Raw genomic sequence first — 106,789 nt, forward strand, 5'->3', positions numbered from 1 at the left:
TGTATGTATATATATATATATATATATATATATATATATATGGCTGTCGCAATATAAATTATTGATATATTCAGTATATTCAGTCTACGTTTAGTTTGTCAAAGTTTAAATCTTCTTCCAATTTCTTTAAATATTAAATGACTAAAATTTATCGTATAACCTATGTTTAAAAGAAATGCATAATTGTAATAAAGATGAAACAAATAAATTTCGAAAATTCAGCATTCAAGTTTGAATCCTCAAATTCACTTCATTAAAACGCATATCAAACTTTCTTCGCCAATAATTACTTTACAATAAGCATTTCTCATTTACGAAACTTTCCTTTTAAATTTTGAAACCCAGGTTCCAGCTTCATTGCGATATAATTTTGCCCAAATTGCATCTAAGGAGGGGAAAAAATGGTGGTGATTCAGGTGGAAAGAATTTTTCCTCATTTCTCAACTTTAAATGTTAAATATTTCTAACGTCACCTTCTGTTTTAATTAGTTTTGCAATTTCTAAAACTTCTTTTCGGACTTTAAACAACCTTCGGCGCAATTGCTTCCTCATTAGTGCGAATTTCAAAAGCAAAAAGGAAAAAAAAAGGAGCTTAAAAGACCGCAATATTTTCCTCTTCCACAGTTTCTCCATAACAACTCTCCTCCTCTCAGCTATCTGATCCTTATTTTTTTTATTATTTATTTATTTATTTCCATCTCTCACACCCAGTTATCGTATTCTGGAAAGGGCGGTGTTGCTGAGCTCAGCAGGAGGAAACACGTCCACTTGACACCTTACCCGTTAACGTCGTTATCTACGAACGTGCCACCCGGTAATTGGCAGCCATTGTGGTCTCTCTTTCAAAAAGGTATAGTCCCTCTGTCGATGACAGCGCCTCCCGGTGTCTGTAACAGTAATGAGAAGGATCTCTTGGAGAAGCTTTTGGCAGTGTTTGCTCCTTCTCGCTAATGAGGTTGTTACGGCACTTTAGTTCTCCGTGTTGTCGCCATCATTAACTCGAGATTTTATAAAACTTGGCGGAAGTGTTGAGCGGATAAAAGCGTTGGGCATTTGTTATTTAATGGTGAGAATCTTGTTTGTTCGAAAAGGTGACGAACGCCTTGGTGACGGTTAACGGCTGACTTGATTGCGAGTGGTTTTCTCAAAGCTGAAAAGGCTACGTTGCCACTAATGGGACACGTTTTCTAAATTTCCAGAGTAATTATCAAATTCTTAAGAGTAGTCTGTGAAAAAATAATTTTTATCTAGAAGCTCAAAACCTATAACTAAATTTTGTTTTATTTCAACTCAGACACTTTCTACCTTATAAGAATTTAATGACTCTAATGATAAGTTTATTCCTCATTATTTTCTCCGGGCACTAAAAGGGAACAATAATAATTGTTTCCTTAAATATGAGCATTTGTTTAGACTCCAGTTGTATTAAAATAAAATTATAGATATTAAAATAACAGCACTGTTGCCTTTGAATTTAAAAGCAAATTATGTAAATTGTGTTCCACATTTTATTGAACACTTAAAAACGAGACAAATAGCAAGCAAATTTTAATGCTTGAAACAAATTTATCTACACCCATCTCGATGAATATTAAATTTCTAAAATGTGCTTAAAACTATATGCATTTAATAACTTAACATTAAGTCTATAAGTAAAAGCACTTTATTAGTATAGTAGTATTACTTTATTTACGCCAATAAAAAGAGCTGCATAGTGAGCTATTAGTGATAGTCTGGGAAACTTCACTGAAAACTATCGGAATACATATCATCCCAATTTTGATTCCCTGCAGAGGGGATGGCTCCCTCCCTTTGGTAGCTCGACAACCTGCGTGAATTTTACGTTAGAACAGTTAAATGGGACCGATACCACGCCATTCGATCCCTTTTGCGAGCTGATCAAAGTGGTCACCCACCCGCTCACTGACCGCTGCCGTTGATGCTTTACTTCGGTGATCTACAGGGAATGTTGTCCTACAACTAACGATACAGACATCTGATAACCTATTGCTACTAATGCTAGACCTGTTTTTTTAAGGTTATATCGTCTCAAGAAATAACGATTTATTATTAAATAGTCAACTTAGAGTCAAGTGCAGCTATGACTACCGACTACTGCCCTTTGTGCAAAATATTTCATCGAGTCATAGACATTTAAGAACTAAAGCTCTCAGAATATTTGGTAATTTAGCTAACATTTTCACTACGAGAGAGCTGAAATAAAATTTCGTTTCATATGAACTTTTGAATCATTTACGTGTCGTGGTATGGAAAATAACTTTAAATCAAGTTTAAAAAGCAAAGAATCATAAATTAAAACATAAATTAGTTACTAGACGTTAGTTAGATTAGTTACACTGGACGAAATTTTCCCCAAAAGCAAAGAAAGTTGACAGCCCTGTATGAAAATGGCTGATAAAAAGTCACGGTTTCATGAAAATGAAAAAGTTTGTTATCGAATTTTATTTATGTTTTGAAAGTTGCTGCAACTCTGCATAGTTTGGACTCATAGGAGTATGCAAAAATTGAGAATTGTTGATTTATTTAAACAATTTTCGTCTTGGGTGAAAAACTTGCGAAATTGGCAACTAATTAAAAGTTTACTATACTGTTAAATATTTAAACTATTTGTTCATTTTGCAGTCCAGATAACATTTTTCAGCAATTTAGTTTAAAGTTAGTTTCTTTTCCTCCAATTTAAGTAGACTTTTTCCTTCTAATCGCACCCAACTATCAAAGGGGTAGAGACACAGGGAGGAAAATTTTAAATATACTTTTAAATTCTTTTATTTTATCAACAAACAAACTAGTATATTGATTCAGCTCGGCAGTATCCTTCAAAGCACCTAAAATTCCCCACTGTCAACTATTTAGAAGAGGCCATTCAAAACAGGTAATAATTCAGATCATTACTCATTCTGAAATAAATTATACCAATAAAATCCTGTAATCAGCAATTTTTGAAAGGTAGTTGTTAAACAGTATACCTACACTTATAGGTTTTATGAATATCTTTGTTTTTATGTTCTGATAAATTTGCACTGGCGTTCAGATTAGTTTCTATCAGTTTAAGCAATAATAAAAGTAAAATTCGAAAAATAATACAGTATAGAATGAACTACTTCAAATATCCAGACACATAGTAAAACATTGCTTGACATTCCAAAGAAAAAATTTACCGAAATTCTAAAAATGATTAAGCACTGCTTTTCATTATCGTATGAAGCTATTCCTTTAATTCCCATTTTTTTTAAGAAAACTAGGGGGCTAAGCCCCCTGCCGCTCATCAACCCCGATGATTGTTTTGTAAGAAATTGTTGTTTCTTGTCAGAAAACAGTTTTTTTTACTAAAGTTAAAATTATTCACTTAACATATATGTACTAAAAGGCATTCTGTTTGTTTACCATTGCGCCTCAACTTCCCTCATCCAAATATTATTATCTATTAGTATTATAAATATTTAGATCTATTGGTGAACAGTAGTAATTTTTCTAAGTAGTTAATTTTTTTAAGATAACATTTATATTATTACACTATACTGTTCAAGTAAAATTTGATGAGTTCCACAACCGTAATTTAATATTTTTGCTTACCAAACGGTTGGAAATATTAAATACTATTTTTGGTTAATCTCATTGTGCATGTAATTTATAACAGTATATTAATGTTATTTGCACAAAAAACTGAATGACTGTTCATATAGAAATTGCAGGTATTCGTCTCATACTACAACGCCCCCTATAGTTCGTTCCTATCGCAAATACATTTATGACTTTTATTAATTTTGAGCTGATGACAACCGAAAAATATAGAAATGAATGAGGAAAAACTGGATCCTACCACGTGATTTTACGGCCTATAAAATTGCACGGACCACAATGGAAAACTGTGGGCTGCCGAATGATTCTCTCTCCTCAAATATTTGCAAAGGTAAAAATTTAACATAAATTTTATTTAAAATCCAAGATGGCAATGCAAGAGGTGTCTTAAGAAGACGCTATGTACAGTTGGCTTTATCGCGGGAGAAATCCTTTATGACATTTTCTTTCATTTACATAAATAAATTAATAGCCAGTTTTTTTTAGAGACAGGCAGAGTTACATAGTTGACATTTTTGATTTTGTAATTATTAGGACAAGTTCTTTATGTAAAACTAATTCGCATGTTTTTTTAATTTTTGCGGAAAATATTTTCTTCTTGAAAGTTATGGAGTCAAAACTTTAGATCCTCTGAAATTTTGAGATAAACACCTTCGATCTAACCCTTTTACTCATATGGGGCACCGGTGTCTCTTTTATGCATTATTATTTTTCTTGAAGCTCCAATTACAGGTAAAATTATATATTAATATTTTTTAATTATAAAAAAAAACAATCTAATAGTTGCTAAAAAAATTCTGTTAGATTATATCGGAATTATATTTATACTAAAATATATGTATGTGAACATATTCTCTAAAATGCATAAATAAGTCCAAAAAGTAGTTTAAAAAAAATTCCATTCTTATTCAGAAATTAATCAATATATGATTTTGTAAATTAAAGAAATCTCAATGATAAATAACTGTTTCCCTTAGATCTAAATAACTATAAATAAATGTAAATTTGAAAAATTCTTGTTTGGGAGATTTTGCCTTTGATGTAGATCAAAACACAAGTGTTTCATGCAGCATTTCCTAACCATAAATTATTAAAATGCTAAATATAATATTTTCCACTTATTTTGACCTAAATAAATACACAAAAAAATGAAAATATGCTTTATAAAAATTCTGCGTCAAAGGGTTAATAATACTTTTTATGAAAAAAGTGAACCACGGCACTGATCATGTGTCCATGCTCTACTACGTTCATGTTGACTATTAAGAAAAATAATTTCAATGGATCTTTGCATCAAAGGTGAACGGTCATTCAAAAGGTCATTTTCGTAGAGTTTGAGCGTCAAAATTTACTAGCACCAACAGTGAACCACAAAGGTACATGTTTCTGCGAATGCAAACTAATGCGTAATACCTAAAAAAGTAAACATATGCATGGTATATCCTTGGCGTGACCTTAAAACTAACCTTAAGGAAGCAAGAAATTGAAATTCTTTGGAAATTTCCAAGGTCATTAACTGCCTTTGCCAAAATAAGTAGGAAATTTGCAGGAAAAGTCTTAAGTATAGCAGAAAACAAAATAAATCAACAAACCTATGGTTCCTGATTAAACTTTTTTATAATATAGCCCTAAAATTAGAGATCAGTATATGAGTAATTGAACACAGAAATTATTATGGCAATGCTGCAAATTATTTTAAAGAAATGTGATTTATACCCAATATAAATATCTGAAATTAACACCTTCTCCCAAGTTGAGATGCAGTTTCAATCTAGAACGGAGGGGGAGGGAGTAAAGGAAGGGAAAACTTATCTAGACAAGTGACATAGTGTTTCGATTATTATTTTTTTTAAAATCTGAATCGAATGAAATCTTACACAAGTCAATACAACTTATGTATCAGAAGTTATAAAAGCTTTTATGGATTAATAGTACAGTACATTGCAGTGCTGACAAAGTTTTAAATCCTATGCATTTTTAGAATTAATCAAATGAGATGAGAAACCAGGTCAAATAAAATCGAAACGAATTTATTATTAACATTTTAAGAAAGATTTAATAACTTATTTTGAACATATTAAATGTTTTGAAATAGAAACTTCATTTATTTATGTCAGACCAGAGCTAATAGTAATGTACTGTACTTTTATTTACGTCGCACTGGAGCTGTACAATGGGCGATTGGCGACGATGTGGGTAACATCCCTGAGGATGATCTAGAGACAACATACATCCCGTTTTACAGAAAGGGCGCATTCACACACCATCCATCCACTAATCGTAATTTTGAACTGAACCAGAGCACGATCAATCTCCGATCCAGCACCCCCAGAGGTATTGATTTGTTATGGACTTTGATTTGTTGAGGACCAGATACTATTTTGTACATGTGGAGTCTTCGGTGATCGAACTTACGAGCTCTTGGGCATGGGCCCAACTCCCTACCAGCCACGATATCCCTGCCCCACCAGAGATAAAAGTAAAGACTGAAAAGAAAAGTTAGTTACTTGACGCAGTTATGTTTATCATTTGAACCTTTCATCTTTTTTTTTTGGGGGGGGGGGGTCTATTAAGATAGATAGGTTGACATTTTCTCTTGGTCCTTTTTTCATATTGTTCTCCATGCGCTTTTTTTTAACACTGAATTAAATAAAACCTCAACCATGTTCATAAAACTATTAGTAATAGTTTTAAAAAAATTTATAGATATTGTTTTGTACTTATCCATATTACCGTATTTGACATTGAGATATAAACAAGCAATGGGAAACAAGATATTTCGGATGAGAGTCAAAGGTCGTAGGTTCGAGTATAAAGTTACTTTTTGTTCCAAAATGGAGAACAAAAAATCTCTGATTGAAATTTTTAAAGCTCTAGATGTGATAAAAATTAAGCTACATTAATCCATTTTAAATACAGACAGTCACCCAAATATGTTTCAGGATGATCCTACCAAAACTTCATGTCAGGAATTGTTATCGGTTTCATGTCAGGTAATAATTTGTTTTCATTTATATTTTTTTTCAAATGTTCTTTCAGTTATAATATTAGCATCTTGGCGTTGTTGTGACTTAGAATGGTATATGTTTTACTTTTCCTCTTCGATTTTCAATCTTGTAGCATTATGTATCTTAAATTGTACTGCAATATAAAAATTCCTCTTATGATATAATTTCTTCGTATAGAGTTATTAATAATGTCAATAAATGTGTTTTTAGTCGGGAAACACAATTCTGAGGCTTACCTGACAGAAGTCCTTTTGTATTTTCCCTCTTCCCGAGATTCTCTAAGGACGTTATTTTGGAACACTGAAAAACATTCAATAGAGTACTAATCGAACAGGTGTGTAGTTTGTCTATAAAAAGAATTCACCTCGCCAGGCAGTCTAAAGCCGTCTGCTGCTATAGAAGCGAGAAATAGCGCATTTCAAAGAAATTAGAAAATCTCTCTCGTGATTTCTTTTCTCTCGTCAACCCAACCAAAACATTTTAAATATTGAGCAAATAACCATACATGAAATCGTTAAACCTTGTAACCATAGTCACCGCCACTGCTCCGGACGAATGGCGAGGGGAGTTCTTTTCATAGACAGACTACAGCCTATTCCAACACTGCTATGAGGAGTGAAAGAATCGTCTCTGACAATGCGTGGCTTCCCAAAGGAACTATTTCGAGAAAGACAAAGTTAACCTTTTCAGTAGCTGGGGGATTAAAACTATCCCACTAATATTTTGCAATGATTTAAACCACTAAAATTAACATAATTTTTATCACTTAAACAACGTGGTTTTTAATTAACTACTTTTTATTTTAAAAAATGCAAAGCTAAAGCAAATCGCGTCATTGTGTATTTACAGACGATGACCACAATTCCTTTGGCCTTGAAGAAATTTTTTATTTAAAATTTTCTGTCCCACAAAGGGTTCTACCCTACAAGGGGACTGATGTTTCATGTAATTTTTATTCTATCCGAATAAAAAATCAATCTCATTATTTTATCTGCATATCATGAATATTTTTATAATAACCTACAGTAAAAGCTCGATATATCGATCACGGTATATTATGAGAACTTAGTAATTTCAATAATTTTTTGAGTCACCATCAAAATGTTAATATTGAAGATACAAAAATTATATTTTATAACAAATTAAAAATTACCGATCTTTCGCTACAATTTTTTTCAGGGCAAACATTTTCTGTTTAAGAGAGAAATACTATCCGGAAAAGGTTAAAATGGAAGACATTTTTATTTATTTCTGGTATCAAAACAGAGAAATAAAAAACGGACATCATTTCACCTTATCACCTGCTTACAATATCAACTGTTTTTGTAAATTAAACAAACGTGTGGGCAGTCATTTCAAGTTTCTTTAGCCAAGTTATTTTTTTCCTTCCAAAAATAAACAAATATAATAAAGTAAAATTAAAAAAAAATCATTTACTATTTTTTGGAAACCTGCCGCACACTTCCAAAGAATACACCTTTTTGTTGACCACACATCTATTATATTCTCTTATAGAGATGTCCAAACTGGCATTGCTTCACTTATCTGTCCACTGGCATTCCATAAAGGATCAATGCGTTAAAGATAGCAACGAATAGAAATACGTTTCGATTAGGATGCGATTATGAAACGTCCAATAGGAAAGGCGCAATCGACAATACGTTTATTCCACCCAGTGATGTAGTTCAGCTTCTGACTGATTTCGATTCCTCTCTATTACAGTATCTATTTCTCTTCTCGATCACTTTTTCTGTTTACTATTGAAATCAACTTTCAATGACATTAAAAACTATTGTACTTTATTTTAAAAAAATTTATTCTGCTACTTTAATACCAAATGTGCATTTGCTTAAAATGACAAGCTCGTTGTAACGACAATTCCCTGGAATTTCTTCATATAAGTACTCTTACAGGTTATTTTTTAACCTACTTTAACAGGTGACGTTTTTGATTCAATTATTCGAGATTCAATTCAAGAACGATAGTACAGTTATGTTAAGACAAGTTCTGCTAACTTCCTTGGTTGAGTCGTGGTGGCTCAGAGGATGGAACGCTCGTTTCCCAAAGATGTGACACAGGTTCGAATTCCAGCGCTGGCTGGTCGATTCGAATCCAGCTCCCTGCTCGAACCAACCGCAACACTGACATAAAATATCCCCGCAGGTGGACGGATCACGGCCTCTTGTCGTTGGATTAACCTTGGTAAGGATAAACCCTCTCCAAGTAATGCAAATGAGGGTTAGTTCTCCAAAAAAGTCCTCTACAACGGCTAGTTTGCTCCAATGCTTGATCCAGGAGTTCCTTTCTCTTCTGAATTGGGTTCAAAATTACAAGGCTACGGAATTGAACACTGATAGCCGCTAACTCAGATTTGGTTCTGCTGTTTAAAGCCGATTACAAAGTAAAATAAAACTTCTCCAAATTTTAGACTGGAGGTTTTCCCCGCGTCTTTAATGTGGCAGAAAACTTAATGATTTAAAATTTGTTGTTGCTGTTGTTAGTTTACGTCGCACTAGAGCTGCCCAATGGGCTATTGGCGACGGTCTGGGAAACATCCCTGAGGATGATCCGAAGACATGCCATCACAATTTTGATCCTCTGCAGAGGGGATGGCACCCCCGCTTCGGTAGCCCGACGACCTGCACGCGAAGTCGAGCACTTTACGATAGAACAGTTTAACGAGGACCAATACCGCACACCCTCGGTCCCTACGCAGACTGAACCAGGTGGTCACCCACCCGCACACTGACCGCAGCCAGTGAAGCTTGACTTCGGTGATCTGCTGGGAACCGTGTCTTAACAATCAGTCCACTGCGTGACTCATTTAAAATTTGTATAAATGATATTGACTACCAAAATATTTGAATAATTCTACGATGAATAAAAAGATTTCAGAAGTACGATGCGAAATTTTAACTTCATAACCATTATTGTGAATTTTCTACTTAAATATTGTGGATTGCCAATTAGAGAGCTCTGTATACCAAAGAAATATTACATTAACTTCGCTTTCATTGAAGAAAAAAAATTATGATTTCAGATGCAAATTCGAAGTTTTATATGTACAACACAATGACCTCTATATAAGTTAAGATACAACCTATTTTCCGTCTCTAATTTTGAAACAAAAAATCAATGAAGCAAAAACTTTGGTTGAAATGTGCACGAGATAGCTTCTTATTGAATGCAGCAATAGATTTTTTTTTTTTAATTTAAAAACATGATTTACAGGAAAAAAGCATTTTATGAAGAAAAGTCTGTTCTTAGAGAAATCAGTAGAACACAGTTTTATCCAAATCAGAGGGACTTAAAAAACTGAGTAAGTGACATTTCGACACTTAACCAGTTTTAAACGCGCTTGGCATGAATAAACTTCTCGTCGAGTAAAATAAAAAAAACTACCATTGATTATCAAAATCAAAATTTTCAATAAAATACAATAAGAATATTGCTTGGTAGTCTGTTTCCTTTATCCTTAAAACGGTTAAGTATTTTATAATGCGAGGAGATGAGGAGGCTGAAACAAATTACAAACGTAAGCAACGACTTAAAACAGCGAGCGTTGATTTGCAGTGAAACTGCGCAAACAATTAGCAAAGCTTTTGCTATACGAATTTTATATTTGTTTTGCAATATTTGTTTCATAATTGCAGAATTCCAGATATTCTTGAATACAAGTATACACGAAGTATTCGATTCGGAAGCTCGCTCTTCCTCGTATTAGTCTAAGAAATTATCTCATGTATTTGATAATTTTTGTCAAGTTTCTAATAACAGCAACCTTTTTAGAAATGAATTTTTAATTTCATAGTAAATAAAAATGCAATAATTTTTAGTTACATTTATAATAGGATCATTTGCCCTGCTTTCAACGCATATATTCGTCATTGCTTGATTTTAATTCGGTACCCAGTGGCGATTTCTAAAATTAGATTCCGTTTAATGGTTAACAGCAATGAATTTGTAATATCAACTTTCCACACTGTCAATTAAATTGCCGAACACCGAACAGATTAGACACATAGTAACCCAGAGCTCAGCAGGTATGGAGGACTTGAAGCAGAACCTCATCTGCAGTGGTAGTCCAAATATTCTTTATCAAATTCAAGTTCTGAGATCTAGCCGGTTAATCCGCCCAGGGCCGGTCCGTGCCGATTTTTAAGTGTAAGCCAAAATATTTATACCCCCATCATTAAGGATAATAACAAGAAATATGTTCATGGCAAAATAAATTTTACTCATAATTTTAAAAATAAGTCAAAGTCTCCAAATTTTATTTATTTACTTTTTTATATGAGAATGCGGTGCTAACTACTTATATAATGTACTTTTATTTAAAATCAATGGCGCAAAAAAAAATTCCTATTCAAAGCAATTTTAGTAAAGCAATTAAAATAACAGGTATCTATTTACATTTTTATCTACTAAATTTATTACCTATTTGTGCCTGGTATTTTCAAATGAAAAGAAAGTATTGCTTGCATACAATTATAAATCTCTTGCTCTTTTATACTTTGAAATTTTATTTGATAATGATAAAAAATTATTGGAAAATAAGGTATAACATTTTGCTTTGCTTTATATTTTAACATGCCAAAATACAAAACGTGAGCGAAATATTACAAAAAATTCAAAATTGCTCAAATGTTGGATTATTCAGATGTTTCATTCAAAAGTTTTTTACTTGATTATATGAATTCACTGCTAAATGTTTATTATAAATATTATTACATTTCTTAATTTATTCATCTAGCCCTATTCATAGATTGTTTTGCAAAGCATCGTCTTGAATAATCGTGTAAAATTTTACGAATAAAGGTAGAAGTACTTTTATCATTCATAATACCGATTTCATAACATCAGATTTCCATACTTTCTGATCGCTACGACATATCCAAAATGCCTGTTCCTAATATTTTGCTCAAAAATACAAATGACTTTAGACAATCTGGCATTTAAATTTTGTAAGGTAGACAACAAAAGATTTCTGATAACGTGGACATTTACATGATTGATTTTTTAAAAAAAAACTAGTTAAAATATATTCTACAATTTGATGCAACAAAAATGACATTAATTTCCAGTTCATCTATTAAAATTACAAAAAAGATTGATCACTAAAACTTAAAAATAATAATCAATGTGATAAATGCCTTGATATATTAAAAATAAAGCAAAAATTTGGCGCTTTTAAAAAATTTCAAAATTTTTACAGGTTATTAGGAAAATTAACATATGGAAAAATTATTAGGAATTTACAAATTAATACAATTTTTAATTTGTAAATATCTTAGAAATTTCAAAAATATTACTACTATTTAAAGAAAAACAGTCAGAACGTAAAATTAAACTAACTAAAATATAAATGTAATCAGTAAAGTTTAAAATGGGAAAAATAAAAACTTTTTGATTTTTTTTCTTTTTTAAATTATCATATATTTAAGATTATAATTTATGGATATGAGAGGTAACAAACAATATTATAGTTTCAAATTTCAATCAAATTTGACAGAATTTTAAGTTCAATATTGAGAAAATTACAAACAAGGAAAATTGAGTCACAAAAATATAAAAAAACATAAAATTTTGAAATCTGAAAAATCAACATTGAATTAATGTATTATATATTATTTTTATATATTTATTTGGCTATATATATGTATATATATATATATTAAAGTCTGCTTTAAGAGGGCGCCATACCGCGGGGAAAATTTCGTTGAAAATTCTCTTTCACCTCAATAACTAATTTAAAATTTAAAGTAAAGAAAAAGTGGGTTAATTCAAGGAGTGCCTGCTATATCCTTCCTCTAACATAGTGATTGTTAATTTTCTGACAAATCAGAAACAATCTTTCGCTTATTTGTTTTCCTTGGAAATTTTGCATTGTTTTTTGTGAATAGGCCAATGTCCAATGTTGTACCAATATATACCAATAAGAAACCACAATTTTTCTATTTATTTTTGTTATAAATTTTGCATGAATGATTTTTGTGAATAGACTAATATTGCACCAATATTTGTATCTTCCCCTTTTCCTTTGCAGGAAGAAAAAAAAACTTACCTTAACATAACAGAACATTTTGGAAAACATTAGAACATTTTGGGACGTGAAATAACTAAACTGAAGTCACTCAAATTGTCCCCAAAGGATTTTCTTGAAGAAACATTAAAGGTAACTCATCAGGCCCTAGTCTCTATGAGTAACCATCATCTGTGCATCAGCAGATGGTAATTTATCAGGGCAGAATGTCATCAGCACCAGTGAAAAGATCTAAGACATGGAATGCTGCCTTGCTACACAGTTTGAAGGGTTATTTTGTTATCTGAGTATCAGAGATATTTCAACATTTTATTTTAGGAAAATAAGTTCATTTAACCTTATATTTTCTATTAAGCAAGCGAAAACTTTTAGAAAGGGAAAACACCGTAAAAAGTTTTTTTTTTTTTCAATCTAGCTTTACTCGATTCCGACGCCTCCCTTACTCTGCGCCCTACACAGCTGCTTATGCTAATACCTCGAACCGACCCTGGATCTGCCTAACAAATATCTTCATATTTTAAAAAGTCCTCTAAATGGTGTTGTGCATGTGGCCACATGATGCCGTTCATTAAAATGAAATCTTAACTAGCTGCATCTCTAAAAAGAAGAACATAGGAAACAAGATATTATATCACAGTCCTAAGATATTATGTAACAGAACAGCAATATCATTTCTCTCCTATTATGTACAAGAACCTAAGAAAATAAACAAACAAAACATTAAGACAAACATTTTGATTTACATTTGCTAAAAATTTCAATAATCATGTATCATCATTCAATATAGATAGCATGAAAAAGAGCTATTCTGAAAATTTACTTACACAAGATTACAGATTTAAAAGAAATCCTTAATAACACATTCAAATCGTTAAGTAGTTAAAAGTTGGATTTTTTTTTTGAATGCAGAACACAACAAAAATTTAATCTTTTGAAGAATATATAAAATATACCTTTATCTTATAATATTAAAATATTTATTTTACTTTTTTTTCCTCTTTGATAAAGTTGATTAAAATAAAAATGGAGATATGAACTAAGTTATGCCAATGTTGAACTTGAAACCATTAGTAAACAAGCTTTATAATTACATAAATTTAATCTGACAAAATATCTTGTCCGTAGTGACCCAGAGGGTAACTAATCGCATAAAACTAATCGTTTTTATAACATATTGAATTTCAACATCAAGAAACGCATTCAAGTTAGCTTGGAAACAAAAGAATAAGAAATATAATATTCACAGATTTAGTTATATGTTGGAAAAACGCTGTTTTTACAGCACGTCTTTTTTGTGGAAAAAAAAGATCACTTAAAAGTAAAAGCACTTTATGTCCAAGTATGTGCATTTTATATCCCAAATTACAATGGATAAAGATGTTTGGTAGACAGATTCAGAAAAAAAAGATCACATCTGACTATGTGACTTTGATGTCGAGTGTATTGAATTACCAGAAGGTTCATTTAACAAAATCTATATTGAACAGCATGCATAAGGCATTTAAATTCCAATCTAGCATGCATTTTTACTCTTACATGCCCAACCGGGCATGCAAATGTTTAATCAGAAATACCCTAAAATACCAAATAAGAGCCTCCACAATTTTGATAACAAATTAAAATTTATGAAACAAAGTTACCTCATGCTTTTTTATGTAATGTACTGACAATTTATTAAATAAGAAGAAAAAAATGTCCACTACTGCATAAAAATAATTTCAATAGATGAACTAATAGTCATGTAATAAAATTTTGTTAAAAATTTTATTTGTTTTTAAAATTCCCACTTTAGTTAACTGCAGATAATAAGGTGAGGTGTCCTTAAAACCCATTTAGAAAACAACATTATAAAAAACACCTGAATAACAGGAAATCATAAAACTCGCTTACTTCACTTATGAGGAATCAAACAAAAATTTACTAAAAAATTTTAATATAAAAATATAAAATAAATCACAATTTCAGGTACAAAATTTGAGAAGTAATATAAAATTTCAAAAAACTAATTTTTGGAGCAGAAAGCCATTTAAAAAAGTTACAATTTGCATCTGGATTTGAGAGTGCATCATATATGATTCATATATTTTTATACTCCTTAAAACACAAAGTTTTTGGTGCTTATTGCCAAATGGTGGTTTTGGTTGCTGGCAAAACAACATTTCCATAATTTGAGAAATAATATAAAATTTCAATATTATTTCAACGAACTAATTTTAGGAGTAGTAGCCCATTTAAAGAAGTTACAATTTGCATCTGGATTCGAGAGTGCACCAACAGGTTGAGCACATATATAGAACTGTCTGCCCATATTTGACCCACTTTTCTTAACAGTTCTTAAGACACAAGGCTTTTGGTGCTTATTGCAAAGGGGTGGTTTTGGTGGTCCCCTAAACAACATTTTCCACTCCTCTGATGTTCCATTTGTTTTACTATTTACAAGAGAGTTCTTGTCATCAGCACCATTCTCTACAAAACTATTTGCATCGGATGTCCGGCTGGAATTTTCACTCAATACCGATAAATCTTTATCACAGGTGATTTTACTGCTTTGCATAGTAGAAGAAACATAAGGTGCAGATGTGGAGTTATTTTTGAAAAAACTAGTGATTGCTTTTTGTTTATTTTTCTTTTCAGGTGGTTTATTTTTGGTGAATGTCTGGGAACTCAATTCTTTATCATGAATGTCAGCTAAATTTTGTGCTTTTTGGAAAAAAGAATTGAGTTTTTGTTGTTGACCAGTAAATTCCGGCCACAAACGAGTACAGATGGGTGGTAACTGGACTTTCAATTCTGGTACAGGATCACATTTCAGTAATGCCGTGACTGGACAGTGGTCAGATCCTTGATAATCTGAAAGGATTTCACAACTAGAGAGCAGGGGAATCAAATTGCTGCTGACAATAACATAGTCGATACGAGTACCATAGTTCGTCAGCCTGGCTCCAGTTTTTGTATTCCAACAAGTATAGGCTTCTTTACGATCAGGATAAAAATATCTAAAAGCATCAACAGCTTTGATGTTTTCTGAAAAAATAAAATTTTAATTAAAAGGTAAAATATAAAAAATAAATGAATGCTTACAAATCACATATATTTACAGTTTGTAATATTTAATAAATTTAAACCTAAGTACAGTGAGTTTTGGCTTCGTATAAAAAGCCTATTCCATAAAATTTCACAGTTTAATAAAATTTAACTCATGTATAAAAAATGTTTCAACGAGATCTTATATCCTTTTATTACCTATAAGAATAAAACACCTCATGATAAATAACCATAATAATAACCTATACACCATTTGATATTAACAAACAAGAAAACACAAAATTTTATTTTTTAAAAAGTTACTGCTTTTTTTTTCTAACTAATAAATGTATGGTGATTCACATTCGTGTTCTTTTTACTCATTTATGTTTAATAAACAAAATAATAAAAATTAAAATATTAAAGGTACAACTTATACTAATTTTTCTTAATTTTCAGTTCATATTGTAAAAAAAAAAAGTTTTTACCAAATATTGTGGCAATATTTAAACTTTAAGACTTCAATAAAAAATAATTACGGTATGTATTATATAAATGCATTCTCTGTAATTTCCTAAGTAATAAACAACTTGCTACCGAATTTTCAATTCTTTTTTAAGCATCTTCTAATAAGTAATTTAATATTGATAATTTTGGAATCATTAAACAAAAACAAAAAAAAATAATTAAAGAATATGTTTGTGATTTGTATCACACTCTAAGGAATAGAACTAAATGTTAATCCTTAAATTATCAATATTGTAGAGTATGCATACAAAAAACCAAATGCTGATTACATTCTTTTGATTCCCTTACAATTTTCCAGGTATCTGACACCAGGGTCAAATTATGAGGCCTTCCTACCATGGCCGTTAACGCTATTTTTCAAAGCCTAGTTGCCCAAAGAAAATAAAAAAGCCATAGTTTAAGTGCCTCATAATTGAAGTAATGTGATGATTTTAAACTATATATATAATCTCCCCGTGAAGAAATATCTGGGCTTTAGAGCAGACAATTAACTAATATATTTCAAAAGTTATTAAACATCGCCAATTTGACGACATTTCCCCCCCCCCTAGATAGAAATTATCAAAGTCTCTGCCTTATTCTCAGTTTTTGCAAATTTTAATAATCCCAGGTAATGCAGCACTGGAGTAAATTTTTAAATATAAAAAAATTAAACTACAAATACTTTTCATTTTGGAAATTATGGCTTTTTTCCATATTGATGAATTTGCGCTATTTCAAAAATAACCACAGATATCGCTTGCTTTAGATTGATTTAACTTAACCTAACAGCAACAATTCCAAACTCACAGCAGTCATAAAAATAGCATATAATATGCAAAAAGCATAATTTCATATGACGACGGAACATCATTTTATATAACGTTCATTTTGAAAAACAGCCTTAAAAGATAGAGCCATAAAAACTGGTGTTAGGTACTAGGGCAAAATTGGGTGATGTGCACACAGAAAGTCAGGATGTTTCACAGAATGTTTTTTTGTCTTAAAAAAATTTAAAATAAAAAAAAAACAAAAGAAATCTATTCTAAGTTTTGAAAAAACCAACTCATTTCATTTTCACAATTTTTTTTTGTTTTGTTGCAATTCTCAATACATTAGTATGATTGAGTAAATGTAATAAATAGCATTTTTGTAATACATAAATATTATTTTGTTCTGATTTTATTAAGTTTGTTAATTATGTTTGTTCAATATCTGTTTGTGCAGAAAACTTTTGTTTTATACATCTTTTTCTTACATTTTTCCAAACATTAATTAGAAATAAAAGATGAGCAAAAATAATTCTGCATACCACCATTAATTTCTACTTCAGTTAAGAGAAAAGATTTTAGCCATTTCCGAGCCGCAGAAGAATTAAACTCCTAGAAAAAGAAAGTAAAAAATTAATGCATTTTTTCAATCAAAATGTCAACTCATAAAATAAATATTTTAGACATTAAAAAAAAGCAGCAGTTAAGATAAATAGGAACAAACTTGGAATATTTTAAAATAAATAGTATCTTTCTCTTGAGGCAGTTTAAAAAAGGAAATTTAATTCCTATTTTAATATCTTGTGCACATGCATCTAAATTAAAGAGTTCGTTTAAGATTTAATAGTTTGTTTTCTGTGTTAAATGTTTAAGAAAGAAATTTCCTTTTTTCAAGAAACTTACACAATTACATGGTTAAATGTTGGATTATATAGGAACATATTTTCAAAAAAAAAATAATGGTATTGGAATTGGAATATAATTCCCACATACATATATATACATATGATGATGGATATGACATACATACATACATATATATATATATATAGAGAGAGAGAGAGAGAGAACGGAAAATAATAGAATAAAGCGTAATGAAAAGAGAAGAAGAAAAATTATTAAAATTAAATATTTTTAAAAATATTTAAAACAAATTTTTTATTTTAAAAAAACTTATTAGAAAGCTGGAAAACAAAATAATTATTTTGTTTTCTAGCCTTTTAATAATTTTTTTAGATTTTTTTTTTTTTTAATATATTTAAAAACATTTTATTTTGATAATTTTGCTTCTTTTCTTTTCATTAATCTTTTTTATATTATTTTCCATGTTTTCCCTGTATTTTTTACTTATTTTATGAGTTCTATATACTTACTAATAATGAACAATAGATAAAACTTACTATTTTTCTTTGTTTATCTCTCTTTTTCTTTTTATCCCTCTCGCCTTTATTGTGCTATGTCTATGTGAGTGTGTGTGTATTTATACGTTATACAAGAATATCAGAATTTGTATTAGAATAGAAGAATATTCAGTGCAATTTTGGAAAATATGTTTAAATGGAATTCAATTCTATAACACAACATGTAATAGGATATACACATGGCATAATCACCTATACACAACCACATATTCAACATATAAATAATATATATAAAAGGATATACATACACATGTATACAACTACAGATACATTTAAATTATATGATCATTTAAGTTTAAGTAGGATGATGAAACCAGAATTTTATGACAAAATCAAGACAATCAACATAAAATAAATACACAATATTAACTAAATTAATGCATGAATTAGGATAAAATGTTTGTGAAAACTAAACACTTAAACAAAACTACATTGATAAGGTTATTTACACATAAAAATATAGAGCCATAAAAAGACTATTCTCCACTTGCAACTGCATTACATTCATTTTCGTTCACTCACTTTTGGATTATTTATTTATTATTATTTTTTTTTTTTTTTGAATATTTAAAGTATTAGGAAATCTTATGTTTTCTATTTGATTTAATAAATTTGATTCACACAGATTTGATTGCAACTATATATGTAAATAAATATCTAACAACTGATAATCATTCATATGTATTTAAGTAAAGTTAGTGATGTATAAAAATACAATATACATACTTTCTGAGCTTATCATAGCTTAGGATAAGACTCTTTAAACATTTTTGTATTCTTTGTTTTTATTTCTCCTTGTATATTTAATTTATAAATTGATATGTAAAAAGGAAATTTATATATTGAAAGAATAACTGACAAATTTCAAGAATAATTGTCAGCAATTTATATTCGAATATTTTTCTTTTTTACTGTTGAATTATAAAATAATGCGAGTGACAGTGTCATTTACAATTGTGTAAACTTATTAAAAAATTTCCTTTTTTAAAAAATAAAATGCTGTTTAAAAATGCAGAGTATTAAGAGTTTTTTAACAATAAACTTTTTTTATTCACCATTGAACATTGATTTTTTAGTTTTTAATGATTTTTTCCCCACCCATAGGCAAAATGGGTCTTGTTTTGGGTTTGATGGCGCGCACACTTTATTTGGACGTCATCACACCTTTCAACTGTGTTCAAGAGTGACAGTAAACAGTGTGCATGCGTTGTCATTGCATGTGTTGCTATGGCAACCGCTGCTGCTTGATAATTTTTTTAGAATTCTTTTTTCATTTTCTCTTCACCAGCAGTAATTCTTAATGTATTTACATCATAATAATTTAAAGTAATTTTATATTATTTTTATTACTAACTTATAATTACTGTTTTGACAGTGATTTTAATATAAATATGAATACTGAAGAAGTAAAAGTATTTTGTGACGTCTTGNTCAACCATGTAAACAATTTGTTAATGATTAATATTGAGGGCCCTGAAAGTGCATTTAACTTTCAAGAAGCATTTGTAAAATGGGCAAACATGAAAGAAAGGAAGATTGTTAATTATAAACCAAAATGTTTTGATAAATAATAAATGTGTTTTTTTTTGTTATAGGTATTCTTTTTGATATTCTTGTACATTAAGCTATTCTTTGTCAGATAACTTACAGTACTTGTTTAATATAAAGTAATTTTATAAGCCTAATAGCATTTTAGCATTTTGCTAAAACTTTTTTTCAGATTTTAGCTTTTTTGCTAATGAATTTTTAGACTCAGCTTAAACCCTGATATAAAGGGATATACATACACATGTATACAACCACAGATACATTTAAATTATATGATCATTTAAGTAGGATGATGAAACCAGAATTTTATGACAAAATCAAGACAATCAACATAAAATAAATACACAATATTAACTAAATTAATGCATGAATTAGGATAAAATGCTTGTGAAAACTAAACACTTAAACAAAACTACATTGATAAGGTCATTTACACATAAAAATATAGAGCCATAAAAAGACTTTTCTCCACTTGCAACTGCATTACATTCATTTTCTTTCACTCACTTTTGGGTTATTTATTTATTATTATTAATATTATTATTTTTTTGAATATTTAAAGTGTTAGGAAATCTTATGTTTTATATTTGATTTAATAAATTTGATTCACACAGATTTGATTGCAACTATATAAGTAAATAAATATCCAACAACTGATAATCATTCATATGTATTTAAGTAAAGTTAGTGATGTATAAAAATACAATATACATACTTTCTGAGCTTATCATAGCTTAGGATAAGACTCTTTATACATTTTTGTATTCTTTGTTTTTATTTCTCGTTGTATATTTAATTTATAAATTGATACGTAAAAAGGAAATTTATATATTGAAAGAATAACTGACAAATTTCAAGATTAATTGTCAGCAATTTATATTCGAATATTATTATTATTATTTTTTTTTTTTTACTGTTGAATTATAAAATAATGAGAATGAGAGTGTCATTTATAATTGTGTAAACTTATTAAATAATTTCTTTTCTTAAAAAATAAAATGCTGTTTAAAAATACAGAGTATTACGAGTTTTTTCAACAATAAACTTTTTTTATTCACCATTGAACATTGATTTTTCCCCCCACCCATTGGCTAAATGGGTCTTGCTTTGGGTTTGATGGCGTGCACATTTGCGTGCACGTCATCACATTTTTGGCGTGCAAGTCATCACATTTTTCAACTGTGCTCAAGAGTAACAGTAAACAGTGCGCATGCGTCGTCATTGCACGTGTTGCTATGGCAACCGCTGCTGTTTGATAATTTTTTCAGAATTCTTTTTTCATTTTCTTTTCACCAGCAGTAATTACATTATAATAATTTGAAGTAATTTTATATTCTTTTTATTACTAACTTATAATTACTGTCTTGACGGTGATTTTAATATAAATATGAATACTGAAGAAGTAAAAGTATTTTGTGACGTCTTGAAACACATATATAGCCAGGATTTTAAAACTAATGTGACGACAAAGATCAATTGAGACAATTTCTGAAACCCAAGATTTGAAATGTTGTGGCGTTTATTGGAGTCAAACCAGAAAAAAAAGCATTTGACCAACGGGGTAACCAGTAAACGTAATAAAGCAATCACAATTTTTTTTTTAAATTTCTCTTCTTTTTGTTAGAAATTTAACTTTTAGCTTCCCCTTCCTCCAGTTTGTTGTTTACATTCTATAATAAATGTAGATTTTAGAGCCGTAAATTTTTGAATGTCAAGTGTCTACAATTAAAAAAGAACTCATTCAGATTAGTAAATCAAGATTTATCACATGGAATACTCTTAAAAACAATACAATAAAATAAAAGTTGAGTAAGTACTGATCTTTATTTTAAATTGAAGTGAAAGTATCAAAAACTTTATACCTTTTCATCACTGGGATCACAATGATCAATCACAGAACATGATATATTCAAATCTCCGACTATTACAACAGAACTATAAAATAAACATCAACATTTGAGAATTTATTTTTAAAAAAGGCATCCTTTTTTAAGCAATACAGTAATAATCAAATTACACATTATGATTGGTATTTGATCGTAATATGAAATCATGACGAACTTCCTAATGAAGATAGGGTATACTTAGTGATACATATGACAAACACATATAATTAAACAAAAAGCACAAATGAGGGCTTAAAAATAGAAATAATAAGTGGTTTTTAATGGCATAGATAAGAAAAGGATTTAGGGGGTTCAAACACCCCCCCCCCCACCAATTTTTATTAATTTTCTCCTTTTACTAGTTTTAGAAAACATTGTAAAAACAACTTTTAGATACAAAAGTTTTTATCAGATATATAAAAAACAGCATAAACATTCCTGTCACCACATTGATATAGGCTCCTGTTCTTCAAAAGAGCAGTACTATACAATCAGTGATGAAAACTTGTTAAAAGGGTGCGTCCTATTAATTTTACAACATTAAATGTTCACAGGTTCAAATTGTCCTACTTTCTCTCAATTTTTATGTTGATGGCTGTGGAAGATTCACTTTTGAACTATATAGAGTATCCATACTTTGAAGGAAGCAGAATAAGATAATTTGTTTACCCGAATTTCAGTCATAAATGCTACTCGTGTAAAATTCCCAAGAATTTTTGGGGTGCTTGTTAGAATTGAAATAACAGATGTATAAGTTAGAGTTAACTAGGTAATTAGTTTCTTTATTAATTTACGTATATACTTATTTTTTTATTGCAGTTACAGAAGTGGCTAAGGGGGTTAAGGGGTTTGTCCCTCCCAATTTTTTTTCAAGATTGAAAATTATTATTACATATCTATGTAAGTCGTCAGAATTTTTCTATAAGAATATTTGAACACCTACAAATATTGACAACCAGGCACCTGGTTACAATAGGGTAAATTTATTTTTTGTACACCAGGTTTAAAAGAAATATAGAGTAATAAAAAAATTATATTACTGTTATTTTATTCCAAATTATCCAATACAGGTTGAAAAACAAATATAGCTTTATGCATATATTCAAATTATTCAACCCACTGTCGGTTAAGCAAATGGCTAAAATTGGGAGAATGTTTCTCCCCTATACACTATTCCCCTATCTACTAACATGGAAAAACCGGTTTTGCTATGCAGAGAAGACTGCAGGTTAAAATGCGACTTTTTACGTGCAGAACCGTCAGTGGGTTAAGCGTTATTTTATATTTAAATTGCCTGTAAAGAAATAAAAGAGTGCACAAAATGTATTCTACTAACCATCCCTGTAAACACATTTCATGCATTTTGGCCTGCAAAAGTTGGCAAAATTGTAACTTGTAGAGATGCCTCTCCGGTTTCTCAGGATCCACTCTCGGGCAATATACATTTATAACAGCAAGCCTTTGTATTTCATCATTGTGCCTATTCAATAATTTAAAAGAAACATAAATACGGCTTACATTAAGTAACTGATATCTAAATCAAATGGAATGCAATCTCATTATTTTAACCACATAACATGATACTAATATTATAAAATATGCTGAATGTTATTTAATGCAATTTTAAAAATAGTTTTACATCTCATTTCCACAAGGCTTTAATTAGAGACAGAATTCAGATTTTCAACTATTTTTTTAGGTGATGGCTATTTTATTTAATACATAAAATAACTAAATTTAGTTAACCCTGCAAAATGAAAAAGAACCAGAAATACGCACAAAATAAAAGATATTTGAGTACATAGATTTTAGGAAACAAAATTTTCTCTATAAGTAGTCTCATATAAACTTTATACAACTACTTATACTTGGTTTGTAATAGCTTAATTAAAAATAAATAAATAAAAATGTTTCATTGATTTGTGAAAAATGAAAGATTGAGGATGATATGAATTTTAGTCAAAATTAAATATTGTAACACCTGAAACACAAATAAATAAAAGCAAATTTAAATCCTAGAAAAAAAAAATTAAAAATAAGACTATAGTCAAGATATACTTCATTAGATGATGAGTGATCATAACTCTTCCTTCAAAATCAATGTTTGTATCACAATCAAGATCACCAACGGAGTCAATCCAAGTGACATCTACCCTCATCTCTTCTTCGGCATTTTCAGGCATAAATTTATCTTCACAATATGTGGCGACACCAGAATAACCACTCTGTTTCCTTGGATAACTGAAATATGATGTGCAACCGTCTAAGAGTGCAGTCTCCTCTGATAGCTGACTGCCTAATAAACATTCAGAAAAGAAAACTTATAATTTAATAAAAAATAAACTGTAAACTCAATTGTATTTACAACATACAAATGTTCATAGTGTTCTGAATGGAATAGCTGAATGCATCTACCTAATGTAATGTACTGGGAGTTCATTATTGATTTTATATAAGACTTCATAGCTTTCTCCTCCAGTAACAGGTTGTACAACTTTCTTAACAACAGCTATATTTTATATATTTCCAGAAACAAGTTACTACACCTTTTTAAGGAAAAATTCAGTCTGAAAACTAATAAACACCAAAAATTATCATTTTATAATGAATGTCTTTTGCTACTTATGTTGTTCAGTTTTTTTTTTTAATGACTTAAAAGTATAAATGGACAATTAATATCCTTCAAACCATGGGCGTCAAAAATATCCAATTGTTAAAGGAGATAAAATTAAACTAGTCACAATAGTTTTATAAAACTCCCCACAACAGAAATTTTCTTATTTAATATACTAAATATTTGCAAAAAGATTAAATGGTTAAATTTCCATCTTTTTTTAACTTAAAGGAATTTAAATCAATGATAATTCATGTAAATTTTCTATATTTGTTTGAAATATTGTGGAAGACTCGAATTATTGAGAAAGAAGCCCTTCAAAGACACCCAAGCGTTAACTCACTGTAGCATTAAGTTGATCCGATATCAATAATTAAATTTATTATAATAACCAACATAATTCCTTTTTAATGGGACATTTATTCAACTGTTCCTGTGGGCCCCATATTCCCAGTTTGTTCCAACAAACAAAATTTGCTTTGAGTAATTTAATTTTGGGAAGATTTCTGTAATATCTGCGTTGAAAAGTCACCAAATATTTGCGAATATCGCTCGTTGGTACACAAGAAACACATCACTGAAGAAGACAATTTATTTTTAATTTTTGTTGGTTAAAAATCGTTTGTCGCCTTGTTGAAAGTAGTCTGCGCGAATAGATATTAATTTGGAAATTATTTATTTAAATTCAAAAACTTAGACTCAAAGATAAGGAATAACTTAAATGTTTGTTTCTTTTATAAGCATATACAAACATCATGTAGAGAAATAAACATACGAGAGATTTTTGTTTCCTGGAAACACACAACATCAGACGAAAAATCTTGCAGTACACATTTTACACTCTTCTTGAGTGATCTTATACCGTTTACATTCCAAGTAGTTATTTTCATTGTTTAACATATACATAAACCTTTAATATATAAGTACTACACAAACATGCTCTCACGAACATAAATAAACACTAAGATTTAAGAATGCGGAATTTCTTCAAAGTTTAAAACTTTTTCGACTTAAAAAACTGAACGACAAGCACTGTGTTAATTCTGGTATTAAAATGCCACTTTAGAAATTCAACTGAAAAAACTGTGCGAAAGGGAAATATATTTTACGGTTTCCATCACGGGAAACTAGGATGCTGGAAATTAAAATTTCATATAATGCTGGCATCTAGCGGTCAATTTTTTAAACTAAACATTGTAAGTTAAGAATTTATTTTTTCAAATAATTAAATTATGTGTTCAGTATTTAAATACAAAGAGAAAACTCTTAAACATAAATTACTTAATAAATTAAATTTAATTAAACTCGCTTGAAAATTAGTCGGTGCCAAAGATTTTGATTATGTTTTATGTAGAGACAAAAATGAGAAACATTGGTGTAATAAAGAATGTTTGTATATTAAAAGATTTAACAATTTAAAGTAATTTTTTGTTTTTCATGGTCTTGCCTAATGCAATATATCCTTAAACAATAAACCAACGTCAGATGAGCCGTGAAATAGTTTCAGATCTTATTAGAGGATACCGCAAGCCGCAACTCGGAAAAGTTATTGGGATCACCTGCTTCCTTAGAAAAAAAATCAAAAATTGATATAGCTAAGTTTTTTCTAATATACTGAAAAATGCTAATATTTAGTTTTCATCAGAGCATTCCGAAAATATTCAAAAGTTATTTAATATCCAAATATACTCCCTTTTGGTGTTCCTTCCAAAAATTTTGAAAATTTGTTATGAATAATAATTAAAAACATCTATATTTTTCTCAATGTTGCTGTTACTTAAAAAAATCCAGATTGAAGCTTAAAAATTTATTTATTTATTTTTGCAAAATAGATAACTAAGAACAGGCGATCACAAATGGATATTTAATTAAGTTAACTAAATATATATTTAAGATAATTAAGTTCATTAAAAATGTATCTTTGAAATTGTAAAGATACATTTTATTCTCGACTGCAAAATCTGTATGATAAAAGTAGTGCAGTGCTTTTGTATGTAGAATAAATAGTTATTTTTTTTTTAACTACGAATACTTTACATCGAATTTGATTTTTTTTAAAAAAATAACACCAACATAGCAACATGGTTTCAGATTCAAACATGGAGTTCTATATCATGAATATGATTTACATGATAGGCATNGGTTTACTGGAGGGAAAATCGTCCAGGAATCACGTGACGATGTTCTTTGCAACGAGGGATGGGGGACTGGTTCTCTCTACCTAAATTACTCCTCTAAGGTCTAAACCCTATAATATGGATTTCATTAAAATGGCAAAATTAAATTGAATGAAATTCCTATAAATGAACTTAACCATAAGTCATTATGTTTTATTTAGTTCAATAAAATTAAAAACAAAAACTTCATTATTTTATTGCCAATATTTTCACAATACGTTAATTTTTTCCAGCAATATATTATTGATTTAACGATTTCTTGCTTAATTAATTCAGTCAATAATATGTGGGGGGAATTATTCAACAATGTCAACCTTCATCTGTCAAAAGATACCTCTTGATAGAATCAAGTTAACATGTTTTATTCACTAAGGAATTGGTTTTTAATATTTATAGTGGTAGTTACGCCCTATTACTCCCCTTCCAGAATTTTATTTGTGATAGAATTCGATGAACAAATACCACTAGTTGATTTATGCTGTTTCTCTTTTTATTTATTTTTATTAATATATCATTTTCCGTCATTATTTTTTTCTCTTCTTCAATATTGTTTATTTACCGGGAGACTTTATTTACTTCGCCATTTTTTTCTTTGAGCAGTATATTTTTTTAAACAAATCAACTATTGAATGTGGACTATCCACCAATGTTAACAAGTTCATGTCACATCCGCAGGTCACCAATGTGGGGGGGGGGGAATTATTCCATAACCTTCATCTATCAAAAGGTACCTCTTAATAGAATCAAGTTAGCATGTCTTATTTACTACGGAACTGGTATTTAATATTTATAATGGTAATTAAGCCACAAATATGCCTCGATTCCTAAGTGATTAAAGTACTGAACATGAACTGCAATTCTGAAGAACTGCGCTCAATGGCAGCTTGAAACCTTAAGACCGTTGGGTTATAGACCGTTAGCTTGAAATAAAGTCTGCCTGCTATTTTGTCACAATCAGACCGTTGGTCACAAAGTTGTTGAGCCTTAAACCCCCATGAGTCCCTGGACCACAACGGGCTGTGATGGGAATGCTTTTCTTTGATTCTAGTCTGTAAATGAATAAACCATTGGATAAATGAATATAAAATAAAGTAGATGCAGATATAGAAAGTGGTTTTATGCCTAATTTTTCCATGCAATAAATAAAATAAAGCCTGCATCTAAACAGATGAAATAAAAATAATTGTTTTATATAAAATTACTTTTGATTATTCATTGTTTGAATTAATCTTTATTTTTTCCCCTAAACATGGAAAGGATCTCCTACAATTTAATGGACACGTAATTTCTATCTACCCTAAGCTCTTTATGTTTTCTTTTATATAACTTTGTCTCGTTACATAAATTTTTTTTTTGTCTCTTAACATAATTTAATTGCATGAAATCGCCTATTTTCCCTATTTGAGGGATCTGCTCCTTGTTAGTTATCGCTTGCTAATCCCCAAAAATGCTGAAGCAATTCCTTTCAGATTACTTAGCATTCTAAGCTGGCTTTACTCACTCCTTTCTCCTAAATTTTATATATTACCCCAGCGCTTATGCCTTCATACACTGAAGAGCCAAAAAAACTGGTATACCTGCCTAATATCGTGTAGGGTACCCGCGATCACGCAGAAGTGCCGCAACACGACGTGGCATGGATTCGATCAATGTGTGAAGTAGTGCTGGAGATAATTGACACCATGAATCCTGCAGGGCTGTCCATAAACCAGTGGGAGTAAGAGGGGGTGGGGATATCTTCTGAACATCACGTTGCAAGGCATCCCAAATATGTTCAATAATGTTCATGTCTGGGGATTTTGGTGGCCAGCGGAAGTGTCTAAATTCAGAAGAGTGCCGCTGGCCACCAAAATCCCCAGACATGAACATTATTGAATATATTTGGGATGCCTTGGAACGTGATGTTCAGAAGATATCCCCGCCTCCTCTTACTCCCACTTATGGACAGCCCTGCAGGATTCATAGTGCCAATTATCTCCAGCACTACTTCACACATTGATCGAATCCATGCCACGTCGTGTTCCGGCGCTTCTGCGTACTCGCGGGTACCCTACACGATATTAGGCAGGTATACCAGTTTCTTTGGCTCTTCAGTGTATTTTTTAATTTATTTTAATTACATTAACGGTTACTCCCTCTGCTTTTTATTGCTCACAAATCCTCCAAACTGTATGTTTCCATGACAATGAACCTCCCACTCCCCTATATGCGTAATACCTGTGTACTCCTATGTAAAAGGTGGTGATAGTTAGAAATCAATAAAAAGAGATCGAAAATGCAAAATATTCTCCTTGTTTCTTTAAAAATGTTTTAAATATAATGATTGATGATAGATGAAAATGACTAGTTAAATTGGAAAATTAAATTAATTTTATAAGCGCTTTTTCTGGCACTGATAGTATATGGACACTTGTCAAAGGATGAGAACAATAATACTAACTACAAAGAATTTGAAAAAATTTTTAATTCAAAATAAAAAAAAAATTCTATAAAATGAAACACTGTAATCATAATATGCTTGCAAAATATAATTCACATCAAGTGTTTTTAAAAATCATTAATTAAATCTTTTAATCTGTAGTGTTAAACATTTAAAGATTTTAGACATATTGGAATCACAAGTCACTGATTCTGGGCTCAGTGCTTATCAAAAAAAATTTTAAAAAATAGACGTAGCTTAAATAAGAAGGGGGGGGGGTCAAACGGGACTGAGCCCCACCTAACAATATCATTTGCCCCCGAGGAAAAGTTTTTTTTTTAAAAAAATCACAAAATTTTATTATATAAAGTTAATATTTATATTAGTTTACATATTATACTAGTTTATGTATTATACTAGTTTATATATTATCCTGAAAGGCACTACTTCGAGCTCGCTCTGGTCATCAATACCCACATTTGATACAATCAATTTTTGTTCCTTACGATAACCCGATTTTTGCATCTATTGTAACCACTGGAACTTAACTGACACGCAATTAAAAGATGTTAACCATCTTTTAGAACAGTGGTTTCCAACTGGCGGCCTGCTGGCCGCATTCGGCCTGCGAACTAAAACATATTAGTTGACATGTTTTTTGCGGACACCTAATTTCTTCATTTCTGTGAAATGTAACATACCAACGGTGCAAAAAAATTTATTTCTCAGGTTTTGCATCCAAGAAAATATTTATTAAAATACAAGAATAATCGTGTATGTTGCTCTCATTTTTATCTCGTTTTTTATTTTTATTTTGTAAATATCATTTAGCATGTGCGTATCTGAAATTTTCTCGAAGAAATTCTCCGATTTAACTTTTTGAAACCACTCATTTGGGACAAAATTATTTACACACATTTGTAAATTTAAAATGTAAATATCTATTCTCTGGTGGTCGTAGCAGACAAACCTCAATTCTCTCATTGCGTGCTACTATGTAAGTTTTAATAACCTTTTTATAAAGTTTTATATTTTAAAAATTAGATATCTGTTGCACATTAATTGTTTAATACATAGGTGCACATTAAAGTTATTGTAGCCAGAATTTTTTAATACGCAATTAAATATTTTTAAAAATCTACTTCTTATTTTAATTTGTAATTCAATACTTTTGTTTTGTATAATTTGATAAAAATCTGACAATAATATTTCATCTTCCTTCAAACATAAAAGAGTCCTATATAAAATTTTGATAAAGTTGCTGCCCGCCACTTGACTGGTGTTTATAATTGTGGCCCCCGGCCTCATGTAAGTTGGAAACCCCTGTTTTAGAACATCAAACAAGGAAATTTTTCAAAAATATTGAAACTGAAACTTGTAATTATTTAACTATAAAACCTTTAATAATAGAGGAAATGACAGTCAACATTTCCTATTGTTCTCAAGTCAGTAAACAGTCGAAATAAAATACAACTCTCACAACTTAATAATTTTTTATTTTACTTTTTAAAGCTTCAAAGTTATAAAAGAAATGCTTCAAAGTTAAAGAGTTATTATTCAAATGAGATTCGTTAAACCGGTTTATTTATGATGGTTAAATTAATTTTAATAATTATAGTAATTACTCGTATTTTAACAACAAAGTAATTTGTTATTTAATAACCTCGAAATGCCACTTGAATAAATATTTCATTTACTTGTTTCAACATCTCACAGAGTGTGTCTTTTTTTGTAACTCGGGAAAGCGGGGAGCTGGCAGTAAAATTTCATTTCTAGCTTGTTTTCAGATGGAATAAAAATATGCATGACTTACACAAATTATATACATTTATATCATTTACTTTTAAAAACAAATTCTCATTTTATCGTAATAAATTTACAACTTTTTAATTTTTTTCACGTGAGAATTAAACCCTGTATAATAACAATAAAAATAAAAGCAAAAATAAATTAAATACTGGACTTATATATAACTTTAAAAATTTAGCTTGATTTTAGTTTCGTTTAATTCAACCGCCTTTCAAAAAAATTCTTTAGATATAAGAATACCAGACTTGTAGTTCATAAAAATAAATATTTGTACTTTTTATACAGTCTAAAGCAGTGGTTTCCAAAAGGTGTTCCGCGGAATACTAGGGTTCCATGAAAGGATAATGGGGTTTCCAGTAATAATGATATGAGCATCCAACAGTAATCCATAATTTGTTTAATATTTCGGTTGTTTACATGAAATTATTTATGTAAAATAACAATGAAAAAAGTAGCAAAATTAAAAAAAAAAAATTTCAATAACAATATATTGAATAAATGAATGAAGAGTTATGTTTCTCTGATTACTTCTCTCAATGTTTGTGATAGTTCTTTGAAGAAAAAAAATAGCAAATAAATAAATGATTCAGCTTACTTTATTCCCTCTCAGCATATGCACATAATGCCTTATTTGTATCGATTCAGATAGTTCAAGTTAATTTAAAAAATTAAGACAGATATCAATTTCATTATAAGGAAGTTAAAAAGAAAAATAGTATTTAGCTTCAACTTTAGAATTAAAATTTAAATTGCATGAGTCTTCCGATCTAAATATAATTATTTAAAGTTAATAAAATATTCTGGTTACAAAATAATACAAACACTATTTACTCTAAAGACTTCTCACAAGCCTCGAGAATGAGCACCTATTTTTGAGCTCTTGAAACACGTTTTTTTTATTTTTCTTACCATTTTTATAGTTTTTTGAAGCCCATAAAGCTTTTAATCGCGTAACATGTATCTTGTCTAAGCTAAGCATTTGAGCTGAGGTGGCTCAGAGGATAGAGCATTCGCCTTCCATAGAGGTGAAACGGGTTCAAACCCTAGCAATGGCTGGTCGATACGAATTCCACACCCGGCTCGCACCGAGCACAATGCTGACGTAAAATATCCTCGGTGGTAGACGGATCATGGGTTAGGGTTTCCTTTGCCCTCAGGCTAACCGTAAGAAGTTTTCGTGGTTTTCCTTTCCATGCAACGCAAATGCGGGCTAGTTCCATCAAAAAGTCCTCCACGAAAGCAATTTTCTCCCAATAATTGATCTAGGAGTTCCCTTGTTTTCTAGATTGGGTTCAAAATTGTAACGTTCGGACCTGAACACTGGTAGTCGCAAACCCAAAATAGAATCGGCTGTTCAACGACGGTTATAAGCTAAGCATTTGTAATACATTTATAAGAATAAGTTGAAATTATATTAAAATTCCTTCTTCAATCTAAAGTAGTAGTTAAAAGAAGATATTTTTTCTAACAATTATTGAATTTTCAATGCTTTCATTTAAGGACTGCTGTATAAATTCTCTGATGTTAATAGATATGGAATCATAATAAAAATCGCAATTAATTACTGTTTAAGCAGTTGAGTAGCAACAGCGTGAGGAGGTGGATAATGTCGCAGTCACAAGTAGCAAGTCAACTGTTCGATGTGGATCATCCATCGAAGTAGGCATTACCAGATCGAAGTGGGCGTTACTGCGTGTTCAAATCACGTCCGGGTCACCAATGTTTGGGATGAAGTTATCGATCAAAACAACCTTCATCTATCAAAAGGTACCTCATAATTGAACTAAGTTAGCATGTCTTAAATACCAGTGAATTGATGTTTAATTTTCGTAGTGGTAATTACGCCACAAGCCAAAACGTAAATATTTTCGTTACGATGCTGCTTCATCATTGCTCTGAATATACACAAAAACCGGTTCTTAAGCGTGCGAAGAAGTTTTCCATTTTTCAAACTTTCACAAAGTCACGTTTTTATACATATCAGAATTGTTAATTAACCGGTTGATCCTCTTTCCTTGATGCGGAGATCACCTTACTTATGAGGCAAACATAAACATTCAAATCCAAACAGTTAAGAGTCTCCGCCCCATTCTAGTTGTGAAATGAGATTGTAACCTGATGTTTCGTTAAAATTTGGCCAACAGCTAATAACACTTTTAGAGAGCTAGCAGGCCTAACATATATACTATGTTCAAAGTATTGAAATGTAGTGGTAGTAAAAATCATTTTAAATCGTATTTTTTTTAAACAAGAATAAAATATGATTATATAAATTTTGCTATGGCATTAAGGGATATCAATAATGCTAAAACTAACCTTTTTCGAACTATTATGGTATCGCTTTGAAATTTCTTCTGGATATTTAAGATTATATTAGTTGTATGAAGTGACAATGTTTTAGAGTTAACAGGAATACTTTTTGAGTTAAAAACGATTTTTGCTCAAAAATGATGAAACGTTTTAAAAATTTAAAAATTCTCAGTTCAAAGTTTGTTTTTTTTTAAATTTCTGTTAAAGATGTGTTATAACAGTTATCACAGTGTATTTGCAAATATTCTGTGGGAAAAAAATGAAGTAATATCTTGTTTAGATCCTGAGAAAAGGTACATCGAAAAAGGTCAGATTTAGTATTATCTGATATTACTCTACAGATATTACAGATATTACTCTACCGACTCCCCTTATATATAAAATAAAAATCTTCCGGAAAGTCCGGAAGAGTTGACAGCAGGTAGCGTCAGCAGACGCCCATTGTCTTAAAAGTTCCTGTCTCAGAGCATTAATTTACAGCGGACACGATGATGATACTTCCTTAGTTAGAAGGAACCAGACATGGATTCATTTTAATTCGTATTTATCAGTTCATCACATTTATCATTTTTCAATTCCGTTTCAGTTCCTTATCCTACTATAGGGAATCATTAATATTTAATTTTTTAATGGTCGTTTCAGGCAGAAAAAAATATATTATTTTCTGCATGTTAACCTACGAACAATAATAAATCCGTAATTTCCTTTTTTATTTTTGAATAATTTTTAGATAATTTTGTTCATTGAAATATGACGTGTTGAACTTAGTTACCAAATTTTGAAAATTGACTTCATTTTGAAATTTTAATTTTGAAAAAATTTAAGATACACAATTTTGACTTAAAGATTTATCTAGGCTTCAGAATAGACAATATTCTAGAAATTATGAGATATTTTTTCATTTCCTGATTTTTCCCACTTAGATTATCAATGAACAATTCTCCCTTTTTAAATTTTGAGTCCAGATAACGCAGCGTTTATGTCAATTTTTGAATATTTCATTTTTATTTTATAACCGTCGTTGAACAGCTGACCCAATTATTTGGGTTTGCGACTACTAATGTTCAACTCCGTAGCCTTATAATTTTGAACTCAATCCAGATGACAAGGGAACACCTGGACCAAATATTTAGAGAAATTTGCCTTCGTGGAGGACTTTTTGATGGAACTAACTCGCATTTGCGTTACACGGAGAGAAAAATTACGCAAACCTCCCACGGTGAGCCAGACGATAGGGGGACTCTTACCCATGATCCGTCTACCACTGAGGATATTTTGCGTCAGCTAACCGGGTGCAGAATTCGTATCAACCGACCTTCGCTGGGATTCGAACCCTGTTCACCTCATGGGCCACAACGCTCTATTCCCTGAGCCACAACGGCTTACTTTTAAAGCAGTGAAAAATTAGCCCACACAAGCACTTTTCATTTTCACAAAACTGTATCTTTTCATATTGAAGTTTGGTGCCATTATCAGAGGACGTTGTCTTGGCTTGACCAAATAGTGATGAATAATTGTTAGCCGCGGTGGGTGGTAGCTCAGGGGATAGAGAGCTTTCTCCCAATTAGATAGTCCAGGTTCGAATCCCAGCAATGGTTGATCGATACNCCTCCTAAACGGCTTGACCGATTTTGATGAAATTTTATATGTATATTCAGTAGGTCTGAGAATAGGTTTATAACTAATTTTTTTTCATTTTTTGGACAGATTTAACGTATATTTTAAATATATCTTTATTTAATCGTATTCGGATCCAAACTAGACGTGGAAACATAACAATTAAAAAACAATATTCAAGCACGTTGCAACAAGTCATATTAAACTCTAATACTTATGCACGCCCTTAAAGGAAGAGCATCAAATATATTTGCAAGTATGTGTATAAAGGCAGTGATATAGCAGTATTTCGAGTTGAAAATACCAATGTGACAGCTCTTCCAGTGAATTGGGTATAATATAAAAAAAACACAACTACTTTCACTTAGTAGGAATAACATTTATCATGACGCAATGCTAAATTCTATGCCACTATCAGTGGCGTAGCTACCCAGGGGCTAGGCGGGGCAGTGCCCCGGGGCCCTCAAGCTCAGGGGGCCCTCGAATCCTTACCAGAAATTTCGATCGAACTGAACTTTTGGAAATTTCTCCCATTTTCAAAATAAATATGACAGGTTGCAACCCCACTTTAATCATGACAACTCAGTTGAAAGAAATTCAAAAGTTATGCCTAGGGAATTCCCCTAAATTCTTTCTTTAGGTTGGCAGTGTTGTCAATTTGACGGATAGTGATATGTGCGTTTTATTATTCATTGATGAACGTTTTATTGTGAATTCGAGTTAAGATTTTTTTTTTCGAGAATGGTTAAAAAATTAATGCTGTATCAGGAATAAGTAAGCTAATGTCAATAAACTTTTTTGTACTGGTCAATATAGTGGTTCAATTTTATTTAATTTTACCACTCATATTGATGTCCGTCAAGTCAATAAATCGTGTCAAATCTATAGATTTCGGCTACAGCTCATTGTATAACGTAAAATATCGTGAAAAAATGCAAGTCATCTGCAGTAGGTACATTAATTCAGGTCCGAGGGCAGGAGATCGTTCATGGTCTCTGTAATGCCTTTCCTCACCAATAAAAAAGCAGACCATGATTTTTAAAATAATAAAACTTAACTTTATTTAAAAACAAAAGAAATAGGCATTGTTTTCCAGTAAAAGCTTCCAGCTCTTAGAATACCAAGGGAGACCCTCTCCCGATTATATCAAACATACATCTACCTTTCTCTCTCGCATCCCTCCGACGGGATGACAAAATGCGCCAAATGCGCCTTAAAAGGTCGCCAAACAGTTGCCAACCATTACAGTCTCCACCGTTAAATGTGGTAACGCTAACGGTGATAATTTTTTTTCCGGGGATTCCCCAACGACACTTGTAGCGTATCATTGTGTTTCTCTTTCCTTTTATTTTACTTTTAACGTCGTCAGTGAACAGTGAGTACCTACCTACTCGAGCACAATCTAATATTGTATTGTTAAATAAATTAGAAAACTAAAATTATGGATAAAAAGAAGAAACCCAGTGGTGCATTTAAACGCAAACAACGCCAAGAAAGAGAAGATAGTAAACAAAAATTGCCCAAAATTGACGAGTTTTTTAGTCAGCCTTCTGTAAGTACATCTGGACAAAATATTTCTATTGATAGTGACTCAAATAATGTGGTAACTGCAGTGTTGGTTGAGAAACCTACTGAAGAAGATTCGACAATTATTGCAGTTGGAGATACCTCCGCCGCCGATCATGTGAACGTGGATGATGTTTGCATGACACACATAAGAGCGGAGGGTTTGGAGGATCCACAGACCTCTACATTTTTCAAAAATGTGTACGACAAATCTTCTTATGACTTGGAAAACTTCACGAACATGATATTAAGCGAAAAACGTCAAATTCTTGATATGGGGTCTTTACAGCCTTCAGGACCTTTTCCAACAGACATTAACCAGAACAATAGGTGTTTTTCAAAATCGTACTACGTTTAGTGTTCTAAATATGGGCCAGTTAATCGTTTTTTGGTTGTGTTATTCCAAAATACTAGACGCTGCCTATTGTCAACCCTGCTGGTTATTTGCTTCACAAAGGAATAATGTTTGGTGTACGGGAATTCGAGATTGCAAGCATTTATCAGAAAAAATTAAACAACACAGTTGTTCGAGTGGCCATTCGGAAGCACGTGCTGTGTATGAATTTTGGAAAAAAAACGATACTAATACTATCGACAAGGAACTTGAAAATGAAATTCGCAAAGAAGCATCATTTTGGAAAATGGTTCTTCAAAGGTTATTCGATATCATACTTACCCTAGCAAAGAGTTCTTTGGCTTTGAGAGGACATCAAGAAGATTTAAGTCAGAAAGGACACCACGGAAATTTTCTGTTCTTTGAAGAGCTTGTCGCCCGATATGATCACATTTTGCGGCAAGTTATGGATATGCCCAAAGGTAAAAATAATTATTTCTAAGTTTCTTTATCGTTTTATTTCGTTTATAATTATTAACTGTTTAATAACGGGACTTTTTTGAAATTGTGTTTTTTTATGTTTTTGGGATCTACAAGATATCTGAGTGCAACAATTCAAAATGAAATGATTGAGAGCTTGGGAACCAAACTCGAAACCCATCTACTAGAACAAATTAGAGCGTCACCATTTTTTGCCATCATAATGAATACGACACAGGACGTATCGAAGGTAGATCAGCTAAGCATTGTTGTGAGGTATGCAGTGATAACCAAACCGGAGAATGGACAGCCAATTGATATAGAAGTAAAAGAAGTGTTTCTAGGCTTTTAGGTAGCCATTAAACATGGCGCAGTAGATTTAGTCAACCAAGTGACAACATTATTTATCGACAAAAAAAAATGATTTAAAAAAATGTGTGGGGCAAGGCTATGATGGAGCCAGTGTGATGAGTGGTGTGTATAATGGTGTACAAAAACATATTAAGGATATCCAGCCTAACGCAGAGTAAGTACATTGTGCCACTCATAATTTAAATTTGGTGATAAATGATGCCGTTAGCAGTTGTGTGGAAATACAGAATTTTTTCGCAACGTTGCATGATCTGTATAACTTTTTCGGAAACAGCATCAAACGTTGGGATCTACTGTCAAAATTCATTGGCGAATCAGACTTCACTCTAAAAAAACTAAATCCGACTAGATGGTCCAGTAGGGTCAATACGATATCTGCAATAAAATTTAGCTATTTTGATATTATCAAGACATTATCAGAAATAGTTCTAAAGAGTCCTAATAAAGATGAGCGTAGTGAAGCAGAGAGTATTAAAACAAAAATGCTAAATTTCGAGTTCGTGTTGCTTTACGAATTCATGCACAGTGTATTGAACGACATCAATTATGCATCCAAAACTTTACAAAAATGCGACATCAATTTGGGCAAGGCGAGTAAAGTTTTAGCAGAGACCAAAGCACAGTTGCAAATTTATAGAAATTATTTCGAATTATTCAAGTGCAAAGCCAGTGAAACTGCAAGAAAATATGGTATTGATACCCATTTTCAAGAAAAAAGGCAAAGAAAAGTTAAAAAACATTTTGATGAATTAGCTTCTGATCACCGATTTCCAAACCGAGAAAAAATATTTAAAATTGAGATTTTCTATAATGTACTAGACACAGTAATATCTCAATTAGATACACGTTTTATTGCTTTGAGTGCAGTCTGTCATAGATTCGATTTTCTAACACCAACATTTTTATTACATGTTGATAAATCAACTTTATTACAAAAGTGTGACGAATTCCAAAGAAAATATTCAGATATAATAGGCCCTAGTTTTTCACTTCAACTTATTTACCACCTCAATTAGCACCTCTTTAAGCACGTTTTAGTTTTACCTCAACTAACTCAAGCATGGACTGTTCACCAATTATGTAAGGAAATAATGAGCAAATATGGAGTGCTAGAATGCCACCTAACGGAAGTATTTACAGCAATGTTATTATTTTTTACAATTCCTGTCACTTCTGCAGCAGATGAAAGGTCATTTAGCAAATTAAAAATAATTAAAAAAAAATTAAGAAATAATATGGGCCAAACTCGACTCCAACATTTATCGCTAATAGCAATTGAAAACAGAACCGCATCAAGCCTGGATTTAAACGAAGTCATTGATACTTTTGCGAAAACTAAAGCTAGGAAAAAATTGTAAATATAATTGTTATTTAGTCAGTTGGTAGGCCCGACCTTTATATAATAAACCCTTGAATCTTCTCTATTTCGTTTTATTAGCTGAACCTACACCAAGTATTAATTGTAATTTATGTTGTTACTGCTTAATATTTTTATTACCTGCCCTGCAGTGCACAAAACAGAGCTTAAGTAGCTTAGCATTTTTAAAGTATTTGTATATTTCATATTTTTATTTGATAAAACCTAATCAGTTTACATAGCAGTGGGGCCCCATTTTTTAATTTGCCCCAGGGCCCTTGGTTACCTAGCTACGCCACTGGCCACTATCCACATAAATGCCACTATCCACATAAATCAATTATTAATCAAAAATCGAATATCAATCTTTATAATGCAATAAAATCTGGCGAGCAGCTATTTTAACGATCAAACACTTCGTTTGTTTATTTGTGGCTTGAAGTTAGGCTCGCAGAAAATGCCGTTCATGGGTTAAATTTAGTAGGAAAAACACAACCTGTGACGTAGGCTATAGTATACCCAATTATAAATTAATTAATTAATTGAAGTGAGAATGCTTTAAAAGGCCGCTGTTGAATTGATATTTTTCTACTGGGAGCTACCTAAACGTCTAAAAAACGTTTAAGTGTTTGTATTGAATGCATTGAATTTTTTTATATTTCGCGTTTATTTATGCATTGAATTTTCACGCTTTAAAATGCAGAATATTAGTGAAGCAATATTTGATAATTTATTTTGCTAATATGTTTCTTATTTAGCTAATGTTTTGATTTTTTCACCATGTACAATCTAAATAGCTAATATACTTTTTTAAAAGCCAATAAGAACATTGGTAGAATTCTTCTACATAAGTACAATACTATGTCTTTGATGATAAAATACTATGTCTTTGATGATAATATATTATGTCTTTGTGCTAGAACATTGTGTTCATTGGCGAGCGAGCGCAGCGAGCCATGGTTCACGGCGTGAGCCACATAGGATTGCGTAGCAATTCTCGGGGGTTGGCGAGCGTTAGCGAGCAGGGGGCGGAGCCTCCTAGTTAAATTTAAATTGCGTGAGTCTTCTGATCTAAATATAATTATTTAAAGTTAATAAAATATTCCGGTTACGAAATAATACAAACACTATTTACTCTAAAGACTTCTCACAAGCCTCGAGAATGAGCACCTATTTTTGAGCTCTTGAAACACGTTTTTTTTTTTTTTACCATTTTTATATTTTTTTGAAGCCAATAAAGCTTTTAATCGTGTAACATTTATCTTGTCTAAGCTAAGCATTTGAGCTGAGGTGGCTCAAGGGATAGAGCATTCGCCTTCCATAGAGGTGAACCGGATTCAAATCTTAGCGATGGCTGGTTGATACAAATTCCGCACCCGGCTCGCACCGACCACAATGCTGATGTAAAATATCATCGATGGTAGATGGATCAGGGGTTAGGGTTTCCTTGCCGTCAGGCTAACCGTAAGAAGTTTTCGTGGTTTTCCTTTCCATGTAACGCAAATACGGGTAAGTTCCATTAAAAAGTCTTCCACGAAAAGCTAAATTTCTCCCAATACTTGATCCAGGAGTTTCCTTGTCTTCTGGATTGGGTTCAAAATTGCAAGGTTACGGAGCTGAACACTGGTAGTCGTAAGCCTCAAATCGGATCGGCAGTTCAACGACGGTTATAAGCTAAGCATTTGTAATACATTTATAAGAATAAGTTGAAATTATATTAAAATTCCTTCTTCAATCTAAAGTAGTAGTTAAAAGAAGATATTTTTTCTAACAATTATTGAATTTTCAATGCTTTCATTTAAGGACTGCTGTATAAATTCTCTGATGTTAATAGATATGGAATCATAATAAAAATCGCAATTAATTACTGTTTAAGCAGTTGAGTAGCAACAGCGTGAGGAGGTGGATAATGTCGCAGTCACAAGTAGCAAGTCAACTGTTCGATGTGGATCATCCATCGAAGTAGGCATTACCAGATCGAAGTGGGCGTTACTGCGTGTTCAAATCACGTCCGGGTCACCAATGTTTGGGATGAAGTTATCGATCAAAACAACCTTCATCTATCAAAAGGTACCTCATAATTGAACTAAGTTAGCATGTCTTAAATACCAGTGAATTGATGTTTAATTTTCGTAGTGGTAATTACGCCACAAGCCAAAACGTAAATATTTTCGTTACGATGCTGCTTCATCATTGCTCTGAATATACACAAAAACCGGTTCTTAAGCGTGCGAAGAAGTTTTCCATTTTTCAAACTTTCACAAAGTCACGTTTTTATACATATCAGAATTGTTAATTAACCGGTTGATCCTCTTTCCTTGATGCGGAGATCACCTTACTTATGAGGCAAACATAAACATTCAAATCCAAACAGTTAAGAGTCCCCGCCCCATTCTAGTTGTGAAATGAGATTGTAACCTGATGTTTCGTTAAAATTTGGCCAACAGCTAATAACACTTTTAGAGAGCTAGCAGGCCTAACATATATACTATGTTCAAAGTATTGAAATGTAGTGGTAGTAAAAATCATTTTAAATCGTATTTTTTTTAAACAAGAATAAAATATGATTATATAAATTTTGCTATGGCATTAAGGGATATCAATAATGCTAAAACTAACCTTTTTCGAACTATTATGGTATCGCTTTGAAATTTCTTCTGGATATTTAAGATTATATTAGTTGTATGAAGTGACAATGTTTTAGAGTTAACAGGAATACTTTTTGAGTTAAAAACGATTTTTGCTCAAAAATGATGAAACGTTTTAAAAATTTAAAAATTCTCAGTTCAAAGTTTGTTTTTTTTTAAATTTCTGTTAAAGATGTGTTATAACAGTTATCACAGTGTATTTGCAAATATTCTGTGGGAAAAAAATGAAGTAATATCTTGTTTAGATCCTGAGAAAAGGTACATCGAAAAAGGTCAGATTTAGTATTATCTGATATTACTCTACAGATATTACAGATATTACTCTACCGACTCCCCTTATATATAAAATAAAAATCTTCCGGAAAGTCCGGAAGAGTTGACAGCAGGTAGCGTCAGCAGACGCCCATTGTCTTAAAAGTTCCTGTCTCAGAGCATTAATTTACAGCGGACACGATGATGATACTTCCTTAGTTAGAAGGAACCAGACATGGATTCATTTTAATTCGTATTTATCAGTTCATCACATTTATCATTTTTCAATTCCGTTTCAGTTCCTTATCCTACTATAGGGAATCATTAATATTTAATTTTTTAATGGTCGTTTCAGGCAGAAAAAAATATATTATTTTCTGCATGTTAACCTACGAACAATAATAAATCCGTAATTTCCTTTTTTATTTTTGAATAATTTTTAGATAATTTTGTTCATTGAAATATGACGTGTTGAACTTAGTTACCAAATTTTGAAAATTGACTTCATTTTGAAATTTTAATTTTGAAAAAATTTAAGATACACAATTTTGACTTAAAGATTTATCTAGGCTTCAGAATAGACAATATTCTAGAAATTATGAGATATTTTTTCATTTCCTGATTTTTCCCACTTAGATTATCAATGAACAATTCTCCCTTTTTAAATTTTGAGTCCAGATAACGCAGCGTTTAAGTCAATTTTTGAATCTTTCATTATTATTTTATAACCGTCGTTGAACAGCTGACCCAATTATTTGGGTTTGCGACTACTAATGTTCAACTCCGTAGCCTTATAATTTTGAACTCAATCCAGATGACAAGGGAACACCTGGACCAAATATTTAGAGAAATTTGCCTTCGTGGAGGACTTTTTGATGGAACTAACTCGCATTTGCGTTACACGGAGAGAAAAATTACGCAAACCTCCCACGGTGAGCCAGACGATAGGGGGACTCTTACCCATGATCCGTCTACCACTGAGGATATTTTGCGTCAGCTAACCGGGTGCAGAATTCGTATCAACCGACCTTCGCTGGGATTCGAACCCGGTTCACCTCATGGGCCACAACGCTCTATTCCCTGAGCCACAACGGCTTACTTTTAAAGCAGTGAAAAATTAGCCCACACAAGCACTTTTCATTTTCACAAAACTGTATCTTTTCATATTGAAGTTTGGTGCCATTATCAGAGGACGTTGTCTTAGTTTGACCTAATAGTGATGAATAATTGTTAGCCGCGTTGGGTGGTAGCTCAGGGGATAGAGCGCTTTCTCCCGATTAGATAGCCCAGGTTCGAATCCCAGCAATGGTTGATTGATACAACATCTGCTTTTGGCTTGCATTGACCTCAGTGCTAACATAAAGTGTCCTCAGCGGTAGAAGAATAAAGAGGTAGAATTCCCTTTGCCGTTGAGCTAACTGGGAAAGGTCTTCGTTTTCATGTAATACAACAAATGCATGCTAGTTTCATCAAAATGTTTTCCAAGGAGGCTAGTTTGCCCAAGTGTTTGATTTAAGAGATCCCTTGTCTTCTGGATTGGACTAGAAATTACAAGGTTGCGGAGTTAAACTTCGATAGTTATCCCGAAAATGGATAGGCTGTTCAAGTGTTCAACGCCGGTTATGAAATGAAATAAAAACTCAAAGCAGTTATAAGAATAGCATATTATTCATAAAAAGGCGTCATTTTATGTGACGGCAGAGCTTCCGAAAAACAATTATAATTATTCAGAGTTCGCTTGTAAAATTTGCATACGAGTATAATTAATAGTGATATTTATTTTCATATTGTATCTCTATAAATCAAAAAAAAGAGGATAATTGTCTTAACGTTCCGTTTATATTTTTTAAATTCAGAAAAATCATACAAATCATATATTTTTTTCAATACAGAAAACCTAAACAATGAAGGTCCAGATACTTTTGCCTGTCATCAGACTAAAATTAATAAAAGTTATAATAGGAATTATGCGTAAATTATTTATTAATCCCTTATTTAATAGTACTTAATGGAAACAATTGTTCGTCCTCGTTTCTTAATACTATTCTCCGTCATTATTACTTTTTTATTTTGATTATTGTTCAAAATTAAAGGTATAAAGCTAAAAGTGGTGTCTCGTTTTTATATTACAAAATACTCGCATGGCATTATTCTGTAATATAATAATAAACAAATATTATAAACATGTAACTCTTTATGATAAAGTTACTATATACGTAGTTACATTTTTACAATAATTAAGCAGTAAATAAGGTATATTTGTCTTTTTATGTGTTATACAATAAATTTTATGAAAATCTATGTTCAGTTACTGTTTGAAANGTCATTTTATGTGACGGCAGAGCTTTCGAAAAACAATTATAATTATTCAAAGTTAGCTTGTAAAATTTGCATACGAGTATAATTAATAGTGATATTTATTTTCATATTGTATCTCTATAAATAAAAAAAAAGAAGATAATTGTCTTAACGTTCCGTTTATATTTTTTAAATTCAGAAAAATCATACAAATCATGTGTTTTTTTCAATACAGGAAACATAAACAATGAAGGTCCAGACACTTTTGCCTATAATCAGACTAAAATTAGTAAAAGTTATAATAGGAATTATGCATAAATTATTTATTAATCCCTTATTTATTGTTCATCCCTTTATTATATGTTTGTCCTCATTTCTTAATACTATTTTCCGTCATTATTACTATTTTATTTTGATTATTGTTCAAAATTAAAGGTATAAAGCTAAAAGTGGTGTCCCGTTTTTATATTACAAAATTTTCGCATGGCATTATTCTGTATATTCATAAGGTGTACAAGTGGGCTGCGCCCCCTGCTCGTTAACGCTCGCCAACCCCCGAAAAATTGCTACGCAATCTTATATGGTTTGCTTCGCAAACCGAGCTCGCTTCGCTCGCTACTAACTTACGTACATTGCACAAAATTCTAAGAATTTAAAACAATCATTCAAATCCATATAACATCTTTTTTTTAAAAAAAAATTACTTCTTTTTAGTAAATACTGAGTCATTAAAATAAATTTGAATTCAAATAAAGACTCATTGACTGAGACTCATTTTTCAATGAATGACTAATAACAATAATAAAACAAATTAGTTCGTGATATAAATCAAAAATCGTCAAATAAATTCGTAATATTCGTAAAAAAAGCGTAATTCGTGAAAAAAGCGCTTTTGACAAAATACTAAAATAGAGATCTATCGACAAAGACTACTCACTTCTACCTAGCTTAATAGTATGAGATTGCCGCAGCTGAATTGTTATTTCAGTTTCCGTTTTTAAAAGCGCTATATGTTGAGTCACCTCAGCTAGATTTGGCATATGACATTTTTAGCGGCAATCATTGGTCGATTTTCTAGCGTTGCCATTCGGGGAGTTGTAATGAGGCTTTTTTTGTCGCCGTGTATGAGAAATATATATGTATAGATTTACTTTTTAATGTGTTATACAATAAATTTTAGGAAAATCTATGTTCAGCTACTATTTGAAATTAATATAGTAAATAAAAAATGACTATTTCAATTTCGAAAGCAATATTAAGAGCTTATAATCTAAAAAATATTCAACTTTTTTTGTAAGCAAAAATTATACAATGACATTGATTAAGAACAAATTTATGGATGAAACTGCAATGGTAACTAAACAAAATTATCAAGTTTAAATGTTATCTCAATTAAACTTTTTGTACCATTTGAATTTCCGCCTATCCATTTATGAATAGTTGACTGAATCTAAACAATAACAAGCTTCCTAATACCGGAAGAAATTTAGAAAACTTCCGATGTATCCTTTTTATAAATTCTAACAGGTCGTGAGAGCCTAAAACAAATTTAAGAATATTCATATCTCAACATAAATAAAGAGAAAGGTTTGTTATATTTTGAGTGTTGTCCCTTATTTAGATATATTCCTGTCAAATAGCGCCGTTTGTTATTTTTTGGGTAGTATCATAGCAAACTTGCAGAGTTTTCTGAATTCATTAATTGTTGGTTTCGCTGAAAGTTAAATTGAAAGAACGCGTTATGTTGAAAACACAACAAGTATAATAATATAGGATGGCACGCTTTTTTAAGCTTAGACAAAAAATTCAATCGGAAGCAGTAACCCGGATGTCTTAGAACGAATTTTAACCCCTAGCGCCATCTGTGTTTTACACAATCAACCATCCTTTGATCAAACCTAATTAAGTAAATAAATCACAGTAATTCATTTTAATCGAAATGGGCTGCAATTGCGAAATGGGCGTAGAGCAGAACTCTCTACCATGGCAATACTTTGCATTTGCATGCTCTCCCCATTAGCGTGTGGAGAGTCATAGAGGAAGGAAGTACGTTAGTTTCTTTTCGATTTTTATATAGATTAAAATCTTTTAAGTCGGAAAACTATATGGAACTGAAAACAACATTAAACATAGTTCTATAGAAAAGTATCACGGAAATTTAAAAAAATGTTTTTATTAAATAAAAAGGGGAAATATCGTAGTACACTCCTATACAACTGAAAAGAGGAGGAAAGGGAAGGGAGAAGGGCCAAAGGCATAAAACCGGTCTCTCCACAGATGGCGTATTCGAGCGTTGCGATCGCCAATTGTAATTTGAATTTCACTTTTCACGTCTTTATTTCGTTGAGAATAGGAATATAGTTAAGTTATGCCATAACTTTTTTTTTCAAGCAAGATTCTCGTGGTCCTTAAAAAACAAACATTAGAATTAACAGTTATTAAACCAAATGAAAAGTGGTTCAAAAATTGCTGCCAGTGTTTGCCAGTCTAGCCAGTGTTTATTTTGCATTCAATGATTCTTTTCTTTTTTTTTTTCGAAAAAAGAAACGCTAAAATACACTTTTAAAATTTTTGCTTTTTTAAAAAGTCAAATTTATTTTAATTTTATTTTACTTTTCTTTATTTTATTCACTTTCTCACTCGAAATGATACTCCTGAAGATAATAAAATTAAATCTTGATATAAACTGCGTCTAAGGGAGGTATGTAAAGTACGCAAAAAGTGTGGATTTTGCATTCATGTGAGAGTATAAAATATTTGAGAGGTATTTTAAATTTAAAGTTAAGTTTTATAGTTCTATAACTTCAAAATAAAGAAATTGAATGTAAGAATATCTCAACGAAATATTACAAATTTATAGGAGAAATATTATTGCTCACCTAGACTTCAAATTACAAAAAAAAATTTAAAACATGAGGGTAATTCTTGTAAATGAAATAAAATACATCCGATTTATGTACAGCTCATGTTCAGTAGAACATTACATTGAGTAATTCAATTCAATAAGTAAATTTATATCTGACACGGACCAACTCGGAGGGACAATTTTTGATGTTTAGAAAGTTAATTTTTTTCTGTTTCAGTTTGTACTTAGAAAAAATTAGTAATACTTAATTTTTCATTCAACAAAACATAATTAGTTTCAGGATCAAAACCTACTACTTTCATTTTGAATTTGTCCCGCAGTGGACTGATCGTTAAGACACGGTTCCCAGCAGATCACCGAAGTCAAGTTTAGTTTTTTTTTNATAATAAACAAATATTATAAACATGTAACTCTTTATGATAAAGTTACTATATACGTAGTTACATTTTTACAATAATTAAGCAGTAAATAAGGTATATTTGTCTTTTTATGTGTTATACAATAAATTTTATGAAAATCTATGTTCAGTTACTGTTTGAAATTAATATAGTAAATAAAAAATAACTATTTCGATTTCTAAAGCAATACTAAGAGCTCATAATCCGAAACATATTCAACTTTTTTTGTAAGCAAAAATTATACAATGACATTGATTAAGAACAAATTTATGGATGAAACTGCAATGGTAACTAAACAAAATTATCAAGTTTAAATGTTATCTCAATTAAACTTTTTGTACCATTTGAATTTCCGCCTATCCATTTATGAATAGTTGACTGAATCTAAACAATAACAAGCTTCCTAATACCGGAAGAAATTTAGAAAACTTCCGATGTATCCTTTTTATAAATTCTAACAGGTCGTGAGAGCCTAAAACAAATTTGAGAATATTAATATCACAACATAAATAAAGAGAAAGGTTTGTTATATTTTGAGTGTTATTCCTTATTTAGGTACATTCCTGTAAAATATTATGTAATGTTTGTTATTTTTTGGGAAGAATCATAGCAAGCTTGCCGAGTTTTCGAATTCATTAATTGTTGGTCTCGTTGAAAGCTAAATTGAAAGAGCGCGTTATGTTGAAAACACAAGTATAATAATATTGGATGGCACGCTTTTTTAAGCTTAGGCGAAAAATTCAATCGGAAGCAGTAACCCAAATGTCTTACATCGAATTTTAACCCCTACCACCATCTGTGTTTAGCTTCACACGATCAACCATCCCTTGATCAAACCTAATTAAGTTAATAATTCACAGTTACTCATTTTAATCGAAATGGGCTGCAAGTGGTTCGCGGATCCAGAGGGGGGGGGTTCATAGGGGTAACGACCCCCCAAAATTGAAAAAAAAAAATTATTTTTTAGTAGTTTACAAAAGAAATGAAATATTTTAAAAATTATTTAAGGGGGCATATACACCTAGGTAGTTCGGAAAAATCGATTTTTTCCCCCCATCTAATTATGTTCTTCACTGTTTCAAGAATCATAATCCAAAAGATTAAAACGAAATTCATCATGGTTTCATTGTAAACATTAATAATGTTGAAGCGCGCTTCAACACATGCTTAACCTAAGATTGTATTTGCCAAAGTTTCTAAAGAAACGCATTACATTTATTATTTAAAGATTTTGAATACTTGAATTATTTATGTATTGTTCTATTGCTCATTATGAAAAAAATAAATGAGAAGACTAGCATTAAAACCCCCAGTACTTTTTTTTTTAAATATTTAAAAAATAAATTTTAGGAAAAAAAAATTAATTGGGGGCGATCTTAGTCTATAATCCCCCCCCCCAGGAAAAATTTCTGGATCCGCCCCTGAACAGAGCTCTCTACCTACGGCAACACTTTACATGCTTTCCCCACTAGCGTGTGGAGAGTCATAGAGGAAGGAAGTACGTTAGTTTCTCTTTCGATTTTCATATAGATTAAAATCTTTTAAGTCGGAAAACTGTATGGAACTGAAAACTACATTAAACATAATTCTAAAGAAAAGTATCACGGAAATTTTAAAAAATATTTTTATTAAATAAAAAGGAAAAATATAAAGAAAGGGGAAAATATCGTAGTACATTCCTATGCAACTAAAAAGAGGGGGAGAGGGAAGTGAGAAGAGCCAAAGGCATGAAACTGGTCTCTCCCCAGATGGCGAATTCGAGCGTTGCTATCGCCAATTGTAATTTGAATTTCACTTTTCACGTCTTTATTTCGTTGAGAATAAGAATTTTTCTTTCAAGCAAGGTTCTCACGGTCCTTAAAAAACAAACATTAGAATTAACAGTTATTAAACCAAATGAAAAGTGGTTCAAAAATTTCGTTATTTATATTTATATTTCTAGTCAGTGCTTATTTTGCATTCAATTATTCATTGTTAGAAAAAAGAAACGTTAAAATACATTTTTATAATTTTTGCTTTTTTAAAAAGTCAAATTTATTTTTATTCACTTTTACTTTTCGTTATTTTATTCGCTTTCTCCCTCGAAATGATACTGCTGAAAATAATAAAATTAAATCCTGCTATAAACTGCGTATAACTCATATGAGGAACCTAAAACAAGAAGGTAAGTATGTAAAGCACGCAAAAAATGTGGATTTTGCATTCGTGTGAGAGTATAAAATATTTGAGGGGTAATTCATTTTAAATTTGAAGTTAACTTTTATTGTTCTAAGCCAGTGTTTTCCAAACTTACGACTTTCGTGTACCCTTTCTAAATTTTTCGTTATGCTGTGTACCACTAATAAGAAATTGAATGTATTTTTTATTATAAAAAAATTGCACAAAAATTAAAAATCACAACGGGCTCCTGACAACACTAATTATTAACTGTTAACTCTGCAAAATAGTCAATAGAAAAATACGTAATCGTAAATTTTCATGGCTAGCCATGTTTTTATGTAAAATTTTTTGAAATTTTAGTTTGTTGTAAGATATTTCGCATAAGAATGAGTACCCCCGCTAAACTGTTCCCGTACCCCTGGGGGTACGCGTACCACACTTTGGGAAACACTGCTCTAAGCAATAAGGAAATTGAATGTAAGAATATCTCAGCGAAATATTACAAATTTATAGAAGAAATATTATTGCTCACCTGGACTTTAAATTACAACAAAAAAAAAGTTTAAAAATGAGGGGGGAATTCTTGTAAATCAAATAAAATACGTCCGATTTATGTACAGCTCATGTTCAGTAGAACATTACATTGAGTAATTCAATTTAATAAGTAAATTTATATCTGACACGGATCAAGTCGGAGGGACAATTTTTGATGTTTAGAAAGTTAATTTTTTTCTGTTTCAGTTCGTACTTAGAAAAAATCAGTAATATTTAATTTTTCATTCAACAAAAATTAATTAGTTTCAGAATCAAAACCTACTCTACTTTCATTTTGAATTTATCCTTTCGACATTCTAGAAAAAAATTTTGTTAAAGAATATTATTTTAGCCTAATTGACGGTATATTAGTATATTCCATTTGCAAACATAAATCTCTACGTTATTTGATTTTTTATCCCCTTAATAAATAATGTTTGAATGCTGAGAAAAAAAGTTCCACTAAAACTGGGAAATAATTAAGAAAAATATTGATTTGATATGGATTTCATTATATTGTTTAAATGAGGTAAATTCACTTGAATATGTTACACCAAAAAATAAAATTTTCTTTTTCTCCCATAACTTATTTAAATTATTTCATTCTTTATATATTTTTTTTGTGAGAAATTCTGCTTTTACCTGTCGTTCATGGAGGTAAATCATGACGTTTTAAATATAGACAGACGTACTTCCGGGTCAGGATGATATAAATGCAGATAGTTGATTTTTTCTTTGTGGTTTTGGATTTTACATCGAATTGCTGAGTACATCAAATCTTTTCAACTTTTGAGTTGAATCCGTTCCTTTGTAAGTAAATAGAGTTTTTCAACTATTTACGAACGACTTAACCTTGGTTCTACTTTCTTAGATATATTTTATTTTCACCGTTACGTCACTTTAACTGTACTCATTCAGATATACATGTTTACGTAATATCGTGGAGTGCGCCTACTTTCAATGGTGAAATCTCTTCTGTTAAGTTAGCCTCTTTATTGAAATAAGAAGAGCAATCTCATTTGAAAGTAAAGCTTCGTTTCGTTTTACAATCCTATGTTATTTCGAAATAAATTATTGAAAAATGGCTCCTATTAATGATCCAAAACAATTATTGCCGGACATTGATAACTACATAAACAATAACGATGTTATGATGTTTAGTAAAACTTATTGCCAGTACTGTCAAAAGGTATTGTTATTTATATGTCTTCATAATTTCAATTACTATAATAAACTGCTTTTTATCTATATTTCAATGTTATTATGTGTTTGTTTTGTCTTCATTTTCATGCTCTTATAATTACTCTAAAAATAATTTTTGGGCAATTAAAACTTGTGTCCTACTTAAAATTTAGATAAGTTCTACGCAGTGAAAACTTTATGTAGAAGTTATTTATTTGCTACACTATAAATTGTCAAGCTCCCTATACATTTAAATTCAAACTTTAATGATATGAGCCTACTTTTTCACATAAAACCAGTGAGGTAGTTATGAAATTTCTTAACATTAACTATTCCTTACATTAACTATTTGGTGCATTTTCAATAGCTCTGATGTTAATGAATTATAGAGGAATTTCTTTAAATAAAGTTTTTATTTTGGTTGTACATTACTATCTTGGAAATTATTACTGAATACATAAATTGGTATACTTCAAATAATGCATTAGTCAGTATTTTTCCCTAGTGTATTGTAAGGTCAGCCTAGCCTGCTTTTACTTTCATCCAAATAAATGGTCCCTTTTTATAAAAATAAGCTTCCAACCCTTAAAAACATTCTTTTTATTCATATTCCATTTTGAAAAAAAAATTATTCATTGCATAAATAATAATGACATACTGGTAATATTTATAGATTTAATTCTGATTACTAATACAAATATTTACTTTGTTGGGATTATTCTCAACTGGTTAAAATTTTATAAGTTACTTTTCTGGGAGGGGGGAAGATATTAATTTTATAGGTGATTTAGAAACTATTTTTTAAATAAATATCTTCTTTCTTTTTTTCTTTTTTTTAAATTGTCATCTAAATGTTTATTTTCTTTTAATTTTCAATTTAAATTAGAAAAAAAGCTTTCAAGATCAGTTAATCATTTTTGGTTAGTTGACTTATTATGAAGGAAAAAAAAAGTGCAAAGAGATTGCGTTTTAGCATGCTCTTAATTATTTTTAAAAACAAGGAGCAATTGGCCACAAAAGAATCCTCTTGGACTAAGTTTTGTCCCATTTGAAGTCTGAATTCAGCCATCAAATAAAATGAAAAAAGAAAGCCAGAACTATTCTATTGTTTAAACATTTTGCTTTTTATCATCTATTGTAATTTTTTTCCTTTATATTGTATCAAAATTGTTAATTATTTTTGTTATGAATATTGGTTACCTTGAGTTGAATAATCAAATTTTTAATTGATTATCTGGATTCTTAGTTTAGGAAAAGGTTTTCTAGTTTATAATCTCAATAGTTTAAATTTGGCTTTCAAATAAATTATGCTTGGAAGGGTGGTATTCTACTTCTGCAGCTTCTCATTAAAGCAACTAAAGATTTTAAAGCACCTGAAGTTATTTTATGTTTTTAGTTATAGTTTTTATTTGATATCTAAAACAATGTTTTTACTTTTACTCAACTCAAATACTAGTGTTTTACTAGTGTTCTGCTCCGCTTGCGTTTTTGCTGCTATATTATGTTTTATTTACATTACAGATTAAGCAATTGTTCAATTCTTTAGGAGTTAAATACTTTGCCTTGGAGTTGGACACTTTAGGTAATTCATTTGAACTATTTTTTAAAAGAAACAAATATTTTTGTGGTTAACATTATTATACATAAAAAACTTCTTTTTATGTACAATTTGTTTGTTTTTATAAATTTTAACTGGTCTATAAAATTATGAAAATGAAAATTAACATTATATTTTGATTTTTTTATAAATTAATTAAAATCCTTTTTTTAAACAGTTTTTTACTGTTGATAAGGTCAATTTTCTTTTTCAATAGACGCTAAAAATCAATCTTTTATTTTTTATAACATAAGTAAAATTGTATGTAATTTATATTTTTGAGTTTAGTTGTATTTTAATCGGATATTTCTTACTCGTTCTGGTTCAGTTTGAGTTGCATAATGATAATTTAGTTTTGCAAAAGCTTTATAGTATTCAACACTTTAAATAAAGAAGTATTGCAACAATGTTATTAAAAGTTATAGTTTGTATTACATTATTTTTTGCTTGTGAGCTTTTTCCTTGAATGATTTCTCAAACCTAGAAACTTTGCTGTGATACTTTACACTTTCAAACAGAAAGTTATGGCAACAACATTATTAAGTTTTATCGCCTTTTTTTGCATTATACTATATAATATATTAAAAAAATGTTGTAGAAAATTTTTCAGGCTCTAAAACTGTATTAAAAATTCACTAAAATTTTTAGCAAAGAGCTGTTGTTGCTACATTACTACGTAAATTTTTTAGTCTTTTTTTTTTTTTTTTTTAAATGTTCTTTTTAATATAATTTATTTAACTAATAATACTATATGAAACTTTTTCAGTAAGTTTTTTTAGGTACCTCCAAAAAATTTTTTTTTTATGTGATGGACTGTTTTAACAAAAAGTTTGTACAGTAGAGAACCGATTATCCGGAACGATCGGGACTATCGCTATTCCGGATAACTGATTTTTCCGGTTTTCTGAATCGCTACAAAAAGCCGTTTTTTTAGTGTTAAACCCTGGANTTTGTATTAGACGTAATTAATACAGCCAAAAAAGAAATATGTCATTCTTATTAGGAGAACAGATCTAATATTTTAGTAAGTATAGTTTTCCTTTGAAGAGGATCATAATTAGTTTAACAACTGGTCATGTGATGCAGCACTCTCAAAAATTGTCTCATAACATCTTACATTTAAAACTTTTAATACATAATAACTATGCTGGTTTTTCAGAGTTTTGTTTTTCTTGGAGCTGGAGTTCTAAATTTTCTCAATCTCTAGGGCTCCAGCAATTTCATTATATCCTGCATTCGAGACTCTTGATGCATTGTTCGTTAGTCAAGTTGCTCTAGAAAGATTATTCTCCTCATTAAAATACATTACATGATTTAACAGCAATTGCTAAATTCAATTTTTTAAGGATTAACTAATAATTCAACTCTGTATTAAATTAAATTTATATTCTGTGTAAGCTAATACTATATTTTTTTTAATGTTTCTTTCAAGAAGGAAGATTTCAAATTAAAATCTGACACTCAAAAGCTCTCATAAATGTGTGGTATAATTGTTGAGAAGCTTAAGCTTTATTATTTCACAGAGAAACTAAAGCATTCAAAATTTTTCTGCTGCGGGTCTCTGTAATAAATAAAATATTATATTAATGAAGCTCATCTAAATATTGTGGTTTTCAAGCTGTTTTTTTTTTATTTTTTATTTTTTTTTATCTATAAATGTATAATTGTTTGAGACATTGAATTTAATTCTATAATACATTAAGGTACCAAATAATGCAATTTACTGTAAAGCTTTATAGTCCTCTTGTAAATATGCATCGAAAATTGCCCTACATACTAGTCATTATATGTTGTATTGTTATTCATTTTATATTATTATATTGTATATTTCAGCAAAAGGTGAAAGTATGTACATATTATTTTTTTGAAAATTACCTTTTTTTTCCAAATTAATAATTTTTAAGTTGTTAAAATATTATATTTCTTCATTACAACAAGTTTTGAATAATTATTTCAAGATTACTTTAGTTTTCACAGCAAATTAATTTTATAACAAAAGGATAAATATTTTTTGACATTTATTATTATAAAAAATAAATTTCTATTAAAAAACAACTTCATTTACTTTTTGAAATAAAAGTACAATTTGTCATTTAAAATGTATTAACAATTATCATTTTTTTACAACGTTTATCCTTTGATTAACGAAGTTCTTAGCTAACCAGTAAATTATGTCAGGAAAAGTTTGAAAAAATTAAATATTAACTTAATTGAATAATTTTTTTTAATGTTTTAAACATTGGCTTTTTTGATTTTATAGTGTAAATGAGGATTCTTATGATACTAGAAATGATAAAGTTCACAAGAAAAAAAATTCTTGCAATAGTATGCAGTTTGACTTTAAATATTTTAAGTAAGTTGACTTATCAGCGTTTAACATAAGTGAGCACAAATGTAAAAAAGAATTTTTTTTTTTAAATTTTTGCAGGTGATTATTATTATTATTATTTTACTATTTAGCAGAATTTTGGGAATTGCAAGATTGTTGACACATGGGTTTCGGTGAATCAAAAATTTAAATTTCAGCAAAATTTTCTCAGATTTCTGTTATTCTATAGTAAGTTTAATAATTAATAAACTGCCATAACATGAAAATTATTCCTTCCCTAGTTGCAAGCCTTTTTTTTTTCTTCCAGAATTTTGTTCCTGTAAGACATAAATTGTTTTTTTACGCAGATTTGTTGGCTTTGAACTCTTTTTCTGACAAAGCTCTATATTTTTGAATTCTTCTAAAGTTTGTAACTGTTACTTTTGTGTAATCAGAAATCATTATCTGAGAATCATTATAATAAAGAATCATTATCTATTATTTAATATTTTTCATTTAATTGAAAAGAAATAATCTATGTACAAGAAAGTTCTTTTTTTGTTAATTACATTGTGAAAAAAAACTTATCTTTTAAGAGTGAAAATATCTAACCATAAGTTTCAAAAAGTTTCTTCTTCCAGCAATCACATCTGAAATAATATTTTTTAAACTATTGTTAATCTTCATTCGTGTTGAATTGAATTAAGATTGATACATATCATTTTTGTATTTTTATTTTAATAATGCTGAATAGAAAATATATTCACAAATGTTTCTTGTCAGCTTCGAAAAATATATAATTTTACAATCAATTTTCTTAAAAAAATAGTTCTTTCTTATTATTTATAATTTTTTCTTGTTTTCACTTTCATTTCAACCTAAAATTTTATATTCGAAAAGTTTAATTTGTTTATTTTCATATGTTAAGAAGTATGATTTTTCCACGGGGACAGAATATATCCCATAGTGCAAATGAGTTTCTATTGAAAATTAGTAGAAGTGTGAAAACTTTTGGTTTGGTTTAGGAGAGAAAAGAAAATTGCTAATAAATTTTTTATTTTTAAAAAATAATTTAATTACAAAAATTTTCCATGTAAGGAGAAAAACTTGTCAATTTGTTTTATATCATTTAGTTTATAGGGATAGCATAAATCAATATTTAAAATGAATTATTATTACTATAGGCTATATAGATTTTAAAATTCTGTATAAAAACTAAAATTAACAATGTGAAAATAAATATTTTTGGAAGAAAAAAATTATATACTATTAAATTTTATTTATTAATTCTTTTTTTTTTTAAATTTCATTTATTAATTATAATTATGCTATTTTATAGGACAATTTTATTAGTCAATTTAGTTTATCACCATTTTCTTTGGGTTTTTCCCGCTTTCTCCCAGTGCTCTGGAAGGAATGGGTTCCTTTTAATGGAAATCAAAACCATTAGCAATTTCTTCCTTTAAATATGCCAAATATACTTAAAAACCATTAAATTATTATAATTGTAATTAGAAGGAAAAAGTTTGTGAGCCTTTACAAAGAAAATAAATTTACCTCCATTAAACTCTTGGACAGGTGTGTGTGAGATATGTTAGTATGACTAGTGAATCTGCTATGCTTTACGGCACAATGAATCAAACTTTAGGATTTGGTTTGACGCAATCCATCACATTTTGCCTTTGACAATTATTTTTCAAACAGTACTTATTCTTATTAATAGCAACTTATAAAAATACAATTAATCCATATGTAAAATCTGTTTAATATTGGGAACACCCATAGGTTTTGAAATGGGTGTTTCTATTTTTAAAAATAATAACAATTTTGAAAAGTATTGGTAAAATGGATTTAATTTCACAGCCTTTCATGGTGCTGTGGCATAAAGTTTTGGAACTTATTGCATAGCTTAATAAACCTGCTAAGAAAATAACTACCATGATTATTATTACATAAAATTGTTATAGAATTTTTTCTCAAACAAATTTTTTATAATTTTTTTTCAACCTTCAATTAAAAAAAAAAAATCAATTGAACCAATAGACTTTGGTAGACTTAATTAATTTTGTTTGTTTAATCCATCCATTTTATGTAGGTTTATAGGATATTATTGATTTTGTCTCTCTTTTATAACAAGGTTGTTACCCTAGGTGACAAGAGCATGAAAGAAAAGAGAAAAATCAATAATTCATTTCTTGGTGGCTACTTTATTTCATAAAGACTTCTTCCTTTATATAAAATTCATTATATAGCAGCTTTTTCATTATACTTTTATTTTTGCTTTTTCACCAAAAAATCAAATAGCAATGGAATTCTTTAGATTACCCTGTTGTAACATTGATGTAATAGGTTGTTAATTATAGATATTATTTTCATTAGTTATAATATATTCCTAAAAAGTTTATTGTTAGTATAGTGCTAATTATGATTTTTTTATACTTTGAGTTTTGTAAATTATACTATTTTACAAAAAGCTATAATGCAGTTTTCCCTTTCACTTCTGGTGTTGCCACTTAAAATTGTGTAATTATTCACAATTTTTTATCTTAAGATCTAAAACATTCATTGAATTTAAAAAAATTTTTTTATCTATATGTATGCATAATCCAGTTTTTTAAAGTATTTACTTGGGGTTTTTAGGTCTTTTAAAATTTTTTTAATTAATAATACTGGGCATAATGCTGCAAGTGCTATTTAAAAAAAAAGTTTAATTTAATTTAAAAATATTTTAAAATGTTAAATATTTTTTATTATTTTAGTTTTACAGTTCATCGTTTGAAAGAAAAAAAACTCTATCTTATTTTATGATGCTAATTAAACGGAAATTATTTCCTAATTGAAGAACATGCTAAGTACGATTGTAATAAATTCAATGAAAGCATTTAAATGTATCAAAATTTCCAAATGTAACTCTCAAAGCATCGTTTCCCATTGAAACCATCTTATTTAAAGATAAGGCTTTTTAAAAAAAATGTTTTGCACTTACACTGATCTCTGACTCCATAAATATATGGCAAAAGAGAATGTTTCGAATTTGCATTGAACCTCAATGCACCCCATTTTAAAGATATGAAGGGGGGAAAAAATATTGAAGCAAATGTTTCAAAATGTGAAAGTGTTTATTTTTCTATTCTGCTAAGCTTTTCTGTAATTATTTCAATTAGCTTGAAATAAGCATAAATTTTTTTTTGTTAAGATTTCTTTAGATTACTCAAGCAGCATTTATTTTGTTATTTTTCAAATTGTTTATAAATTTTATTTTAAAAGATTTTTATTTGTTTTGGCTACTTTCATATTTGAACCCTGCATTATATTTATTTTATTTGCAGAGCATGGATCCCAAATGCAGCAAGCTATGGCCTTGAGAACAGGCCGGAGTTCTGTTCCTCAAGTATTTATAAAGCGAGAGCACATAGGGGGATGTGATGATACTATGGCAGCTCACAGCAGCGGAAAACTCGAGCAGTGTTTAGCCAAGGACATCACTGACGAGAAATATGATTACGACTTAATTGTAATCGGGGGAGGATCCGGAGGACTAGCTGCATCTAAAGTATACCTTATTCTACTTTATTTCAATGATCACTTTTGATTTTAATTATAATTGATTGTTTAGGACTTGCTACTTATTAAATATATTATCTTCCTCATTTATTGTTGCATCAAATTTAAAACTTTTAGATTATCTGATTTAAAGAAATAATTGTTAAATATTTATCATAAGAAAAATATGTCTAAAAAATTATCCAAGTTCACCTTCTGAGTGATAGTAAACCTCCAAAAGAAAAACTTATTATATTAAAGATTAAAAATAAATAATCTGAAAGATAACCAAGATAAAAAGAATGCTAAATGATAAATATGCTTTATTTGATCATAATTTGCTGATGATTCAATGCTTTACATTTATATAATTTGTTTTGGTAGCTGTGTTTAATTTTGAAATTCATTTAGAATAACAACTGACTCCTGTATCTTTAAATAATGGAACAACAAACTATTAGACCCCTTTCTTTCTTGTTTATTTTTTTATTCCACTGAATTTTATTTTTGCTTCAAGTAAAGCTTTATACTGATGTTTTATTTTGAACTATGGGTATAATGCTGTGTTAAAGTAAAAGAAACTTGCTGAATATTTTCTGCCAGAAAAAAAATTTAAATTTCAAAATTTGAAATCATTTACATTTTTTTTGTTATTCATAAGTATTAAATTAAAAGAATCAAATATTTAGAAAGATATTAAATTAGAAAACAAATTATTTTACTTCAATGGGCAGGTTGCTGTAAAGGAACTGGACAAATAATTTTTAATATAACTTTAAAATTAATTAACAAAATATAACAAATAATAATAAGAGTAGCCTCTTATTAATAAATTAATTGGTTACTAATATTAATTGGTTTCAAAATGGCGAACTTTAGCAGCGAAGCAGAGGTGAAAATGCTTATTGAAATTTTTAAGCAATGATCATTACCGACTTTAGATTTTGCAATGTTCAATAATTTCTGAGATGCTCGAAGTATCTTCAAATCAGATTCTCTCGGAAGAAAAAATTTGGCTGCATAACAACAGGCAATTATATATGTATATTGAGAATAATTTAATCTGAATTTGATGAAGATAATTTTTGAATAGTGTTCTAAAATTTATAATGTTTAACATATTGTTTTAAATGTATTTAACATATGTTATTTTAAATTAAAAATTGTTTGTTTTTTAGGAAGCTGCCAAATTAGGTAAAAAAGTTGCTGTTTTAGACTTTGTTAAGCCAACACCAATTGGAACAACTTGGGGTGGGTAAAGCTTCAGTTATTTTTTTTTAATCAAAATTATATTATTTTTTTTTTTCGTTTGTTGGTTGGTTTCAAAACTTTGGTTTTTCGTTAATGTGTTATATTGATTCTTTTTGTTACAGGTCTTGGAGGAACCTGTGTTAATGTGGGATGCATTCCAAAAAAATTAATGCATCAAGCTGCTTTGTTAGGTGAGGATGACTTTAATGTTTTTATACATTAAATAAACTTTTTTAAATCATTTTTTTAAATACAATCTTGTACTTGGTATTATTAATTTTCATTGCAACACTAGCTTTTATATTTTTCAGGCCAATCTCTTAAGGATGCAAAGCATTTTGGATGGAATTATGGTGATAAAGGTATAAACTGTTAGACAATGTGTTTAATTTAAAATCATTACTTATATTAATACAAGATTTTACAGAAAATAATTAGATCAGTGTGCCTGCAGGAAAGAGTTTTATCAATCTAGAAAAATAAAGGATATATCAGAGAATTTTATTCAAAATAACCGAAAATCAGGATAAAATCTTAGTGTTTCAAATGTCCAGAAGTTTTTGAAAAAAAATTGTCAAAATCTTGAAAGAAATTTCTGGTGTCTAATTTTAGTTCCGTTTATACTAAAAATATTTATACTGATTTAGTTTTTTTCTTCTCTCCTTAATGTGTTAATATTTGGAAAATTACTTAACTATTTTATCAATGTTCAAAAATACATTCCTTCAACAGAGTGCATAGCATTTTTAAAAGGTACTTATTTTTGATTTTCGTTTTTTAAAAGCCCTTAAGAGTGCTTTTTTCATTGGGTGTTTTTAAAAAGTGCTTAATTTTCCCTTTTTCAAAATGAGATTTTTCCTTAACCATGTTGATTTTCGCTATGAATTATGCAAAAAGATGCATTGTTCTATTCAACGTTTTGACAATCAATTCAACCCCGATCTATTTTGGCATATTTTCAGTCCGTAGTGTATGAATATAGTCCGTAGTGTATTTTACATTATTCAAAATTGCATGATTTTTTACTATTGTCACAAACAATGCCAAAAGGTTTTTTTTTTTTTTTTTGACATGACAGTTAAAACAAGATAAAACCGTCAATTGTCAAAAACTATCCAATCCTGCCTAATTATGATAGTTTTTTGAAGTGCTTAAATATATTTTTTGAGTGCTTAAGAGGTGCTTATTTTTTATTGAATAATTTGGTTGCGCACCCTGTTCAATAATTAAAAAAAAAGTAATTCTTTATAGGCATTTATGTCAATTGGCATCAAAAGTTTTTCCACAGTTTTCTAGCTCTTTGTTACTGTTGCCTTTTTTTTTTTCTTCCTGCTGCTTAAAAAATGTGCGTGTCATCCTAATTTATATTTCTTTACTGCTCTTTGTGTGAATTTGTTCACATAATATTTTTGCCTTGTATATTCTTGCAATGATTTGTTTATTAAAAAAAATTGTTTTTAACTTCGCGAACAAGTAAAGTCAATCAACAATTTAATTATATGATTTAAACTGGTGACTGTAAAATAATATAAATGCTTTTTTTTTCCCATTTTTATTTTCGTAATTTATGTTGGATCTTTTTTTTGTGTGAATTACAATCGTCTCTTCTAAAATTGTATTGGAAACTCTTAAATGTGATGATTATAATGTGTCTTTCAGTGGAACATGTTTGGGCAACTATGCGAGAAAATGTGCAGAATCATATTGGATCCCTTAACTGGAATTATAAAGTGCAATTAAGAACTGAACAAGTAAAGTACTTGAATGCCTCAGGAGTCTTTGTTGAGGATCACAAAATTAAGGTAAATAAACTTTATCCATGTCACGTACAAAATAATGACACATATGACATCCAAAAAAGAAAAAGTGAGTGTTTTGTGTAGTATATGAAAATAAAGCTACAATATGCATGAACACTAGTTGTAAAAACAAATATCTGCAGTTATGGTTCAACAACTAAGAATCATCCTCAGTATTAAAATGCAGAATAAAAAGGGAAACAAAGAGGTGCATAATAAAAGTTACAAACATGGATAAACTTGTTTAAGCAACAGGGAAAGGGTAACATGTTAGAAAAACATAATAAAACAAAGAGATGGGATATATCTGTTTTGTTTTTAAAATTGAAAAAGTCTGCAGAAATATTGCATAAATGGCAATCCTTATTTTTAACCTTACTTGTTTAAGTAATCAATGCATACATAACTTTGCTTGAAAACTTCTTGTTTTAATTTTTTTTCATAGATACTATTTGTTTAGCTGAAATTGTAACAAATTTTCACTCACTTTCTAACATACTAAGGCTGTGGAGTTTTCTAAATGATCCAAAGCAAGCAATTTTAATTCAAACTATATCCTCATATTAAACATGCAAAAGAAGAACTATGCAGTGCAATATTGCATTATTAAAAATATGCATGCATTATTGATTATACAGTACAGAACCCGTTATCCAGAAATCGGAAAACCAAAAAACCGGAACGAAATTCGATAAATTTTCCTGCCATTTTTAAGAAAAAATTTTTTTTCCTCATAAGATTTTAGGATTTTTCTTTCTTTTTGGAAAGATGTTTACCTTAGCATCATTTTGAAAATAATCTTTAGTGTATTACTTCATCGTTTTTTCTTCTTTTTAAGATTATTTCCAAAATTTTTTTTTCAGTTGGATTTAACAATTAAAAAAAGGCATTTTGTAGCGATTCAGAAAACCGGAAAAATCAGTTATCCGGAATAGTGATGGTCCCGATCATTCTGGATAATCGGTTCCCTACTGTATTACATTATCTATAATGCATGCTCGTTGGAAATGATACGTTATTTTTTGTTTTAATAATGTTTTTTTTTTAATGTCTCATAGGCACTTGCATTTTATTTAAATTATTAGTCATTATCTGTTGATTATTATTTTTTGAAAAAAATTTATTCTTTTTTTTGTTGTTAGGCTATTGACAAGAAAGGAAAGGAGACTCATATGTCTTCCAAGAATTTTATTATTGCCACTGGAGAGAGACCAAGGTATCCAGACATTGAAGGTGCCAAGGAATATGGCATCACAAGGTATATATTTGTCATTAGATCAACTATAATTATAATAGTGTCAGTTTAGCTTATTCAAGTAATTTCCTTATTGTATTCAAAAGTCAATTCAAAATTAATGTAGACATTCTAGGCAAACTTTTAATTGCATGTTTTACATTTGCTTGAATGCACATTGTTTAAAAAAAAAGAGATTTTCTCATTATATTGTGTATTAAATTTTAACTTCATCACAATGAAGCCAACCTATATAATTTTTAATATGAAAATATACTTATATGTTGAATAGAAATTTTTCCATGCTTAAAATAAAAATAAAAAATGCAAACATTTTAGAAAATAAAATTTATGACAGAAAACTAGGCAATCTTGATTATGTGGCACTTTTCTTTTGTCTAATTTAATTTTTAAACCTTTAATTTGTTTGTCAATACATTTCTTCAAATTATTTTGAATATTTTAATATCTAAAAATACACTGTTGCAATAGTGTTCTAGTTAGTACGCCAAATTATAGAATTTTTTTTCCTTTCCATTTTTGTTTGTCTATTAGCTATTATGCTCATTATGATATTAACATACTTATATGAAATGTTTATTGCTATTATTTTATTTCTTTGTTAGTGATGATCTTTTCTCTTTGGAGAAAAGTCCTGGAAAAACTTTAGTTATTGGAGCTTCATATGTTGCGTTGGAATGTGCTGGATTTATAGCAGGCATTGGGTTAGATGTCACTGTTATGGTCCGTTCTATCTTGCTTCGAGGCTTTGATCAAGACATGGCTGAAAGAATTGGCAACTACATGCAAGGGGAAGGCATAAAATTTCTTAGACCTTGTGTTCCTACAAAGGTATATACATACATTTCGATTTTAAAATTGCTTTTAAGCTTCAACAGTATTTGAAATTATTAAGTTTGTTATACAATTGTTCTGATACATTTATTCTTTTTGTTATTGATTTAATGGATTAATAAATTGATTTAATAAATTATGATTAAATGGTAATTTAGAGTGCGTACCGTTTTTAAAAAGTGCTTAAAGGTGCTTATTTTCTATTTTCACTTTTTAAAAGCCCTAAAGGATGCTTTTTTCCATTGGTGTTTTTAAAAAATGCTAAATTTTTCCTTTTTCGAAATTTGATATTTTTTTTTACCATCTTGATTTTTGCAACAAATTATGCAAAAAGACATTGTTCTATTTAGCGTTTTCATAATTAATTCAATCCCAATCTACTTCGGCTTACCACTGGTCTGTAGTGTATGAAAACATCATTTGTTTTACATGTTTGATGAAATACTTACGGGTCCGCACTTGCGTATACTGAGCTGGATTCAGTGGTAAAGATTTTTGAATCTCATGTGCAACCCTGCTGCATTTTGCAAGAGATTCTCTATTTCAGACTTTATTTTCTGACCTCTGTAATAAAATCAAAAAATCTCTTGAATTTTTCTGATTGCGAGGACCAACTAAACATTGTCAACTTTTTTTTTCTCTATCAGCGATAAGTGCTTAAAAATAATTTTTGAGTGCTTAAAAAGTGCTTATTTTAAGTTATTTTCATGTTCTTACTTCATGCTAGTATTTGATCCGTATCCATTGAATATCCGTATTTGTTTTGTTTTGACCCACATTTGTTTCATTTTCATTTGTCCGTTACGGACTAGAAAATGTTGCCTTAACAAGGTATTTGTCCATCTTACATTCAAGCTCAAAAAATTTAAACGTCTTACATGCAGAAACCTTACCTACGGTTAACACGTGGTTGAAGAGAAATGTGTTCTGAAAGCGTTTCGGGGGTGCATTGTGTTCAGCTGTTCGCACTGGTTCTGAACAATACTGATAAATAGGAAAGCTTGATAACAAGGACCGATGTTGAAAATAAGGAAAGATCAAGGAAGAAAAGTGAAACGGATTTCATTTAAAATAGCGGAAGACGAAATTTTTTCCAAAATTCGCGAGATTAGCTCATTTTGAAATTCATTAATAGAGTGCGAGAACTTCTCGCGTTAATCATTTTTTAATGCGAGAAAAGAAAAAAATATGCGAGATTCTTGCGCTGTAGTGAAAACAATGCATCATATTAAAATGGTATATAAAGCAACCATTTATTTTAGTTGAAATATTTTTATTATATTGTTAAAATATTTTCCTAAATTTGCTCCCTAGTTAAATCCTTAACAAGACTGTAATTTGATTGAAGCTGTAATTTTGTTGACTATAAGGATAAGGATCTGTTTCATTATCTGAACAAAATTTCATGTCCAAAGCTTAGTCTGCCAAATTCATAACTTTATGAAATACAGAGCAAGTCAAAACGAATGCCTGATTTCAGTGTTGTTGATTGAGCGACTAACTCCCAATTTTAATGAGGATCACCTAGAATTGTCAATGTTTCTCAGTCCAATTTTTCAAATGTTGCTTAGTAGGTCTACTATGCAACATGAAATAAATGTTTTCATAGACAATGTACATACATGGCGAAGTAATTTTGAATAGTGGCCAATAAATGGAAAGTCCAATCATCTTTAACAATTACTATGTGACAACAAAAGGGGCTGAAAAACAACTACAGTACAGACACCGTTATCCGGAAATCAATAAACCGGAAAACCAAAAAACCGGAAGGAGATTTGATAGATTTTCCCGCCATTTTTTTTTTTTTTAAAAATGTTTTTTTCCTCATAAGATTTTTCTTTCTTTTTTGAAAGATGTTTACGTTACCATCATTTTGGAAACAATCACTAGTGTATTACTTCGTTTTTTCATGATTATTTCCAAATATTTTTTTTTTAGTTGGGTTTAACAATAAAGAAAAACGGCTTTTTGTAGCGACTCAGAAAACCGGAAAAATCAGTTATCCGGAATAGTCGTTCCGGATAATCGGTTCCCTACTGTATTAATAACCTGTTAATACAGGGCAATTTCAGGGCATCAGCAGCAATTTCCAGCATCGTTGCAGTCATGGGGCCCAAAGTTTGGTAAGAAGGATGTTTCAGACTTGATGTGTATTGTATAAAACATTTTTTTTTTACGCTTTGTATCTTGTACCTATGAAATTAGGGCATTTTTTTAAAAATTTTTATTTAATCTTTATTTTATAGAAATATATATTGTTATTCTTTCGTGTCTTATAATTTGTTTTTAAATTCTTTTTTCATAAGTTCAATGTACTTGCTCTTAAAAATAAGGATCATTTGTATATGTACAAAATATCTTGTTTCTCACAATGTTTGTAATTGCTTTCTTTTATAGATTGAGAAAAATGAATCAGCTGAACACATGTTAAGAGTAACTGGAAAAATGGAATCAGGTGAAGAAATTGCTGATGAATATGATACAGTAAGTAATCATGCTTGATTTCTTGATACAATTATGCTTTATTTTGTTATGCTTTTTGTAAATTTATTGCCGACAAATTTTTCAGGTATTATTTGCTATTGGTCGTGATTCCTGTACTACTGGAATTGGATTAGAAACTGTTGGTGTAAAAGTTAATCCCAAGTATGTAATTTTTATTTATTTTCTATTTCATGGCTGTATTTTTTTTATTTTTTTAAGTCCTTACTTTTTAACCTTTTTTTAAAAGTTCTTACATCATATAAAATAATGTTTTTCATTGAATAATATACTATTTTCGCAAATGTTTTGCAATCTGAAAAATTTGTAAGCATTATAAAATTTTTAGAATTTCAACTCAAAATTGATGGAGTTCATTAGACTGCCAAATATTAGCATGATTTTTCTAACTGAAGCTTTTTAATAGCAATAAATTTTAAAACTTTGAAAATTTTAGAATTTAAATTGATTAAAATTTAAATCATTTATTTATATTGGTATGTAAATTTTTTAACTAATTATTTTTTAAGCAATTGATTTAAATTACTGACATTTTTTTTAAATAAACTGATTTAAATCATGATTTCATTTATGAATTAAATAAGAATGCTAAATCAAGCAATGCTTTAAATAAAATACTAAAAATGAATTTTAGTTCTAATGCTTTAATAATCATTAACATTTTATAGTATACTTATTAACATAATGCTGCATTAACTTAAATAGTATATAATGAAAATATATACTATTTTAATATTTCCATTAAAATATTCCATTATAGTTCTGTACTATTATAATTCTCAAAAGGAGTGAGTACATAGTACTAGTGTAAAAGTATTCGGTATTGCACTTCATTCCCATTTATGCTTTTGATTGTAGCAGTCATAATGTATCTTTATCTAGAAAAAAAAAAGTTTCTTTCACTTTTTGTCTCAATACTATTTTGTACAATTCAATAACTACATTATTTCGATTATTTTTAAAACTATCCGAATATTAATTTGGTGACACTCTATTTTTTTAAAGAAATTTTAGACATCTTCTGTTCTTACTAAAAGTATTTTAATTAAATAAATAATGAAAAATTAAATTTTTGAGAGGTTATTTTTTTTAAAAAAGCAGGCTTTGTTTCTTAAAAAATTGAAACTTATTCGGTTTAAATCAGCCATCCTTACCAGATTATAATGATTTGTATTAATTTTTTCAGAAATTTTTTACATTTATAACTTTCTATTTTAGAAATGGTAAAATTCCTGTCGTGAATGAACAAACTAATGTTCCATACATCTATGCAATTGGTGATATTTTGGAGGGAAAGCCAGAATTGACTCCTGTTGCAATAGAGGCAGGATTGCTGCTTGCTCGTCGATTGTATGGAGATAGTTCTACCCAGGTATATTATTTTTCTCAATCATCATTATTTTTTTAAGAAATTGTAATATCTCTGTCCAATGTTTAGCTAAACATTATTTTACTAAATTGTGACTATCCAATTTGTATATTTATTCAACAGATTGGTACTGGTAGTAAATAGAACTCATGTCCTGCATTAAACTGAACTAGTGTCCCCTGCAATTTCCTTCAATACCAAATGAGTGCTCACTTCCATTACCCTCTCTTATAAGAATATAATTTTTTTAAATCATATATAGCAAATATGGCTTTTTTTTATTCCTGGTTAGTAATGTACGCAAACCAGGAAAATGATGGGCTTAATAAGAGAATAGACATTATTTTCTATAATTCTGTTTTTCTTTTGATAATTTAAAGATTGAGAAAATTTTTGTTTGTTTCATAAGAAAATTTTCTCATACCTTTACATTTCATATTTTTATTCCATTTTTTTTTTCATTTTGTTTGTCTACTGTTTATTGATTGCATATGTTGCTATAGTGCTGACATTTTTCATGAAAACAAACATATAGCAAATGCGGGCATTAAAAGTTATCGAATATACATTCCAGAAATTTATTTCTTATAATTATTTCTAAAATCTATTTAATTAAATTATTTGGTTTTATACATTGTTTATATTTTTTATAAATATGATTATTAATAACTTCGACAAATATCATGTCAAACATGGTAATTTTGTAACTTTGCAGATTGTAATTTATACTGTTTAACCGCTCCCTACTAAAACACAAATTTTTAGTTAAAATTTGAGACGTGCTTTATAAGTATTTTATAGTAGTTGATTTTTGTTAAGAATGATGTGATCTATGATTCAAAAAGCACCAATTAATAAAGGAAAAGTTGAATATTTCAGTAAATTTTTGATTTATAAGTATGGTAATATGCTTCTTATACTGTCCTTACAACACACTAATGAAATGTTAATTAAAGAGCAATTGCCTGATTTTCAAAAAAATCACTTATTTGGCAACCTTGATTTAGCTATTTTTTTATTTCTTGTCTGTTGTATTAATGTGTAATACAACACAACTAGGTAATTTTTATCTTTAACATGTTTTAACAAGCAGTTGTTTGTTTAAAATGAAAATGGAAAACAGATTAATTTTTAAGTAATAGAAACTTAAAATTGTAGTATTTTACAGGCCGTTTAGCATTTTTAAAAGGTGCATAAAGGTGTTTATTTTCGATTTTCATTTTTAAAAGTCTTAAATGTGCTTAATTTTTTTTCTTTTTAAAATAAGATTTTCCCTTTGCCAAGTAAATTTTTGATATGAATTACACAAGAAGCTTAATTTCTGCAATGTTCTATTCAAAGTTTTTACAATGCACTTCAGTCTTCTGTTGCATTTATCTGCACCGTACAAAAGGGCAAATCCTTTTACGCTTTAGCGGCTACCGGTCTACTAAACAGGATTTGAGAGAAATGATTCCTGCACTCAAGCATCAACTGTACTGCATTTTGCAAGAGATTTCTGATTTAAGGCTTCATATTCTGTAAGATCGAACCAAAAGTCTCTTGAATTTTTCCTGATTGTGGGGACTAACGAAACATTGCCAAAATATTTCCCCAATACATTTCTAAATGGCAAAATGAAATTTTATTTCTTTTGTTCATTTCTTTGCTGCCTTAAGTGTCTTCAAGACTGAGAAGTCTATTATGTTCTTACGCTATTTCTTGATCAGAATCCTTAAACTTGACTAAGGGATAATGCACAAATTATGTGTTTTCATAAGAGGCTTGAGCAGTCAGCAATCACGGAGCTTCACCACCCAAAAATTTTTGTCTACCTTTTATTAGTTTTGTTTAAAAAAATAGTACAATTTAAGATCTTTTAATCGGGAGAGTTTTACATTAGGACCATCCACCAGACAAAATTCAGGGACCCTGCACTAATTTATATCTAAAATGAATTTATTAAGTTTTTCTCAGTTTGCTTAATTTTGTAAACATCTTTATCAATTTAGTATGATCTATAATAGTAATCGTTTAAATGTTTTATTGAGTATATTTATTTTAAAATAATTTTCATTTAAATCTAATTAACACATTTGATAACTTTTTCATATTCAAGTTTAACTAATTGTAATTTTGAATTGAAATTAATTTTTGTTAATGTGAGTAAAGTAATTATTATTTAAAAAATAGAATTAGTAACACAATATTGAATATATTTAAAATTATGCATAAAATGTTTCATGATGGCTAATGTAACCAAGAATAGAGTTATTTGAAGCTAGTTATTGCACATTCTCATGTATGAAATGAACTTTTAACAATAAGGAGAAAAAATACTATTAATGGTATACTTACATTATTTTTGATATTTTTTTAAGTACTTAAAATTATTTTTGAGTTCTTAAAAGGTATTTTTTGATGAAAATTTAGCAATATACGCTGTTTTAATAATGAAAAGGGAATGGATTCAAAACAGTGCACTTTCTCCTGCTGGAAAATTATGTAAGGAAAAATGTTAATTTAGACACTATGAAATATTGAATGAATGAGGAATCCATGATTTTGCTAGTGATAACTTTTGATTTTTACCAAGGTTCTTTCTTTCAAGGTTTCTCTTCTTTTTTTCCTTTTTTCCCCCAAAGTTATGCGTAGGTAGTAGAATTTAAAAATTACTGTTTTATAAAATCGTAACATTGCAGCAAACCTTTTATCCTTAAATTTCAGTGGTTAATTTTTTATGTAAGTATATAAAGCAGTTGTAGAAAGATGTAGAATAAATTTGCTCTCTAATATATTTAAACTGAGAAAAATTTCATTGGTTGTATTTATCAAGAAGATGCTTAAATGTAATATTAATTAAATTTATAATTATAAAAAATACTTTATGATTATTTTTGTATGACAATCGTACATGACTTATAAACCCTTGTGAATATTTTCAGGGTAGATAAATATCTTGAACTTTTATTTCTATGGTTTTTCAATTTATTTTGGATCTAGTTTCTTGAAATTGTATAGAAATAGTTATAGCTGGGTTAGGCCAAATATTAGTCACACCAATATTAGTAGACTATCAATAGAATAGGAAATTAATCATTATTTATTTACCACACAGTCAAATTATAATGGTTTGCAATAGTATTCAATTATTTTCCCTGCGTTATTTAATTTATAGTGGTCAACATAGAAGATAAATCTTAACGGGTTAATGTTGCAAATAATTTCTGTCTATTTCTCCTTTTTCCTACTTAGACAATAAAAATCAATTTAGACAAATGTATATTATTTTACTACATGAAAATCATTTTTTTTTTAAAATTTTTCTTTGATTTTTGATAGATTTTACTTTAAATTCAAAATCAATGTGTAACAGACATGTGTCCATAAATTCTTAAATTTCTTAAAGTATGCTCCTGTATATGTATTATTTATTACAAAATTTTTATGATATGTTCTACATATATTTGATCATGATCATATCTAATGTATTATTCGGCAAAAGGTTAAGGTAACGTTAAAGAAATTATTATTTATTTAAGAAATAATTAAATAGTATTAAACTTAATGTGAGCAATTCAATGATAAAATTTGGACATTAATTCTCAATTCCGTCTTTAAAAGAATACCATTAATATTTTTTGTCTGGTTTAAATGTTTTTCTTACTTGATTGTAGTTCCTTAACTTTTTGCATTTATATTTTAGTGTGATTACAATAATATTGCAACTACTGTGTTCACTCCTTTGGAGTATGGATGTATTGGATTTTCTGAAGAAAAAGCAATAGACACCTATGGAGAAGAAAATATTGAGGTACATGCTTTACCATTAGCTATTTTATTAACCAGCATTTACAGAGATAATTTTTTTCTATGTTTTAATTGCTACTTCTTTATTTATCTATTGGCAGGGTTGCTCCTTTTCTGTCCACAAGATAGTTTTGTATGATAGTGCTAACTTCATGATTAACAAATGTTTATTTATTTTACACAGGTCTACCATTCCAACCTAACACCTCTCGAGTGGACTGTAGCACACAGAGAAGGAAATGTTTGTTATGCAAAACTAATATGCCTTAAAACTGATAATGTAAGTCTTTATATTTTATTTTATTATTATAGCTGCTAACTCCACTAGCATTGCCTTTTTATATTAATTTTCAATTTAAATCACTCATAGCTTTTGTTTATTTTAGAAGAAAGTCCCTGAAATTTAAAAAGTATCTTAAGAAAATCTTTTTTAAGACATGCTTTTTTTCCCCCAGTTTTATTGCTTCTACAGAACTGCCAACTTTCTACGCTTTTAAAATTTATTTTAGTGGTAGCTAAGTTTAAGTTTTAGTGTATTATTTTTTATTCACTTAAACTTATTTTCCACACCACTGTAAATAATTTAAAAATTCATCTGCTATGCCACTTTGTTCCAGCTCTTTCATGGTGTGGCTTTTAAAATGTTGGCAAAATTACTCAAAAATTCTGAAAGCTTTGCATTTAAATTTCTACTACTCCGTAAAATAGTTTGAAAATCAAGAATAAAAAAAGTTAAGATAATTTATTCAAGGGTATTCCAATGAAGAACACAAGAAAAACAATGAACACAATGAAAACTTATAAAACATAACATAAAGCTATTAATTTAAAGGCTCCAAACTGTGTCAGATTCAATAATGTTATGCATCTTTATTTAAAGGCAAATGTAACAGAGAGAACTATGAGAAATATTTTTTTAAATAATTTATTTCAATAATTTTTTAAGTATTTAATAATTAATTTCATATATATATATTTAAATTTAAAAAATTTACATATTTGGTTTATTTAGCTTACCTTTAGCTAACATACCAGAAATTTGTTATCTTGTAATAAAAAATAGGATGTTTACTTATACACCAAAATATATGGTAAATATAAAGTTCTCGCAGGCACAAACATCTTATTTCAAGATTTTTTAGTGAATGTTCATGCTATTTTATGAATATTCATAAACTATTAACAATAATGCTAAAATCATAGTAGTTGTTAGCCTTTTGTGAGATAATTTAAATGAGTATTATGCACTATAATGAAAAAAATTTATGCTGCAAACCTTGGACCTTGTATTATATAAATAATTTCTTTTTTAATTAATAACCTTTTGAAACTTCCCTCGATAACATAGCCCAATATATATAGAACAATTGAATATTAACGTTTTAATACAAATTAATGCATGCAAAATAAATAAAAAAATTAGTTGCACACTATTTACTTCTAAAAGGAAAATAATTAAAAGTTCATAAAGATGAGAAAAAAAAAAACTTTGACATAACAATAAGTAACTAACTTTAAGTTCATTCACATATCTGGCAGAAAGAAGCTCTTTTTATAAACATAAGCTAATTATCAATGGAGATGTGTGCATGCTCTGAATATTTTTAGCAGTATATCAGGGTATATACTTTTAAAGTAATTGTTTAATTTCCTATTTTTTTATCCAGATTAGGATGTGTAACATCAAGTTTTTTTTTAAAAATTTTTTGTTTATTTTTGTATGCATTTATTCTTTAGCCATTTATATATACTATATGCCTATTATATATATACCGTTTAGTTTTGAAGAAATTAATTGTCGCATGAAGATAACTATAATTATCAGTTTTCTTATAACTTATTTTGATCTATCTTTATATTGAAAAATCTCAGAAGTCAAGAAAGATCAGATTCTGAGATTTGTTACCATTTGTAAGCATTCCTGATATTGCACTGTTTTTTTTAAAGACATTTTTGATAATTTTTTTATTTGAAAGTGCTGATTGTTGCCTATTTTTTCTTTTTTAATTTTGTGGGGAATTAAAGAAATATGCTGCACAAAACAAACATTATCAAATTGATTGCACTATTTTTTTTTTTTTTGCTCTTCATAAAATAAACAATTTAGTATGTAATGTATTAGAAACTGCCGTGAGTTTTTTAAAAATGTGACTTTATTTTAAATCACTACGAAACCTGAGATCTTCTAGCGTTTTAAATAACAAAAAATTCAGACTGATATTTAATAATATACTTTTAAACTTATTATAATTAGTTTGAAACCTTTCTATGATTTTAGACCATTTTTATTTTTATATTAATTCAAGAATATTTAAATTTTGTTTTGTGAGTTTCTAACCTATTTGTTATTCAAGAATATGTTTAACAACTATCAAAATTGAGTTTAATATATTCTGCAACTTGAAATTGTGAATGTAAGAATGCAGTAAACATGGTGGGGCACTTTAACTTACTGGGTACAATGTTGCATGTATGGCAATAATACTGTGCATTGTCATATTTGCAGTTAAATTTATTGCATAATTATTATTATAATTATAACTGGTGGGAAGTAAACCTGAAACACTTCTAGGCCCTTAAGCGTTGAATTTCTAGTAGTTAGTGTAATACAATTTTGTATTTTATTTTCTCTATTAGTCATTAAAAATTTCTATTAATGGAATGTTTGATAAATTGTGAACTAATTGTTGTAAAATTTCCATATCATAAAAAGTATTGTCTTTTTTTGTTTTTGTTAGCTATGTATATTCTACATTGTTATCTATGTAATTGTATTTTTAGGAAAAGGTAATAGGATTTCATTACTTGGGACCAAATGCTGGAGAAGTCACTCAAGGATTTGCGTTAGGCATGAGATTAGGTGCTACAAAAGCTGACTTTGATGCAACAATAGGAATCCATCCAACATGTGCTGAAGTAAGACTTGACTATTTATTGCTGTGTACTCTTTGTAAACTTTTTAGAAATAAGTTCAGGTTTTTGTTGCACTGAACCTGAAGATTTGTATTTTGAGCAAGCCAGAAAAGATGCTAGTTTTTTTAAAAACTTACTTTGATCGAGTGAGAATTTACTTCGTATACTTATTACTTTTGGATTAATTATTTTTTATAGTTAACTATTTATTAAATTCTATTATAACTTTTGATTACTTTTAAAAATAGGGTATCAAAAAATCAATGCACATTTCTAATTGTATTTTGATAAAAAAAAATTCCATTTTAAAGTGAGTTGGAAGATATAAAAAAATTGCCCTTTGGAACAAAAACAGACAAATAATTAAAAATTTGTCCCAAAATATTAATATTTATTTTTAAACTTAAAAATCACATGTTATTTATTTGATGTAAGTATATTAGTTTTCCCCCCTGTTACATAAACATAATTATGCATTTTTCCCTTTTTGTTTGTCTGTTCTTTTCAAAAGTTTTATCTTCGATATATTTTTTGACAGTATGCAGAGTATTTTGAAACTCACTTTCAAATATTTTAAAGGCAAATGTGATAAAAAACATCTAAACAAGCATTTTTCACCATACAATGCATTGACAAAAAGCAAGCAGTGGATCACTAGGTTACTGTCACATGGAATAAGGAAATACCAAATGAATGAAAGAGGTTGTAGATTAATTTTATTGACAACATTTGTTCGAACATTACAGAAACTGCAGAGTAGTAATGAAGATGTTACACCTGTGACGTTATTGGTGGCTCACATCATTTAATTTTCGTCCAGCTAATTAAGTATCTCCTCTATTCATTTGGTTTTTCTCTGACTGTAATGGATACATCCTAGTGTTTCACTGCTTGCTTTCCACATATTCATTGTATGGTAAAAATTGCTTGTTTAGTTTAAATTCTTTAAATTTTTGCCCATAAGTTGTGAAACACCCTATATGTATTTATATTTGTTCTTACAAATACATATATTGTCAAAAAGCTCAACAGCTAATAGCAATTAACATGCTATTAGCTGTTTAGTTAATTTCCATCCATCTTTAAGCAGCACCTACTGTTAATTAAATGGTGCAAGATTTCCAGTTAAAAAAAATCTACATATTTTAAAAAAGAAAAGTGTGTAATATCTAATAATAACATATGAAAAGTCTCTTCATCACTACTTAATTAAGACTGGTACAAACATATTGAGGATTATTTATTGGTTTTATTGATTTTTCTTCCAAGTGAAAAAAATCTTCTCATATTGGTAGTCTTTTTAAATGTTTAAAAAAGTTTTTGAAACTTTTGGATTCTTAGAGAAAAAAAAATAATGATTTATTTCTAGATGAAATTTCAATTAACTCCTCAAAAAACTGAGTTAATGTGTATTTACTATTGTAAAAAAAATTGGGAAATAAATCTGGTTAAATGTAATTGGAACTTTCGAATATGCTGATCCCAAATAAAAATCTATCTAAACTATATCTTATTATATAAATTTGTATGCTCAATTATTATTATTATTATTATTTATTTTTTTTGAAGTAACATACTAAGTATTCTTTTTTCATTGATTGAATTCTAAGTAAGCAAAATTATTTTTTTCTTTTTAGATATTTACTACAATGTCAGTGACCAAAAGCTCTGGGAAATCTTCTCTTCAAGCTGGTTGCTGAGGTTAAGTCCTACTGTTGCCTAAAGAAGGGTTTTTGTGGCTCAAAACTGTAGAATGTTTTTAACCGTGCGAGCATTCTCTTTTACGAGTGTATCAGCAAAACCCTTCGGCAGCAGTAGGTGATTAAGATGCTAACTTATAATGAATTAGGATTTTTAAAATGTTATGACGGCTCTTCTGCAAACCATTGCATTGGTGGGAAGATGCTTGATGTTCCCTAATTTCATTATTAGTTTAAAGATGTAAGTGATAAGTACCTGTTTGTGATGATTAGATGCAAGAAAATTTTTTGTCATTAAATGTGATACATCTATAACTTAATTCTTAAATTATTTAGTAATTTCCACCACTTTTTATTTAATTCTAGCATTTGTGTTGTCTTCTTGTTAAAAAGTTATTTTGTAAAATCAACCAAAGTTTCATATCTTTGTAATTGTTAGAACTCTTTGCAACCTTTTGAATTTTTGCTAAGATCATTGTTGATTAAATAAAATCTTTAGATTTTTACTTTGTATTTCATTTTTATAGTTTAATGTTTTTCTTTAAACTTTTGTTATCCAATTTTTTTTAATGCAAGATATCTTATATACTGATAGCATTTTGTATGTAATGAAATAAATAATTTATGCTTTTACAAGCTTTCAACTTAACTATTTAAAAATATTTATAAAGAAGATCTTGTGAAGATAAGCGGTGCAGACAATAATTTACTCACTATGTCAAAATTGTGATATATTTTATGTGACTTAAGTAAATATCATTCAAAACAATAAACTTTCCTATTTAATAGCATGAAAATAAATGTATATGAATGTGACGATCTAAAAAAAAATTAAAATCTCCATAAACCTAAATCTTTGTGATCTAGAAAAACCTAAATCTTCAAAGTTAAAACACTGTTTTTACCCAAGTTGCAAGCACTAATGTCTGATTTGATTACTTAATTGTAAAAAAAAATTGTGGAAAAATTCATATACCTGTCCTATCATGTTGGTTTAAAGTCAGGTGATACTTTCACTTATGCACCCATCTCAAAATGAAGTCAGACATATTATATATAAAGTTTATTTTTAGAAACTTTCTAAATTACATTCAGACAAAAATTAAGAGTAAGAAAAGTTAAGATAATTTGGTCAAGAGTATTTCAAAATGTATAACGCAATGAAAACTTTTAAAACATACCATATAACTATTAATTTAAAGACTCCAGAACATCATCAGTGTCGGATTCAATAACGTTATGCATCTTTATTTGAAGGTAAATTTAACTATACAAATGTAACAGAGAACTATACAAATATACAGTAACTATACAAATATAACAATGTGAAATATTTTTAACTTAAAAAATTTTTGTAATATTTTTTTTAATCTGCAAGTACTTAATTTCGTTTTATATTAAATATTTTCATATTTGGTTTCTTCAGTACATAACTTATACACCAGACAGTTGGCTATCTCATAATCTCAAATTGGGGGTTTACTTATATGCTGAAATATACATTAAATACCAAGATCCCACAGGCACAAACCTTTTATTTCAAGAAGATTTATTGGTAATTATATATTCATGGTATATCTGTTAAATATTCATAAACTATTACAAATGATACAAGAAATTTATTTGCATTATCTTTTAAATTAATTTTGTGACTAAGATGAATTAATTTGATTTTGAAATTAATAAATTGGGTGATAATTTATAAATATATCGGGTAATAATTTATTAATTTTTTCTTTTGAAGTCAGTTTCATAGTTATCTGATTTTCAGTAATTTTTTTTTTTTTTTGTCAACAGTTTAATGAAATATAGATTAAAAAAACTTTCTGAAGTTAAATTATTTTTGTTATAAAACGTAATTTTAAAAATTGTCATAATTAATTGAATAATGTTTTTGTTCCCTTACTCTTGACTTCACAAACCTGGATAAGTAATGAGACTTGACTTCACTCAAACATCTATCTACGTTCTGCTACCATCAGCATGAAGTTTAAAAAAGCAAATAAATTTAGAAAGTGATAAAGGTAAGGGGTGAGTTGCATTGAGTGACTACTTGAGTGAGTTGCATTGAACAATACTCTGTTTCACATTCATTACCTGTCTATGTTAATTTCGTTGTGATAAAAATCTTTTTTTGAATAACATCCTACCAATATCATTTGCTTCTGTTATTTTAAGTGTTTCAGAACTAAGTTTTAATGTTGGATAAAAAAGTCAGGCTTTTCTATGTTCATTTTTTTTTTCCTTCTCATTTTAGATTATAAATATGTTTGGTGATAAATATAAGCACAGACCCATTTTATAAAGAAAAAATATATTTTTTTTCTTCCCTCCCACGTGTTTCATAGTTCAATAACTCTTAGTTTTTCCGTTTCTTCTCTTATAGTCTTTCATGTTGGTTCTGATTGACTATACTGAGGAACAAATTTTTTTTCTCTGTGTCATGAGGATTTTTAACAGATCTTGCATACTTTCGTATCATTGATTTCAAATCTGCTATCTGGTTTTTCTCTCCAAGCTAAAGATTTTTTCCCTCTTAAATTACATTTTTGGTCTATTTTTCGTCGAAATGTAACGATTTAAAAACGATATCTATAAGAGGGAGTCACCTAAATGCTGAGCCAAACTTCTACGGGAACTTGGGCATACTATCTGGAAATAAACTGCATACGAATAAAATGTTATACATCACTAGAGGAGCTACCCTATTACGAACTCTTTCTTCCTGTGCTTCTTCACAGGTCACAAGAGAGAAGCGCCTGGGTGGAATGATATTTCCGATCCCCATTATATACAACGCTTTTGAACTTCTATTTTTTGAGAAAAAATAGAGGAGGCTGGAAGCCCACCACACGTTTTGATCAATGGATTCCAGATTTCAACTCTTTCTATGTTTTTGTGTTAAACTGATTTTTACTGCAACCATTGATTAACTTAGCTTGCTTTGAGTATGTACTGCCATTTATGCTTTGTATAGTCTAGTACGCTTCGTACGGGTTGATTTGAACTAACATTTTTTTCTTTAAATGAAACAAAAGACTGAAATCATTACTATAAATTTTAGCATATTTACAAGCTTGTGCAGTAAGTTGCACATCTTCGAAATCTTTCCCATACAGAACAGATATTCATAGTAACTGCCTACTACATTTGTTCTGATCTATGCCTATGTAAATTAGATATTTTAGTATCAGCCCCGCTAACTTCTTTGTCTGAGTGAGATTATTATATGAATCAATTGTATGTGGGAACTTTTTCTTATCTGAATATGAAACATCCTTTTATAACGCTAAGACATTGACGTCATATCTTCTGTTAGCTTCTTTTTTTACTTCGAATGCTTATATATATATATATATTTTACATCGAATGAAGATATTTGCCACCAATGATGTCTGCTAGATCAAACGCGAGAGTTCTTTTCTCATTGAAAACCTCGTTTTTTATTGAATATTCTTTTTGCAGTTGATAAAATTAACGTTATACTTATCAGCTATTAGGAAATAAAGTTGTGTTGTTGTTGTTAATTTACGTCGCACTAGAGCTGCACAATGGGCTATTGGCGACGGTCTGGGAAACATCCCGGAGGATGATCCGAAGACATGCCATCACAATTTTGATCCTCTGCGGAGGGGATGGCACCCCCGCTTCGGTAGCCCGACGACCTGCGCGCGTTGTTGACCATTTGGCTCCCCTTTGTGAGTAGCGCCCGGGGCATGATGCCCCCCCTTGCTCCCCCCTCGCTACGCCACTGGGTCACCCACCCGCACACTGACCGCAGCCAGTGATGCTTGACTTCGGTGATCTGCTGGGAACCGTGTCTTAACGATCAGTCCACTGCGGGACATAAAGTTGTGGTTTATATCGCGCTATAGCTGCGTAATGGGCTATTTACTTCGGTCTGGAAAACATCAAAGAGGATGACATGAAGGCATGTCATATATAATTTTAATGCTCAGCGGAGGTGATTTTCCGCAGTAGACTGATCTTAAAAAAGACGGTCCACAGTAGAACACTGAAGTCAAGCATCATTGTTTGCGGTCAGTAAGCGAGTATCTGACCACTTTTATCAAACTGCGTAGTGACCGAGGGTGAGTGTTATCGGTCCTCGTTAAAATATTCTACCGTAAAATGCTCGCCATCGCACGCAGGTTACTGGGCTATCGAAGCGAGGCCAACATCCCCCCTGCAGAGGATAATAATTGTGATGGCATGTCTTCAGATCATCCTTAGGGATGTTTTTCAGACTGTCGCCAATAACTCATTGTGCAGCTCTAGTACGATGTAAATAAAATACCTACCTGCATAGGTGATGGCTGGGATTGGAGCCCTTTCCGGTAAAATAGTATAAAGAGGACCGATATAACGCACAATTGGTCTCTTCGCAGGCTAATAATTTTAGTCACCCATTTGCTCCTTGACCGCCACCAGAGACGTTTGAGCTAGTGGGAATCATGTGTTACGAGCCATTATCACTCTCACTGCATGCTATTCCGATTGCTTTTGAGGAGGAAAGAAAGCCTGATTGGGGAAAAACATTTTCCCGCGAAAACTTATCGATCTTTCTCGACAACATTTAAAAGATCAAAAGCTCCAGTGAAAATAGGCTTTTGAGATTCCTTCCGAAATTTATTTAAAGTTTTTTGCTCACTATAACCGCATTCATAAAACTGTCGTGTTCGTCGTCGTTCGTGTGTTGTTTGGGAAATCGAAAGTTAGGCAACGAATTCTTGATGGAAAAATAATCATATGGCGCCTTCTTAGAGGAAAATTGAATGTGGAATGCTAAAACTCTTATCAATCTTAGAAATTTCGGTGGAATTAATTTTCTTGGTAGAGTTGTGTTTAAATATTAACCAAAAAGTCAATTAAATCTTGTAGAGTAAATGATTGTCGGCATTTGTTGTGGTTGTTGAGCTGACAGCACTTCATGAGAATTTTTATTTTCTTCATTTAAACTTGGATCATTTAACATGTTTTCTTTGAAATCTAAATATTTGGTCTAGCAATTTAAATTCTAATTTTGTTTCAGTGCTTCTATATGTTTATTTATTATCAATGTTTTGCAATCAAGTAAATGGTAGAGAAAATCGGTATTTGAACTTATAAACTATTAATTGCGTATTTTTTCTTTGAAAATTTAAAAAATAAGGAAACCTTGAATATTTTTAATTTTTCTGATTTTGTGTTATGCAATGCTGTTTCATAAGCAAAATCTTAACACTAATCGTCCTAATATAATATAAATATATGTCAAAATAAATTGCTGTGAAACAATTTTTGTTATTTAAATAATTTGTTTACTATATATTTGGTAAAGACTACCATATATTGATAATTTTGTTTAATATTTATAATTATCACTAATTCTAGATTCTTTTTAAGTAATTGTTTTAAGAAGTATGATGAAATACATTTAATCAGTTACACGTTCTTCTCTTTCACCATTCCAACTACATCCAGTAGGTTCTTTAAAGAGTAAAAAACATGAGTCTTCTTTTTTCTGTAGGTTCTTGCATTTCTACATAACAAGACAAAAAATTCAAAATTTTTTAGTTAACCTAAAATATGGTCATAATTGCCATATTTAAGTAAAAGCGAAAAAGTAATTCTGACCATATACTATCATGTAATAAATTGTAATTTAAACAGAAAATAATTGACCTCAGCTTTTTTTTCGATTGTTAGAATAATTGAATCAGCTTAGAACCAAAGTAGTTTTTACAATGTTTGCATACTTTTTTAGAACAAGCATTGGAAAATATTTATATCTAAGAAATATTTAAATAAAATGTTTCTGAAGCAAAATTTATACGTGAAACTGGAAAGAACATAGTTTTTAAATTCTTGATCTGGACAAGTAGTTTTAAAAATGGCATTGGTTACAATTATCTTGTGGTTATAATTACCCTTGGCGAACAAAGAACACGGGGCGCGCTCAAAAGAGCAGAAAATCAGGGTCATGAATCGTGGTTGCCGGGAGAAAAGTGTTGCACCAANGAGAATTATCAAGCAGCAGCAGCAGCAGAAGAAAAACATTAGTATTCTTTTATTTGTGTTCCTCGTTGCTATGGGATACGAGACTCGCAGCGTTGAGTTGTAGTAGGCAGGTCACCACAAACTATTTAAATAAAATGTTTCTAAAGCAAAATTTATACGTGAAACTTGAGAGAACATAGTTTTTAAATTCTTGATCTGGACAAGTAGTTTTAAGAATGGCATTGGTTACAATTATCTTGTGGTTATAATTACCTCACTTGTCCTTTAATCTTGTTTTATTTATCTTGTTTATTTAGGGGTCTATCCAGGCAAATTCAACTTTAGGAAAAGCGGTAGTTTCACAAAATACTTTTTCTTAAAATTCCATTTTTGTATCCCGTAAGAAACAATAAATCCATATTTTTACCACATATTTGTGTTGATTTTTTTAATGTTTTTAATTTTCACAAATTATGTCTAAATTTTCACAAAATAGGTACCTCTCTGGAAAACTTAGATTTACCCCTGTTATTTAAAACTGTGAGCAACCATTATTTTCATCACATACATTCTTTAATGTTTTTTTGACTGAAAACAAATTGCAACAATTATTATATATTTGACTTTTTATATTTCTTTGAGTTACATGTTTAATTTGACCCATTAAATTTTTGCTTTTAGATACATTTAATTTCTTCATTAAGAGAAGTATTAGCCTAGATTCAAGATCCTTTTCTAGTCGAGAGACCTATTCGGTAAGCTTGAGCGTCATGGAGGAAAATGGAAAAATCGAGTCACTCGCTTCAGACCCAAGTAAAGTGTCTTATGCTAGTATATTGGCCAAAGGCACTCTTCATACTGATGATCAGTCCAATAATAATCCAGATTCAGAAGGAGGTAATGAAAACCACCAAAACTCTCCCACAAACTCTAGTGCCATATCGGAAGAAAACAAGAACAGTTTCACGCCAGATTCTTTATCAGATAGCTTTGAAGATGCTGAGGAGGATCAGTCAAACTTTAATTCCTTTTCTGCCAGTGACAGTATCCTGTCTAATGGGACTCTAACTAAGGAAGACACACCATCATCTTTAGTGACAGAGTGCAGTAGTGAAAATCAGTGTAATGACCTGGACGTTCATTCTTCAAGCTCTGTTGGTGAGTTGAACAAGAGATTCATTAAAATACGAGGGTAGTAAATTAAATAGTGGCAACTTAACCTTGAAACTCACAGAAGGGCTGGCATGCACAAATAGGATATGGGTGCGGTGAGGTGGCGCTGTTGTCAATGTGTAGAGTGCAAAAAACAGTCGTTCTGCTCAGAAGGGTAGTTGTTGCGTGGCGTTAAAGTGAGGAGTTTCGTTTTCATCGCTCTAAAGCATGTTGTCAAAAGGCTTGATGACGAAAAAAGACGAGATGCTTGAATCCATCGTGCTACTGTCCTATACGGTAAAGCATTTGCGCCACAGGCTTCCACTAATCCTCGATAGCATTCTGTTGCATTTTGGCCACGGGCAACCTCGATTTTAAGCCAAGACCGCTGAACACCTTTTGAAAGCACGCTTAGAGCGATGGAAACGAAACTCTTCACTTTAACGCCACGCAACAACTATCCTTCTAAGCAAATCAACTGTTTTTTGCACTCTACACATCAACAACAGCGCCACCTCACCGCTCCCATATCCTATTTGCGCATGCCCCCCCTTCTGTGAGTTTTAAGGTTAAGTTGCCACTATTTAATTTACAACCCTCGTATCTTAGGCTTTAATTTTTTTTAAGAATTTTGCAACTGAGCCAAAGTTGTTAAAAGATGCAAATCATGATTTACAGAATACATTCATGAAAGAAGGTAATTTTAAGGTATTCTGGGCAGAACAAGTTTTTCTATATTAGTGGTATACTCTAACTATATGTTTAAAATAAGTTTAAAAGCACTTGTATTTAAGAAAAAAAAATACTAAGTAACAGATTATTACTTGCAAATTATTTTACGTTAATGACAAATTATAATTTGTAAGTTTCAAGTCATTCTATTAAAATTGCTTTTTATTTATTTGTCTCTTTTGAAATATAATAAATTACATCTTTTTTTTATATTCTCGTTACTTAGTTGGATTAAACCACTATTATCAATGAAATCGAATTTTAAACAAATCACAGCCCAAAGAATGTATTTGTATTTATAAAATATTTTCGACTTAATGATTTAGTTTCTTAAAGAAATAGATTATTTAAATCATTGATTTTTTATTTAGAAAAAAGTCACAGGTAATTTTAATTATTTTTTTAAAAATCAAGTGATTTAAAACAAGTAATTTATATTATACCTACCTTGACCACTCAATCATATTTCTATATTTTTATTCTTTTTGAAGTTGATATTTTGCTACAGGTAGTTATGAAGTTATTCATAGATTTATTCTCTATTTATATAGAAAATGTAGCTTCCAGTGAATCACAACAATCCATTTCTATACCTTTATTTGTGATTAATTTGCATTGTTTTTGCTTTATTCTATCGAATATTGATTTATATTTGACTATTATTAAATATTCTATTAAAGGACATTCAACATAGATTAATTTTAAAACTGTCCTCAAATTATTATAGTGAATAACTTATTAGGTAACATTGCTGACAAATCTTTCCCATGGGTTGAATTTTTTATAATTTTTGTTATTCAGCAGCAATAAATTTGCTAAGCACTTTAATTGGATTTATTTATTTTAATATTTTTGACAATCATATGACCGTCTTTAAAAAAAAATTAAAACTTAGCATTTTAAATTCATGTGTTATTAAGCAATTGCTGATTAGCTTGAATTGTGATGTTTGCTCCCATTTCATGTCATTAAAATTGAATAACTTTTTGAGTCCCTATTTTTTTTTTTAATTTTAGTCTTTTTCTATATACTCAGCTTTGTGTGTGGAATATACAACAGTAAAAAAAAAAAAATGCTGACAGAAGCTTTAGTTTTTTTTTATCATCTTCTAAAAATATCCAGATATTTCAAAATTATTTATTATTCTTGTGTAATTTTTCTGGAATGCCATTTTATGATTTGTCATTATGAAAAATGAGAATTCTAATTAAGATGAAACAGCAGAATTTTGTCAACTTAAAATCGTTATTTACTTATTTTTATTTCCAATTTATTTGTGATTTTTTGTTCCTTTTTCTATAAATGATCATCTAGATCTGTTTGCTTAATCTAGAAGAGATAATCTGGAATTTTTTTTTATGAGAATAGTTTTTATATAAAATAGGGTTGTAACGAATATTTGTCCACTATTGGTGTTCCGCCTTTTTGTGGAATATTCGATTGGTGAATAATATTTGTCGAAGTATTTTTCTACTAAGTTTTTTTCCTTCCTTTTTTTTTCTTTGGAATTTGAATAGATTTATTATAGAATAATTTAAAATCTTATTTTTTTTACTGTGCATTGTTAGAAATAATTTTTACACATATTTGTTAATTTCTAACACTTGCACATCTTGCAAATTTATGTTCTGAAAGACAAATAAATTAGAGGAATCGAAACTTTATACTGAATCACAAATTTTGAGGTTCTCATTTTTTTTAAAAATATATTCAGGCAAGTCAATTTTGTAAATTTCAAAATGTTTTGTTATAAAAATAGAGTACGTTTTTTTTCCCATTTTGGCTGGTTTTATTTTGTTTCGCATTTTATCTGATTATTTCTAATGGACTTCTTTCTTTTATTGTCACGGTAAGAACCAGAAACATAACAAATATTTTTTAATTTTTCAAGGAATATATAAAGTTGAATTCCGTTATAGTGAGCTATCTGCAGACCCAGTTCACTATAAAGCGTGGTTCACTGTATCCAAATATTTGAAAAATCATTTTTTAGTCGAGGGTGGTGTATTGTTGGAAATTATGATTACAATAGTAACTAATTTTTTCTATAAATTTAATAATTGATTAACTAGATTATAAATCAAATATTAAAAGAAAAATAAATAATTTTTGCATTCAATAAAGAAATTGGCGATTTCGATTGACTTTACTTCATTTTTATGGAGAATCCACCAATTTTCAAATCAACTATTAGTAAAGAATCCAGTATTTTTTAGGCCTCATTTTCTGCAAAAAAAAAATTTACTTTCAGCATAAATTGTGGAAATTTCTTGATCGTTTTCAACATGTAGATGAGGAGCCAGAAAAAGGATTTGCTGTTTAACAGCTTGTTTGCCTTAGTTTGAAAGTGAAAAATAAAAGCAGAAACTAGAGAAATGAAATTAAGTGTCCACCATAAACAAACTACTTGTTTTCCATTATAAGCATATAAAATAGCTTTAGTACCTTGCATCAGAAAGGTTCTGGGTTCGAATCCCGGGCAAGGCATGGACGTTCTTTCATTCTCTGTACTATCTGTCCTGACTGCAGGAGCGACGTTGGCCCACCTAATATGGTACCCCTGAAAGAGAGGCCAACAAAATCGCCCTGTAAATGCCTGAATTGACGGATGTTAACACAGGCGGGCATTGGAAAGGAAAAAAAACTTAAGTTTAATGGGTATTCAGAAGGGACCACTAAAAAAGTTCATTACAATCAAGTGTTCACCATATTCCGAGGTTCATTATAGTGATGGTATATATATATATATATAAAAGGCTCTGAATCTGAATTCATATTCAAATGAGGGGTATATTCCTATATTTATCAACTTGGAACTTTTTTTTTTCTTCTTTACAGTTGTGTTTTAGATTTATTAAAAATGTTTATTTGTATTTTCAACAGATGAAGAAGAGAGTGAGGATGAATCAGAAAATGACCGATCTGGTTTTGAAGATACGCTTTATCCCACTGCCATGAAATGGAAATTCCGTTCCACTCAGTCCATAGAAGATCTTCCAAACACAGTCACTGTCCTAGAGACGAAGAACGGATCAAAAGTGTTTGTGGTGGGGACTGCTCATTTCAGTTTAGAAAGCCAAGAAGATGTAGCAAAGGTTAGATAAAAATAATTTGTAAATTGTATTGAATTAAATTTTTTAAATAGTATTCTTAAAAGTTTAAATAGTATCTAATTATAGTATCCATGTGTGCTCAATTAAAATTTCAGTTTGATTAAAGTAATTGATTTTAAGTGTTTGAAAGTTTATCATGATCAGCTATCAGTGTAGAATATACTAACTTTTATAATTGTTCTTTGGACAAGGTAGTAATTAGTAAAAGAAACATATTCCATAAAGTTTTTTTTAAATTATTTTTTTTCGTTATAGATTCTGAAAATGATTTTCTCAAATTCATGCACTTGTTTTTATCAAGTTCATTAATACATGCAGTAACATTGTGTTCCTTCTTTCTTATCTTTTTCCTTTTTCTATGATTTTTCAGCTTTTTCTTGTGCTTAATTCTTATAATTAAAAATTCAGTACAATTCTTGGAAAATTATTTATTAAAAAATAATTATGAGTGAAAAAACTTTGTTCAATAAAATTAACTTTATTTTCTAAAAATAAATAGCATTAGTTTAATGCTTAGAATTATTTTTTTTTATCATCATCATCATTATAGTTGGCCAGACAGCCCGATGTGAGCCAATGCCTTCGTCTGAAGATTTTTCCACGACAACTTCCGATTTATCTTTGATCTCCAATTCTTTTCATTAATTGTGAGAAAATCAGGCTCCACTGAGTCAGCCCATCTCAACCGCGGCCTTCCCCGCTTTCTTTTTCCAGTGGGTCTAAAAAGCTGTATCTTTATTATTGTGTTGTCGTCACTCATTCGAATCACGTGGGCAATCCAATTCATTCTATTTATTTTTATGTATTTAATAATATGTTGTTTATAAATCTTGTACAGTTCAAAGTTAAATCTCCTTCTCCAGTTATTGTTTTAATTTATTATTCATTATTGTTTTCATTTTTATTATAATGAATGCATTAAAATTTTTTTTGGCTCTAATGTGTAAGTACAGTTTATCTATGTCAATCAAATATTTTTTTCTTGGCTATAATGTGAGTATGGCTTATCAGATGCCTTTTATTATTTATATTTTATCAATACCCATTATATATTCAGGGCTGATTGTGCTCCGGAAAAAATCTGGATTTCCGGATTTTTTGCTAACCGTGATCCGGAAGTTTCCGGAGATCGAAGGGCCAGATTTTTCAAAAAATCATTGATCACAAAAGTTTCCGGAAATCAAATTTTGAAAGGTGGAACTTAAAAACACAGTTTATTTTATTTGTTTGCAAGTGAGAGCCAGATACTTTATAAGCTTTATATTCAAGATTAATGTTAATTTTATGTGACTATAGTTATTATAATCATAAACTCAAGAAAGAAAGATTGTAAATTTCAATTACTTCTCCAGGTTATCATAGGTATGTATAAATGGTGTAAGTATGTGTAAAATTTTAACTATATTTTAAGTAAACTAAGAAAGATTGAGAAAAAGGGCAAAACCTTGTTTAAATTTTTCCCCCATTTAAACTGTTTTTTTTTTTTTTTTTTTTTTTTTNTTTTTTTTTTTACTCAGGAAATTTTCTGGAATTTTGACTTGGGCTCACAATCACCCCTGTATATTATAACATATGCCTATATTATAACTGTTATGATCAAAAACTACGAAAAGCTTTTTTTTTCTTTTTCTTCATTATTTCTTATCTTTCAATGAACGATTCTAAGACTTTAATCATTGTCTTGTTTGTAGACCATAAGAGCGGTGCAGCCAGACATAGTTGTGATTGAATTGTGCAAAAGTAGACTTAATGTTTTGTCGTTGGATGAAAATACTATCTTAGAAGAGGCCAAAACATTAAACTTCCAAAAAATTAAACAAACAATAGCTGAAGTAAGTATAGTATAATATTTAGTAAAATCTGAATTGTATAGATTATTTCTAAATATGATTGTCTCTCTTTTGTTAGAATGGTGTCCTACAAGGAGTGCTGTATTTCCTTCTTTTAAGTATGTCTGCTCATCTGACAAAGCAGCTGGGCATGGCACCTGGTGGAGAATTTCGAAGAGCTTATGAAGAGGCAAGTTTTATTTTTCCTTGATCTCTAGGCTTTTGAAAAACAATTTTTATTTAATTTATGAGATTATATTTTCCATTGGCTATTGTTTATTTACTGTCAGTTTGTGGTTTACAGGGATTTTGGAAACTTACAAAGCTTTTGAAACTTAGTTCTGCATGGAATAAAATAAATTTACAAACGATGTTTTAAAAATATTTAAAACCAAACAAATTTTTCTATCAATTATATTGGGTTGAGGATAAATTCTCTACCCCTTAATCCATCTATTAATATGCACAATTATAAGAATTTCAAATCAAGAAAGCTTGAAAAAAAAAAAAAAACATGCCTCAAAAAGGAACAGCAACGTAATTTTATACTCAGAATTATTTCTTTTTCTCCTTTTGATATTGAAACAGATTTTTTTTAAAGTTTTGTTTTTATTCTGTTGGTGCATAATTTTTTTGTTTTTCTGTTGTTGAATCATACACCCCTGAGGATATGTTTATTATCTTTAACTGATAAGCAGATTAGCTACTTTTACATTATAGCTAATATTAAGTATTGGATAATATATGATAATTTATTTTTTTATAAAGTGATTAAAGCAAGTATATAGAGTTATATATAAGCAAGTAATGATTGGCCTGTGTTAATTAGAATATGAAGATTTTCACTAACAGATAGACAATTAAAGATGGTTATTAATATTTATTACAAATAAAGATAAAAATATGTAATCTAAAGTTTGTTATTATCAAGTCTGACACTGACAATATATTAAAACACTAATATATTGTCTACTAATATAACTAATTATAATTTATTTTTGCCTAAAGTTAAATATTTCTATTTATTCATCAGTTTATGGCAGTGTTTGCCAAAGTGTGGTACTCGTACCACCAGGGGTACTGGAACAGTTTAGCGGGGGTACATGTTCTTATGCAAAATGTCGTGCGTGCAACAAACGAAAATTTCAAAATTTTTTATTTGAAATTAAAGCTAGCCATGAAAATTTACGGTTACGTATTTTTCTATTGGCTATTTTTTGCAGAGTTAACCGTTAATAATTGGTGGTATCAACAGCCAGTTGTGATTTTTAACTTTTATGCAATTTTTTTATAGTGAAAAATATATTCATTTTTTTATTAGTTGTACACAGCGTTACGAAAAATTTACTGAGGGTACACAAAAGTCATAAGTTTTGGAAACACTGGTTTTTGGCAAACATAATATAAAAATTTCCAAGCAAAAAATTTTCAGAACATTAGTTTAAAATGATCATATATACTTAAATACTTATAAAAATATTATAACAATGTTCCAGTTCTTTTTTTTTCTTAAAAAAAAGTGCCAAATTTTGTGCTATTTTTTGCTTCCTCTTTTTTTATGAAGACAAATGTTTACAAAATTACTAGATTTTTTAAGATTTTGTTATAAGATGAGACACTAAAATGGTGGGAAAAACATGTTCCTCCAAGATGATAAGTTATACCATATGAAATACCATTTTTTCTTAAAGCTACAAATATTGTTCTAACTTGTTCTATTTTTTTAAAAAACAAAACTGCATTTTTGGCATCATTAGATTAAATAAGATTTTCATTTCTGTTTATGATTGTTTCTGAATTCATATCGATAATTTGATACCAAAGGACCAGAAAAGTTTTTTAATATATATGGGTACACCTTGTGACAAAATTTTGGTGTATCTGCCATATTGTCTATACTCCCGTGAGCCAAAAAGCATGGCAGTTCAATGAAGCAGTCAATTTTTTTAGGGTTTCTATTGCTGGTTTGTTATTTCTATTTGAAACAAATTTCCTTTTCGGTCTTATTTTTCACATCGCATATAATTCCCACCTGTTTAGCCATTTAATGTTTCATTTCCATACTTAATATTATTTTTGTATATTATTTATGTTTTTTTCCTTCATGCAGGCCAAACAGATTCCTGGTTGTATTGTACACTTAGGTGATCGTCCTATCCATATAACTTTACAGAGAGCTTTAGCAAAGTTATCTATGTGGCAAAAAATTAGAATTGGCTGGCATATGCTGCGTTCCAAAGATCCTATAAGGTAATGAGTAATCTTCGTAAATATGTGTGTCTTGTCAACCCACCTTTTTTAACCCCTAACTCCATCCTGTAACAACCATGTTAGATCACAAAATACCATTTCCCCCCCTCCATTTGTGCTGTTTAGGGGAAGTAACGTGCTAAAAAAATGAACAAAATAAAAAGGAAAATGAAAAGTTTAGCATATATTTTTTCTTTTATAAAATCGTAACTGGTGGTATTTACTTTTATTATCTTTTACTTTAAAAATTAATTGCATCTTTTATTTTTAAATAAATCCTTGAATTTCTACTTTTTTATAAAGACATTTGATAATTTTAAATCTTTTGGCATTTTTCATTTGCAACGGCAATTTTTTTTTCTTCAGAATTTATTAATGTAAGTTTAAAAAAATAGTACTTGTTTTTTGTAAATTATATTTTCAGTTTATTTTTGGCGAGAAAGTAAGGGCTGCACATTTTTACTTGTGAATTATATTTGTTTTTCTGACTGTTGATCCCTTTTCCTTATTTGGTCTTGTCAGGTTTCACACACCTGTACTGGTTTATATTGCATTATATTTATTTTTTGCCTTATTGTGACATCTTAAGACCTAATAGAAAAGTGTCTCGATTTTAAATAAATATTTTTTATAAACAGTGAACAGTATGATTAATCTATTTGCCTCACTCTGTGAAAACCCCCCAACTTGGCTACCTACAATGAATTGAGGAGTTTACCCTTTTTTCTCTGTTGGATAATTTTCTTTGGATAAACTGTTCTTCAAAAATCTTAAGGCACCTTTGTCATCCTTCCTTTCCTTTTCTGTTACTCTCTAATTTAGTTTATAACAGTTTTTTTTTTGTTACCTCTCTTTGAGTATGTACTATTGTTTGTTTAGTGCATGGCTCAGGGATGAGATTCTTCCGCGGATTCGTGGATTTCCGCTTTTTTTTTTTTAGATTTTTCCATTTTTCCCGCTAATTTCCGCGGAAATTTTTTTGAACAAGTTGAAATATTTTATGAGGAATTTAATTTTCCGCGGAGAGAAAGCATTGAAGTCCTCATTCCTCCCTCTGAAGTTTCTCAAAAAATCATTTCCTTGGGATAAAACTGGTTGACCTTTATACAGAGATGATATTTTTTCGCTTTTGCCTTTCGAATTTCAGCCTTTTTATCAAAAACTCGTATTCTCTAAAAGTTTCGTTTTTTTTTTAAATAAATATCCGGCTTTTTTTTTTTTTTTAATTCAATCGTTAAAAGAAAATAATCATATTTATTTACGATTTTCAAAGATAAACAAAAAATTCAAACTACATCCTAGCTGCTAACCCTTCCGTATTTTTACTTATTTTCTCTTCACAGAAAATAAGATTTTCCGTATTTTTATTCGTCCGCCGGATAGCTCGTATTTTTGCAATTCAGACGTCATGACCCTGTTGTCTGGCGTGAAAGCAAACGAAAAAGAAAAATAAAATGAAATAATAGAGGTGGATTTGGGGTGAAAATATTTATTTGCTCATTCACTTAATCTTGTAAATTTTTATTTATTATGTCTAAACAAAAACAATACAAACAAGCCTTTTAGAAATCCCAAGTCCAGTCTCTTGCGATTTTAATATCAATCATCGATTTCGTATTTACCTGATTTAAAAGTTGCGCTATGCGATTCTTATTTACGCTATTCAAACAACGCACATTATGATTCTTAGTTACGGGATTTAAAAATCCAATATTGCGTTTTGCATTTATGCATTTTTAAAATCGCTATTTTATTATCAAACATCGATTTTCGTATTTGCCTGATTTAAAAGTTGAACGTTGCGAGTCTTATTCAGGCGATTTAAATATCNCACCTCATCGAAACACCACAAAGTTCAAGTTAAAGACGAACGGGAAAGTGGCCGTAAATGGCCTCAGGTGCCCAGATATTTAATACAGCACAGTACTTATTAGTTTCAACTGTAAACTAAAAAAAAATATGCTAAGAAAAGTTGCAGTTTCAAAAGTTTTATCTTTATTAATAGGTTTTTGTTTTTTTTAATCACCACTTTTTATATTCCTAGTCACCAGTGGCATCCCTATTGAGTAGCAATTATTGGGGTTGTCAATCGATAGGAAGCAGGGGGTGGAGTCCTCCAACAAGATAATAATGATAATTAATTTGTAAAATAATAATAATTAATACGTAATTTGATAAAAATTAAATGTATGAAAGATTAGGAAACTATCGAGTAATAAAATATCGAACAATATATATATATATATATATTCAGTCTTGGATTTCCTCTTTTTTACTTTCTGACTACTCTTATCCCTGATGGCTATTTATTGTGATATTAAACTTTACATTTCATCTATCACTACATGTTCTTTTTTATTTAAATGATTTTCAACGTTATTTGTTTTACAGTAAAGAGGAAGTTGAGCGTTGCAAGCAGAGAGATCTTTTAGAAGAGATGTTGGCAGAAATGACAGGAGAATTTCCTGAACTTAGTCAAGTATTTGTGAAAGAGAGAGATATCTATTTGACATACTCATTGCAGATGGCTGCCTCTCCCATAGTTGCTGCTGCTCAAAATAGTGATAGTTAGTTTCTACTTTACTATTTCTACTTTCTACTTTTATTTTACTTTTATCTACTTTTACTTTTATTTTCCATGATCCAAGGGTTTTGTTTTAATTTTATGATTCTTTCTCTTGGGTTGGCAACTAAGTCCCCACCGTTTTTTTTCTCTTCTTTTTTTTAAAGTTTAAAAAACACTTAGTTTTTGTGGAAAAATTGGTTTAATCACTCTGCATTGAACGAAGTAAGTTTTTGCGATCAGGATTTCCATTTTTAAACTTGGCATACCAATTTCAAGAAATTCTTTCAGCTATGATTTTTGATGAAAATCTTGGTTAAAAGCAAAAAGAAAAAAAAAAGGATCATCATAAATGTTTTATCTCAATTTGACTTTCGATTTGAATTATCTAAAATTTAACAAAGTAAATAAATAAAAATTCCTGAAGAATAAAAAACTTTTCTTAAAATTAATTATGTCAAAGAACATTTAATGACATTAAATGTTTTTGGCATAATTGTTAAAATTTAAACAAAATAGGAAAACCGGTTAGTTGCCGATCCATTATATATCTCCTGCGCTTTATTTATTTACAGCTTTTTCTGCAATAATATTTTAAAATTTTATGTTTTGTGCGTAGGTGGAAGAGACATTTTTTCTCTCCTTTGATGAGAAATTTGGTCACATTCATAAAATACAAAGTTTTGTTATTAAAAACATAGTAATATAAAGTTAAAAAAATACCTATTTCGACTTTTGATTTGTTATTTATGTAAAACTACCATATAATGACTTACCAAGTATATTTTCTTTCCCTTAATTTAAATGTTTCTCCTTTTCTTTGTTTATCAGATAGTAAACTAATGTAATGCATTTAATTTAACTCACAAATAAAACAAAATTTTAATTGAAGTACGAAATTTTTTCCAGAATTTTAAAATATTAGGAATTTTTTGCTTTTATTTATAATTTGGTACACATGGCATGAAAAATATTTTAAATTATTAATTGTAAAGTATCTATATTAATTAAAGATTACATAATAACCATTAATTTTGTTGTTGTTCAAATTATTTTTTATTATTGCCTTTGTGTGAAGTTATAGAGAAAGAAATCAACAAAAGTCTGCTCATTGTGTTTTACTGGAATTTGATAGTTAACAAATTAATTTACAGAGAAGGATTATTAGATTTTTGTATTTCAGGTTTTTGATTTGCTTATGTATAATTAATTAATAGTACAGTATCTGATAAAAATATCTTTTGATAATTATTAGCTTTATACAAATAAAAATATTTTAAAGCATATTATTTTTTTAAAATTGTATTACTATATAAAAAAAAATTAATTTTCATGAGATAATTATTAAGCAATATATATATAAAAGTTATCTGAATGAATGGATTTCTGAAATAAACACTTTTAAATATATAAGTTGTATAATGATTAGTTATTTTTGAATTCTGCAAAAATGTTCAGTTCTTCTTTCTTTTCTTTTTTTGCAGCACTTAAGATTTTTTTTTTAGTTATTGTAAAATAGTTAAATATTTATTTTTCTGAAAAACTCACTTATTTTTTTCATCTGAGATTGGGCTATATTAGTTAAACTCTTGATTCTTTTTTTTTTTTTAAAGAAATATTATGAATTTCAGAGTCTTAATATTTTAATTGTAAAATCTGAATTTTATTCAAAGTAGGACTTTGTACCTCTTTTTCAATTGTTCAGTTCTACTCTCCAGTTTATACAGGTTTTATGCTGTACTCTTCGTACATTATTCTGCTTCCTATGTCATTGTTTGATGGACTATAAAAATAACATATTCCGATAATATTAAATTATCCCGTTTTTTACGTTACTATTTTGAAGAAAATTCCACTTAATATACTTTTTTAATTGATCAAAATGCAAAAATCGCACAAACTTTTTTCGAATTTATTCATTTTTTTTCCTAAGAAGGATCTGTTTATTATCTTTTTTGAATCTGTTCTGGCATTTTTTCTATTCTTAACTTGTCCTTATGTCAGCGAAAGGTTTTTGACTCAAATTCAAAAGGTTGGTGGCATAGACGAAGAGTACAGAAAGATTGGTTAAAGAAAGTATGTGAAAGAGCTTAAATTGTAAATTTTGTGAGTGGAATTTTTCATGGAAAACTTTTGAACGTTGGAGTAATCCAATTATTTAAAGAACATTACACTAAGCTATTGGTTAGGTAATGATTCCTTTTTTTGTGTTTTTAATAATGTGTAAGATGCTTCTAAAGCAAAAAGAAATGTTCTAAAAGCTTGGAATTTGATTTCAACAATGTTGAACAGTGTCAACTAAAATGGATTATGAATAGATTTCATAAAGCAGGCATCTCTGTATTCAATCTGGAACATTAGCCCTTCGGAATAAAATTTTGTGGTTGAAGATATTCTGAAGTCTATGATGTGAATAGTGACTGCAACACACATCCCATTACTTTTTAATTCTTTCAGTATCTGACTTAATGCCTGCTCCCAATGTTAGTAATGAAAACTATAAAGAGGTGTAAAAAAATGTCGGATATACCTCCAACTGATTAACAGTTGCAGATCATAGAACTCTAAAGCAATATTTATTTGCGAATGTTAAAACAAAAAGTAAATTTTCAAGCAATAGTAAGTATTGAGAAGAATATTTTTGAAATTGTATCTAAAAACAAACAAAAAACTAATAAAGATAACACATTTTTTTCTAATAGTCCATCTCATGTCAATCTTTGAAACATATATAATTCTCTATTTTGCTTTATTCAGAGAATAATCTTTACATTTTTAAATANAGTATCCTTGTAGATAGTATTTAATTATTTCTACATCTTTGAGAATATTCTAAAAACAATTTACGGTGTTAAATTTCGTTATTAGGGTACCCTTCCCGTAAACGGACAACTCTCATAAACGGACAAATTTTTTAGTCCCAGTCCGCTTAACGGAGGTTTCACTGTATTTCATTTCCTACATAATAATTTCAAAAGTTGACTTTTAATTATTTAATTCAGAATTAATTAATTTTAATTTTTGAATTTACTTAGTATAATGATTTTGTTTTGCTGATTGTGCCAACATGGTTATTATTCATTACCTTTTGTTTTGCAGTTCCTGGTCCAAGTTATGTTGTTGGTGTGGTTGGTATAGGCCATGTTCCTGGTATTCAAGAGCATTGGGGCAAAATTACAAATGAAGATATACCTCCTGTTTTGTGGTAAGTTTTTTGAATTGTTATTTGATCAGTTGGCACTATTTTGCATACATTAATATAAATTATAACTGATATTATCAGCATTGCTTATGTTTTCAACTTTTTAAAATACTAAAGTAATATATGTTGGTAATAAACAAAGGTAAACAACATAAATATGTAAATATTTTACTTAACCTTTTTAATAAGTTTTGTCGGAGTGCTTGGAAATGATTGCAGAAATATGCTAGATGTTCAAGTGTTTGTTTTTCGTTACAGTATTTACATTTATCGTCTTTGTTTTAAAAAAAAAAAGGAATTTTTTAACAAGGACAATAAATGTAAATACTGTAGCGCAAAACAAACACTTGAACATCTAGCATATTTCTGCAATCATTTCCAAGCACTCCGAAAAAACTTATTCAATGATAAAAATGACCAACAAATTTTTGCAAACAATAGATGTAGAGAAATAATCAAAACCGCTCTAGAGGATCTGCTGGCACAAGTTTTTAACAACTAATTAATATCTCCATTTCCAGATCAGCTTGAAATTTTTATATTATGGACCACGAACCAAGTTTTTAAAATGTATTTATACAATTTTAGACCCCCTTTTTACTCTGCATTTTTAATTGTTTTGATATTATCTTGCCTATTTTAAGCTTTAATGTTTTTTTAGTACAAATTTTTAACGTTCCTTCATTGTACTATTGTTTTATTGACCTCGTGTCTTTTAGTCAATGAATTTTAACAACTTTTTCTTATTAATGTTAATCTGTTTTTTACATGTTGACTATTTTATGTCAGTCTTTTGTGTTATTTTAACTGTACTTCTCTTAATCATTTTAGTGATCTCGATGTTTTTACTTTAAGTGCTATATTCATTTTAATGTTTTAAAATTTTTTTATGTCTTATTATATCAACTTTGAGAGTGCGTTCGATCTTTTACAAATTTTTATGTTGAATTTTTAGACCCTTTTGGTCAATTGTATAATTTTAGCCTTTAACTTCATGTTTTTTTCCTTTTATCAATTGTCCCTTATAATCTTTTTATAATTTTTCCTGTATTTTAAACTTTAAATTTTTAAACCACCAGTTTTCGGTCATGAGGTTTGACCAAAAATATTTTTCATGAAGCTTGTACAAATTCCATTATACTTTGACAGCTCTCACATGGTAAATTCTGGGTCTCACATGGTAGATATCGTTAATTTTATTAAATTTCAAATATTTATAAGGGTCCGTTGAACAATTTATAAACTTAAATTTAAATTTTTTTTACATATATTTTATTGTAAACATCAATCTTTAGATGTTTAATTTCACCTCATATCTGTCCACCTCCGGCTGTGCAGGAGACTCAAGGCGACAAGTTGAAAATTTATAACTGAAAATATACTGATATATAATTGAACTGATATATAATTGAAAATTTATATTTATAATCCTAATTAACTTTAACCTTTTTAATAAATACTTTATGAAGGAGGAATATTTTGTTAAAAATTTGCAAAGTGTTGTTAAAATATTTCGTCTTCTTATATCTATATTTTATATTTCAGCATTCCTGAACCCTCAAGGTCATCCAAGTTCATTCGCTATACAATACGTTACTCTCTGTATGGATTAGGATTGTACGGTATTTATAAAGTGTTTCCCCGATCATTGTTGTCCAGCAGGATCTTGGATGTTATAAAAGAGCCTTTCAGACGTTAAACATATTTATTTCTTCAAATAATAAGAGTTTTGGTTCATATCTGTGGTCCATATGGCAACATTTTTAGGGTGTCTGACTAGGTACTGTTCAGAGAGTTGAACTTTTGTCATGAATAGTCATAACTGTACCTGTATGTTATGAATGTTACATCTTTGAGCCTGTATTACTTTTTTTATAATTTGGCAAAATTTACATGAAAATTGTTTTATTGACTGGTATTACAAATAAATAGTTTACAGATTTTTTTTTATCTATTTTGTTTACTTTCAATATCTTAATAAAATAGCATTGCATACTCTCTTCAAAAGGTGAAAATATTGCATATAAAAATTTGAATTTTTTAATTTGAGCATTCTTGGTGCATGCACTGTTATACTACTCAGTTCAGTTCAGTTTAATGTTGGATCACAAATACTTTTATGTCTCACTAAACCGGGTTTTATTGTTTTACTGAGCATTTATGATGCCTAAAGACATTCTCTATCTTTTTTTTTCTGCAAAGAAATCTGTTCCCCCACCTTTCATCCTCTTGTCATTTAATGAGAAAATTGTGCATTGAGGATAAATTTTTATACAAAAATGTGTGAATGTAAAATATTTGGTCTGTTTATTCCTAATTTTTTAAGTTTTTTATTATAAATAGTTCTATAAAATGTTTTTTGTTTAACTATTTTCATTTCTGAGGTTATCTAACCTATTATCTTACTTTTCAAATTACAGTAGTTTTTTGTCCTTTTTAAATTATGATGGAACAAAAAATTTTCTTTTTAGATATTCGTTTATTCATTCCTAAAAATGATTAAAAGTAGCATTTTTTCTAAGTAGGGTATTTTTTTTCTGTAAGTGTTATAATGAAAGTACAAAAATATTTATCTCTCTTAAATTAATGTATGAAAATTTTCTTGAAGAATTTAAGGTAATTTTTAACATATTTTAAGCATAGAAATTTTATAAAATGTGGTATTCTTTTCATAAAAATATGCTTTAATTACATTCATCAAGACACACAAAAAGTTTCATGCAAAATACTTTATTTGAGAAATAAAATGGTGCATTTATATCCATTGGCAAATCATTTTGTTTCACTAGTTTTTTAATACATTTTTAAAAAAATATTGTTTACATAACTTGTAACTTTAATCCAATATAAAAACATATGATAAATCTCAAGTTTAATTGTAATCAAAAGTCGAATTTGACAACAACTATTTCAAGCTAAAAAACTAATGTAGTTTGAAGGTTTCTCAACAAAAATGTTTACCCCAATTCAATTACTTATTCAGACCCCTTTAAAGTGTCAGAAAAATAAAATTAGTAAAATATGTGTCACAGTGTTAATAAAAAAACATTTATTAAAATAGTGTATTTACATACCTTTGGCTTAAAAATCCGTTAAAATGAAAATTAAAAATGAATTTATGATATTCATTTTACATAGCGTTGTTAATATTGGCAATATTTCAAAATATATATTTTATTTTTGTTTATGAGGATGGCAAACTGCTTTCTTCCAATATTTTGCTTGAATCTTCTATCTCACAAATCCTGTTTGTTTCATTAAAATAAATTTTATAAAAAAAAGGCAAGTACATTGCATATTAACTAATTTTTTAATGTGTAGAAAATAAAAAAAAAATTGGATTTAAATACAGTACAGAACCCGTTATTCGGAATTCAGAATACCGAAAAACCGGAACGAAATTCGATAAATTTCCCCCCTATTTTTTAAAATATTTTTTTATTTCCTCATAAGATTTTAGGATTTTTCTTTCTTTTTTGAAAGATGTTTACCTTATCATTATTTTGGGAATAATCATTAGTGTATTACTTCATCATTTTTTCTTCTTTTTAAGATTATTTCCAAATTTTTTTTTTTTTTAGTTGGGTTTAACAATAAAAAAACGGGAAAAATCAGTTATCCGGAATAACGATGGTCCTGATCGTTCCGGATAATCGGTTCCCTACTGTAATTTAAAAACTAATAACTATTTTACTAGAAAAAAAGGTATGAGATTTTGGAAATGGTACTATAATTAATGATTACTATTTAATTTTCTTGTTATGCGAACTGCAATCCTAGATTTTTATTCTGGCTTCCAGATTTTAAATAAAAAACATTTTAATGTGCAGATTAGTGTTCTAATGTTAATAGAAATATTTAGTCATATGAACACTGTAAGAAAAAAATAGTTCAAAGATTTCATAGGTGGAGTGAGATTAAAAATTAGACTAAACAAAAGAATTGGAATTTTTTATTGTTTATTGAACACATTTTCATTAAAATAATATTGTAACCTTGTTTCTTTATATATTACAATTAAGATTAAGTTAGGAAAAACTCCTTTGTTACATACTTATTAGAAAATGACAAAATGTATCAGATTTTATGGTACAATTTCTCTCCGTGCCATCATGGAAAACTTTTTTTTGCTGTTAAATTTAAAAAGTGGTGATATTTTTAAGTTTGCAAACGCTGTACTGACTTAACTAAAGTTAGAGGATGAAGTTAAAAGTTTGAGTTTGTTTGTTTTTTCCATCAGAGAATCTTGAAAATTTTTAATTTCCTGATCCTTATTAGCTTCATTTTAAATTAATGTGCATGTTATTCAAAATTTAAGGGTTAATTTTGGAATGAAACAAATCTTTATATAGTTCTTTAAATAAAGTTGTTAACCTCTTCTGATTACTGTTGCAACTTTTGTAAAAGTCTTCTGTTGCGCCAAAAAAAAAAAATAATGGAAAAGACCACACAGAATGACATTCAATCTAATGATTTGATTATCACGTACTAGGCTTAAATTTTAATGATTATAAGGCCTAACTTTAAATATCCTAATTTATTTTTACAAACAATCTTTTAAGTTACAAAATCAGGTAAAAGTTTCTTACAATAAACACGCCCTTTTTAAGTCATTTGGATTCTCGACTATCAAAATATGAAGAGAAAGCTGGAAAGTATGATCTCAATAGTTAAGTAAGGAGAGTGGTTGGAAGTTTTGACCGCTTTATGTTAATTTCACTTTTGTTTATTTTGTTATATCTCGGAGAAATGAATCCAAATTTATTTTGCCGTAGTTATAAAATATATTCTAAAAAAGATTATATTTGTAATTTTTTTTATAATGGTTATTTTTAAGTGTGCAAATTTATACACCAATTTTAGCTACGTAATTTTAAGCCGCAAAATATAAAATTTGAGCAAAATTAGTTGAATAGCTTCTGAATAATAAACTGTCATTTAAATAATCATATTTCAAAATGATGTATAAAAAATTTACCTTTAAAATTCAAATTTTTTTGACCATTATTAAATGTTTCTGTAGCTTAAAATACTTTTGCACAAATTAATTTGCTTATTTAAGGTTTAATTAGTGAACAATTAGGTGGAGTCCTAAATTCCTATTATTAGATGAAATATTATACACTGTACACATTTTTATTCCCCCAATTGTACATATTTACAAGTATTTATCATAATTTACTTTTCTTAGGTTGATAGTTTTCATTCAGAAAGTTTTTAAGACTACTGTATTGAAAGGAAATATTTCTAAAAGATAACGCAGCAATGTGCATAATTTTGTTTTTGTTAGTTTTTGTGATATATAGTCTTAAACTTATTCCTTCCTTTTTACTATAAAATAAATGTTTTATTACAGATTATTTGGAGTATTTCTAAGTTTCTAACTTATATATTTTTTGACGTGTGCATTTTATTATGATTTAATTGACTTATTTATTCATCATCAATATTATGTTTAATAAATATATGCTGTTAATTTTTTTATTTAAAAATATTCTTCATGTTCATATGCATATCACAAGACAAAAATAGTTCGTTAGTATCTAGAATTCTGCAATCTCATATAGTTGAAATTAGAGTTCTTCTATCTAACTTTAATTAGATAGAGGAACCTAATGAAACCCTAATTCTAATATCTAACTTCATTAGATATTAAGAACTCTGGCTTGAATCAGAATGTTGTTTAAATTTTGTTAAACTTTTTTTGTCTTCGATTTTTGAAGTGAGAGACTTTTACTGTATATGTGAGCTTTTCTACTTTATGTTTATCTTGTTTTTTCTGTGTAAAAGTGTTCAAGGAAAAAAAAATAATAATGAAAGACTGCTTGCATAATGTATTTTTGGAAATAAATACAAACATATTTGGTGGCCATTAATAAATGTGTTTTGAAAACAAAATATGTATATTTTTTTTATTGAATTTGCAGCAACTTTTTTAAAAACGGTATTTAATCGTGGAAATTAGTTATAAATTCAATTATTTGACAGCAACTCAGGCTATTTAAGACTATCCTGTAGCTTTCTGTTGACTGCTGTCTTGTTTCTTTTTCCTATCATAAAATATTTCAATAAAATTTTATGTATGGAGAACCATATAAAGTTGAGCACAGATAGTTATAATATATATTAAGATTTCTGATTTATGTTTATAACAATGCTTAAAGGCACTCTATCCTATATTGTTTTATTAAACTTATGCTGTTTACAATATGACTTGAGGTGTTTTATTTGTAAATCTATTTCCATTTAGCCGAAACACTCAAAGCATGGAAACCTTTACACTTTATGTCGTGATGTTAATTTCCTTAAATTCATTTATGGCTAAATTCACGACTCTTTTAATTTATAAAATTCAGAAAAATCCTATGAATGGTAAAATAACATAAAAATTTAAATGCAAGGTTAGTTTTTATGATAAGGGCTGTTTGAAAATAAAAACCAAACGAAAGGAAATTTTCATGAAAGAAACTTATTTTCAGATTCTACATATGTTTCTGTTTTTTTTTCAGCATCGTTGCCAAGTTTGTTTAAACACTTGTCATACCTTACAACCAGATTTTGAATACCCTCTTCATAGTAACTTGCCGCCTGCTCCGTTAACCAAGGGGTCAGGGCCGTTTTCACTTTTTCATCATCGTTGTAGTGATTGCTACCAAAATTATGTTTGAAATATCGGAAGAGATGAAAATCACTCAGCGCAAGATCTGGGCTGTAGGGAAGGGTGGTCCAAAACTTCCCAACCAAAAGAGTTCAATAAAGCTGGGATCTGAGCTGCGGCGGGAGTCATTGTCATAGAGTAGCAAAATTGCCTGTCAGCATGACAGGCAATTTTGCTTTTTCGCAAATCTTAACTTCACGATTCTGCTAGTGAAAGTATGCGACAGACAGGTTTTTTGTAGACTGAAAACGCATCACTGACCGTTTCTCGTGCATGGCGGCCGATTTGTTAAATATGAACATTTTAAAGACGCAGAACTGACAGCTGCAACTGAGAACAGTTGTTCCCAAGTGATGACGGGACACAGCAAAACGGCCCTTATTTAAAAAAACAATCCTCGTATCTCAATGATAAAACTTCTTGTAATGTCGATAATCTTTACACATAATTTCATAAACCCGCCCCATAAAGAATAAGAAATTTTCAGACAAATGACGTTTCCATGATAATGGAAATTTAAAAAAATTCAGTTTTGGCCCTAGAATCTTGTTATTGTTTTCACTCAATTCCCCAACCGACAGACAGACATGTCGTCCTAAAATATTCATTTTTGAATCCTAGTTAAAACTGAAGTCAAAAAGTGTATACATTAGGAGGTGGAAATTGATATTTTAGCATGGAAAAAACGATAATGTTACTGAAATCTGAATCCTTGTCGAGAAACCCAATGTTTAGAAAATATCAAGACCTGTTTGATTTCCACGTTTAAACTTAAAGGTGTTTCTAATAATCATCTTGTTACTCCACCCTATTTCCCTGGCAATCTAGGAAGTCTTTTTACACCTGCTTTCCTCAACAATGATTGGTCAGATTTCGATAACTCCCCCCCCCCTGCGTTAAATATTAATATGCGAATTTAATGTATACACTTTTTTGCTTTTTAACTTTCACCAGGTTTCCAAAAATATATTTTATGGGCAGTCGCAATTAAATAACATTTATAGTAACTAAACTTTGACAAGATATTTATCCTTGTCGAATGATAATTTATTAAATAAAATTTTATAATTTTTAAGATGATCCACAATGTGCTTACGTAACATTACGTTTCACGAGTGAACGGAAATTTTTTTTGTACATATGCGTTGTAATATATGAGCTCAAGAAGACGTCAAAAACGATTCCGTAGATGACAACAGCCTCTTTATTTTGAACGAAACTTGCAGTAAAAAAGCTAAATTAGAGTTGAAACGGCATTTTTAGCGCAAGAAATTGCAAAAATTTTTAAAGGTGGTCAAAACCTTTCACGGATATTTGATGGATGATCTCGGGTTCCAGGTTCTCTCCAAATCAAACAAGTCTCGCAGTGGACTGGCTGATCGTAAAGGCAATGTTCGAAGTAGAGCACCGAAGTCCAGCATCACTGGCTGCTGTCAGTAAGCGGGTGGGTGACCACTTTGATCAGCCTGCGTAGGGACCGAGGGTGAGCGGTATCGGCCCTCGTTAAACTGCTCGACTTCGAAAGCAGGTCGTCGGGCTACCAAAGAGAGAGCCATCTCCTCTGCAGAAGATCAAAAATGCGATGGCATGTCTTCGGATCATCCTCAGGGATGTTTCCTAAACCGTCGCCAATAGCCCATTGTGCAGCTCTAGTGTGACGTAAATAAAATACCTACCTACCAAGCTTTGAAAGCTAAACCTGGGCTCGTCAGCGAAGAGAACAGCCGTCCAGTGGAAAGGTTGCTACGCCCACTTTAAACGTTCCTTTTTATGGCGCGATGAGAATAGCACGCAAATGGCTGGTCGTCTTGCAAACAACCTACGTTCGCGAAGCCTTTTGTTCACGCACAGTCGACGTAAACATTAATCTTCGGTGGCTGCACTAAAAAAAAGATCTATTCCTTCGTACTCATAATGATAAATAACAGTCATGCGTTGTTCGTCGTAGCATTTGGCCGTCCTTGGTTGAACCTTCTGGATATCGAGCCTGTGGTTAGAAAAAGTGGCTAGTCCCCGTACCACAGAAGGACTCACATTAAGCTATTTGGTCCATTTCTATCTGACTTAGGCCTGTTTCTGACCTGCCTAGTCTTCCAATAGATCTCCATCCAAATGATGTCTACAGGGGCAAATTGTCTTTCTCAAATTCAGAAACAGTAAAATTCTCAGCCTTCTGGTGAAACATACAATTTTATGCTCCTTGCAGAGGACGTCATTCCATAGCAGCGCTGCTAAATTGCATATCGCAGTTTTACTTGGCTTCTCTTATTTAGTCAAATTTCATTGGGATTGGCTTATTTTTGGAAGAGTTATCACTGTTTTCGTAATTCTTCCTTATCATAACCAGTCTATAATAACCCTGTTTTAAACAACTCGATATGTTCATGATAAAAAAAAATGAAATAAAGCGATTTGTTTTTTTCTTCCAAACACGTCATGAAAGTTTATGTTTCATGATAAAGTATGTAAAGTAAAAATTTATTAAATTCATCCCGCATAATTGATCTGGGAAACAACGGTAATTATTAAGGCCCGGATTTTGATGACATTTGCATTTTTGGACATTTTTTTGTCCTTTAGAGCACTTTTTTAGATTTATAGGGCATTTTTCATTAAATTTTTTGACTTATTTTGCATTTTAAAACATTTTTTAAATTTTTTGTTAATTGTTTCCAATTTTTATTGTTTTTTTTTAATCATTTTTTATTATTACATTGTCTTCCAAACAGTGAAGAAAATCTCTAGAATATTAATAGGTGAAGCAACATCTTTTCAAATTGAAGAAGAATTGTCAGAAAGTGAGACCGTCTTTTTCAAGTACGCACCAATAACATCAGTAGACGTTGAAAGAAGCTTCTCCAGGTATAAAAATTTACTTTCAGACAAGAGACGCTCGTTTACATTTCAAAATATCAAAAATCATTTAATAATCCAATGTAATTCTAATATTTAGTAGATTTATTAGATGGAAATTGTTATATTCATTAAAGTTTCTATACAAAATGAAAATGTTTTGGAGTCAATACATTTTCCTTTTTTTTTGTTATTTTAGGATATAAAATATATTTTTCAAACTTTAATGAACGTAGAACAAGTAGTGCATTGCTTTATATTTTTTGAAATGACTCATAATATTAAAGAGTGAGAAATTCTTTTAGTTCAATATTTTTACTTTATTTAAGTCATGTCATAAGGAATTTTTAGCGCAATGTTCGCATTTTTAGAGCACATTTTAAGGGCATTAGTTG

At 29.4% G+C, this 106,789-nt stretch overlaps 4 protein-coding genes across 8 annotated transcripts; 3 read left to right on the forward strand and 1 right to left on the reverse strand.

Moving 5' to 3' along the window:
- Window positions 1-14,567: 14,567 nt before the first annotated feature.
- LOC107443035 (DNA-(apurinic or apyrimidinic site) endonuclease 2) lies at window positions 14,568-25,468 on the reverse strand. Its single transcript, XM_016056769.4, has 6 exons — window positions 25,197-25,468; window positions 23,866-24,103; window positions 23,144-23,287; window positions 21,784-21,856; window positions 17,495-17,564; window positions 14,568-15,675 (listed from the first exon to the last, which is right to left on the reverse strand). The coding sequence occupies exons 1-6, from the start codon at window positions 25,309-25,311 to the stop codon at window positions 14,846-14,848; spliced, it is 1,470 nt and encodes a 489-aa protein (XP_015912255.2). The 5' UTR covers window positions 25,312-25,468; the 3' UTR covers window positions 14,568-14,845.
- Window positions 25,469-36,687: 11,219 nt separating this feature from the next.
- LOC122270005 (uncharacterized) lies at window positions 36,688-37,155 on the forward strand. Its single transcript, XM_043045636.1, has one exon. The coding sequence runs from the start codon at window positions 36,688-36,690 to the stop codon at window positions 37,153-37,155; it is 468 nt and encodes a 155-aa protein (XP_042901570.1).
- Window positions 37,156-50,707: 13,552 nt separating this feature from the next.
- On the forward strand, window positions 50,708-76,569 carry LOC107443032 (thioredoxin reductase 1, cytoplasmic). 3 transcript variants are annotated; one of them, XM_071177348.1, is made up of 17 exons: window positions 50,761-51,207; window positions 52,722-52,782; window positions 55,058-55,150; window positions 58,435-58,658; window positions 59,827-59,899; window positions 60,022-60,090; window positions 60,211-60,261; window positions 61,559-61,701; window positions 62,841-62,956; window positions 63,559-63,784; window positions 66,188-66,274; window positions 66,360-66,436; window positions 67,511-67,664; window positions 71,347-71,454; window positions 71,635-71,730; window positions 74,232-74,366; window positions 76,001-76,569. In XM_071177348.1, the coding sequence occupies exons 3-17, from the start codon at window positions 55,063-55,065 to the stop codon at window positions 76,061-76,063; spliced, it is 1,710 nt and encodes a 569-aa protein (XP_071033449.1). In that variant the 5' UTR covers window positions 50,761-51,207; window positions 52,722-52,782; window positions 55,058-55,062; the 3' UTR covers window positions 76,064-76,569. The 3 variants fall into 3 exon arrangements, with proteins under 3 accessions (XP_042901593.1, XP_071033449.1, XP_042901591.1); XM_043045659.2 differs by lacking the exon at window positions 55,058-55,150 and having other exon boundaries at window positions 50,708-50,828; XM_043045657.2 differs by lacking the exon at window positions 55,058-55,150.
- A 4,156-nt stretch (window positions 76,570-80,725) lies between these two features.
- LOC107443033 (traB domain-containing protein) lies at window positions 80,726-102,781 on the forward strand. 3 transcript variants are annotated; one of them, XM_043045653.2, is made up of 9 exons: window positions 80,726-80,878; window positions 82,724-83,200; window positions 86,810-87,021; window positions 88,731-88,871; window positions 88,948-89,058; window positions 90,979-91,118; window positions 93,510-93,685; window positions 96,781-96,886; window positions 98,429-102,781. In XM_043045653.2, the coding sequence occupies exons 1-9, from the start codon at window positions 80,839-80,841 to the stop codon at window positions 98,580-98,582; spliced, it is 1,557 nt and encodes a 518-aa protein (XP_042901587.1). In that variant the 5' UTR covers window positions 80,726-80,838; the 3' UTR covers window positions 98,583-102,781. The 3 variants fall into 3 exon arrangements, with proteins under 3 accessions (XP_042901587.1, XP_042901586.1, XP_071033469.1); XM_043045652.2 differs by having other exon boundaries at window positions 80,736-80,896; XM_071177368.1 differs by having other exon boundaries at window positions 80,763-80,926.
- Window positions 102,782-106,789: the final 4,008 nt, after the last annotated feature.

Source organism: Parasteatoda tepidariorum, chromosome 2 (assembly GCF_043381705.1).
Source record: "Parasteatoda tepidariorum isolate YZ-2023 chromosome 2, CAS_Ptep_4.0, whole genome shotgun sequence".
Classification (NCBI taxonomy): Eukaryota; Metazoa; Arthropoda; class Arachnida; order Araneae; family Theridiidae; genus Parasteatoda; species Parasteatoda tepidariorum.

Excerpts from the sequence above, each read along its gene's own strand:
- LOC107443035 (XM_016056769.4), bottom strand. The coding sequence starts at position 25,311 with ATGAAAATAACTACTTGGAATGTAAACGGTATAAGATCACTCAAGAAG. Across the intron at positions 23,288-23,865 it reads ATCACTCATCATCTAATGAA|GCACAATGATGAAATACAAA; the intron begins GTATATCTTGAC and ends ATTATTGAATAG. Across the intron at positions 21,857-23,143 it reads GAAATGTGTTTACAGGGATG|TTCTGTTGTAATAGTCGGAG; the intron begins GTTAGTAGAATA and ends TTTATTTTATAG.
- LOC122270005 (XM_043045636.1), top strand. The coding sequence starts at position 36,688 with ATGGGCCAGTTAATCGTTTTTTGGTTGTGTTATTCCAAAATACTAGAC.
- LOC107443032 (XM_043045657.2), top strand. The coding sequence starts at position 51,100 with ATGGCTCCTATTAATGATCCAAAACAATTATTGCCGGACATTGATAAC. Across the intron at positions 51,208-52,721 it reads ATTGCCAGTACTGTCAAAAG|ATTAAGCAATTGTTCAATTC; the intron begins GTATTGTTATTT and ends TTTACATTACAG. Across the intron at positions 58,659-59,826 it reads GAGGACTAGCTGCATCTAAA|GAAGCTGCCAAATTAGGTAA; the intron begins GTATACCTTATT and ends TTTGTTTTTTAG.
- LOC107443033 (XM_043045652.2), top strand. The coding sequence starts at position 80,839 with ATGTGGAATGCTAAAACTCTTATCAATCTTAGAAATTTCGGTGGAATT. Across the intron at positions 83,201-86,809 it reads TCATTCTTCAAGCTCTGTTG|ATGAAGAAGAGAGTGAGGAT; the intron begins GTGAGTTGAACA and ends TATTTTCAACAG. Across the intron at positions 93,686-96,780 it reads TGCTGCTCAAAATAGTGATA|TTCCTGGTCCAAGTTATGTT; the intron begins GTTAGTTTCTAC and ends TTTGTTTTGCAG.